Source organism: Corythoichthys intestinalis, chromosome 19 (assembly GCF_030265065.1).
Source record: "Corythoichthys intestinalis isolate RoL2023-P3 chromosome 19, ASM3026506v1, whole genome shotgun sequence".
NCBI classification, from domain to species: Eukaryota; Metazoa; Chordata; class Actinopteri; order Syngnathiformes; family Syngnathidae; genus Corythoichthys; species Corythoichthys intestinalis.
Window position 1 is genome coordinate 26437338 of NC_080413.1, and position 104509 is coordinate 26541846.

Sequence of the window (104509 nt, forward strand, 5' to 3'; positions counted from 1 at the left end):
TGAGTATCAAACAACATTAAACAGAGATAAAACAGTCTCATTTCTTCAGCAATGTAGTGGACTACACTTTCCGTGAGGGAACGCCATTTTGCGGGCTCTCGTTTGTATTTCACAAATCAAGCAATTACCTCTGTAATTGTCGATTGGCGTGACAAGGTAGGCTCCGCTTGTTGCGATGCAGTTTTCTTACTAAGCAGTGAAAACTAAAGAGGGTGATAGTGTTTCAAATGAGCATGTATATTTGTTGTGTTGGCCCTCTTTGTTGAAACAACCTCCAAACACATTTTGCAGACTGGTTTGTCCATTTTTGGTTGCCTCGCCATTTTCATTAGATTTAAAATCAAAATATTCCCACACCGAGGCTGTAGTGTTTGGCTTGGAAATCAGGATTTTCCGTCCATTTTCTGCTCGCTCATTGCTGTACGCTGACAGTGCACTCGGCCCCGCCTCCCTCCATTGACTGACGGTCACGCAAACTCAAATGTATAAAACGAACAAACCCAGAAGTCAATAAAACAGAGTGAATCCTCGTCACGCTCTCGTTGCGCTGTTGGTAACAAGGAAGCCGAACTTTTAACAGCACGTCTGCCGTACGTGCGCACGCACAAACGCACGTGAAGCGATAAATCGCTGCGGGAAAATTACAGCTTTCATTTTCATTTACCGTGCGATAAATGGAATTATTGCATATCACGACAGGCTTAATCATGATATATCACCATTTCGATATTTTGTCACACCCCTAGTTGGGAAACACTGATATTCAACAAATGTTAAGACAACTATTCTAAATTGGGCTTCCTTTAAAGAGCTTGACTAATATCAGTTGAGATAAGACCATTGAGAGATTGAGAACACACACCTGTGCTGGATCACTGTGCTTATCAACCTCGGGCAGGCTAGAAGGTTGCTCAGATGCAGCAAAGGCCTGAAAATGACTGAAGTCTGCGAAATTGGGCTGCTGAGGGATCTGCTGAGGGGACGTGGCGGTGAGCGCAGCCCCTGCTCCAGGCGTACCCTCGGCTTCGGCGCGCTGTCCTGTGTGCGGTACTGAGGACTTTGAGGAAGACATAAGTGAGTCTGTGTTCAGAGTAACAAGGTGAAGCACAGTTGTTTTTTTGTCACTCACCTGTGTGGGAAGCGGTCGAGGAGGCACAGCAGGTGGGAAAGCTATGGCGGCAGGCTGTGACTGTCCTTGGGCTGAGCTGGCAGCAAAGGTGCGGTTCATGTCCAGTGACGAGGAGCGGGAGTGTGATGCGTGAGGTCGGGGCGGAGGTGGAGGAGGAGCCACCACTTTTAGAGCTTCAGGTGATGCGCCTGACTGAGACCTGGGCATGGATAGAATCACGAGCAATGACAAAAGTCAGGTCTCGCCTGAAAAAAATCAATAAGTGGCCGAAAATACAGTGAGTACTTTGTTCTAGAATCATTTTTATTACCACGATGGTCATGTTACCTAAACTTAGTTCTAACATGCCATAGTCTATCACTAACCTACTGCAAGAGCAAAACACAATTTGAATAACTTATAATAAACTAATAATAAAAAAAGCACTACCATATTTTTGTTTCTTTTATTGTGTAATTCAGTAGTCCCTGGGTACCTGCAGCCGATTTACGAGATTGACTTTACGATGCCCAAGTCTTGTCCGCCATTTTGTCTCCAGTTATTTTTAGACCCCTAAACAGTTCCTTAGTGTACCTCACGGTATCTTATTTTTTATTTTATTTTATCAATATGACTGTTCTGCCCTTTGAAAAAATGTGTATTTGATTAAAATGCTGACTTTTGTTTTGAGATGCATGATTTTGGTGCAGGAAACAGAGCAGGTAGTACTATCACACGCGCAAAAGCGCATGTACACACAAAGAAGCACGTATCTGCGCACACGAAGAAGAGCGCACTCAAGAGGACGAGCGCATTTGCTTCCACGAAGAAGTTGTGCAGCCAAGTGAGTAAGAGGGGAACGATTACAGTTTAGCTCGCTGTCTAGCTAGGACTTAGCTCCAGCGTCTTGGCGAGGACAGCGCAATGACACATAATACATGTTTTTGGATAGATATTTTGAGAGTTTTTTTAGGGGTACTTAATGGGTTAATTCTGATTAACGCAGAAATTCGGGTTGTTGCCAGCGTAGGAACTTATCTGTAATCTGGGGACTGCCTGTATTCATGAAAAACAAGTATATATCATGAAAATATATTTACCTTCTACCCAAATTTTGACTTGCACACATTTATTCAGTGTCTTATGAATGGAAGTCTGTAATAAATCAAAAACCCGCCAAATTAATTGCCCCCCCATCCAAAAAATATTTATGTATCATATATATATATATATATATGTATATATATATATATATATGGTAATGTTATAAATTGTGAATAGCTCTGACATATCTGTCATCTCTATTATTGCCAAAGTTGAATGTACAGAATCAAAATCGAACAATTGCAAACTAAAACCAACAAAAGCACACCTTTTTGGAGGGGACTAAATAAGTTACCTTTGCCTTGCGACAGGCTCTTGATCAGAGGTGAAGGAATCTGAACTGCTATAACCATCACCTTTATAAAGAAGAGGGGAAAAAAACACTTAACCATGCTGAAATAAATACGATTCTTTTCATTTAAGTCATGTGAAAAACATTGTTTTGTATTATTTTCATTTTTTTTTTTTTAAATAGGAAAGAAACAAAAAGAAATTACAGTGTTGATTTGCATCTTGCAGATTGTCAGTTTGTTTTTTTACACTACAAAACAACATTTCCTTATACAACTTCAAACAACAAGCCAGCTATATACTAACCAACGGCATTTGCTGGTACAAACTTCATGGCGGCGGGTAGTTTGGCTTCTTCAGACACTTCTGGTGGTTTTACCATCAGCGGACTGGTTGGGTGGTTGTGATCTAAAGATTCAGAAATAAGAAGTAAAGGCCAACAAATTTAGTTTATAGTGTTCGGTAGGGCTGCAACTAACGATTATATTCATAATCTTAATCGGATGATTAATTAAATTATTAATCAATTAATCGGACGATTAATTAAATGATTAATATATTAATCGGATAAATGTCACTTCTTTCATTTACCTTCACAATTTACCTTGAAGTTATTTTCGGCATGTTGTAAGTAGCAATGAAGACAAAATGGATGACTATTTCCTTTAACTGTATCGATTAACAAATTCGTTGGCAACTAATTTATTAATCGATTTAATCAATAAGTTGTTGCAGCCTTATTAAGAAGCTAGTTTAGATAGTGAGATGTAGCAAGATTGGCAAAAATGTGAATTGTTGTTTTCCAAAGTGAAAGTAGAATTTTGTGTATGTCTTACCCTAGACTTATGGTATTGACAGGTCACTTCGGGCACATACTGCGCCTCTCGTTCAAGCAGGGGGCCGCCCACATAGAGAGCACGCAGCATATGTAACGCCGGATTTAGTTGAAAAAGTAAGAAAGCTGTACCGCATACCAACAGGAAGGATTGTCTCAGGAGTGATTTGCTCGAGGATTCAAGGTAATTATTATATTTTTCGTACCATGCATGCATTTTGACACGTTGTGAAAAAAAATCAATGGGAGAAATTAACTGCTACGGACTAGCATCGTCCTTCGAAATATTTACGTGAAATAAATGCTACCTGCACGGTTTTTTTTGCATTTAATCAATAATTGAGACTGTTTTACGTCCATATCTATAAAGAATTAAGGGATTTAAGAATTTATTCAAAAGAATTTAAATGTAAAAAGCTCTTTGTTGTGGTAAGGCGGCGCCACAGTGTGACTTGAAAACAAGCAGTACATTTGACATTCACTTAAAATTCTACCTGCACGTTTTTTTGTTTCTTTTTTTTGCTTTTAACCAAAAATCGAGACGGTTTTACGTTCATATCTATAAAGAATTCAAGGATTTAAGCATTTATTCACAAAAAAATTCAACGTAAAAAGGTCTTTTTTTCCCACTCTGTTAGCTTTGACGGAGATAGGCCCCCTATTAATCGGCCCCGTGCCCGTGTCCCATCAATACCATTATGAAGTCTATCGTCTTACTTTGATTTAACAAAAATATAATGAAGAAATCTGATATTTACAACTGATAAATTACATATACATGTTATAATTTCCAAAATTTAGAAAAGTTTGAGGTGAAGAAGATCCTAAACGATTAATCGGTTATCAAAATAGTTGTCGATTAATTTGCTAATCGAGTGTTCGGCAACCAGGACACATTGCTTTTATCTTATTGGATATCATTATGTTTTTTTTTTTTTTTTTAACATTGTCATTCATTAACTCATTCACTATCAAAAAACAATGTTGGATATATTCAATTGCTAATAACTAAAGAACAAAAAAAACGTAGAAACAAACCTTTTTTATGATGAAAGAGGGGAATCTAATCTAGAGGGGAATCTAATCTTTCTTTTTGTAAATTCTGAGTTCATGTAGTCATAGAACAACATATTCTGTGGCGCTTAAAAAAGGAGATTTTCTTGTGAGAAATGTCTGGGGCTGAATGAGTTTAACTGAGTTATTGGTGGCAAATATGGCTTAAATAAAAGCAAAAAGGCACCTTAAAAACAAGACCTTTTTGATCGTCTGGATGGAGGTATCAACTTCTCGCTGAAATTTGTTTTTCTCGAAACACTAACTAAAATTGTTACTACTCCTCATCTGTGGATGGATCAGAATGAAATTTGGTACGTGTATTCTAGAGATGTGTATACTTCTATCCTCAGCACTTAATTTTTGATTTTTTTGGTCTCTAAGCTGATTTAATAGATTAATTGCAGGAGCCTGTAGGTTCTGAGTTAGCCAGCAGTGGGGGCCGGGGTTTTTTAATTTATTTTAAACTTGTTTTCCCTGGCAATTAAGGTCCTCTCGCAATGAGGAAGCTCTCACCACTGCCAGTCCTCTTCAGTTCCATTTCCTGCATGTGGATCTTGCTGGGGGTCATTCGGATGGGAACGGGGTGGACGATGGCCGTGTCCTGTAGAGTAGAAGCGAAGGACATGCTTGTGATGGGAGTCAAAGTTTATCAATTAATTTTTATTGTCACATCAGCTGTTTTTTGTGTCTTTGCAGGTTTATGGAACAACTTGTTAGGAATTATTGGCGATTCCAAAATATTCCGACCACTTTAAATTTCTAGCATATTTTTTAAATCCTCACTAATACATAAATAAAAATCACAAAATTATTTATGACGGTTCCAAAATATATGTGCTTAGCTTTTGTCTTTTTTCTTAACTGTGTACATCCAATGCAAGGAGAATAGTGTTGAAGGTTTTTTTTTTTTTTGTGATCTTTTCTCATTTTTGTTGATCTCAAAGCACTCCTTAAACTCAATTTATAAAAATGTTGATTAGTAGTGTCACAGTAGCAAAAGTAAAGACCCAATAATAGCCATTATCAGATCACGCAGATTTTCAAGAACACCATGCCCACTCGCACCGAAAATAGTGAGAGACAGAAAGAGAGAGGAGACAATACAGATCATTTCAGGATGGGTTAATGTCTGTCCATTAATGGTGAAACCATGCATGCTAAGTGATCGACTTACAGGGTCAGCTGGTGCAATGTTAGAGTCAAATTGGGTCAGAGTTTGTGAGCTGGAGGAACGCTCGCTAAACGTCTCCCATTGCTGCAAGGAGACAGATGGACAGTGAGAAGATGTAAAACAAGTCAGCAAGACAGCCAGTGCAGTGACATCACACTTTCATATCATCAGTCTGAGGCACTGTGCGTCATCATCAGTCAACCAGAGATGAAGTGAAATCATCGGCAGGCAGAGGCAAAATCATCTAGTGGCACCAATGAGTTTGGGAACACAATAAATAATCCTCATGGAAAAGAAGTGCTTAATCAGGGATCGTATTTGCCAACAATGAACATTCAGTCCAAATTAGGATCATTAAAATCAAGCCTGCAAAGTTAGAGAATATAATAGAATGTACTTGTGAGAGTAATTGTGACTGTGGCGTGTGTGAGGACACCTCATTGCTCTGGTTTATCTCCGGCCAAGCCTGGTTGAGCGAAGGCATGGAAGGAGACTTGTTGGGCGTGACCTCCACAGGGGATGCCGAAAAGCCAACATCGGCTGTCGGCTCCGGGACTTCTGCGAATCATCAACATGACTGCTTTTAACTTTAGTATAGACAAAAAAAAAAATTCTTGCTAGATGGTAATAAAATCAGTGTTGTTTTAGTCAACAATGACTAGAACGAAAATATTTCGACAACGCACATTTTTTTCATGACAATGAGGCGATAATGAGCCAAAAACGTGTTTTGGGAGACTAAAACATAACGAGCCTAATGCCAGTTTTCCTCTGACAAGACGAGAACGAGACGAAAATGTGCAATAGTTTTCGTCACATGTTCGCAATGTGTGACATTTTATGTAGTTAGCCTGCATCGTAGCAGTGTCTGGTTGAGTCACTTGTAACGTGCTGCGCCCCTACCCCCTTTCCTGACTCACCAGTGTGTCGTCTCCATCTCCATGCAGGCTTGCACACATGGTAACATTTGTTTTCTTGGCCAGCGAAAATATGCAATGTTGCTTTAGCCTTTAAAGGGCTGTCCTGATTGATCATCACACACCAAATGTAACTCGTAGCATTATCATAGCATTCGCAACTTTGCATTAGGCACGGCAAGCATCCTCTTAAACTCTCAGACATTTTTTTTTTTTTTTTTTTTTTACATTCAGTTCTTGGCGTCCAGGTGGGTATAGGGTATAATAAATTAATATAATGTACTGTGTTCCTGCTCGGTGTGTATTATCACCAAGTCTGCATTGTCCTTGTAGCTCTACAATATGTGCTTGTCTGTCAATGTTCCATCAAAATAGTTGGAAACTTTTATTTACTTTTGGAGTATTTTTTTTATTATTACTTTACAGACAAAAACTTCTCAACAGTACTTCTCAAATAGTGGGGCGGGGCCCCCCTGGGGCGCGCAGAGCGATGCTGGGGGTGGCGCATGGGACCTTGGGGAACATAATTTTTGCCTTACTAAAGTGTAAATGTACATCAACTGAGTGGGTGGAAGTGGCGCTGTCATTTCCAGCATGTGCGCAGTATTTTTGAACCAAACAAGAGCACACAGCAAAGAGCACCGGAGATATGAAAAGCTAAGACGAAGCGTATGTAGCATTTGGCTTTGACTTTTAGTACAGTGGGAGACGAAGAAAGACCAGTCTGTTTACTTTGTCTAAAAATGTTTGCAGCGGACAGCAGGAATTCTTTTTTTTTTTTTCTGTGAATACTGCCAAAAATCGTCCCGCTTTGTCAGTGTTACATCAGTAAACCGGCGAGCACTGTCAGCATCACATAAAGTGGCATACCAAATTGCTCAATGCAAAATAACCCTGCACCACAGCAAAGGAGCTGACACTGCCTGCAGCAAAAATAAAATCTGTCTGTCTGCCCCATGACAATGTCGTTTTTGATCTATTCATTTTTGTTTTTTCAGTCTAATAGTTTGGCATATTGTCCTCTCTAGTTAATGTTGCTAATCAATTTGAATTTATGATTATTTATTGATTTTATTTTATTTTTTTCAGTGTCAAACGGTCAAAAAAAGTATCTTGAGTATTTTTACAGTATGGATGTGTTCTTTTTACACTTTTTTTTCTTTAATATTAAAAAGGACACCATTTTAATGCAGATGTGTGCTTATAATAATAAGAATCTTATAGACAAATGATACTACGGTATATTTAAAGTGGCAGCAGAGAGTTGGGGGGGGGCGCGGAACGTTTACGTCTTCCTAGGGGAGGCGTAACAGAAAATAATTGTGAAGCACTGAACTAGACAAAGACAAACACATTTTGAGATGACCGAAAATTAAAAAGGCTACCAAATACAACACTGAATAAAATGTAGAGAACACATTTTAAGATGACCAAAATATGACTAATAAGCATTATTGACCAAAAGACTAAAACAAAAATTAAAAGGGCTACCAAAAACAACACTGAATAAAATGTAGTCACTTTTTTTTTTTGCTTCTCAAAATGATACTTTGGTCTCTATTGCTAGTAAATAGCATGTTTAAATAAGAAACAAAAATAAGTTTTGATGTATCCATCCATTTTCTAAGCCACTTGGGAGGTTTAGTGTGATCCAAGGTCAATAGAAGAAAAACATAGAACAAATAAAATGTGAAGCTGCCAACCTGCTGAGTCATCTAGGTCAATCAGCTTTGGCATTAAGCTCTCAGGCAGCTTCTCGGGGAGGTCGTACCCATTCTTCCTGGCTACCACCAAGTGGAAAGCAGCACAAAATTCATCCAGAGTGAGTGCGCCGTCTTTGTCGAAGTCTGAAAGCTCCCTGAAGATGTGCACAAATACAGCAGGTTAATTGTTGATGGGAGCATAACTGTAAATTAACAGTTTTTAGCTTATGACAGTAGTTAGGTGCCTATCCCAAGGTTTCAAACATGTAAAGCAAATTTAGTAGAAACACAGAGAACAACATGCAAATCTATGTGCATTTGCTTTTGTTTGGCAATTGTCACTGAATTGTCCTGTTGGCTCTTTGGGGGAGATTGCCATCGCTCGGAAAGCAGGAGCACACACATACAAGAAGATACAGACGGCCACTTTGCAATACAGTATTTTTTATTTTTTTTTACAGGCACAGACTCACCAAATATGCGACAACTCTAAAATTGGTAATTTGGACTTGGTGAAGAACTCCTTCGCTGCTGAACCTGTAATATACAAAAAAAGGAAATGACTCGTTAAGTACATTACTGCTTACGGTTGTGTGTATTTTCTATTTTTATACCTGGTATAAAACCAGTAAGGTCCGGCTGAATGGTTTTGAACTGGTTGATATAATACTGTCTCTGTTCGTCTGTGATCTTCCAGGGATCATCATAGCCACTGGACTGTCGCTGGATGTCACTGTTCGCAGATCCTGTGGCGGCAGTGGCCATTGCGGTTCGTATCGTTGTGCTTTCCTAAGGAAAGCATCATACGAAATAGTTTAAAGGATAATACAACCAATTGAATTGATAGCGTAAAACATGAAGCCCCAGTGCAGGCCTGTAGTTGTAACTCATGTTACACTCAAATAAAATGTATGACACCACCCAGTACCATATTAGCCCGAATATAAGACGTTTTTTTTTTTGCATTGAAATAAGACTGAAAAAGTGGGAATCGTCTTATATTCTGGGTCTAGACATTATACCCATTCACGACGCTAGATGGCGCCAGATATCACTGAAGCGAATGCTGAACTTGAGGAGTAATGTTCTGTCATGAGAGATCTCAGCTACTCTCAAGTTTTACCAGTTTGCACTATATTATTTATGCACTATATATTTTATTGCAATGTTTTTCCTTATTCAGATGTTTCAAGACTACAGTTAGACCTCAGTTTGATGGTTAATGCAGTTATTGCAATTTACTTGTTTGATCACATAGATTGGTTTATTTACATTTAAAAAAACAGAAGCCATTCATTTACGAATGTGATTGCACTTCAGTTTACATATTTAAATGTTCAGATATTAAGATTTGAATGAGGCAAAATAACATGCTTTTTCTCTCAAATATACAGTGGGGAGAACAAGTATTTGATACACTGCCGATGGGTTTTCCCATTGGCAGTGTATCAAATACTTGTTCTCCCCACTGTATTGTTATAATCATTTGTTTCAGATGTACTGTAATTATTTTCTGTATAAAAATTAATTTGGTGTTCAAAGAGTCTTTTTTCAAACGAGTCTTGAAAAAGAGGAGGTCGTCTTATAATCAGGGCCATCTTATATGCGGGCCAATACGGTGTATTGATTAATGCATTATATAATTTTATGATGTCATGTTTGTTGTTAACGAGAGAATGCTAACACCAACATTGTTTTACTACCTGAAGGGAAGAGGGGTGAGCTCCAGGGACTGTGCTTGATGGCGGCGTGTCAGCTGTGAAACTGACCCAACTTTCCTGACCTGGAAGCGGGGGCGAGTGTGATGGCCACATCCCATCACCTGCCGCAGGAGCTGGCATAGAAAGACAGGAGTGATCAAAGTTGTTGTGAAAACTACAAGGAACAGTGTATTTTTAAAGTAATTTAACTTATTTACGTGTATTTCTTTTGGTATTCCACGTAATATTTCTACCTAGAGTGTTGAGTAACACATGCCGCCATCGTAACAAAAACGACTATATTAAATATTTGTTTAAAAACAGTGGTAAGTCATTAACATAAATAAATAACAGAAGGCAAGGCTTTTACTGAGCCTCCAATTTATACCACGTGAATCCCTGCAACCTTAAAATGCCAGATGTCGGGTCCATTATAAAGCGAATACACCCACAACTATAATATAATTGGAACAAACTTTATTATTGAATTACCAGGTTGTGGCTCCCGGAACTGTGTCCAAACAGCTCCAGACGGTGCCACTATTGGTTGTCTATCTGCGTTTCCGCTACTGTGCTGCCGTTTGTGCTTCCTCCAAGAAGGTGGGGAGGTAGGTGGGGACTGGTGAGGGGAGACTACGGGGGATGTTGGTTCTGCTTGCTGAAAAACATTAAAGCATATCATATGTTTGTCCCTAATTAGTCAAGACCTTACTTGCTATGGTAAAAAAAAAAAGGGAAATTATTTAATTTACCATTTAAAGAAACGCAAAGATGAATTATCATCTTATGAATGGTTAATTAACAAACCGTAACAGTGAAAGATAATGCATGAAGGCTTCACGCACACACCTGTGTTTCTATGCTAGGCGCAGTGGGCTGAACTGGCTCGTGGACAGGATGGACGCTTGCAGAGGGTGTGACTTTCTTGTTCTGGTGACCCCTGCCTGGCGGTCTTGGTACTAACGCAGTGGCGGAGGCAGGGTACAACCCCTGACCATCCGGGTCCTGGTATAACGCCACATGCCTTGTTTCTCCCTCATTCTTGCCCACCACAAACCTGGGCAGTGGCAGGTCCTTGACTGCAAACACAGTAATTAAATTAAAATAACATCCATTATAATGAGGAAGTATAGTGTGTTCCTCCGTATTATATTGTGAAATCATTCCAGGATGTTCAAGTTGCAGCATTTCCAGCCAAGTGCTTGCTTACTTTTTCCATACAACTCTTTACATCATACAAACGCAAGATTTCTTCAACCCAGTGCCTGTTTCATATACCTCTCTTTTGCACTACGGTAAACATAGTCGTACATTTACTTATGAGTGATGTGACCTACAAGTTTTCCTAGACAAAACGAACTTTGATTTGCAGAAGTAACTTATAAACCTTCAACGAACAGCTATCGGAACACAAATGATGGAGCCACAGATTTGGACAGACAATGCCATAATACTCACGGGCATATATATTCTACTAAGCAGAGGTGGGTAGAGTGGCCAAAATTTTTACTCAAGTAAGAGTAGTGTTACTTCAAAATAATATTAATCAAGTAATCAGTGCAAGTAAAAAAGTGTCCAGTGAAAAGAATACTCAAGTAATGAGTAACATTGTGAGTAACTGCTTATTTTTGTTTTGCTTTTTTAAAGTTTTTTTTTTTCTCAGCACAAACTTATCTACATGAACTGTTGTTACAATAATACTACACAATAACCCACAACATAACCACATTAAGCCAAAGAAATACAAAAAAACCCCAACAACAACAACAACGAGTGGGGGGAAAAAAAAGACAAATGAAGCATTCATCCAAAGAACATGAGTGCCCTCTAGTGGACAAAATAGTCCCTAGTTAATACTGAATAGTTACTTCATAGTTACTATTATGAAATTAAAATGATCATATCTCCGGTTTTCCGTGGTCAATTGGTGCCAAATAAAAACTGGGAGAGAGGCTCTTATGAGTCATGTTAAGGGTAGCGCTCCATGTCAAATACTTCATTTTTTACGGTGCTTTAAAGACACCACGTGATTGAACAGGCCGGCGTGATCATAGAACGGCAAACTTGCGTCTGATTAGTGTAATGGAGTCATCTGATTATTGTTGCAACGTCTCATTGGTGAAATTAGTAGCGTTACTCTTGGCATCGCTGGCAAAAAAAAAAAAAAAAGAAAAAAAATCTAATATGTAGAATAAAGTGGAAAAATAATGACTCTTGTCTAGCCCAAAGTAGAAGAGCAAGAGTAGCGTTTTTTCTTCACAAATCTTCTCAAGTAAAAAGTACAGCTTAGTAAAACCCTTCTTAGAAGTGCATCTTTCTCAAAAAGTTACTCAAGTAATTGTAACAGAGTACATGTAACTCATTACTACCCACCTCTGATACTGAGCCAATGCGAAAAGATTACCGCCGACAACTCTTTGCTACACCAAGCGATTTAGCTGTTGACACACTCAACGAAATACCACTTGATTATTTTTTTTAATAAAGTTTATTACAGTTATTTAGAATCTAATCACCTTGCTTATAATCCTATAAAGTAGTAATATGGGGGATGAGGACTTTGAATTCCACTGTATCTTGATTCAGTCTTGTTCAGAAAATCGATATGTCCGCTAAAGACTCACCTGAGTTGAGGCTTTCTACTCTGAGAGGCAGGCCCGACTGGGCAATGGCAATGAGCTTTAGGGCAATGTAAAACTGGCTGCGTCCAAAGTGACCAAGACGTGTGGCTCCACACAATTCCGTAATCTGAACAAAAAAACAAGAGAACACCAAACACCACTGAGACAATACCATTCCAGACCGATGGCAAACCATTTAAAACGGGTATTTGTTTTTGTTTTTCATCTTTTACTGATTTTAAAAATAGAATGTTTATGCAAAGAAGAGAATAAAATAATTCTCATAGACCATAAAATAAAATTATGATTCAACAACATTTGTAACAAAATAAAATGTAAATTTATACTAGGCATGTGTCGGTATGAGATTCTGACAGTATGATAACCTTAAACCAAAATATCACGGTATTACAATTACAGATCTAGAATGTGTTAATTTGAGATATCTGGGTTTTTAAAAAAAGAAAAATAACTTTTTTCCCATTGAACAGGATTTTTATTTTTTCAAATTTATAAGCAAATTGGAACATAAGTAAAAAGTTAAAATAAATCATTTAAAAAAATACTGAAATATTTTGAATATATATATTTTTTTAATGCAGTTCTTTAGGTGAGCCTAAACCCACAGCCACAGCTCAACATTATTACTATCAGAACAAAAAATAATTGAATTATTTTCCATAAAAAGCACATGTGTATGACTTCTATCATGTTTACATTATATACACACTCTCTCAACAGACAGTTGCCAGAAAGAAAAAAAACAATGTTTTACCACCGCTAGACACACTAAACACACTGGAGTGAACGGTCGTAGCTGGTGGGAAACATTCATGCAGTGTTTACTAACCTTTAATTTTGTATAAATGTGAAATCATATTGGAGATATTGCCTCCTCAGGAGCTACCCTCCGCAAACATGTTTTGCATATTGGTTGGCCCTCCTCCTCTAAGTCGCAGCAATCTGTAACTTTTCTATAGCCGAAGTATTCCCATACCAGCGATTTCGTTTTGTTCGACGGGTGAAAAAAGTTCAGGAGTTTCACCTCCTCCAGCCATCGTGGAGCACAACTGACTCACTGACACTGAGCAACAACAGGTGGGGGAGGGTTCTGCCTTGCAGCTGCAAGCGAGGGATTTCTCCCTGCATTTTTGGGACATAAAAATGAGCTAAAACCATAGGGCCGGTATGACAGAAAATTCTTGCGGTTTTGAAACTTGACGCTTTCATAGCATGGTATATCTTGAAACCGGTAACCGGCATATGCCTAGTTGATACATGCCCTAAATTTTATTAAATTTGTAGAGGTTACCAATGTAGAGCCCCCCACTGGGTGCATCTCCAGGCTAAAATAATCTGGCCATGAACTAAAAACTCCTAGTTAGATAACTCCTTAATAACTCAAGTGTACAGTCTGATTTTTTGCCGACAAGAATTTATTTTGGGAGGCCAAACTGTTGTCATTTTACTCCTTCAGTGTACAACATAGTTGCTAAATCACTCTGAAGGCCAGTATGGTGGTTAATGTACATTTTAAATAAAAATAGACAGAGTCCTTCATTTCTTGAACTGCTTGACCGTGATAAGGATGCTGAGTCACAAAGTGCAAACACTGCCACTGCTGAGAGGCAAGAAGCCATAAATAAAAATACGCACTTTAACACTCATGTCAAAATGTTTGATGTGGTCATAACTTCATATATCATCCTTTGACAGGAATTAAGTCCTAACAGGCATTTTTCTACGACATTATACATATTTGTAGTGATATCCTTGTGGGATATTTTTGCACCCGAGTCACCTGATTTTGAGGATCTGTTGAAGAAAACCGTTTTATTTGTGGAATTGTAAGGGAAAATGTGTTATGGTGAAAGGCAAGAAGGCAAAAGTAAACAGTAATTATTAATTCCTTCGATTGGCAAAACTATTGGTCTTCATGTAATTTGAACAGCAAACAGACGTGTCATATGTACAAACACAGCATGTTTGTAGCTGGGCTCAGGAGAAAAGCTAACGTTAGCCAGAAGAAGGTGTGTCTCGTACTGCGCAGCGCTGCTAACTAGGAAGGCTAGCAGTAGCTTTTACTGACAGCTCAGTTCTTGACAGTCGCACAAGTTCATTAAACACCCATAATACCGCTTTGCAGCCACATTAACTGGTGGACATTAAAGGGTTAAAGTGAAGCCTTTACCACCGTGATCTTACCTGTATGACGACTTCGCTAGGTAGCTGGGCCGCCCGGAAAAGGTCAAGAACTCTTCCATAAGAAGCCACTTTTTTGGTGTTGTCCGTGTCGCAGTAAACGAACAAATCTGAGTAATATTTCTGCTCGACATCACTCAACGTTAGACTTTCCATCGTACAACTGATGCCACTTTAAAAGCAGGGAAAGGGCTGTCGATTTGCCACCAAGCCAGGAGCTGGGGCAGTATCCGAAAATGGGCGACACTTCAGGATCCCAACTTAGCTAGCTTTGGAGCTAGCGTTAAGATTAGCACTAATTATGTTCACAAGTCGCAATGACAATCTGGTATCCTGCGTCGAGTCGCGCTCTACCGTTGCTAAATACAAGTTCTTGCTCCGCATAGGTGATGAGCATATAAGGACGAATAATTTAGCACAGTTAATCACTTAGTTAACTTGTTGGGCCATCCGAGAGAATGAGCCAACAGCTGGCTAGCAGCTACCTTCAATCTATCTCGGCGGCACTACAGTAGTAACGGCAAGCTAAGCATGCAAGTCGACCCAAAGTATCTCACGTCAAAAGACGCTGTCTTTCGTCCGATACAAGAAAGACACTCTCGTTTGTTTCGTCAGAGTTCAACTCCTCGGTGGGCCCGTTAGAAGTAAAGTTTCGGGCTCTTTAGGTTCCTTTCTCTAGTGACCATAGCCGCCATTCCTATTCGTGCTGTCAACCCACTCCGGTAAATCAGCACTTCTCGGAGGATCCTTCAAAATAAAATAAACGCCAACTTTGAAAACAAACTAGAGGCCTCGCCAGTGGCGTAGTTAGGCTTATTTTAGGGGGGCTTCAGCACCCCCTAAAATATTTTCAAGCCCCCCCCAAATAATTTGGTGTTGTTTATTTGTTTGGAAAAAAAAAAACATTGCAAAAAATGCTGACCTATTAACTATGACGTTGACAGAATATTCGTTTAAATCAATAATCATATAAATTCAATCATTATAGAGTAGACCCTACTCACCAACGTCACAGAATGACGTGTCGCTGTATCTGGCCGCCATAGTGTCCGTCTCTGTTTAGCCCTATTCTCAATGGTTTCAATTAGTCGTTCAGTTTATAGAGCAATTCATGGAAGCCTTGGTGCTTTCAGACGCTGTAAAGTCATTGGATGCGTTGCATAAAAGGCGTTATGTGGAAAAGCTTCAGTCTATCCATTCGCCAGATCCATATTTGATGCCTAAATCGATATTTTTAGACCCGCTGTCTTCGCCCGCTCTGCCTGACATCTGCTACCCTGATATCTACAACTATCTTGTCCACACAAAATCAGCCTATTCTCACGAAAGTTTGAACAACTTTAAGAGCAGCACTCTAAGCAACATTACCCTGTGTGATTTCTAAAATGGCGACAATCAAAAAAAAAAAAAAAGTTGACTGCAATGGCCGACGCTTCAAGGATAGGTGGATATTGGACTATTTCTTCAATAAAACACGCAACAACTGTGTCTGCCTCATTTGCAAAGAGACAGTCGCTGTTTTCAAAGAGTTCGATGTGACGCAATATTACTAAACAAGACACGCTGACATGTACGACAACATTACAGGGAAGATACGCAGCGAGAAATTTTAGCAACTTGAAGCTACTTTATTTTTTCACAGCAGCAGTATTTCGCAAGAGTCCGAGTGTCGAAAGAGAAAGCCACAAAGACGAGACTGTTGAAATTATGAATTAAAATTAATAATAAAGCAAATGTGACACACAGAAGGGCTTGCTAAAATTTGTTTAAATATATTGTTCTATGTAAATCAGCCAAGGTAGCCACCCGCATTTTTACCACACCAAATCTGGCCACCTTTGCAAAAGGTTTGGACACACCTGTTTAACTGATGATCCGTAGATGAGGCCAGCTTCTTTCACTTGGTACCAGCTAAATATTATTCAAAATGTAATAATGGTGGAAGAAATAAGCATCTTGAATTTGAAACTGTATGTTGTCGGCGATGAGCCTCGCAATGATCTTAATTTTGGTTGTCAGCCCAAAACCCTCCAAATATATATTAAATGCATCTTACCGGATATAAAATGACTACTACATAATCCGTGGTAATCATTTGGAGCCCAGTTTTCTCGTCGAACTGCAGCAGTCCATCTCGCTCTCCTCTCCGGGTCTCTCGGAATACGGTAGAACTTCAAGTCTCTCCGTCTAGCTTCTCTGTTATTGCAACCAACCGCCACATACGCCTTCATCATTTTGATTATTAATGTTAACGAGCTGAAAAACACGCCATAATAAGAGGAATTTACGTAGCGGTAATGCATCAACACGACGAGTAGATGGACAATATAGCGCGGAGGTGTGGTTGTGACGTCATGTGAGTAGGGTCTATTACCTTAAATCTGATCATAAATCTGTCCGCTTCCCCTCACTTCATAGACAGAGCCCCTTCAGTTCTACATTATCCAATCCATTCCACTTGTTCATGTAGAGAACGGCTACATCACCGAAAATCCACTCCGTGTTTTCCCTGTGACAAGTACAGTTTTTTTTTTTTTCTCCCCAATAGTGAGTAACCTAATTCATTTATTTTCCCATCTTTGCAATGCCATTACCGTTACTGAGGATGTAAAGGGGCACGTTTTTACAATTTGCGAATTGTCTGATTTTCTCCCCTCCCAGAGCGGGAAGGGGGAAGAGCAAAGAGGGTGGTGACGCCATTGCAAACGCAATGATGGTGATAGTTATTGTTTGTGTGTGTTTGTTTGTGTGTTGATTGTTCATTTCGGTTAAAAAAAAAAAAAAGTTGGCTCTGAGCTTTACCATACCATTATCATTCTCGTTAGCATTACCATTTAGTGGGGCGAGCATCACCCTAAATTCTCGGGCAACATTTTTTTATTACATACAGTTCGTGGCGTCCAGGTTAATTGAAAATAATTTGCTGTTTTCCTGTCGATTATGCATTATCATCACTAGGTTAGCGTTGCCTTGTAGACGCTACAATATAAATATTTATTTGTAAATATTTTTTCATTTTTATTACCAAAATTAGTCACTTGCCCTAAACTTCTTTTGAATTACGTTTTACTGTTGTTCTTCTGTATTAAAAATTAGACTGAAAAGACAACAATTATAATTATCATAATAATGGTTAATTATCAGTATTTGTTCGCTTTTTGTGAAGTTTTGTGCTTGTACACTACATTCACTTACATCCTGGTCATCCCCTGGGGGCCCAGCCCCCCTTGTTCTTAAAACCTAGTGACGCCCCTGGGCCTCGCAATATGGCCTCAAGCTTCTGGAGTGGATCTTGTGCATCCAGCTGACTTTATCTCTGCAATCTTCTACACAAATTTCGTTTTCAGCTTCAAGGGGTTCACCATCTCTCTGGGAAAGGCCTATTCAGGGGTTCAGGTGAAGAGTAAGGAGGGTCTGTTGGGAAGTTGAAGCTCAGATTCAGAAGAAGTGTGGTTTTCATCCTAGATGTGAAAGAGTGGACCAGCTCTTCTCCCTCAGCAGTTTTGTAGAAGGTGCCCAATCACTCCACATGTACTTGAGGACTTGGACAAAGGATATGTCTGTTCAGAAGTATGAGGTACAAGAGCCTCTAATACAGGCTTTTCAGTGCCTAAAGTGACAGTACTATGCGTATCAGTGTTGTTGCGACTTAGTCCCAGCATTGAGATGGATTAATTTGCATTGACAGTTGGGCCCTGCAAAGACTACCCTTTGTCACCCAACCTGGTAATAGATAGTTGCAGAGAAAATTTATAGGTTCAATCGAGGTGTTGTGTTTGTTGGAGAAATTATTAAAAAGAAAGTACTCTAAAATAATGTTCTGATGCCCTCAACTTCAACTCTTGCTGGATTGGTTTGCTGCAGAGAATTGAAGTCCCTTAGCATATTTTTAAGCGTTAGGGAAATAATTGGAGCAGCAATTTGGCATGTGGATTGGTGTGTGATCAACGTCAATCTATTACCTCCGTGAAATTGCCCCCTATCAAACGCAAATTTATATCAAAATTATGTCAATCGTTTGTGCAACCTTTGGTGCTGCAAAAAGTTTCGTTTGTGCCGCCATCGTTTTGCAGTTATTAAACATTGTTTCTTAGGTCATCCAGAGTTCACCCAGCCCACCATCTACGTCAAATGGAACCCCAGTGTGTGGTGGAAGTCCAAGATATTGATTTTGTTGAAATTCAATTTACTTTATTCTCAGATGTGCTATACATACATGGCGTACAACATAACTGAAATAGCATTCCCCTCTGACCCGCAGTGCAGCAATAAAATGACTAAACATTACAATGAAAAAAGAAATAAAATAAAGTGCTCTGTCTAATGATAACTGCTCTGGCAAAAGATATTGTACAAATATACTATAAACATTATTTTTAAAAAAACATGTTAACAAGAGGAACTGCAAGTGCCCAAACATATTCATACATGTGTGGTATTGACATTCTGAACTGCTATGTACACGGTTTAGTATTTTGGACAGTTTATTAAACTGAAAGACATTTATAAACAATATAGCAGAAAAATGCACTGGTTGGAGTCCTGCGAGGGTAAAGTGAATATAATGCTTAAAGAGCAGTTTGTGCATGAGCTCGCTAGATAATTTCTGTGTACTTGTGCAATGTGCCTCTGTCTTTCTGCTTTCTCTGTCTGGGATTCAGCGGAAGCCTGCTTCACCCATACATAGGCCATTGATGATGTCGCATAGTAGAGTGGGTAGCCAATATGTGATGAGTACGCGGGATTATCTGAGATTCTCAATATGATTAGCTAAAATTGTACTGGTATTTTAAAATTGCTAACAATGGCTATTTTTCCCACTTTTGTAAATTCTCTTTGAAATAAGACTGCCATGCCCTTGGCCTATATATTTAAACATATATATATTTTTTTGTTTTATTAATATCCATCATAAGTTATATTATATGTAGCATTAGGTACTCCAATGTCTGGGTTCAATGTCTGTTTAATTTATCATTGTTATTATTGAAGGAAATACAGTTGACTTATTATTCAAGAGTGCCATACTCAGCAGTTTACTGAATGCATCACGAGATGTGACGCCTTAGTCTGATGAGTTTGAAGACTTCGGGAAAGTTGAAAACTAATGGCATATTAACTGATATACTAAAAAAAAAAAAAAAAAAAAAAAAAAATCCAACCGTTTTAAACTTTGGATAAATAATGTTATTTTATTTATTTTAGTTTTGAATGACATTTATATTTTTATAGTGCGAATTTTAAAATCGGCCCAATTTGCTTCTGCTTGTTCAAAGTTTACAAAATTTACGATTACCTCAAACGTTACGCAGCGTAGTATTAATAAGAGGCAGCCGGTACCGCATCGTCGAAGAAGCAACCATCATTTTATAATTACGGGTAAGAAAATTCAAAGTTGTCTGAAAAATATCAGATCCATCTGTAATTTTTATGGCTTTACTTTAAAAATATTTCTAGGCAAGTCACTTTACATCAGTTGAAACAGGAGTCAGGACTCCACCCTCCGATCACCGGTTACCACAGTCAAGCCTTCTCAAAGCTTGTGTTTTCAGGTCGTTTTAAATATTGTTTTAGTATGGATCGCAAACGTTTATAGTTATTGAAAACGCGCTCAAGGTAATGTTTGTATCGAATTAATAAGAATCTTTCCTGTTGCTGGCTAGCCGGTAGCTCCGATTACCCACTTCCGCATCGACTCCAATCCGCCCTGTTCGTGTTGTAGCTTGTTGGCATGCAGTCAGTGCATTGCTTTTTCTGTCATATACCCAACAGTTTTCAAAAACCTTATTTCATTTTCTGTTATTATTATTATATATATTTTTTTAGTTTTACTTGGACTCATGAATTTATTTTCAACTATAAATTTTAAGGTTCAGAATTCTATTACCATGTTAAAATTATCATTTTTACCCCCCAATTTCTTTTTCTGCAGCAGCAATGAATATCGCTCATGAAGTAGATTTACTGGTGGAGGAGATTGAACGACTTGGCAGCAAAAGTGAGTCCATGCTCTTATTGTGCATTGTGGTATTATATGGGTCTTTTGTCTAGCTGGAAGCCAGTTCATTGCACATTCATCATTGTTATGTGATTTTTAAGACCCATTACTTCTAGTACAGGAAAATAGCCAAATTAGTATACACACAAAAAATATTGTATGCAGTGTGCATAATTATTTCTACATTTGAAAGTATGTTCTCATTTTAAGCACCAACCACCAACTCGTATGTGACCACAATGACCCATTTTTTAAAACGGAGCTGTTGGTATGATTTAAAAGAAAATAACCTCAGCTTTACAATAAAATATCAACATTTATGCTGTGATGTTTCATTTCTGGAAAATCGCAACTTGGAAGTTGTCAGTTTTCCAAAATTAGGAAAAAAATGGACTCGGAAAATGTGACTAATGCTTTTTAACAGCACTTCACTACAAAAAAAATGGCATGGTAGTGAGGCCATACAACCATAAAATACTTTGAACAATTATTGGTATATTTAAAAAATGAAATAATGGCTGTAATGTTTGATTTATCTACTGTATTAATAATTTTCTAATTATATTCCTGGATTGAAAAAAAAAAATAAAAAACACATTCTTCAAATTTATTCCAGATGCTGATGGTCAAACAACTGTAAAGTTTGGAGTGCTGTTCAAAGACGACCGCTGTGCCAACATCTTCGAGGCATTGGTGGGCACTTTGAGGGCCGCCAAGAAGAAGAAAATTGTCAAGTTCGAGGGAGAGTTGCTTCTGCAGGGTGTCCACGATAATGTTGACATTGTTCTACTTTAGGAATTAGGTCACTGTTTCCAACAGCAACTGCAGGTCGAAGTGTTTATGTTATCTAAATACTGAGCTTTTGCTTTATCAGTAAGCATATTTTTTAAGTTCTTTTCCACATACAAAGCCCAGTGTTTGAATTACCATTCTGAGACCAAATATGGTAGAACTCTTCTTGCATATTTTTAAAGTTCACTTTAATATTCACTTTAATTCAACCTTATTGAAATTTACATGTGCCAAACTAAGCAAACCCTCTTTTAGGAAGCAGTTTTTTTGAAGGGCTATTTAACAGCCACAAATGACAAAGCTATGATTATTGACATGTGGTTCTTCAAGCATAGCACACTGGCTTGGCGCAACGTTTACCTTCCCAGACAGTCTGATATACATCAGTTGCGTGTCTGTTTGGAAATGTAATGATTAAAGCAGCATAGCCTAACTAAAAGCATATCTATTGAGCTGGGAAATGTAAAATAGAAAATGTAAATACATCAGTGTGGGTGTGAGTTAAAGTCAGATTTTCAAAGGTGGAATGTGTCAAAAATGTGACTGGGATTAGTGTTTAAGCCAACATGCTAACAAATTTGATCGCAAGGAGGTTTCTGGTTATCTGCTGCCAAGGCTGCTCGCCTTTCTCTAAGGTTTTTCTTTTTTTATTTCTTGAAACCTAAATTCTCAGGGTGTATTTCATAGGTGTATAATTGTGGGGGTTGTGTGTGAGAGAGTTACTGTGACTTATTGAACACCTAAACAAGCTACGGATATATTTTCTGTAAAGTTGCAGACTAATTCATGGTTTATGCTACCCTTAGCAGGTATTCCATCAAGCAAATTTTAAGCAACTTTTATGGTTTGTCACTAAACCTTTTGTAATCAGAGCAAACTCTTCTCGACAAATCATTGTTAATGGTACAACAAGTGAGATCCAATGCTCCATGTGCATTTCAAAAATGAATATATGGATCAATCCCATAAATCTTAGCTGTGCTATGTCAGCTAATGATGGTACTTGTCATTGAGGCCATTATACATACTACCTCTCAATTTATTAATACAATAACTTCAAGAACACATTTTTGAAGACAGGTGAATTTCTGCAAGACGTTTATACCAGTTTGTATTCCTTGCCATTTAAATTACTGGTGTTGTGATTTTCATGATCTGTTTTGATTTCAAAACATTTTGAGAGTCATGGGCTTGACTCCCAGAAGTCTTGGTCATTTATCTAGATTTTCAGTCAAGATGACCACATAAACAAATTTGTGATTTGAAACAAAAACACTTAAGCAAAAACTTGAACTTGTTTTACTAACATTCCATCACTCCTATAAATGCTACCTTGAAGTTAAAAAAAAAAAAAAAATTATCGTCTCGATGTTGTCTTGGCTTATTTCAACTCAAAAATCTTGGTCTTGGGCAGGTCTAGGATTGTGTGGGTTTTTATTTTTAACTCCAAAATCTGTAAAGGACATGGTGTTTACATTGGACATGTGTTTGTAAGCATATAATTACCATATGGTGCCAACAAAAAAATATCTTTGTACTTTCTCTCAGGACCAGAGCAACCGAAAATGCTTAACAGATGAATGAACTAGTCATAGTTTTATAATTTGTCTATTCAACACTGTTTTTTGTACTGTAGAGTCAATGACATTTGCATATCAGGCATGAGTACATCAAATTTAAATTTCATACTTAAAATCTGAGAGTAGTGTGAATATCTTATATGAGACTGAAAATTAGAGGTTTTTACAGGTTCAATAATGTGCTGCATGATCGATGGTTATTTTTAATTTGGGTGCACAAAATTAAATGAATGGTGCAAAAGCAAAACATAAGTGACTTAACTAAAAATGGAATGAGCTGAGCTGGCATAAAACTGCATTTTTAATAATTATGGGAGATTGAGGCAGGGAGATGCCTGGTCTGCAAGTTCAGTGTGTCCCATTCATATCTGCTGTCATGTGAACTCTGGGTGATCAAATTATTCAGGGGTGTTTCTCTTTTTCTTGAAACAACATGTCTTGTAATTGGTATTTAAATACCATCAGCCTCAAATGGATTGGGTTTGTCATAGAAAATTGTGTATATGATAACTGGTATAAAGATTGTGAATGGACTATATTGTAAAACATTGATTTATTATTTTGACACTGGAAGAAAGGTCGTCCTGAAAATGATTTTATTAGATTTTTGCAAACTTTTTTTTTTTTTTTTTTTTTTGCTCTGGACGTGAACTTTTGTAAAAAGAGGGTAGACTCCTTGCCAGACCAGCGCCGATACCTCAAGCGTTTTACACCATAATCCATGTCTGTGAATCACACATAATTCCTGCATCATGTGTTATTGTTTATTACTATCTTTTGCATTGGCAATAACCCATGTCTACATTTCTAATGAATAAAATCTTGAGACTTCTTTACACTGCTTTGCCTGTATTCTGGTATCATGGCAATGAGATTTTTTTTGTATTCATTTTCCAAACAGCCCTTTGAATCTGGACAACATGGTGTGGTTAGCACCCTTACATTCCAGACTTTCAGATTAAAATTTTGGTCTCTAGCCTTTTGAAGAGAAATTTTTTGGGAAAAAAATCCTGTTCTATTGATTTAAAAAAAATTTTAACTCATACGGTACAACTCATAATAACACATTTTAGAGCTATAATTGCAATACCGTAAAACCGCGGTATTTTTGCTTAAGGTTATCATACCGTCAAATTTTCATACCATACGTGCTTAGTAATGACCATGAGAGGGTTAATAAATATAGGAGAATCAACACAATTATCACTCCAAATCTTGTAATCGGTCTTGCTTTATTGATCAACCATGATAAATTTTCGTACACACTGTAATTTTTAGGACATTTAAAAAGCATTGAGGATTCCCAGGTTACTTGAACACAGCACAGGTCGCCGTCGGCCAATGCCGGGGGGTCCAGTGACGTCGCGGGGTGGAAGAAGACGACAGAACAGGAATGAAAACAAGAGAGGGGCACGCCTTCTCTCTTTAAGGTTATGGCAGCTGAAAAAGTGCTGCTGGCAGAGCTGCACGGGGAGACTAAATAACAACACAAACAACTATTACGACAACAACAAAACGTCTATGGTTCACTAAACATCGTGAGTGCGTACCCCTGCAGAAATGGAGCTCACAGAAATGACAGACTGCGTTGACACAAGCCGTTGATGAATGCTATTGAATATAACGATTGACTCACCACTCGCTAGAAAAAAATGCCCAACCAGAAGAACAACAAGGGGAAGAAGAGCAAACGCACTAACAGCAGCGGGGATGAACAGGAAAATGGAGCCTGCGCGGCCGCAACAGGAGGCGCGGCCGCGGTTGCTGCTGCTGCTGCACCCGGGAGCGAGCGTTCGAGTGGTAAGAACGTAAACAGGACAGAGACGTACATGAACTACTTTGGTGACGCTACATTCTTGCTTTGCGCGCTTTTTTGACATACTTAGGTCAGTGACATGAATGCACAGCGATGTTGCAAAACCTATGTGCCCCCTCAACGCATCTAGTTGCACTGAACTGAACCGAGCTGTGCAAAACTTCCATGCTAAAAGATGGCATGTCTATGCTTTGCAGGGTCCAGTACCTGCAGATGTTGGCTCGATGTCTATTGAGGGGCCTAGAGTGAAAAGTGTGATTTTAAATTTCATAAACGTCAGATAAGGAGAATTTTGATTACTTATTTGACATTGACCGAAAAGGAGATATGTTGCTGCTTTGTCATTTTATTTATTGGTCGTGAAATACGAATACCTGGTTCCATTTTCAGCCATTGATAAATGAAGGCCCATGCAATTGGCAGATTTATGAACGCAGTTCATAAAAGATAATGTACACTCATTGTGCACAGTATGTACCTCAACTGTGATCAGTTTTGGATTCCATTTATCTAATTTAAAGGTGACCTTGCAACTGTTTTTCAACAATATTTATTACTTTCTATGGTGTCATTTTATCAGGTTTGCAAGACAATTTACATTGAAATTGCCAATAATGTCCTTTTCAAGCTATTTTATTTGGACCTTTTTGATTGCCTTTGAAAACAGAACTCACTAAAACTCATTATTATTATTATTAGTTGTAGTAGTAGTATACTACTACTACTACTACTACTACTACTACTACAGTATCATTGAACCTATTATGTTGTCATTTAAATGGGCCTGACTGGATCAAATTTGAATATAAACCCTTTGTGAGTGTTCGTGTTTGTATTCAGTGGCCATTGGCGAGTGGGCGGAAGCACAGTGTGGCCAGGTACTTGCATAATAAGGCTCCGTCACTGATTTAAAATCTGCTCATTTGCGGAGCTGTTTGACTTAAAATAGCGATTGCAATTAAATCACAAAAACAGATGAAAAACCTCAACCGGATCACACACACTCATTTTTATCTATTTCATACATGAGACTAGGAAAAAAAAAATCATGCAAGGTCACCTCTAACATACTCTTAAATTTAGAGCAGTAAAGAGCATTGTGGCACATTTTAGCAGTACATTTACCGCCTACTGCTCATCACAATTAAATATAGAGAATATACTGTATTTCACTTTACTATCCAGAGTATGAAAATAATAAATTCTGTCTTCAATCATTCAGAGGTCCAGTGTGCGACCCCTCTGGTCTGCAGCTTGAGCCGGCCCATTGACCTGGAGAAGGATGACTACCAGAGGATCCAGTGCAATAATGAACTGTGTCCTTACGGAAACTGGATGCATTTGCAGTGTTTCTATGAATGGGAGAGCTCTATTCTGGTACAATTCAACTGCATCGGCCGTGCACGTTCGTGGAATGAGAAACAGTGTCGACAGAACATGTGGACCAAGAAAGGATACGACCTAGCTTTTAGGTTCTGCTCTTGTCGTTGTGGCCAAGGTCATCTGAAAAAAGACACTGACTGGTATCAGGTGAAGCGCATGCAGGACGAACGAAAGAAGAAGCCATCTGAGAGGAGCACTGGGAGGACAGGGTCCTGTGGAGGGGCTTCTGGGCCTGGGGATGGTGTGTTTGATGACCCTAGGAAACGACAGCAAACAGGAGGACTAGGTAAAACAACGCATAGAGCGTCGAGTCAGGAGCAACCGCGAAGACAATCAGTGGACCGCCAGAACTCAGTTGAGAGAGGAGCAGGTGCAGCAGGAGGTTTCTTTCCTTTAGGGCCTCTAAAATCTCCATGCGACTCGCCAGGACAGTCTCCTCCAACTGGTTTCTCCTTCTCGCCAACCACCGTCCTTGGACAAGGTGGAGTTGGTTCAGGTTTTCGGGGTTCCCGGCAATTAGGAGAATTCCTCAAAACTGCAGTTCACATGGATGCTCAACGGAAGCAACTTATAGTTGGCGGATCCCTGAGCCGAGCCTCTGGTTGCGTTCCTCACCTTGAACCCGCAGCTGTTCTGCCCCTACCGATGGCTTTTACCCTCCCTCTTCATCACCGGCTTGCATCAGGCAGCATAAGTGATGGCACCCTTCCACAGCCTGTACAGTTCCTGAGGAGGCTGGACCTCTCGGAGCTACTCACTCACATCCCTCGCCATAAACTCAACACCTACCATGTTAGAATGGAGGACGATGCCCAGGTGGGCCAGGGAGAAGAATTGCGCAGGTAAAAATGTAAAATTTGTAGTAGATCCATAGACCTCATAACCTATTGACATGACACGGGAAACGGTGCCGATCCGTAGGAGGCCTATTTTCAAAAACTTCAAATTCAAATATTTTCAATGCAGTGATAGTCAGTTATATTTCAGGATTAGTAGCAATATTAAACATATCATATAAGTTTTTGCCCAAAATACCAACTTAATTTTCTTTTATTTACTGCATGTTTTCAACAGCTTATGAATCACTCAGTTTTCACATTAGAAACTTCATACTTGAGGAAAGCATGCAGAACCAATTATAATATATAAATAGATTACTAATAAATTCTATATAAAATCACAACTTTTTATAGTATAGAATTTATTGTCATTATTAGAGGTGTGCAAAATTTCCGATTCCTAGATTATTCGCGATTCGGCCGTGGAAGATTCGAGAACGATTCACAAACATCCAAATTCCGATTATTGAAATATGGAAGTAAAGCGGAAGTACACAACACTCAGCGCGCCGCGCGGTCTTCGGGACGGAACGGAGCGAGAGTAGCTAAACATCATGCTTCTCATTACCCGGCCCCTCGGGTAATGTCAATGCTCAACTCATCGAGATAAAAAAAAACACAACAACATACCTGACTGCTGCCGAAAAGCTGCTACAAAGTACATCCATATAATGTTATGGTAGATATCATTTATATAGGACTAGATGAAATATAGATTTGGTAGTGTTAGCAGCACATCTACAAAAAGCTAGATGCGGGCGGTAGTAAACGGCCGCCATCTTAAAGCAGTACACTTCCCTTCAAGGCTGTTGTAGCGAACCTTCCAAGCAAACCTAATTAACTTTTTATCTCAAATACTCCTAAATCGGTAAAATATTGACTTGAATCTATCTTTAAAATAGTTTTAAAACTTTCACATGTCGAAAGTAGACAAAAGGGAAATTATGGAAACGGGAGCAATTTTAACAAATTTAATGGTTGATTCACAACATTAAATTAATTGAATGTAGTTTAAAGCTGCTGATACAGAATGGGGACTGGAGTTTTTTATTTAATGTTATTTTTGTATATTTGTTTACTGCTATATGTTAACTTGATACTGAAATAGTAGTGTGGTTTAGCCTGAGAGTATTTTTGAACAATTTTGGAACTAATGTACAAAACAAAACAAAAAAAGAAGAAAAAAAAATAGAAAAAAAGAAAAAAAAGGAGGGAGGTGCATCAATAATCGTTTTATAATCGAATCGGAGCCTCTGAATCGTAATCGTAATCGAATCGTTAGGTGCCCAAAGATTCCCAGCTCTAGTCATTGTGAGAGCATTTCCCTGTGCTGTGCAGGATAAGTTAAGATCTCAAATGTTCATATATATATATATATCAGAGGTTGCGCTAGACTTTTTCGTTGTCTGTCATTTTGACTGACAGGGTCATAAAAATCCGGTCATAATCTATTTTTACCCGTCACTTAAATTTTTAAAATGATGATAATGACATTGTGGTGACCCTTTGTTTGGCATAATTCACCTTCCGTACTTGTGTGTCCATTTGGTCGAGCGCGTTACCGGTGTAGGTTCAAGCGCCTACACCGGCTACGACAGTCACGTGACAGAGACACTTAAGAGCCGCGCGCGGTCCCCTCACTATCCACTCGCTCTCGCTATATGATTGGCCGAAGAGTCGAAATGCTCTCCCGTGAAATGCCTGTTTAAAAATGTTCCCGTTGTTACTTCTTGCGTTCGCTTATAAGTGCCCATTTAAAAAGGAAAAGCGATGGATGATACTACACACAGAGCGTATTATTAACAAATGTTAAAGTTGTATCATCATATAGCGAGAATAAGAAACATCACTGAGGCCCCAGTAGGTAGGTAGCCTACCATATGTAGCATATGGAACAATTAAATTAACAGTTCACCTGCTGTGGCCTGAACGTAGTCTCACACTTTCCTCCTGGTGTGCAGTCCCTGTTTTTTCACCTCTTTTATCAACACCATCGTCGTTTTGGGGCTTTTTGAAGAAACTTCGGACACTCAGTTGCCTTGACATTTTTTCAGAGTAAGGCCAACGACGTCATGCATCAAGAGAGACAATAGCTAATTAATATGCTCACTCGCCACCCTGTGGTCTGGGGTGTGAATTGCAACCGGTCAAAATGTCGGATTGACTTCAGTTTTTTACGTCACCGTTTTAAAAAATCGGTCAACGACGGAAAATATTCGGTTAACGCGACCCCTGAGATATATATATATATAAATTCTTTATCGATACGGACGTAAAACAATCTCGATTCTTGGTTAAAAGCAAAACAAAGCGGTGCAGGTAATATTTATTTTACGTAAATATGGCGAACGTGCGGCTCGTCCTTAAGTTCATTGTGGCGCCACCTTACCACAAGTCCACAGCAAAGAGCTTTTTACATTGAAATTCTTGTGAATAAATGCTTAAATCCCTGAATTCTTTATAGATATGGACGTAAAACAGTCTCGATTCTTGGTTAAAAGCAAAAAAAACCCAAAAAAAACGGGATGTTTGAATTTACTTTTCTTAAATCTGTCGAAGAATGATGCTAGTCTGTTAGCTCTTTGTTAAGATAAGGGGGCTGCCACAATGGCTTTTTCCTTTCAAAATTCTTGTGAATAAATGCTTAAATCACTGAATTCTTGATAGATATGGACTTTAAACTGTCTCGATTCTTTGTTAAAAGAGCAAAAAAACGGGCAGTTACGCATCTATTTTACGTATATATGTCGAAGAATGATGCCAATGCCGTAGCGGTTCCCATTCTCCCATTGATTTTTTTTCACAACGTTTCAAAATGCATGCATGGTATGAAAAATATAATATTTACCTTGAATCCTCGAACAAATCACTCCTGAGATAATCCTTCCTGTTTGTATGTGGTACAGCTTTCGTAGTTCTTAAAAAATCCAAGCTTAAATCCGACATGAGCGTGTGCCGTCTTCGGCTGACTATAACTAAATGAAGTTCGGCCCCCTATGGTAAGGCGTGACGCAAAGAATGACGAAGTTTCAGGTCAACATATAATGAAGTCTATGGTAGATCATAATGGCGTATCACACGCAACACGTCACGTTTACTCATTAATATTCATGATGTTAGCAACTGTTGCTAGGTTGGTCAAGCTCGCGTTTGTCCCTAATGCTAAATTCATGTACAGTAAATAGTGTACAAACGAGATGTTTACTGAGCTAAACCTACCAATTCTCTTGGAAAATTATGTCACTGGTGCCAAATTCCCTGGTAAAGATGTGGAAGAACATGCAAATGTTCGGTTAAAGAGTCTGCTTGAGTGTCGAGGGCTGAAAAAGATGGGAAAAAGAGCCGACCTGATCCAAAGGTAGCTTTTTTATCGACACCTTTTTCTTGTGTGAATTGCCTTACGTCACTGACAATGACATTCTGCTGTTTCAACAATTGATCCTTTACCACCATATGCCCTGTCTTTTTTCATATATTATATCACCTGGTTGTCTTGTGTCGCTGACCGTTCTTGGGGGCAATTTATATTGCTATTTTTATGTAGCGATCGCAAATGCTACTCAGTGACAGCCAACGAACACTTTAAATTTTTTCATTAATAACAAATCTTTAATTCTATAATTTATTTACACTTCCTCCTTATTACAGTTCTTTTTTTTTTTTTTTTTTTTTTTTTACAAAAGAATTTTTTTTACGGTCATTCGTTGTCAGAGAGAAGCAGCACGGCAAAACGCCACGCTAAAGAAAAAGTAAAAATATCAAAATGGCCTATACCTCTTCGGGGCAGGCAATGGATCAGCATTGTCATCTGTAGGACCATAGCGTTTCTACAAGTTCCATAGCAGCATTGTTTACTCGGCATGTTCTTTTTTGACAGATTACTGGCAGAAAACAAGCAGTACTGACATGGGTTGTATGCGAGGGCGCTTCTATGTTGACCCACGTCCGGTTTAAGATGGTGACGTCACGGTCTAAAAATAGCATTCATGTGGTACCCTATTGAATGTTGAAATCCTTTGTGACACCCATCTACCCATTGTCTGTAACGTTTACCCTTTTTAATATTGCTGGTGAGCGGGAGCGTATCTATTGACTGATCATCAGTCAGTTGTAGGGCAGCCAAAATACACTACGTTCGGTTCACATTCACCCAGTATATGTGAATGAACAAGTTGAACAAATATGAACAAGTTCGTGAACTTTCTTCTTTGAACTCGTTTCATTTACAGCACTGACATACTGTATATATGTAGACAAAATTTAAATTCTTCAGTTTACCTATTTTGCAATTTCTCATTATGTGTGAAGAAGATTGAGTACCTGGAGAAAACTCCTACAAACATGGGAGGCATGCAAACACAACATATGGCCTAAACTGAGATTTAAATCAAAACCTCTTGACATGCTTTCCACTTGTCTGCCACAATATATGTGCTTTTCTTTAAACAGTAAAAATATTCAGTGGTTTCCCCACTGTTACAAATATTCAAATATATTTTCACACCCAATTCCTAATCGCTGATAAAACCCTTGTGCACTGTAAACACTCTGGCGTTAGCCACGGCTGCTACTTTGATAGTATGACTTATTTGTAATGGAGATGTGTATGAAATGTTTTAGGAGGGAAAGCCTACAATCAATTAGAAATCTTACAGGGTCACAACCTTCCTATATGGTAAATGTCTCTTATTCTGCGTCGTCTCTGAATGTGACCGCTTACATCTGGAAGAGCGCCTTCAATGTTTACTTGTTTTGTCTCGTGATTTGCAGTTAGTCACTTTTAAGTTTTATTCAAGGTTTGTTGCTGCTAACCGAATGTGGCTACTCCATCCATTGTTTCAATAAAGCTCTTTAAGCACAGTGTAACAAGTAGCAGCCAGTATCATTGACCCATCATCAGTCACGCCACAATGTCTGGCACAAAACAAGGTCTGTCAATGTCGCAATCATATAGCCCTTATTGTTCTGCCACTTCTGTGTTATAGGTTCATTCTGTCCACACTCAGTGCAAGCCAGAGGAACGTGGTGAACTGTGCGCTGTGCCACCGAGCGCTCCCAGTTTTTGAACAATTTCCACTAGTGGACGGGACAATGTTCCTTAGCCCATCACGCCATGATGAGATTGAGTACGATGTTCCTTGCCACCTGCAAGGTAAAAATGGATTATTTGCATTGTTAGGGATTTCTTTATTGCATCTACATTTTGTAAAATAAATGTTCTTCTTTCTACCGCAAACCCAACAACATCCCACATCATTTTATGTTCATATTCAAAGTTCAAAAGTCAATTCCCTTGAATTAAGAGCTCAAATCACAAGTATCGTCTGTGATGCCCATCATGAAATATTTGATTATGTAATTATTATTGCAACACTTTACTAAAAATAATGTAGTTAGTGAGGGTTATTTGAAAGGTAAATACTTTAATTAAAAACATTTTTAAATAAATAAATAAATAAATAATTCGCAGTAGCTACTCTTAATGTGAATTGGCACAATAATTGCACAAGATTCTTTGATGTACTGTACAACCCACACACTTTGATGGCACCTAATATGCATAACTATGGAAGTATCATTCATTATGCTTTGCATGTTTTTTGTCTGCATTTCTTGAAAGAAACAATTTAAGTGTGCCCTTCCTGTAATGAGTGGAGATGGCTTTTAATCTGGTTTGAAATACACTTTAGTCATTGACAATATTTATGTAACAGCATAGACGCCTTTCTGTTTACCATTAGCCTCTGTGCTAACTACTTTACTATAAGTTAAGTGTTAGATTATATCAGTGCTTCTCAATTGTTTTCTGTCACGCCCCCCCAAGGAAGACGTAAATGTTTCGCGCCCCCCCAAATTCTGCCGCCACTGTAAATAGTATCATTTGTCTACAATATTACTATTATAAGTACGTCTCTGCCTCACATTGTATCCTTTTTTTCCTATTAGAGAAAATAACAGAGATAAACTTATAAAGTATAACTTTATTAACATTGTTTTGTTTGTAACAGAAAAGACTTAACGCCCATCAATTTGCCTGAATTTTAAAAAAAAAAATTAACATCCAAACTAAAAAATACACTCAAGGTACATTTTTGACCATTTGATACAGAAAAATAAAATGTAATAAAATCAGTAAATAATAACAAATTAAAATTGATTAGAAACATTCACTCATGAGGACAATGTGCCAAAAAATTTGACCGAAAAAACAAATCTGAATAAAAGAAGAAGAAAAAAGTGTCCTTGGACAGGACAGTTTTTATTTTTGCTGCTCACAGTATTTACCTCCTTTGCAATGGTGTGGAGTTAATTTGCAATGAGCATGCTAACAATGCTCACTGGCTTACTGATATAACACTGACAAAGCAGGACGATTGTTGGCAATATTCGGCACGTTTTCACTGAAAAAATCAAGCGGCTTAACAATGAGATTGGGGTCTAATGTCTTTAAGTGGCGTCTTAATTGATTTGGCTTCTGGCTGTCTGCTATAATTATTTTTAGACACATTAAACAGTGGTCTTTCATCATCACCCACTGTATTAAAAGTCAAAGCTAAAAGGCAAACGGCACGAAAAAAGCGCATTCACGGCGGCCGAGGTAGAACCGTAGGTGAGGGCGGTCGTCGTGACGATCCCAAGCCGAAAATGGCACTTCTCGGGCGGCGACGTGAGAACCGGACAAGACAGTGGGTCGCTGCGTGAGTGAGTCCGGTCGGAAAACGGCTTTCGAAAATGGCGGTGGCACACTGCTCTTCATATCTGTTGTCTGTGTGTGCTGAGTGCTCTCCTTAGTTCAAAAATACTGCGCGCACTCTGAAAATGAGAGCGCCACTGCCACCTACAGTAATGAGTGGATGTGCAAGTACACTTTATTCCAGTACGGCAAAAAAAAAAAAAAAAAAAAAAAAAAACATGTTCCCCGAGGTCACATGCGCCCCCCCCTGGCATCGCTCTGCGCCCCCCCAGGGGGGCGCGCCCCACTATTTGAGAAGTACTGGATTATATATATATATACACACATAGAGTGAGGAGCAGAAGTATTTGCAGTCTTGTAATTTTGCAAGTTCACCCACTTAGAAAATCGGTAGAGGTCTTAAATTTCAATCATAGATGCATTTTCACGCATAGAGACATACAGTAATCTAAAAAGAAAATCCGGAACTCACATTGTATGATTTTTAAAAATAATTTATTTGTAATTTACTGGGGTTAATAAGTATTTGTACCCCTGAGAATTTACAATAATTTTGACACTCAAAGTGTTGTCAATCTACCTTTAAAAAATAAAAACCATGAGCCACCACCCGTTTGAGCTCATTACTGTAACCTGTGCACCCCACAGTCAGCCAGAACCCAGCTGCTGCCATGGGCAAGACCAGAGAACTTTCGAAAGACACCAGAGAAAAAATTGTTGAGCTCCACAAAGCTGGAAAAGGCTATGGGACAATTGGAAAGCAGCTTGGTGAGAATAGATCAACAGTGGCAGCAATTGTTAGAAAATGGAAAAGGCTAAACATGACTGATAAACTACCTCGGACTGGGGCTCCACGTAAAATCTTTCCTCGTGGGGCATCACTCATGATGCGAAAAGTGAGGGCTCAGCCTAGAACTACATGGAAGGAACTGGTCAATGACCTGAAGAGAGCTGGATGCACAGTTTCAAAGGCGACTGTCAGTAGAACACTGCGTTGCAATGGTTTAAAATCATGCATTGCTCAAAAGAGAGAAGCCAGTACATGTGAAGGCCCGTCTGAAGTTTGCCAGCGACCATCTCAATGATGCAGCGGGGTCATGGGAGAAAGTCATGTGGTCAGATGAGACCAAAATAGAACTTTTTGGTGCAAACATTACTCGTTGTGTGTGGAGGAAAAAGAAGGATGAGTACAATGGCCAAGCATGTCTCCAGATTTGAACCCAATAGAACAGGGGTGCCCAAGTCCGGTCCTCAAGAGCCCCTATCCAGCTTGTTTTCCATGTCTCCCTCCTTGAACACACCTGAATCAAATGATCAGCTCATCAGCAAGCTCTGCAGGAGAATGATAATGATCCTGATTATTTGAGTCAGGTGTGTTGGAGGAGAGAGATATGGAAAACAAGCTGGATAGGGGCTCTCGAGGACTGGACTTGAGCACCCCTGCAATAGAACATCTTTGGGGGATCCTCAAGCGGAAGGTGGAAGTGCGCAAAGTCTCAAATATCCGGCAGCTCCGCAACGTTGTCATGGAGGAGTGGAAGAGCATTCCACTGACAACCTGTGAAGCTCTGGTCAACACAATGCTCAGGAGAGTAAAGGCAGTTCTAGATAATAGTGGTGGCCACACAAAATATTGACAGTTGACAACTTTCACTAAGGGGTGTACTCACTTTTGTTGCCAGGGGTTTAGATATTAATGGCTATAAATTGAGTTATTTTGAGGGGAAAATAAATGAACTCTATTATAAAAGCTGCACACAGACTACTTTACATTGTGTCATAGTGTCATTTTGTCAGTGTTGTCCCATGAAAAGATATACGTACTTAAATAGCTGCAGAAATGCGAGGGGTGTACTCACTTTTGTGATACACTGTAGATGTTTAATATTCATTAGGCATTTCAAGCTAAGTCAATTAATAATGAATGAAACACTAATATAATATGCAACATAAAAGATTTTATCCTCAGTGGGAGCTGCAGTAAAGGTGCAGCACTGTATCTTTCTTACTTGGTTGTTTTGCCCTTTAGTAAATATCCAATGTTTAATTTCGCCCACAGCAAATCGGTAAAACTAAAATAATATTATGCATAGTTACTGCAGTAAATTTTAAATGAGACGTCAACTAGCAATACCATTTTTTAGACTGGTGACTTAATTTGGCAAATAATCATTATTTCTTTATCTCTAACAGGTAGGTTAATGCACCTCTATGCCATATGTGTGGATTGTCTCGAAGGTGTCCACAAGATCGTGTGCATCAAATGCAAGTCCCGGTGGGATGGGAGCTGGCACCAACTAGGCACGATGTACACCTACGACATCTTGGCTGCTTCTCCTTGTTGTCAGGTAGAACTCCTGCCAATGAGTTAACAGTGGAAAAAAAGATTGTGGTTCCCCTCCAATTTTTTTAAATCTTATTTTTTTGAATTCATACCTGTAGCACAATGTCTTGAAATACTAAAATTTAATACTTCCCCACAAAATAGATTATCATTACTCCATCAAGTGAATAAATGATTTTGACTTACTTGTTATAGGCAATACATAATCATATAATGCTGTTTCAAATTCGTTTTTGCTCAACTGAATAAGTTACATTGTCATCATTTGTATTTTTTTCTACTACCAAAATAACAAGGTAAAAGCTTGACTGAAAAAGACAACTTAAAAACTGCTGTTATGATGTTGCCACTTAGAGGTTGGCTTTCGTTTGTTTTTGCTAAACCACTGTAGCCATACTAGGGATGTCCCAATTGCATATTTTTGCACCCGAGTCAGAGTCATCTGATTTCTATCATCTGCTGATACAGAGTCCCAATCAGATACCAAAAAGACACTGAAGTTTTTTTTTTTGTTTTTTTTTTCTAAGAGTTTTAAACATGTCACTGTCCCACCGTGCCGCTGTCATGTGTTTTTTATTTTTTAAACAAGATTAACATAGCAAAATGCTTGTCTTTAATAAATGCTTCAAATCCGCTCACGCTGTTGAGAACAGTGTCTCACACAAGAGTTGCCACAGCACACTACTGCTAGTGTGTAACAAGCTAAACGATGATTGACACATCCGTGCCTTTGATCGTAAAGCTACCAAGCTTCTCCGGCAAGAGCAAAGCTACAAACATGTCAATCATCATTAACTTTTGCAAACTCCAGTGCACTGCTAACCAAGAAAAGCAGCAGGAGGGAGAGTGAGAGGCTGTACGAAGCAAAAAAACTATTTTTGAAACTAAAAACCCGATCCTTCTCAAACAGATTCCGATCCTTTGAAAAATGGCACGATCGGCCTGATTTCCAACATCCCTAAGCCATACATTTATTGTAATATACTGTACGGTACAGCACATTTTTATACTCATTGCTGAATTATGAACAATCAAAACTATTCATGAGGAAAATGTCAAATTTCATCCATTAACAACAAGTTTTCGACTTTTATCATTTCATCTTTAATCCATAGACCATTTGGGTTATACTGTATTTTATTTCAAATTAGCTGGGAGTCGATATATTGATGTAAACTGTTCTTGGGTTAAAGTGTTGTATTAAATACAAACATAATGTGTGTAGAGGATTATTCTGAAATCATCATATGTCCAATGTCTGTTTTCCACCAGGCCCGTCTCAACTGTAAACACTGCGGGAAGCCAGTGGTCGACGTTCGTGTCGGGATGCAGTATTTCTCCGAGTACAGCAATGTGCAGCAGTGCCCTCACTGCGGTAATCTGGACTATCACTTTGTCAAACCTTTCTCCTCCTACAAAGTACTCGAGGCTTATTGACAAATGTTGTCCATGCATGCTAGTTAATGCATTTATTTTTACGGTTTAGGAAACTTTATATTTTTAAATGTGGAGATCAGTTGGATGTCTTCAGTTCCCACATGTTAAGACTAACGGAGCATGATTCTCATGAAAGTACCGAGGCTCTTTAATGCTGGAAGATCAACAATTGTGTTGGATCAAGTGTGAAGCACATTTACAGTATCTGTGACAAGTGAATGTATCTGTAAGCCAAATTATATTATTATTTTTACCATAAAATTATATTATTCTTGAATAAATAGTGTGGATGTTATCCTATCATCAGGTGCTGACCAAAGTTCACAGTAGGAATGTGAACCTCTTGGCACCTCACGATAAGATACGATTTGCGATACAAAGCTCACGATAACGATGATCTGATGATATGGCGATGCAACGATTATCAGTAAATTGGTCAGGAGATCTTTCCAGGATTTTCTACAAACAACTAATAAACAGAAAAACAAGCTTCTGCCGTGAATTGGAATGAGTTTATCACTAGTAGACGTCCAATCCATTTGAAATGGGAGGGTGGCAGCGAATGAACGATGAACATTCGTTCATTCGCTGCCATCCCTCCAACTTCAAACGGATTGAACGTCTATGGCCGTCAGTGCCAGCCAATGCCAGGCAATGAGGTAATTTTGGGCCATTTAAGATCATTTACCTGTTCATTTTCAGTTACTTCCTGTTGATTTTGGGGTATTTTATGGGTCACTTCCTGTTTATTTTGAGTTACAGAACCTGACGTGACTTGGGAATAACCCAAATGTATAGGCAGTGACTCAAATCAACGGGAAATGACCTGGAAACGCCCTAAAATGAACAGCAAGTGACCTGTAAATGCCCCGAAAATTGGACCGAATGACTGTGAATGCTCGTTTTGAATGAACGAACGTTCGCAGTCTAATCGGATTGGGCGTCGAGCACCGTCAATGGCAGCCTTAGAGTTAACTGAGACACTATTATGGTGGAAGATTTTGGTAGCAACTTGATGCTTTGTTTTTTTTTGTTTTGTTTTTTTTAAAAACATTGACACCATTCTAAAACGATATCTCGATTCTTGACATGAGCATATCGATAACCTTTTGGGATACAAAGTATCACGATATATCACCATTTCGATATTTCGTCACACCTCTAGTTCACAGCATTTTTTTTTATTTTATTGATGCTAGTAAAGTTAACAGTGAGGTAGTTTCTATACAGAACCAAGACAAAATTGCCACGACCGATTACCTTCAACATGAACATCAACAATTTGTGATATATATTTTCTAACCTTGATTTTACACCTCATTTTTACGTTTTAAAACTCTCCATCAAACAAAATATGTCACACAAAGTATGAATGATGATTTTGTCTTAATTAACAGAAAATCGTACTCCTCGTTCAATCTTCATCTGTAGTTTATTAAGAATGGAAACAGGTGCCCAATGAACATGAGGGTTCAATGTACCTTCTGCCATCTAGTGGAAGAATTAGGTGTCAGAATTGTTTGCCTGTCACTTGGTGTCAAACGCATGTATTTAGCGACATCTCGAAAGATCTCTCAGTCATGGCACACTAATGTGCAACAGCACAGTTGGGTATACCGACTTATACAAAGTCTACTTGCAAATGTTTCATTTCTCGTTGATCATTGTTGAGAGGTCCTCTTTTGTGTCCGGAAGCGACGTTTCATCCTTGGCAGCCTGTCGGCCGGTGGACTGCGATTGTGAAGTCTGATCTTTGTCTCTTCTAGACAGTTCCTTTGCTGAAGGTGGCCGAAGAATGCACATGGCCGCTTTACCCTCACGTATGACTCTTGGCTTAGAGACATATCCCACCATCACCTCCATTTGTTGGACTATTTGCTCTAGGTTTTCATCCTGGAGGAAAATAAGATTTGTCACGGGGGAATTCAAGGCACCATTTGCAATAAGTTTGGAACTAGTGGTGAAATAGGAGTGAGTCTTCCTCACCAGATTATTTATAGACTCTCTGCTTGGTGAGCGCAATGTAATCCTGACATGATGCTTCTTCTCCAACCACCTCTCCACCTGCTTGAATTTGGTCTTTAGGTCATGAGGAGCAATGCCTGATGAAAAAGTAAGCTCTTTGACCTGCAAAGGAGCTGTACAGAAAATCCCACAAAAATTACTTTTATACTCCCCCCCCCCCCCCCCCCACCTGGTTGTGATATGACTTGAGGTAAGTGAAGACAGATTCTTCTAAAATAAGGGTCTTGCAAAATCACATTGGCTTTTTATACAGAACCTGGACATGCGTGCTCACATAAACTCAATTTACAACCTAAATACGCTTTTTACAGTTCTGTGCTTACCTAATGCAGACATGTTACTGTTAACAACACTTAACCAAATTTCCACACACCTGCTTTAGTTTTCTGTTTCTCCCCCATCTTCATCTGTTCTTCGTGGATTTGTTTTCCACTCATCAAACGATATACTGGAGGATCCTTTTGTTCACTGAGAAGCACCAGTTTGAGACCCTTCTCATCCATGATTCTAAGGACATCTGCACGGTGGAGGACACCCATGTCTTCTCCTGCCTCACTGATAACTTGGATCTGACGCGCCGAGATTTTCCGGCCAACGCTGGTGATTGTGTCACGAGCCCGGGGATCCTGCTTTTTTCTCTTTACTGCAGGAGATGGATTGGAGTCAACTGCCTCAGTGCAAAAGGGATACCATCTCCAAGGGTTGGCAAAGATGCTACTCTTTTCGGCCCTGTTGCATATCCTCAATCCAGGAATGCCAGGACCGCCACTCTTCAGCATTTTGATCCCATGACAAACAACCTGCCTGACACAGATTGCAGCCATGATCTGAAAACCACACATGCAGCTTTACAAATAGACACAAACCTGAACAATATTTCAAATCGTTGTTACAAGTTAAGGCAGGACATGACAAATTGTTACATCACATAAAATACCGAGCAAAATCAAATTGTTGGCGTACAAACCACCTCATTACCCCACTAAAATGAAGAAGTACTGTACATCTTATCGTTTTCCTTAAAGAACGAGGAATTATTTACTGTATATATTGAATTAAGTCCAAACATGTTTTTTTTTAATTTTTTTAAACGAACACAGAAAAAGGCTTTACTTCTAACGTTGACTAGTATTTTACAATATTTCTGTTTACTGTACTTACTCCCCTGTGCATGATTTCAAATGACTAGTCCTTCAGTCTCACCAGTGGGGTAGGGGAGTTGTTGATAGTAAGAAACAACATCATTTAAGAGCGTTTGTCACATAGCCATTCGCTAAACTAATTAGAAAAAGGAAAGAAAGAAAAAAAAAAACATGATTATTTTATTACGATTTGATCACTACCGTTCAATGTCGAAAGCTCATTCTGCAGCAGGAAACAGGGTGAAGGATTTTTCCGGAAGATGCTCTTCTTCGTTCTTACCTCAGGAAAACACATATGGTAAGTATTTTACTGCCATCTAGAGATCACAATATGAATTACTATAGTGGGAGGTGGCAATGTACAGTGGTTTCATTGGTTTTTCCTAGTTTGTTTTCTCTTAACTTTCTTGCCAGTGGCGCCTCCAGAAATTTTTCATAGGGGTGGCCAGATGGGGCCACTTAAAATCTTGAGGTGGCCAAAACTAAAAGCCATAATTTCAGGTTTTCATTTTATTATTGCAGTAAGAAGGTCAGGGGAAAACTATCAGAAAGACTTAAGGACACGGCTACTGATATACTTTGGTGTATTGTGTAATATTTGATGTTACTAATGATTTAATGTGCATAGTCCATAACTGTCCAGTCAACATTTTGGGTTCCACAACAATTCTGTTTTTATTGCGTTGTGTATATATTAGGCATATGGTGTACATTTAACTAGGGCTGTCAAACGATTACAATTTTTAATCGAGTTAATCACAGCTTAAAAATTAATTAATTGTAATTAATCGCAATTCAAACCATTTCTAAAATATGCCATATTTTTCTGTAAATTATTGTTGGAATGGAAAGATAAGACAAGACGGATATATACATTCAACATACTGTACATAAGTACTGTATTTATTTATCATAACAATAAATCCACAAGATGGCATTAACATCATTAACATTCTTTCTGTGAAAGTGATCCACGGATAGAAAGACTTGTGATTCTTAAATGATAAATGTGAGTTTGTTTTGTATATTGTGACAAAATATTGCCATCTAGTGTATTTGTTGAGCTTTCAGTAAATGATACTGTAGCGATTTAACTGTTCTGCCCAAATGCACGACGGGAAGTGGTGCAACCATGACTGTGTGTGGTGGCTGCAAATGCTATATCTTCTCTGCGTTGGGTACACTACAGGGTGTTAAGAAAATGATCAACTCCTGTCATTCGTCCCCACGTCGCTTCCCACAATATTTATAGTTACTGTGGGAGAGATGACAAAGCTTTTGCCAATTAAAATCACGGCCCCAATTAATGCTTGTATCTACTCCACTCACTTGACACTGCCTCTTATCTCTGTATTTAAGTAAAACAGCACCATTGTAGGCTGTTTGCGGCAATGCATGAGTGAGTCGTACGGCGAATTCGTTAATTGCGATAAATATTTTCACGTGATTAAAAAAATCAATTACCGCCCGTTAATGCAATAAATTTGACAGCCCTACATTTAACAAAAGAAAATAAATGCATTCATTTGGGATGAAATGCATAACTGATGCTACAACAGTCTAACGATACACTGGCAAGCGGGGTGGCCAGTGGGGTAGCCAACGAATTTATAGGGGTGGCCGTGGCCACCCCCTGGTGGTGCCACTGTTTCTTGCACCGCTATAACCAGTCCTTCCAGTATTTTCATTCTACTTTTGGAGGGGAAAAAAACTGCTGACCCCATTGACCAAAGAAGGTTATTTGTAATAGATGCGCTTGGCGGGTCTGGAATCTTAACCCTTGATTTTTGGCTGGAGGTCTGGGTCCTTGTAAAACTGCACCCACCCAGGATGCAAATTAGTGATCTATGCTGTAGTAAATAAAAACTCACGCTCTAAAATTTAATCATGGAAAGAAGAAAAAAAAAAAAAAAAAGTTTAAACTGACAAAGACAAATGGTAAAACGCAACTTTTGATATCTTGACAAATATACTGTGTATAGTGCTGGCTAAAAGTATTGGCAGCCCTGCAATTCTGTCAGATAATCCTCAATTTGTCCCAGAAAATAATTTAAATTACAAATGCTTTGGTAGTAATATCTTCATTTATTTTGCCTGCGATGAAAAAACACAAAAGAAAATAGGAAAAAAAATCATGATCATTTTACACGAAACTCAAAAAATAGTCCGGACAAAAGAATTGCCACCATTTGAAAAATCATGTGATGCTTCTCTAATTTGTGTAATTAACAGCACCTGTTACTTGCCTGTGGCACATAAGAGGTGGTGGCAATAACTGAATCACACTTGCAGCCAGTTAAAATGGATTAAAGTTGACTCAACCTCCTGTGTCATTGTGTGTACATCACTGAGAATGGAGAAAAGAAAGAAGACCAAAGAACTGTTTGAGGACTTAAGAAGCAAAATTGTGAGAAAAGAACGGGCAATCTCAAGGCTACAAGTGCATCTCCAAAGACCTGAATGTTCCTGTGTCTACCGTGCGCAGTGTCATCAATAAGTGTAAAGCCCACGGCACTGTGGCTAACCTCCCTAGATGTGGACCGAAAAGAAAAATTGACAAGAGATTTCAACGAAAGATTGTGCGGATGGTGGATAAACAACTTCCAAACAAGTTCAAGCTGTCCTGCAGTCCGAGGGTACAAGTGTCAACTCGTACTATCCGTCGGCGTCTGAATGAAAAGGGACTCTATGTTAGGATACCCAGGAAGACCCCACTTCTGACCCAGAGACATAAAAAACCAGGCTGGAGTTTGCCACGACTTACCTGAGAAAGCTAAAAACATTTTAGAAGAATGTTCTCTGGTCAGATGAGACAAAAGTAGAGCTTTTTTGGAAAAAAGGCATCAACATAGAGTTTACAGGGAAAAAATGAGGCCTTCAAAGAAAAGAACAGGGTCCCCACAGTCAAACATGGTGGAGGTTCCCTGATGTTTTGGGGTTGCTTTGCTTACTCTGGCACTGGACTGCTTGACCGTGTGCATGTCATTATGAAGTTTGAAGACTACAAACAAATTTTGCACATAATGTAGGGCCCAGTGTGAGAAAGCTGGGTCTCCCTCAGAGGTCATGGGTCTTCCAGCAGGACAATGACCCAAAACATACTAGAAAATGGTTTGAGAGAAAGCACTGGAGACTTCTAAAGTGGCCAGCAATGATTCCAGACCTGAATCCCATAGAACACCTGTGGAGAGATCTGAAAACGGCAGTTTGGAGAAGGCACCCTTCAAATCTCAGAACTGGAGCAGTTGGCCAAAAAAGAATGGTCTAAAATATTACCAGAGCATTGTAAGAAACTCATTGATTGATACCGGAAGCGGTTGTTCGCCGTTATTTTGTCTAAAGGTTGTGCTACCAAGCATTAGGCTGAGGGTGCCAATACTTTTGTCCAGCCCATTTTTGGAGTTTTGTGTAAAAAATTTTTTTTTCATTCTCTCTTTTTTTTTTTTAATTGCAAGCAAAATAAAAGAAGATATTACTACCAAAACATTTGTAATTGCAATCATTTTCAGAGAGAAATTGAGCATTATTTGACACAATTGCAGGGGTGCAAATACTTTGGGGCAGCACTGTATGTTTTGGAAGTACTTCACTGGAGCTTTACCACAATAATTTCTAAAAGGTTTATGAAGAAATAAATTACATTTACTTTTACATTATATACAGTATATATACTTACAGCTCAGCACAATTATTAGCCATCCTTGTAAATAAAATCATTTTTATAGATCGTGAAACAAATGAATACACATAAATGTGATAATCTTTATTAAGATTGAATTACAAAAACATTAAACAAGATATAATGAACTTACACATATGAACTGCAACAACAAACACATTTAGAACCATGTCATTCACTGACATACAAACTTCAAATAAGACTACTGGACTCATTTACAATAATAGTGCTTCTGCCTCCATTAGCGCTTTTTCTAGGTCATCAGCTTCAAGAATGAAGGTCTGCCTCTCTTGCATGATACGATCCCGTTCTCCATTCAAGTCTAACACCGTTTTCTGGATTTCCTAAAGATGTGAAAAATGTCAAAACATGCAGATATTTTTAACTCTTAATAGTCATGTAAAAGTACTTATAATAATACTAATCAAAATACAGAAATAACAATAATGGTTACCTGCAGGCGAGAACGTTGCTGAGTAGCAATGGCGTCAAAAGCTTTTAGTGAATTTAGTAGTTCTGTGGCGACATGCTAGAATAGGACAGAAGTGTTGTAATAATCGGTTTTGTGGACTGAGCCAAACTGCAGATGATGTTACAATACTAGTATTCACAACACTTGCTACTATCCATATTTTATTTTACACAAGTTAAGATAAGATGACAGGCATGAAAATGGGTCAGTGGTTAAAAAGGTGAGAAGGGTGTGGAAGAAATATGTTCCAGTACACTGTATTGTACACCCCAACAAAATATTGAGCTCTGTCGACCCACACTGTGTTTCAGCAGGGCCATGCAGAGACCGGTGGAGGGGTGGGTGCTCGTAGATCAAAAGGGGCACATGAACAAGTATTTAATACACCTTAAAACAACATAACTTAAATTTTAACCAGCTTTAGATAATAATTGGCTGCGACTGTGACATACTTTAATTGGGAGGGGGCAACAGTGAAAGGAAATCAAAACTGTCATCAACACTTTCTGGCTGTGACTCAGTCAGTCTGCCTCTTTTCTTCCTTCAACCTCTGCATCAAAACTTCCTTCCTCAACTTGTTCATCTGAGAACAAACCACATCAGATGGTCACTGAGCCACCAACAGCAGTTTTCTTAAAACTATTATTTCATTATTATCCATACTTAACAACTCTAGCACCTAATGATTAATAAAGCAATTACATAAAAATCTTATAGAAAAATAACAATGTAATTGTGTTTATAATTGGATTTAATACCCGACTATCCTTGCAAACTTGTTCTTACCAGGTCTGCTATTCACCCAGCTGATGAGGTATCCACTGCCTTTAGCAGCCTCATCTAACTCTTTTTTTTTTTTATCCCTCAATCTCCCTTCCCTACGACGCATGTCTATGTAATGAAATATAAATATTTAAAAAAACAAACAGACTCCCCGGTGGATTTTAGTTTTAAAGCTTTCTTAATTTCTTTCTCACTCAATAACGATAGAGTTAGATTTGTGTTTTTATTATTCAATCAAAAAACAAAGTTACTTCTATCAAAAACAAAGTTGCTTCAATCAAAATACAGTATATACTTTTAATCCCAAAAAGTAGCTTCAATTAAAAAAAATGTTTTTGATTGCAATAATAAATTTGAGACAAAAAAAGCATTTGAAAACTATTTTTCTTGATTGAAACAAATTTTTCCATTTAAGTAATGTTTTGCATTTGGGCCACATTTTGGCTAGGACATTTGTGTCTTTATTATTCAATCAAATAAGTTGCTTCAAACAAAAAAATATATATAAAAAGAAAAACTTTGCACATGTGCCAATCACCGTTTACCAAAGCCTGAGAGGGTTTGAGTAGACTCACTATGAAGCTTTTAATAAAGCCAAGCATTTTCTAACTACTTTATTCTTGTTTAAAAATAATTCGGTGGGGCAGTAACATGTTTAAAACTTATCATAATTCTTACATTTTGAAGTGCTTGAAAACCATTTATAAATGATACTTTGGTGAAAAAACATGTCATATATATATGTATCTTTTTTCCAATGTAAAATCTGAATAAATGCATTGAACACGCACAAAAAAATGGGGGGAGGGGGGGGGGGCGCTACTTCGCGGTTTTCACTTATTGCGGCGGGTTCTGGTCCCCATTAACCGCGAAAAACGAGGGATCCCTGTATTTCTGAAAAGCTTTAAGAAGCAGGATTCATTCCCACCACTCGTCGGGCCGCTGTTGTGCCGACACCGGCCGTCAGCTCAAATCCAAGCCGAAAATAACGCGTCTCCGGCGGACGATGGGAGCGATGTGAGGCGCCCCCTCCATCCGAGAGAATGCCGCTTAATTTGACTCAACAGTATGTTTCTTCGTTTATATTACCGCTAAATACACAAGCTTGACGCCAATTTAACGGGAGCTATTTTTTTTCATGGGAGATTTGGCTAGCTCTGGCAGTGTTCAACGCAAGCTGCAACGAATGGCAGTAACTTTTTTATATCGCAAAACGTGAAAACGATTGAAACCATTACTCACCAAATTCAATCTGCTGGCAAATACAGGCAAGTGTGTATGCTGCGCTCTGGTCTGCCCCGTTGTGGATAAGGCCTGCTTTTTGTTTTCGCAGCTTTGCAATGCAACCGAAGGCTCTCCGAGCACTCCATGTACACGCGTAAGGAGTGCGCGCGTTTGGAATAATGGAACGCAGCTTGGGCCGATGATTGGTTCTCGTCAACGAAGCATCTAGAAGGATTTGCTGACTGTGTTCTTAAGTGCTCAGTTTACGTACTAAGTTAATCACATGATGATAATAATAATAATTAAATAAACCCCCCCCCCCCCAAAAAAGAATTTCTCCTCGGATCTACGCAATTCACGTAGGTCGCCCTTTTTGACTTCAAAACGGCGAATTTCGCCGAAAGGTGAGAGATTTTCATGCCTGAAGATGAAGTCATGCACAAAGATATAGAAATACATTTGCATACCATGACTTCTTTTCTTTCTTCTTCATTCTCATGTACAGCTTTTACAATTACTTCACCTGAAACTGAAAGCAGCGATCAGACTGAATTTCAATTTCCACTATGTTCCACACAGAAAAAATTGAGCAAAATACTTTAAAGCATACTTACTAGGGTCCATTTTTTCAGCAACTAGAATTATCTGACAGTCATGAAGTTTTTTCTTCACCTCACAATTCTCCTTTTCAAGGACACTGAACTGTTGCTCCAAATGGGTAACTCTTAGCTGTGTTAAAAAAAAAAAAAAAAAAAAAAATATATATATATATATATATATTTGCAATACCACTTCTGCTGTAAATATATATGGCGGAAAACACAGACAAGGCTGAAAAAGCAGTTTTTGCTTTGGCACCCCTCTTTAAAATAAACTGCTGTATTTTAAGCCAAAAGAACGGTTGTGTTTGATAGAACAATACGTCTATATGCTGCCATAGCAGTTTCATGGCGCATTAAGCCCCCAAACTATTTTTAATTTGTCCCTTTTACCCTGGAGACCCCTGTTTACAGACACCGTGCAACGGCTTGTTTCAACCCAACCATAAAAAGAAGTAATATTATTATTCGAAATGTCTATCATTTTAAGCTTAGAATCATTAATTGATGTCTTGTATTTAGTTTAAAAAAAAAAAAAAAAACACTTAAAAAAATTATTCACTCACATATTTTAAACTTTTAAACAAATTACGTCACAATGAAAAAATTGTGTCTGTAAATAAGTCACGGATATCTACCTCATAACTATCGCTTAATGGTACTTTTTTGTTAGTGTCGCATTTTCCCCAATATGTTAGATGATATAGACCCTACCCACCGACGTCACAAAATCACGTGCTCGCTGTATGGTTCCGCCCCCTTGTCCGTCATTTTGTGTCTGTATTATCAATGGTCTCAATTGATCGAGCAATTTATAATGCATTTCATGGAAGACCCGGTGCTTTCGGATGCCGTAAACTCACTTGATGCGTTGCATAAAAGGCGTTATGTGGAAAAGCTTCAGTTTATCCATTCGCCAGATCCATATTTGATGCCTAAATCGATGTTTTTCGACCCGCTGTCTCCGCCGTATTTGTCTGACATCTGCTAGCTACCCTGATATGTACAACTATCTTGTCCACACAAAATCAGCCTATTCTCACGAAAGTTTGAAAAACTTTAAGAGCTTGGAGGCTTATAAATACTTCGTTGCTGGTTGGGTGAAACAGGTCCTCGTCCACGAAAATTCGGCAGGAATCTATCTTGTGCTTGGAAAGGTGAGTTACGAAATTTTCAATTCAGAATCTTTTGTTATTGCTAACATCCACTGTCAAGTCTAATGTATTTCATGTCGTTTGTCAATGGAGTTAGGGCTTTTAATGTTTATATGGTTTAGCGATAGCACTCTCACTACATACATACGTGTATGTTGTCGGCGATTAGCCTAGCAATGATCTTAATTGTGGTTGTCAGCCCAAAACCCTCTAAATATATATTAAAGGCATCTTACCAGATATAAAATGACTACTACATAATCTGTGGTAATCGTTTGGAGCCCAGTTTTCTCGTCGAATTGCAGCAGCCTATCTCGCTCTCTTCTCTCCGGGTCTCTCGGAATCCGGTAGAACTTCAAGTCTCTCCGTCTTCTCCGTCTATCTTCTCTGTTATTGCAACCGACCGCCACACACGCCTTCACCATTTTGATTATTAATGTTACCGAGCAGAAAAACACGTCGTAAATAGGAGGAATGTACGTAGCCGTAACAGGTAAACATGATGTGTTGACGGACAATTGGGCGGCACCAGTCAGGAGGAAGGAGTTGTGACGTCACGTGGGTAGGGTCTATAGATGATAAATAATCAAACCAAAAAAAGAAAAGAAAAAAAAAACATTGAAAAGAGTAAATAGATGAAAAATAAAATCTTGACCACTCCTTGATGTCTGCGATTTCTGCATCGCGACCCTTGTTATATTACCGTGTTTCACCCATAAAATCCCACCAAAATCCGGTTGTGGCCTTTCATAGCTGTGTCTTGACACTCGGTGAGACAAGCTACATGGAGTTTTTGGATCGAAAAGAGGTAAGTACGTGATACTATCTCATTAAAATCATGGCGTCTTTAATTATGCTCTCTCATGCCCTCACATTTAGTTAGGGTTTTGCTGTTTAATTAATTTATTGTTTTTTTTATGCCTTCCTGTTCAAAATTTTTCTTCCGCCAGAAAATTGAGATTTTAAGCTTTCCAATGATGTATCACACATGCATATAGGACAATTTTGAAATTTGGCAAAATTGGGGGTCTCAGAGCAGAACTTCAAGTCACCCGAGTGTTTTCCGCCCTATATAATGGCATCATAGTGTAAATCTGTGATGATATCTTTCTATACCTGCGTTTCTGTTAGTTCTTTCTGCAGTTCCTCTTTTGCAGCAGCCAGTTGCTGATTTTGCTCCTTCAGTTCTCCGTGCAGGCCATATCTTATTGAAACCCATGGCAAAATTAGACATTACGTATGTGTTTTAATGAATCAGGTCAATGAAATCACCACCTTTTCTGGATCGCAAAACATCTGTATGCATTTGCAAACATTTGCTTCACCATTAAATTTAGTCGCTAAACTGTTATCGATTTACAGGTGTGACCTCTCAAGTATTGTTCATGATTTCTCACCCCGCTACTTCTTTCTGTTTGCCGACACCACTTTTAGCCGAAGCGTCCTTCATCTCTTTTTTATAAGCAGATTTCGGAACGCCTGCAAAAGATCGATCCAGAATTCAATCCGTTATACTAACACATTAAAAAAACTAAAGAATGCGGCTGTAAGCGATTGTGCTTACCTCTTGGAAATTTTGACATCTTTTCGTAATCAGAACGTTACACAAAACGTGTCGTCAAAATATTTACCCGCACAATAATTTCAAAAAATATAAAACAAGCCTTCCTACCGAATATCCGCTTTAAACGTAATTTCCTGTATGCGTTTAGTCGACTCTGAAAATTAAATTGCCCTGGATTTTTTAAACTTGCATACAGTAGACGACTATTAATGAATCAAATAACAAAAATATATTAATTAATAATATATAATAATTCATTGTAACACTATTTATATAGTGCGCATGCGCGGTGGCGGCTAAATTCAAAACTTGACGTTAGCTTCCCGTCGAAGCAAACTGATGCCTAGATAAAAATGTTCGTTCAACAAATTTAGCTTTTGCTTTATGGATACAACTATTTGTTAACGAGAAACAATATTTATCTGTGCATTAAGAGATTTCACAAGTAGGAACTACGAGGTACGTCTGACTTAATTATTATAGTTATATATTTGGTTAATAGCAAGCTACGATAATGCTAATGGCTCGAGAAGCCTACAAGCGAAAATAATTTACCTTAATTTTTGTCTCTTTGAGGGTCACTGAGCCCGGTCAATATAGTTATTTGGAGATCTTTAATTATGAAAAACGTTAAAGCGGTTGAAACGGCTGGACGTTGATGGTTGTTGAAAAAGATAGCAATGTGGGCGGCATGAAGATGATGTTGACAATGGCCGTGTGGAGGATGCCAAAATAGTCCAGGATCGCATGTAGATGGAGAAAGCAGAGAAAGTTTTAGTGCATTCGATTCTAGGCGTGTTAGAGTAAACGTATATGGGGAGAGATTTGTCTCAAAAATGGGGAGAGATTTGTCTCAAAAATATTCTCACAAATACATCCGCGATTCACACATATTTTTTGTAGATGCACAAATATATCCAAGATTTTCACATGTATTTTCGAGATCCACAAATATATTCGTGAGTTTCACATGTGCTTTTATAATCCACAAATATATCCGTGAGTTTTACGTGTGTTTTTTTATGTTGTGCGTGCACTCATCATGAATTATTGTTTGCAAACATTCGAATTGTATTTGTGAATCGGCGGCCGCGTGCATTTCTTTTTGAGACAAACATAACAAGAAACGTTCAAATTTTCACACACAAGCGCATTCGCGATTCACACATGTGTTTTTCAAATTCACAAATACGTCCGCGATTCTCACAAATACATTAGTCATTTTCGCATGTGTTTTTCAGATCCACAAATACGTCCGCGTTTTCCACATGTAATTTTCAAATCCACAAATACTTCCGCAAATTTCACGTGTTTTTTTAATGACCAAGATTTTCTCACACACAACAAGCCGACAATTTTCACATGTCTCAAAACACCTCCGTTTCCATCCGATAGGTGGCACTATAAAGCGCATAGACCAGGAGTGTCCAAACGTTTTGCAAAGGGGGCCAGATTTGGTGTGGTAAAAATGTGGGGGGCCGACCTTGGCCGACGTCCTTCACGTAGAACAATATATTTAAGCACATTTTAGCAAGCCATTCTGTGTGTCACATTTGCTTTATTATTTTTTTAAATCAATAATTTCAACAATCTTGCAACTAGCCTTTGTGGTGTTCTCTTTCGACTCTCAGGCTCTTGCGAAATACCGCTCCTGTGAAATTAAACTTGCTGCAATTTCTTGCTGCGTTTCTTCCCTGTAATCTTGTCGTACATGTCAGCGTGTCTTGTTTGGTAATATCGCCTTACATTGAACTTTTTAAAAACAGCGACTGTCTCTTTGCAAATGAGGCAGACACAGTTGTTGCGTATTTTGGTAAAGAAATAGTCCAATATCCAGCTAACCTTGAGGCGTCGGCCGTCGCAGTCAACTTTTTTGTTGTTGATTGTCGCCATTTTAGAAAATTGGAAGTAAAGGGTCACACGGGTAATGTTGCTTAGTGTGTTGCTGCCTTTTAGTGGGTAAATGAGGAGCAGCATTTATTGTGTAAGCTACTTCATATGCTGCTAGCAGTACTGCTGACCAATTTATTAAGTCTGTGTGCGGGCCAGACCTTATTGATTTTATGACAGAGGCTGGGGGCCGGGGAAAATTTGACCACGGGCCGTATTTGGCCCCCGGGCCGGACTTTGGACATGTCTGGCATAGACTATAAAGGTATGATTCCCAAACTTCAAGAACTATCAAGACGGTCCGTGTACCTTTTGGCCGTTTGTTTTTCCTTCTATATCTATATCCTTCAATATTTGTTTTCCTACGAGTTCGCTTTTAAGATGAGCCTTGACCCGGAAAAAGTTCTTCTTCAACCAGGCATCGTCTTCCGGGTCATGGCTTATTGAATTCTTTACAAAAACAAATCTTTATTCTTGGACAATTTGATGCAGAAGAAAATCATTTTTGTGTCACAACTTTTTAATTGCAACGGGCACCTGAAGTCTTACGCGGAGTTTTTATTATTATTTTCAGTTACCAGTTAGACCTCAGCAATATGCTATTGTTTATGATGCGATTCCTTCAGGATTCATTATGCTGTGCAGAAATGTAATGTAACCATGCCATTTCAAACTTTATCTCCTCCAAATATACTAAATTCAAGTGTGGGTAAATTATGTTAACTACATTACAAAAATTCGAATAGATACACTTGATCTCTATTTCAGAATGAGATTAGATCCACACCATATCTTAAGTCTTTTTGGAATCAATATGTTGGACATATCATTTGGTCTAAGGTATGGACTATCCCCAATATGTTTCCGTTGACAAGTAAGGTCAAAGAAGTCGCTTTCAAAATTATCCATAGATACTATCAAGCGGGACATTGAGACAAACTTTTATTTTTCTGTGGAAATCATCCAGAGACAGTTCAGCACCTTTTTTGTTCCTGCTCTTTTTCCAATAAGTTTTGGAAAGAACTTTGCAAGTTCATCATCAGGAACCTACGTGTGGACTTCAAACTCCTCAAATGGGAAAATGTCATTTTTTGTTTCTGTAATAATCGCAAGAATGAGTGTTTTTATTAGTAATCTTCTCATTTTGCTATCGAAATTCTACCTCCACAAATTTATATTTGGCAAGATTTTTTAAAAATCTCACTTTCATAACGAGAGTGTGTGCTACATAAATCTGTTTTTTTTTTTTTTTTTTTTTTTTTTTTTAAATCAAATAATTCACTTTCATAATGAGAGTGTGTGCTACATAAATCATAAAAAAAAATCAAATAATTCACTTTCATAATGAGAGTGTGTGCTACATAAATCTGTTTTTTCTTTAAATCTAACCTAAAAGCGGAAAAAACAATATTTGTGAAAAACTTTGTGAATAATTGATTACAGCATTATTCATTGTTTGTTTTTTTTCTCTGATTTGTAATGTTTGAAATGTTTATGCCCTCTGCCATATTTGTTTGTTTTGTTTTGGTTTTGGTTTGTATTGTTGATTCTTCATCTTTCTGTTTTTTTTTTTTTTTTTTTTTTTTTTTTTGAAAGATGGATTAAGGCTCGTTTCCGTTATTGAATTTGCGGTTTTTAATTGGGAAACGGGAGATGATTCATTTCTTTTTTTTTTTTTTTTTTTTTTTTGTTAACACACATAAAAATTGGGCTTGTTTTCCAACATTAGAAGGAAAAACGAATGGCCAACTGTCCCAAAACACCTGTTTATCTGTTGCCCGGTGTTATGTCACCCGCTAGATGTCAGTATGTGATCTCTTTTGATGGGTACTTTTGACCTTTCTATGCGCTCAATACTTCCACCTATCGGGTGAAAACGGAGGTGTTTTGAGACACGTGAAAATTGTCGGCTTGTTGTGTGTGAGAAAATCTTGGTCAGACATCGAGTGACGTTTGTCTCAAAACTAAATGCGCGTGTTCGCTGTTAAAAAACAAAGCTCTAACAAGTCACAAGCAAAATTGAATACTTAAAAAATGTCAAGTCATGATAATTGCACGCACATCATTAAAAAAAACACGTGAAATTTGCGGAAGTATTTGTGGATTTGAAAATTACATGTGGAAGACGGGGACGTATTTGTGGATCTGAAAAACACATGCGAAAATGACTAATGTATTTGTGAGAATCGCGGACGTATTTGTGAATTTGAAAAACACGTGTGAATCGCGAATGCGCTTGTGTGTGAAAATTTGAACGTTTCTTGTTATGTTTGTTCATCTTAACCTCTGCAATGATATTCTTGTTAAATTATAAATTAAGCGATATTTATGACATAATAATTGATTTCATTTCAGAAAAAAAAACTTCCAACTATCTTTTAGTTGAAAATGGAGCCAATGGATTCTGGCAAGAATGAGTGAGTCAGACACTTGACAAAGATAATATGACGTTCTTTGTAAAACTACACTTTGTTATTTAAAATTTATGTTTTTTGTTACAGTGAGAACAATGTGTACTCCTCCAGTAGACGCATTTCCTCGGTGAGTAACGCAAATGACTAATAAACTGAACTGAAATGTATTTATATTAGGGCTGTCAAACGATTAAAATTTTTAATCGAGTTAATTACAGCTTAAAAATTAATTAATCGTAATTAATTGCAATTCAAACCATCTATAAAATATGCCATATTTTTCTGTAAATTATTGTTGGAAAGGAAAGACACAAGACGGATATATAGACCCTACTCACGTGACGTCACAGCCACACCCCCGTGCCATGTTGTCCGTATACTCGTCATGTTAATGCATTAGCGCTTCGTAAATTCCTCCTATTATGGCGTGTTCTTCTGCTCGTTAACATTAATAATCAAAATGGTGAAGTCGTGTGTGGCGGTCGGTTGCAAAAACAGAGAAGATAGACGGAGAGACTTGAAGTTTTACCGTATTCCGAGAGACCCGAAGAGGAGACCGAGATTGACTGCTGCAATTCGACGAGAAAACTGGGCTCCAAACGACTACCACAGATTATGTAGTAGTCATTTTATATCTGGTAAGATACATTTAATATATATTTAGAGGGTTTTGGGCTGACAACCACAATTAAGATCATTGCTAGGCTAATCGCCGACAACATAACACTCAGACGTTGTGAATGAACAACCTAAAAATATATAATTATAAGGGGATAATCAGACAGTTGTCATACAATTAATTTACAATTTCACTATTGAGGCCAAAAGCCAAAAAATAAATTCAACTAGGGACAATCTGGAGTAGTGCTATCGCACTTCATTTTTATTACATATTATATATGTATGTAGTGAGAGTGCTATCGCTAAACCATATAAACATTAAAAGCCCTTGCTCCATTGACAAATGACATGAAATACATTAGACTTGACAGTGGATGTTAGCAAGAACAAAAGATTTTGAATTGAAAATTTCGTAACTCACCTTCCGAGCACAAGATTCCTGCCAAATTTTCGTGTACGAGGACCTGTTTCACCCAACCAGCAACGTAGCATTTATAAGCCTCCAAGCTTTTTTCAACCTTTCGTGAGAATAGGCTGATTTTGTGTGGACAAGATAGTTGTAAGTATCAGGATAGCAGATGTCAGGTAAATACGGCGAAGTCAGCGGGTCGAAAAACATCGATTTAGGCATCAAATACGGATCTGGCGAATGGATAAACTGAAGCTTTTCCACGTAACGCCTTTTATGCAACGCATCCAATGAGTTTAACGCATCCAATGAGTTTACAGCGTCAGATAACACCGGGGCTTCCATGAATTGCTCTATAACTTGCTCGACTAATTGAAAACAATGAGAATAGGTCTAAAAAATAGGTACAATATGGTGGCCGGAAACAGCGACACGCCCATTTTGTGACATAGGTGAGTAGGGTCTATAGACCCTACCCACGTGACGTCATAACTCCGCTCTCCTGACTGGTGCCGCCCACTTGTCCGTCAACACATCGTGTAGACCTGTTACGGCTACGTACATTCCTCCTATTTACGGCGTGTTTTTCTGCTCGTTAACATTAATAATCAAAATGGTGAAGGCGTGTGTGGCGGTCGGTTGCAATAACAGAGAAGATAGACGGAGAGACTTGGAAGTTCTACGGGATTCCGAGAGACACGGAGAGGAGAGAGCGAGATGGGCTGCTGCAATTCGACAAGAAAACTGGGCTCCAAACGATTACCACAGATTATGTAGTAGTCATTTTATATCTGGTAAGATGCATTTAATATATATTTAGAGGGTTTTGGGCTGACAACCACAATTAAGATCATTGCTAGGCTAATCGCCGACAACATACACGTATGTATGTAGTGAGAGTGCTATCGCTAAACCATATAAACATTAAAAGCCCTAACTCCATTGACAAACGACATGAAATACATTAGACTTGACAGTGGATGTTAGCAATAACAAAAGATTTTGAATTGAAAATTTCGTAACTCACCTTTCCAAGCACAAGATAGATTCCTGCCGAATTTTCGTGGACGAGTACCTGTTTCACCCAACCAGCAACGAAGTATTTATAAGCGTCCAAGCTCTTGAAGTTTTTCGTGAGAATAGGCTGATTTTGTGTGGACAAGATAATTGTAAATATCAGCGTAGCAGATGTCAGGCAGACAGGGTGAAGACAGTGGGTCGAAAAACATCGATTTGGGCATCAAATATGGATCTGGCGACTGTATAGAACGAAGCTTTTCCACATAACGCCTTTTATGCAACACATCCAGTGAGTTTACGGCATCAGAAAGCACCGGGTCTTCCATGAAATGCATTTTAAATTCCTCGATCAATTGAAACCAATGCTAATACAGAGACAAAATGACGGACAAGTGGGCGGAACCATACAGCGAGCACGTGGTTTTGTGACGTCGGTGGGTAGGGTATATACAGTGGGGAGAACAAGTATTTGATACACTGCCAAAGGGTTTTCCCATTGGCAGTGTATCAAATACTTGTTCTCCCCACTGTACATTCAACATACGGGACATAAGTACTGTATTTGTTTATTATAACAATAAATCAACAAGATGGCATTAAAAGTCTATTAAAGCGATCCATGGATAGAAAGACTTGTAGTTCTTAAAAATGTTAGTACAAGTTATAGAAATTTTAATAATAAAACTAGGGCTGTCAAACGATTAAAATTTTTAATCGAGTTAATTACAGCTTAAAAATTAATTAATTGTAATTAATCGCAATTCAAACCATCTATAAAATATGCCATATTTTTCTGTAATTTATATATATATATTCTGTAAAATAAATTGTTGGAATGGAAAGATAAGACACAAGATGGATATATACATTCAACATACGGTACATAAGGACTGTAGTGGGCATTTCACTCTACTGTCATTTAAATCTGTCTATGCTGTCCTCACTCCGAAGCGTCTACCTTTTCCAAAGCTAGACAGCTAGTGAACGAAGCCTTAATAATTAGACTTCTTTCTTTTTCATCTGATTTATTGATAAAATGGCCTCAAACCATTGTCCTCTTTAGACCGTCGTAAAACTACAAAATAAAAGTACACAAGCATTGCATTAGCAACAACGTTAGCTTAGCACGCTATACGGGTTCACTAAACATAAACAAAAAGCGTCTCATACAAAAAATATAACATTTCGCTTACTAACATAATATGTACATTCTTTACAACAACCATACTTACGGACAAATCTTGTCCAAGGATCATATAAGCACAACATTATCAGCCCGAGACGTCGTGCAGCCATAATGAAGAAAGAAAAGAAGAAAATAATAAACCATGTCGCAAAGCGACCACAAGAGTTTACTGTTGGACAGCGCAAAAAGCCTTGCTGTAAAACTTACCAAAAGGCAGAATACTTTCTGAGCGGGACATGTGCGTTAATTGCATCAAATATTTTAACGTGATTAATTTAAAAAATTAATTACCGCGCGTTAACGCGATAATTTTGACAGCCCTAATTAAAACCCCTCTTAATGTTTTCGTTTTGATAAAAATTAGTAAAATTTTCAATCAAAAAATAAACTAGTAGCTCGCCATTTTTTATGTCAATAATTACGCAATGCTCATGGTGCTGAAACCCATAAAATCAGTCGCACCCAAGCGCCAGCAGAGGGCGACAAAACAAAAAACACAAGTAACAAGTGGATATGACACTGTGCTGTCATTTTAATCTGTTTGAGCGGCCATGTGCGTTAAATGTGTCAAATATTTTAACGTGATTAATTAAAAAAATTAATTACCACCCGTTAACGCGATAATTTTGACAGCCCTAATTTCTATGGTGCTCTTACAACAGCCACAGCTATACCAGAGTGCTTTACACATCAGAGAACACATGATGAAATAATATGCAAGAATAGCAATGATAAATTAACGCAAGAATACAATCAACTCGGCACTTCTCCATCCATTCATCCTCTTTTTTGCTGTTGATGGAGTTGAAAGAGGAGTTTTGAAGTCTCTTTAATAGCCTTAATCATTAATAATAACAATAGTGTGCATGACGTCACATCCATTAACAATGTTAGGGTTTATGCGGATTATTAAAAAGCGCGAAAAGTCATTAAATGGATTTTGTCAAAATTCAGGCCTTAAAAAGTATTAAACTAAATATTTGAGGCAATGAAAATTATGTATACTTGACGATTAAAAAAACCTTTTTTACATAATTTATTGAAATCTAATTTTGATTATGCAGAGGTGACGTCAGAGAGAGGGTGTGGTGGGGGGGGGGTAAGAAAAGCTGTTGTGTTTTAGTTGTATTTGTATTTCCAACTATTAAAAATATTCATTGTTTAACTCTTACAAAGTGTGTGTGTGTGAAACTATCTGCAGTTGGGCATCAGCATTTAATTAGTTTAAAGTGACATTAAAAAGCATTAAATGAGATTTGCTGATACCTGTAGAAACCTTGAATGTACTGTATATTGTACTCACCAGAGATGCTTATTAATCATAGAACAAAACCTTCCTCTTTTGCTCGACATTTTCCACGGGGGTTTGACAGATTGTCTGCAAACGTACCATTAATAAACATTGTTCATTTTTCCATTTAGTTTTTCTCTTCAATAGCTTTTATCATAGAATATTGTATATTGATTTCTTGACCCATGCAGTGTTTCGATAAATGTTGTATCACCATATCATGAGCTAATCGTTGTGTTGATCCTTGTATTGCAAATTGTATCGTGAGATATACAGAGGTTGCTACTCCTACTAGCTATTTGTTGTTGATACTCTCCTTTAATATGAATATCGGTCAAAATGTGGAAAACTCTACAAATTATCCACATGACGAAGGGCAACAAATACCAAACCCGAGGTTTCACTGACACATCAGTCCCGGCTCTCTACAAGCAGACGAAAAGTAGAAATCATGTTATCGCTGTCGAATGTAGACAGAGTCGCCGTTACATGTACATGAGATGCGTGGACAACCGTAGCCCCCGAATTGTTTGTTACAGTAACAGCCAATTTCATAACTGATGATTGGGAGCTGAAAGCATACGTGCTTAAAAAAGAGCGATGAACAAGGTTGCTAATGTGGTTGAGCTGCTAATTTCTAACATTTCTATTGTTACAGACAACGTAGCTATTATGGTTGTCGCTGATAAACACACTTGACCTGTTCTGCATATTGTTGAGGTTCTGATGCAAAAGGACTTGAGGTTTATTTTTTTTATTATTTGTGCCTCAGTGAGACCCGTTAATGTTTACATGTTCATGTTTACACAACTTAAATGAGAAAAGCACTTTTTGAGCCATTTGTATTAAAGTAGTAGCTCACATTGTCATTTATACCCGTGTTCACCTTTAGATGGATAAAAATATATTTCTGCAAAATGCTACGATTTATTCTGTTGAAGATTGAATGTAGTTTAAAGCTGCTGATACAGAAAAGGGACTTGTGGGGGGGTTGTGCATCAATAATCAATTTATAATTGAATCGTAGCCTCTGAATCGTAATCGAATCGTGAGGTGCTCCAAGATTCCCACCTCTACTATACACTGACAATTATTCTTTTTACATAATTTTTTAAATGATAATTTTCAGATTCTTAAAGTGCCACGGAAATCCATTATATTCCAAGATCCAGAGCAACGGGAAAATGAGGTAACGAGATGCATAGGTTTAAGATTCATTCTGAAATTGAGGAATGTTGTTATCTTTGAGGATAATTCAATATTTGTATAATTATTTTTGTATTATTTTAACTCAGGTTCAATGTGCCAAACCGAGTGAAAAAAGAAATTCCAGAAGAGTTAGCTTTGCACCAGCTAATGATGTTCTTCTTTTTTCCAAGTAAAAAAACTGAACCCACACATATTTTTGTTAAAACAACAACACACGTTAATATTTTATTCCTGTTCAAAGGGATGAGAAAAATGCCTCGTCTCTCCAAAGTCCATTCCAAGCATTAATGTCTACAGGTGTGTAAAGTATTGACTTTCTGGTTCACTGTATTACTGAATATTCATCAGTTATGTCATTGTTGTGTTTAATTTTTTTCCTTAACAGAAAACCCAATGCAAAAAAGGTAATTAAAAAAGAAAAACATTTCAAATTATTTATATGCAAATGTGTATATATACATACACACACGTGTGTGATGTAACATTTAATTTTGTCCTCTTTTAGTGTCCAGGTACTAATAGGTGAAGATAGGATTCAACAAATAAAAGGTATGTTTTTTTTTAAAAAACTTTTGTTCAGAACGCTTTCTGTTTTTGAGTACATTTTCCATTTATGTTTAAAATCAATCTAGGAATCTCACATATATTTACACCTCTTCATGCCACTGAACTAATTGGAAAGGTGAGTGATCATTATGGTACGATGGAAAGCTATGAATCCTTTCATTTATATTTTACTAATCTTCAGGACAACTTTGAAACCGGGCAAGGCATTGGAGAGAAATCAGTGGTTTATTTTGAGAATGATGTCTTCATGGAGATGACCCAAAGTCACAGTATCAACATTTCTCATCATGATAATTTAGACACCCCAGAGAGTAATGCAATCATCTTGGATTCTTGTGGAAATATGAGCTCTGCTGATAGAGAATCCATGGGGATGAGCTTAAATCATAGCACACACCTTGCTAGAGGGTTGCAAATGCCATGCACTGGCAGAATTGCAGATTTCAGAGCTACGTCATCAGCGTCAGGTTTGAATCCCTCCTCCAACAACTTCCAACAATCCCTTTCAAAATCTTGTGGATCAAATGTGACACTTTTGGAAACATCACATACACGAATGCCCCAGATTAAAAGCCAGAGGGTAGACCTAAATAAGGAAAATCAAGCTCCAGTTTATTTTGAAAATGGGAAATCGCCTCATAATTCCAGGAATATTGGTCTCTCTCAAGATGATGATGATGACATGGATATAACAGCTACTCATGCAGGATTGGCAGATGATGCTGATGATCCTTTTCAGTGTCTTTTTCCCACACCAAAAATGTACTCCCGGTACGATACTGTGTCACAAGAAAGAAACAACCCAAAGACTCCACAGAAGCAGACCAGCATGACGCAAGAATCATCTAACCAAAAAGGTGCTTATTTATTTTAAACACATTTGATTTCCTTCAAAGCCCAACAATTACTTTTTTGAACGCAAATGTGCAGCCAATTGAGTATGTTCCCCAAACCTCAAATATTTAAAATGCCTCCTTTGCCCAATTTATCAAGCCCACTCCAAAATGTCTCGTTGTCTGAAGTTAGGTCATGTAGAAATGATTGACATGCCGGCAAATCAATCCTGCGATTAGTTAGCGTCTAATTGATGAGGGAATGATTGACAACCCTGTGAACCAATACTGTGATTAGTTTTTGTGTTGCCAGAGCAACTTGCCAAATGCCAATGTATCCCTTTTTAACCTTTTTTAGCTCCTATCACAGCCACAGAAATATTTACTACGGATATTTTTTGTAACAAATATATCTTAGGAAGTAAAATATTTCACCTATACTTTTTGTTGAATGGTAGTTGCAACTCCAGCCACAAGTATAAGTTTGTTAGCAAAGCCTGCAATCCCCAACTGACTTCGGAACATTGCTGTCGTAAATTAAATTAATCCATGTTGATTGTTGAGGCTTTGCCACAACAGTTTGTGTAAAATTGAATGTTCATCTCTGCATCCAATGATGGAAAAAAGCATCTTTGAACTTGCTATCTTCTTGCTAGCATGCTGTAGAATTTACATTCTAATTTAAACGTGTTGGAATCTTGCAACATTGTTGTTGATGATAGAAGTGGCGGGGGTGTACGTCGAGGGAGGGAAGGTGGGACCTTGAAGTGATTGATGGAGTTGGAGATGGGAGATCAGTGTTTTGACGTAGAAGCAAGCAACAAACTTACTGGACCATTTTTCTTTGTCTTTTTTGTTTTTTTGCATCAGAGTTTCCACTTCGTTCACAATGCCCTTTGTGTAATAGTTGGGCTTTCAACATTTTTTCAGGGTTTCCTCCTACACCATCACACCAAAATAAATGCCGCCACACCTTGCAAATGAAATATATATACAGTGCCCTCCATAATTATTGGCACCCCTGAAAAAGATGTGTTTTTTAGCTTCTAATTTATAGATATATATATATTTTTTTAATTCAAATAATATGGGACCTTAATGGAAAAAAAGAGAAAAATCCAACCTTCAATACAAGTGCGTTGATTCAGGGGGAAAAAAATCCCACATAAAGAAAAAATTATTTGACATCAAATAATGTGTGTCACAATTATTAGCACCCCTGGTGTTAATACTTTGTACAATCCCCTTTTGCCAACAAAACAAGGTCTGGGGACTGAGATGGCCATGGGAGGAGCTTGATTTTGTGTCTGGTGAACCATTTCTGTGTAGATTTGGTCATATGTTTAGGGTCATTGTCTTGCTGAAAAACCCAGTGACGACCCATCTTCAGCTTTCGGGCAGAGGGCAACAGATTTTGATTTAAAATGTCCTAGTATTTCAAAGCATTCATGATGCACCCTAACAAGGTTCCCAGGGCCTTTGGAAGCGAAACAGCCCCACACTGTGATCTCACACAAAAATACACACGGTCCCAGGCTTCAACTGGGACCGTGTGCTTTGGTCAGATGAGACCAAGATTGAGCTTTTTGGCAACAAACACTCTAAGTGGGTCTGGCGTGCCACGAAAGATGGGCATGCTGAAAAGCACCTCATACCCACTGTGAAGTATGGGGGTGGGTCAGTGATGCTGTGGGGGAACGCCGGAGGTCCCGAGGCCGGGGAACCGGGCTCGGCCCGCCCCGCCGGCCTGCCGTACCAGCCAGAGCGGCGGGCTCTGTCGGAAGATGGTTACTTGCCGACTATCGGTCTCCAGTCGTGCCGGTGTTAAGCCTGAGATGCGAATTTACCACCCGCCTTGGGCTGCATTCCCAAACAGCCCGACTCTGTATCGTCACAAGCCCTGTAGTTTAACTTAGTGTTTACAATAGCTTTAGCATTCCCGCTAGCAGCAGCCTCGTATTCGTTCCAAAAATCTTTGTGATGCAGTTTTAAATGGCTGCTGGGTTAGTGGTTTTGAATGAGGACACTTTCTTTCTGCCTCGTGGAACTTCTACGGTACATGTTTCGCAGATGGCGAGAGCGTCGTTTTTTTTAGTAACAGCCGCCATAATATTCAGCTACTTCCTGTCGTGTAACTCCGCCTTCTCAACCCCTCCTCCCTCAAGGGCTTCAGAGAGGGGAGGGGTTGAGGAGGCAGCGTGCTGAATTCTTCGGTTGCGCACATTTGGAGGCTAAATCAAGTATATAATTATCGGATTGCATTATCAGTTGAATTTTTTTATTATCTGGATTATCTGTGTGACGTCATAATTGCCATTATCGGCCGATAATTATCGGTGACAGATATTATCGTGTATCTTTAGCCTAAATGCTTAAGTTATTAAGTGCATTTTTTTTTCTTGTAAACACATTTTATTTATTCTGTGTTTCTGTGCGGTGTTAACATTGTTGTCTTTTACTTAAGAAGCATGGTCTATTGTTTTTAGTTGCGATTTCTTAAAAAGTATTTTTGAATTTAAGAGTAAATATCGCGTTTAAATCGGTGTACTTGATCTGTTAATATATATTGTATTCTCAGTGTGTTATCGTAAATTGGGTTTTAAAAAATTGGGGGGGGGGGGCGCAATAATATCGCATACCGCAATAATTTATGAGATAAATTATCGCACACTAAAATTTGTTATCGCGACAGGCCTAGTTTAAGCCTCTAAAAACAACCTTAATATTGACATTGACATAACGTTTACGTTCTTTATGGCGCGGATTGTCGCGTCCTAGCGTATCATTTGTTCGATGTAACTGGTTGTAATTTAAGATGAGTAGTTTGAAGTATTCAGAAAAGATTCAAGTTGTCAACGGACGAGGGTCCGTTAACAGAAGGGCTATTATTGTTGTGGTAATGTAGTACGTATTAGGGCCAAATAAAAGAGTTTATGTACATGTACCGTAGTTGAGAGCTACGACGAAGCATTAGTATAAATCTTTCTATTGATTATAACTTGACATAGATGAGGCAACATTTCATTATTTGTTAAACCGATTCTAAAACAACATGCTTTCAATATTGTTGATTTTAACAGAGGCGGCAATGCGCTACGTAAAGTACGTAGCTGCTTATTCAGCCACATTAGCCCTCCGTAAAACGATTTTTATTCTCGTACTATTAATTCGACATTCATTCTCGTAGTAAGAGTTTGACTTTTTTTTCTCTTGCCTCATCTACTTCAAATATTATCCATAGAATGATTTATACGAATGCTTTGTCGTAGCTCCCAGCTAAGGTACATGAAATGCGTAGTGGCTTATACAGCTGTGTTACCCCATACGTAATAATAGTTTTTTCCCCTCGTAGCAACAGTACGACTTTAATATTGTAGTCCTTTAATTAATTGATTTATTTTAATTTTACTTTGCCCCAATACTCCATCGTAAATGTTGACCGTCACGTTCCGAAATATTTCATTTGCTTAGCTAATTAAATATTTCAAATAGATCGTTGTTATGGTTCTTCTTGGAAAAAAATAAATGTTTAAAAATTATTTTTCTGCGGAATGACATGTGGGGCTATCCAACTCCAATGGAGCCTACCGTAATGACAGTTTAAAAAAAAAAAATCCTAGGGGAAAAGCCTGTTTTTACTGGGTAGTTGGTTGTAATTTCATTTTCCAGAGTGAAACATCTTTGGTAAACACCATCTTTTTCTTTTCTTTATAACAGCAGCATTTGGAAACAGGTATGTTTGATTTTACTCTATTTCCTGCCAACTTTACGGTATATGAAATCGATATAACAAGCACATGTTGTTTCATTCCCAAAAAGGTATGACAAGGGAAACACTGAAGATACTCTTCAGATAACTGGTATGTTGATCATTGTTCAGCCACATCAGCTGCATTTCTCTAATGCGTTATTGTATTATTGTTATTGTATCAACATGTGCTTTACATTTTTAGATACAATCTCATTCAAGAATCAGTCTTCTCATGCTAGTGAACAGCAAATGGTAAGTTTTAAAATGCTGTAAGATGAATTACTTGTAGTATGCTGAGTTATTACGATTACATTACAGTATTTGAAAATAAAGTACCACTAAACTGTACAGCCCTGCCTTGGTTTTAATATAGCCCGACAGAAAAAGGTTACTGCTGTGAGGCCAGGGGAGCGTGGAGATCTCAAAACCATCTAGGGCGTGTTTTTTTTTTATACAGTAAAATGTTTTGATTTTTGCAGAAATGTGGTTTATTCTCAAAGAAACGTAAGCCATGATAAAACTAGAGATTAAAAAGCTTCTTTGTAATGTGCACACAATTTGTTTACATTTAAAATTACTAAACATACCGGTACTTAGATTTCCAACTGTCTCGGGTTAATTGAAAATATAGTGCTCAACTGCTGATTGTATAATAAGATTTTATTTCTTTTTCTTTTAGTACAATTTAAAACAACAATGCACAGAGAATACAAAATCCACAGCCGACGACACCTGTATGGACATTACACAAAGCTATACTGTGAAAATAATGGATGAGCTGTCATCTTCCTCAACCCCAAATTTGGGAATTTCTTTCAATGGAGGAAAAACAGACATTTCACAATCCTCTACGGAAAGGAAACATGAAGAAACAGCTGCCCAACCGGTTTCATCAGACATCAGTTTGGACCCCAAATTCAAACAATTTCTTGCAAGCGTCTTTAAACCCGAATGCCAAAGGGTTATTTCTGGAGATGCACGCATGTCTCAAATTAAGGAAGCAATTGAGCAACCCAAAGAGGACCTGAGCAAGGTTATAACAAGATTTCAAAAAGGTGGTCTTCTAGGAAATACAGGAACTTATGAGACACTCCAATATCCCCTGCTTGAACAAAAAATGCAACCTCAAGTTGGACAAACAAAATTTCAACAGCTGTGCTCTGATCGACAGAGGTCATCCTATGTTACAGGTACATTAACACACAAACTGCAAATTGTTTTGTGCCTTATTTGCCTCCGGAATTTAAGGGGAACTAAAGGAATAATTTCTATCTGCGCAGGGAATGGAACCCCATCGAAGGTGAAACATCAGGTAAGTTTTTTTTTTTTTTTTTTTTTAAATGTGCTATAAAATATTTGATGGGAATTTTATTAGATATTATGATTCAAATTTGGTGCTGTTTTAGCTCTTTTCTTTAACCCCAAAAATACTTTATTAATGTTGAGATTCACTGGAGTGTCACTTTAAACAACATTCAATAAATGTTTGGGACCTGAGGACTCAAAGACTAAATTCAGACTACAGTTCCTGATGGGATTTGTCGTCATATGTTTTTGGGCATGCCCGTTCAGACTTTCTTTTTTCTCTGAGCCTTTTCAAGTAGTACGCATGCGCACTAACTCACATCCAGCATGCGCTGAACAAACTGACCAGCATATGCAGAAGAATCAAAACAAATGACCACACATGCTGGCTCTACGTCATTCTAGGATCATATTTTGAGTTCCAAAAGGAGGACACAAATAACAGACATAAATAATCCCCGTTTAGTATTATATTCAAAGTTTATATGGATTGATTGAACGCGTGGACGCACACACGTATGGTCAGTTTGCCCCACCCGACTCTTGGCCATGTAAGCAATATTGAAATATTGCTCCATTGCCACACAGATAGAAAACCGAGCGTTCACAGGCTTATCTTTTCCATTTTATTTATTTATTTATTTTATTTTTTGTATAACTAGTCAAGCCCCTCTCCCGCCTAAGAGCTGAGTTCAAGCTAGATGCTAACAGTAATGTACAGTTCTGTCCCCACCATTCTCTCGAATGAATTCCAGTTTGGGAGACTTGAGAGTTCAGACCGTAGCCACATTCTGGGCAAATGTGGCCCAGATCGGATTTTAACCACATACGAAAGTGACCTAGATCGGATTTGAAATGGTCCACATCTATGCGACTTGTCCCGTTCAGATAGTCAAATTTCAAATGGCTCACTCGAGTCGAAAAAATACGAAAAATGGGATTTCTGCATTAAGACTTGGAGTATGAACCTAGCCTAATTCTTCAAGTTTTTTGGTGGAATTCTTTACCATTCCTCCTTCATTTTCAGCTTCATATGTTAAACGGTCCAGGTCTCTATTGTCTTATTTTATGCTGCTTAATGCGCCACACGTTTTCAATGTGAGACATGTTTGGAATGCAGGCAGGCCAGTCTAGTACCCACACACTTTTACTACGAAGCCATTATTGTTTTAACACATGCAGAATTTGGTTTGGCATAAATAATAATAATACATTTTATTTCTACGCGCCTTTCAGGACACTCATGGTACACACACAGTAGATACACACTTAAAAATAAAACCCATGTGAACATGAAATTTTCAAGTAAGAATATCGGAATTATGAGTAAGAATAAGAATGTGTAAATGAATATGTTTTCAGCTCTGACTTGAAGGTTGTGTGTTCAATGTGGGTGGGAAAAAGTAGCAGTGTATCGTTCGAAAATTACCGTAATTACAGAGAATTGAACATGAAAGATTTAAAAAATCTCCTGCCCTGCAATAAGAACTCTACCTTAACAGAATTAGAAGTTCGGTTGAGTTAAATATTTAAATGGCGATATGATTTAACTCAAAATATTGTCTTTCCCAGATTAATTCTTCTACTCAAGAGGACTGCAGAGAGCAATCAGTGAGATTTGCTGTTGACAAGGCCCACTTGGATAACACTCAAAGTCACTCTGTTAACATGGCTCCTGTGTTCACAATGCACTCACGCAGTGATGAAAGAACAGTGAAGTTCTCAGCAAATAATGCCACTATTGATGTGACGCAAAACCTTAACGTTAATATTGATGCTCCTTTTGATGCATCCTCTAAACAACGAGCACACAAAAGGGTTTCTGCGAAAGATGCAGCAATGGATATGACGCAAAGCCTCAATGCAGCAATTGTATCAGGAACACACGCAAATGTAAACTCTTTAACTGCTGGAGGAGAGAAAACTATCAGGTTTTTAGAAAATGACACAGTGATGGATATGACACAAGGCCTCACTGTAATGATCTATGCTCCCGTTGAACCAGAAGCACAAAATATTGTCAACTCTGCTGAAAGAGATAACAGTATAGGGTGTTCAGTAAATGACGTGCCAATGGTTATGGACCAGAAACTCACCTCAATAATTGACACTCACTATGAACCAGAAGCAGACAGGCATTTACACTCTGTATCTGGTAAAGGAGAGAAAACAACATATGACGCAGCGATGGACATTACTCAAAGTCTAATCGCTGTAAATGATACTCCATTTGAAGGAGGAGATCACAAAAATGTCCACTCTGAACCTGCAAGAGAAGAGAAAACGCACAGGTTTTCAGCAAATTACACTGCAATGGATTTTACACAAAACCTGACCGCAAACATCGCAACTCATTTGGAACCAGGACCACATCATAATGGTAACTTTTTGCCAGTTGGTGGAGAGAACACCGCAGCATTGGATGTAACAAGGAGTCTGACTACAACTATTGATACTCATTTTGAACCAAAACAGCACCAAGTTGTGAACTTTGCCCTTGCTGGAAGAGAGAAAACTGTCATAAATTCAGCAAATGGTACAGCAAAAGACATAACTGCAAACATGGTTGCAAATTTGGAACCAGGCACAAACCAGAATTGTAACTTTTTACCTGCTGAAAAAGAGAACACTATAAGATTCTCACCAAATGATGCAGCAGTGGATGTGAGACGGAGCCTTGCCACAAAAAATGATACTCCTTTTGAACCAAAAGAACACCAAAATGAAGTAAACTTCATAACGACTGGAAAAGAGACTATAACCAGGAACTTGGTGAAGGACAGAGGGATGGATGTGACAAGAAATCTTACTGAAAACATTGATAAACATTTAAGACCAAGAGCATACCAAAATGGCAGCGTTGTTGCTAATGGGGTAAAAAAGACTATCAAGTTTTCAGCAAATGACGATTTGACAGATTTGACACAAAACGTTGATGCACCTTTTGAACGTGAAGCCCATCAGAATGTTCACTTTGCCCCTGTTGGAGGAGAGAAAACGATGTGTTTTTCAGGAAATGATGCAGCATTGGATGTAACAAGGAGTCTCACTACAATTATTGATACTAATTTTGAACCAAAACACAACCAAAGTGTTAACTTTACAACAGCTGGAAGAGAGGAAACTGTCAGAAATTCGGATAATGACACAGCGAAAGATGTGTCACGAAACCTGACCGCAAATATTGCTACACATTTGGAACCAGGACCACATCATAATGGTAACTTTTTACCAGCTGGTGGAGAAAACACCGCAGCATTGGATGTAACAAGGAGTCTGACTACAACTATTGAGACTCATTTTGAACCAAAACAGCTCCAAATTGTTAACTTTGCCCCTGCTGGAAGAGAGAAAACTGTCATAAATTCAGCAAATGGCACAGTGGAAGACGTGAAACGAGACATGGCTGCAAATTTGGAACCAGGTACATACCAGAATTGTAACGTTTTACCTACTAGAAAAGAGAACACAATAAGATTCTCAACAAATGATACAGTAATGGATGTAAGCGGGAGCCTCACCACAAAAAATGGTACTTCTTTTGAACCAAAAGAACACCAGAATATAGTAAACTTCATACCGACTGGAAAAGAGACTAGTATCAGGAATTTAGTAGAGGATGGAGAGATTGATTTGACAAGAAACCTTACTGAAAACATTGCTGACCATTTAAGACCAGGAGCATACCAAAATGGCAACTTTGTACCTCCTGTTGTAGAAAAAACGATCAGGTTTTCAACAAATGACATTTCGATGGATTTGACACAAAGCATTGATGCTGCTTTTGAACACTTTACCCCTGCTGGAGAAGAGAAAATGCTGTGTTTTTCAACAAATGATGCAGTTATGGCTACAAGGCAAAGAATCCCTCCACACATTATTTCACGTTTGGAACCAGGAGTAAATGACAACGAGCCTAACAGAGCAGAGAAAACTATGAGGTTTTCACCAAATGATGTGACGCAAAACCACATTACAAACATTGATGAATATTTGGAACCAGCTTCACACCAGGATGTCGACCTTAAACCTAATGTTATAGAGCAGTCTATGAAATATACAGAAAATGATGCTATGGAAGTAACACAAAGTGACACCATAAATGCAGCACATCCCCAACAAAACACAGAATGCTTAACCTCTGAAGGAGAGAAGACTACAAGACAACTACAATGTAGTACCAATGATGTGTCTATGGATATGACACGAAGTCACACTGTAAACATTACTGATGATTTATTATCCAGTGGTGTTCCTCTTGCCAAGAAACAAGGCGAGCTGCGTGGTCTCCAAAGAAAAACATCTTTATCAATACTCAATTTCAATCCAGGACAAATTCACCGTATGTTCACCAAAACAGACCCTACAGCAGAGCCTTCTTTTGAAGAAACTGTTGAAACAAAAAACTTGATCTCAGCTCAGTCTAAAACAATAAATGAGGATAGTAAATATAACATTCCAGGGGTTGAAACACCTTGTAGTAGTCCTTTAAGTAAAATGAAAAAAATGGATGACTCTTTAAAGGTAGCAGAAAGTGATGTAAGCCTCAAACCAGAAGAAATTGAAACAGGTTGCATTTTTGGAGTCGGATGCTCAAACGAGCCGCCACAGTTTGATACATCAACACAACATAATTATACTGATGTTCAAGAGAACAGGGAAGTCACTTCACAAAAGACCAGTCAAGAGCTTGCACTATCCTATCAAGATGTAGTAGAAAAACCAGATGCCTTAGGCTCTAAAGAAGAAGAGAATAGGAAAGAAGCTGCATACGGAAATGAAACCAGTCCTTTGCCACAGAAATTAGATTCACCTAATTCTGGTCAAAATGGTAGGGATTCAAAGATATCCAGACGAGTCAGTTTGGTTGAGCTTCAGTCAAAACTGAGGCGTTTGAAATGTAGAACTTCTGAGACTTTTGCTTCAGACATTTGCACTGCACCTTTGCCTGATTTGGACTCTGACGCAAACAGAAACACAAAAGACTGCAATGTTATCGTACCTGAAGAGGTGCCAGATGTTAAAACAGGCTTAGAAAACACTCAGGATGAGCATACACAATATGAGGTGAAAGAAAAAACAACTGTACCAACTCCTTTCAAAACTAAGACTACAGAACTGAGGTCAAGACTGTCAGTAGGAGCCTTCACGCCAAAACTGCCACAAAGAAGCCGAACTAACGAACTACAAAATGCAGAATCCAGCTATAACCACTCCCAGGAAAAATCTGGGTATATTGCAGCAATCGACAATATTACCAATAAATTGAACAAATGGAATGATATTGATGCGAGTGATATTAATGATGAAGAACTCGGTAGCTGTGAAGATTTATCAGAAACTCTGGATATAAAAAGTCCCCTTGGGATCTCAGATGTCAGGATCCCTTATCAAAAATTCAACATTGATGAAAACTTGCAGGAGAATGTTTTTCAAGAAAACAGCCCAGTTGGTGCCAAGGGAATCAAGAGACGCTTGCCATCAGATGAAAACAATACAGAGGATGAAAAGAAAATGAAGGCGTCCGATCAGGTGTCCCATGAGGCTGTAGAAACGGTAGGTCCATTTACATTAATCTGTCTTCTTCAGCTGAACGATTTTTTTTTTTTTTCTCCTTTTCAAGTTTTACCACGATGGATCGTGTTTGAACTATTTGGATGACAAACCTATTCGCCACTTAGTGTCGAGTCTAGTTTCCTGGCTTTTGCAGCCAATCAGCGATGGCAGTGGAGATGACACAACAGATGCACAAAGGCTAGAGTCGGCAGATTGGTTGGTGATAAAAAAATCTTAGACTTGTGATCAGTCACAATAGAAAATAAATTGGATTAAATATTTGTCTAAAAAACCAATAAAAAGCCTTTATAAGACTTATTACTCACCAGTGGCGTGCTGTCAGTGTTGTGCATTTTCAGTGTCGTTTTAGCATTATTCTTTTTCATTTGTCTGTGTAATTCAGACTCAAACTGTTACAATAAAAATGAGCGTGTCCCTGTCACATTGGATCCGTGACCCTCCACGTATTCTCATGTGTATCAAAATGATTTATGCAAGTCTGTTGTAAAGCTAATACAGTAGTACCTCTACTTGCAAACGTCTTTGCAAGCGGAATTTTCAGGTTATGACACATGTCAACAGGAAAATATTGCCTTTTGTTAAGAAATTTCAGTTTAAGAGAGGCTAAATAATATACAGTACTGTAAAAGATATGTACTGAATGTACTTCCTGCTTTCAGCTCTTAAATGTCGCACCATAAGATCCCGCTGCCCTGTTGGTCATAATCTTTCCTTCTTCATTAATGGGATTCTGCTCTTCCATTGGCCTATTGTTGATGACGCGTCAATTTCAGTGACGCAGTATGATGTAGTGTATAGACCAGGGGTGGGCAAACTATTCCACAAAGGGCCACAGTGGGTGCGGGATTTTGTTCCAACCCATCACGAGGACAGCCTTTCACCAGTCTGGTGTCTTACAAGGTCAATCAGTTGATTGCAGTTAGGTGCTTCTTGTTTGCACTGAAACCTTATTGGTTAAACTGTCTGTGCTGAAACAGTTGGAACAAAGACTAGGGCCCACTGCAGCCCTCGAGGACTGGTTTGCCCATCCCTGGCATAGACGCTACAGTATTGTTGTTATAGCGAGTCGACATCTTTGCCAAAAGAGCACAAGTCTCCTCGCGTTTTTGTCTCACGAAGAGTTTTTTTAAGGTCAAACACGATTCACTACATTAGTAGCACATTAGAGCACAGGTCTCGTCTTATTTTTGTGTCACGAAGAGGGAGATGGGGATAGGGACAATCTTGAAAGAGAAGTAATACCTTTGAAGAGCATTACTATCCTTTCATGTGAGAGAAGTCAGCTTCATTATGAGATGGAGAGACTTCTACTTGGAAGTAGTCTGCCACAAAAGCCAATGCCATTTTGGATCTCGTGAAAGAAGAAGCCACTGACTCACTTGAATGGGAAGATAATAATTATTATTTTCCCTTGCGTTATGTTTTATTACGTACTACGTTACAGATATTAACAGTCAGGCTAGTTACAGTACAGGCCAAAAGTTTGGACAGGCCTTCTCATTCGTGCGTCTTTTTTCTTTCATGACTGCTTACATGGTAAATTTTCATTTACAGTGTATCACAAAAATGAGTACAGTCCTCACATTTCTGCAGATATTCAAGTATGTCTTTTCATGGGACAACACTGACAAAATGACACTTTGACACAATGAAAAGTAGTCTGTGTGCAGCTTAAATAATAGAGTTAGTTTACTTTCCCCTCAAAATGAATCAAAATATAGCCATTAATATCTAAACCCCTGGCAGCAAAAGTGAGTGCACCCCTTTGAAAAAACATACATCCCTAAATGTCCAAATTGAGTACTGCTTGTCATTTTCCCTCCAAAATGTCATGTGACTTGTTTCAGGAGTGCTGTCAGCATTGCTGCAGAGATTGAAGAGGTGGGGGGGTCAGCCTGTTAGTGCTCAGACCATATGCCGCACTCTACATCAAATTGGTGTGCATGGCTATCACCCCAGGGGGAAGCCTCTTCTGAAGACTGTACACAAGAAAGCCCGCCCAGCTCATCAGACCATAGGACATGGTTCCAATAATCCATGTGCTTTGTTGACATGTCTTCAGCAAACTGTTTGCAGGCTTTCTTGTGTTTCTTCTGTTTCTTGGGCTTTCTCTCCATACCAAAGTTGTGCACTGTCATCAGTGTTACTAGTCTGTTCACTGACAGGATAGTCCTTTGGGAAGGTCTCCTTGTCAATCCCATAGTTCTTCCCCTGCCTGGCAATAACAGTCTGCAAATGCTGCTGCATGATTGTTGTCAGCTTCTTCACTTCATCCAAGTGTTTGGCAGGCACACCTGACACCAAGTTCAGGACCTTCTCTATGTTGGTCTTCTTTACACAACTGAAAAGCTTTTCAGACACTACAGGATACTCAAGTGTTGTGAACGTCATGTAGTTACCGCTGATTGGCTGGCCTAACCTTGTATGCAGTCCGTTGAAGAACTCCCTGAGCTGAGTATGAGTAGCATCTTTCTCTATGGTTATAGCATTGAAGGGCTCCACCAAGTGCACACCCAGGCAGGCAAACACCACGAGGACCACCTTGAGGTAGGGAAGTTCCATCACTTCTCTGACAAGGCAGGCCAGGCGGTTGAGGGTCTGGTTCTGGCTCAGGAACTCTGTCAGATGGCCAAAGTGGTATGTTAGGACTGATGCTGCCCTGCATAGACACCCAAACCTGCTGTCTTCGTAGGAAAACAGCACACTGTATACCTTCATTTGCCTTTGTAGCAGTTCCAAGGTTTGTTGGCATACTTAAGGTCACCAACTTTGAGGCAAATGTCCAGTGCCTGTTCAGCCACACTGGCATTCTTGCTGTCTACATCCAGATCCGCCATGAAACTCTGTAGCAATAGCTCCATCTTCATATCAGCCTCCACCACTGTTTAATTGCTTGTCTGATGGTGTATTGAATATGATTCTCTCCCTGCGGATGTCAATGCTTTGCTTGCAGTCAACCAGGCGCCACAATGCATTATGTAGAACTTTGCAACATCTGACAAGTGAACTGAAGTGCTCTCTTAAGATGTAATTCTATTTTTAATGATAAAAGGGGGAAAAGTGGGAACAAAACATGTCCGATTTAGCTTTTTAGGTGGGGTGGGGGGTTTATTTCATAATAGGTACCAACTCCCAATACAAAATATTCCTCAAATGACCCAATGCACCATCCCTGAGGCAGGTGTAATAATTTTCCAATTTTTTGGTCATTTATCCCCTCCCCCTAACTTAAGGTAATAAAACTATGAATGAACACATGTGGATTTTACTTTGGAAAAAAAGATGAAATAACTAAAAACATATAATATTCTAGTATCTTTCAAGTAGCCACCCTTTGCTCTGATTACTTTTCTGCACACTCTTGCAATTCTCTGAAAGAGCTCCAAGAGGGAGTCACCTAAAATGGTTTTTGACCTCACATGTATACCTATTCAGGGTTGATTAGTGGAATTTATTGCATTATCAATGGAGTTGGGACCTTCATTTGTGTTGCATTGAATGAGGTGTGTCCAAACTTTTAGCCTACTGTATATTGAATGATTCGAATGTGTTTGTCTTTTGTTTTATTCCGGTTTTACCCTGATTATAAAATTTAATGTGGCGTATCAGTAGTGCTTGTAACAGATTAGAGCATTTACATGGAAAACGCTTCTCTACTCACGGAATTTTCAGATTGCGAGGCTACTTCCAGAAGCAATTAATTTCGTAAGTAGAGGTACCACTGTATATTCTGTCATTCAGAATCCTGGTTTATGCAAAGTATGAAATGTAAAAAATGTGTAGCCTTACTCTCATCATTAATTCATCACTTGAGTAAAATAATGTCTATTGTTCATGTTGTTCATGGGAATGCAGACTAATATTCAGGAATATGATGGTGTGAACGTCACTTCTTTGCCAACCATGTCAAACCAGGTGATGGATTCTTCCAGCACTACTCATACAAACAGTACCCATAGTGACTGCTCTAGTAAGTTAGCCCACTGGAATGTTTTTTTTTTCGGGGGGGGGGGGGGGGGGGGGGGGGGTTTGATTTATTCATTTAATGTTTCTTTTGTTGTTTACAGCTTTTAAACATAGCGTGTTTGAGTCCCAGTTTGAAGACAGTGATGTGAAGGTTAGTTTTTTTTTTTTTTTTTTTTTTTAATTCATTATTGCATTATTTTGTTCTCTTTAAATGTGATGGCGTGCCTTTCATTTTCCTGACAGAAATTGGAAGATGGCACTCTGACGGTGATGGAGTTCTTTAAACTCTTCGGCATAGACTTTGTGATCCATAAACCCCGGCAAAGCATAAATCCCGGCAACGTAGGTTTATTCTACTGAAAAAAAAATACAATTAGAGCTGACATACAATAATATTTTTTTATTTCTTTTATCTTTTATGGGCTCAGCTTTCACATGACACTGGTTGCTCACCAATGGCTGTATTGAAAAACAGACATATAAATCATCCCAAACAAATGGTATATGAAGCTGATTTGGAGAATCTCTCTGAAAAGGTCGAAGGGTAAGAATATTTTCTAATACAGAACTAAACACGCATATAATAAATCTCAGTAGTTTAAAAGACATGATGTACTTTTGCATTTTCAGGTTATATTCCAAAATGATGCACTTAAACAAACCTCTCAAGGACATCAATAAACATTTGTGGGAAGAGTTAAAAAAATCTTCAGAAAAGGAGGTGCTGTATAGTTGCACTTTTCTTTGTTGTCAATAAATGCTTACTTACTTTAACCAACCATGTGAGCCTTTTAACACACCCATACATCATAGTTTACACCTGTCTTAAAAATAGAAGACTAATTCTTGGTTCAAACTGTTAACATCATGAAATCTTTAAGGCAATTTTTCAGGAATATTTTAACATTACATTCTTAATTGCCGTACATATAAGTACACACTAAACACTATACAGGGTGAATCAAAAACAATGTGCCAAAACCAACCAAACAATAACTAGCTAGATACAAGTATTGTATATAAATTTTTAAACTTTTTATTTCATGCTTTACAAGTGCTAAATGTGACCACCACCAGCGGCCCGGGCAACATGAAGCCGATATGAAATGACCACAGTATGCAGAGTATACCAATCATTATACTGTATAAATACACATAAATTTATATAAATTGTACGTTAGTCATAAGATGTAAGTTATTATTATTATAATTTATTTTTTATGTGTTCGGAGTATCAAATGACCACTAATTGAGTCTATTTCAATGATTTTAAAATGAATAAATGCGAGATGATTTTGGCACATTGTTTTTGAATCACCATGTTTAATGAAACAAACAAAAGTAGAACTACTTATGCCTCACTGATATGTTAAATGGAGCAGGAAGGCTTTTTCAGAGCCTAGGTTCTGTTTGTCAGTATTGCCGATACAGTGGAGCCACTTTTTAACAGATTAACAGAAAATTAGCAAAATTACCACCAAACAACACCCAATAATCTACAATAGCACTGTTTCAGAATATTTTGAAAGTTTTTTTTAAGGGTCGGCCTTTAACGAGTTAAGATCAAGTAAATACAAAAAGTGTTTTCGAAGCAACGCGGAACTTTTGTACCATTATTTTATTTATGCGTGCTGCATGACATAGGGCATAAGAAATGCTTTAAAGTATTTTCAAATGTTGTATATAATAGATGAGTTACTAACATTATATAACTAGCAAAATATATTGTAGATCCAACATGGCATTTTGGTCGTGTGGTCCCTTTAATAATTTCACATACAAGTTGCTCCAGAGTATAAGCAACTTGTGTTCTGAAAAATATATTGTATCTTGTAGATTTTTCAACCTCGGATGTGCCCTTTTACAGTAATAGGCGCCTTCCTATGAGAAAACTCACCATATTGAGCTTTCATTATTTGTGCATTCACTGAACTCAGTTCTGGTATGACTGCATTTGTTTGAATCCACAGATCAGCTCTTTCGGTGTAAAATTAAAAGAGAGAAACAATTTCTTCAGAAGGATCAGCAAAGTCCGCTCACATGAAATGAAGGAAGTCCTGTACTCGAATCTTCTACAGACTACGACGGTGATTTAAAAAATATAAAAGAAAATACTTAAGTGTAATATCCGGACAGGTAAAAGATCTTCATCTGGTGTTGTGTGCTTTTTAGGATGAACAGGAGAAGTTAAGCAGTACAATTGCGGAATCTGAAGAGATGATCAAAATTCTGGATGGCTGTATTGGTGATTTGGAAGCAGGTATTATCTTCTGTTCTGAATGTATTCGCTTTGTGTTATTTGGTGTTATAGTGTGTTTATAGTGTTAGTTCATGGCCGGGGTTCACCAACCAGCCTGAATAACGGAAATAACAAGTTTGCTCAAATTTGTTCGTGTTAATTAATTATCATCACCATTGCACCTGCTAGTTTGACTTCAAGAATGGCATGGTTTGGGAATGCATTACAATGTTCACTATACGAATGGTTTAATTAAAATAAGTATCCAAATTTACACCCATTTAAAACAAAAAAACAAATCATAGATGGAATTTAACTAACTGGTAATAGCATACCTCAGGTAACACGCCACCTTTGCTCATTAATATTCATGACGTTAGCAACTGTTGCTAGGGGGGGTCAACTCGCGTTTGTCCCTCATGTTAGATGCATGTAAATAGTGTACGAACGAGATTTTTACTGAGCTAAACCTACCAATTCTGTCCGAAAATGATGTACCTGGTGCCAAATTCAGTTGAAAAGATGTGGAAGAACATACAAATGTTCAGTTAAAGAGTGTCAAGGGCTGAAAAAGATGGGAAAAAGAGCCAACCTGATCCAGAGGTAGCTTTTTTATCGACACCTTTTTCTTGTGTACATTGCCTTACGCCAGTGACAATGACATTCTCCTGTTTCAACAAGCTATCCTTTACCAACATATGCCCTGTCTGTCTTATATATTATACCCTCTGGTTGTCTTATGTCTCTGACAGTTCTTGGGGGTAGTTTATATTGCTATTTTTGTGTAGCGATCGCAAATGCCAGCCACCGAATAGTTTTAATTTTTTTCATTAATAACAAATCTTAATTCTATTAATGTATTTACACTCCCTCACTAAGGTTGTTTCTTTTCAACAGAAAAGGTACATCTGTTAGCTCTAGAGCCTACCTATATCAAAATCCCTTAACTCTTCGTGGCAGGCTGCTGACAGGCAATGAATCAGGATTGTCATATGATGTCATATCGTATGAAGGTGAATGGCCTCACCTTGCTGGCGTTAAACTGGTATTTCAGAAGTCCGGACAAGTTGATCCATTGTTCACATTTTTTCCTCTTGAGTTTTTGGCTTCGGGAAACGTACGAAGAAAACATCCTTCATATGTGGACACTCATAATGTCTCGAGTCATTTCTACAAGTTCCATAGCAGCAGCGTTTACTAGGCATGCTGTTTTTTGAAAGATTACTGGCAGAAAACAAGCAGTACTATCATGGGTTGTATGCGAGTGTGTTTCTATGTTGACCCCCTTCCGGTTTACGATGGTGACGTCACGCAGCCTTGCGGTCTAAAAATAGCATTCGTGCAGTACGCTATTGGCACTCTTTATTTATTAATTGATGTAGCATAGCTACACAAGTGGGGGCGGTAGCATCCTGGTTAGCATGACGCCTCACTGTTCTGAGATCAAGGGTTCAATCCTGGGCTCTGGCCTTTCTCTGTTGAATTTGGATGTTCCCCCTGTGTCTGTATGGGTTTTCTACAGGTCTTCTGGTTTACTCCTGCATCCCCAAAAACATGCATGCTAGACTGTATGTATTTACTTACACTGTATTTTTTCTCCACACAGAACTTGAAGCAGTTGAAGAAAAAGGAACTGAAAAAAAGCCTAGCATTAAGTCACTCCAGGAAGGTAAGCTTTTACACCGTTTATGGTTACTTGAATTCACAGTACAGATTTGAAGTCCAGTTGTGAAATTAAATGAATCTGGTCTTCAACAGATATAAAAAATCTGAATGGGACTTTGGATGACAAAAAACGGTAAACAAATACTTAAGCTTCAGTGTTTCCAACAGTTTTTGTTGGTCTATATTTGAATTTGTTTTGTGTATGTGCTGTCCCTTCCAACAGACAGATATATGAACTGGAGGTGCAGACAAAACAGGCTTCAAAAAAATTGGACATTTTGAAAGCTGAGACAAAACACCTTCAGGGCTTCGTGGGCATGCTCAATATGTCAGTTTCTCTTTTTATGGCCTATTATACGATAATGCAAACTATTAATGAGAACTTTTTTCTCTGTCAGATGTTTGTTTACACACGAGGATGAATTTACTTTTTAATTAAATGTCTTTTCTCAGTGTCAATGAATGGCGATTCAAAGAGAAGACTGACAACTGCACAGTATACACTTTCCTCAATGACACATTGCAACTACAGTTGGTGCACGAAGGTACACTTTTTTCTTTGCCGCAATGGGAATAATTTATTTTAATCTGTAATATTTGATCTCCACTCTGTACTACTTACTGTATGTGAAACCATCAATAGCAACAAAGGTGCTGTCTTTGTTTTGTAGGAAATTGTGCTGATAATGAACCTGAGAGGAAAATGTCACACATCAATTTCAAATTTCTTCTTGATGGTAAAATAAAAATCATTTTTAACTGTGGTAATGCTTGAAAACTGTTCAACTGCAGTTTAATCATTTTTGTAACTGTTTTTCAAAACAGACACGCTGCCATTTTACATTTTTTGTAGGACATTGTGTTTTTGGAATACTTTTAACCTATTTTTAAATTTATATTTCATTTTTATATCTAGATGAAAAATCACAGGACCATGCCCGGTTGGTTCACAAACTGCTTTCTCAGTACATTGAGGCTGAAACGGCATGGGTGGAGAAGTACCCAACATTTAGATATGTTCCAAAGGTCTGTGTGGATGATATTGATTTTGTAATTTCATTGGATGCTGACGCTTTAGCGATTTACTATTCTTTCTGATCTTTTCTTCCTATTGGGTGCAGCTCCTCCATGACGTGTCCCTGGTAGTGAGTCACTGTCGTCTCTTGGGGGAGGAGTTACGACTGATGAAAATGTGGGGAGGTTTACGACTAAACATTGAGGACATTAGCTGTGTGGACAGTCGGTAAGTTAGTTATATAGTGTACTGGCTGATAGTTTCTAGTTGTTGTCTGTACATTGGCTTTAATTTACCGTAATTTTCGCACAATAAGGCGCACCTGACTATGAGCCGCCACCCACCAAATGTGACACAAAAACGGCATTTGTTCATAGATAAACCACACCGGACTATAAGCCGCAGCTGTCCTCACTGTATTAAGGGATGTTTAACCGGTAACACTTTATTTGACAGCGGCATCATACGACTGTCATAAGACCAAATGAACCACCATGAAGCTTTGAACCAAAGGCAAAGCTTCATTGCTTCAAGAAGCTTCATTTGGCCATCACTGGTCCCTTAGGAGAGGGAGTCAACCGCTTCTGCCACCTGCTGTCAAAACTGTGGTCGCCAAACATGCCTCCTAGCATGGTTTGCTGCGCTACAGATGTAAATAGCAATCAAAATTCATGTTCTGTGCTAATGATTTCTTCAGTTACTGTTCCAGTTGTTTCAGTAATTGCTAGTTATGGTATTTGGTAGAGGTGTGCAAAATTTCCGATTCTTAGATTATTCGCGATTCGGCCGTGGAAGATTCGAGAACGATTCACAAACATCCAAATTCCGATTATTGAAATATGCGAAGTAAAGCGGAAGTACACAACACTCAGCACGTCGCGCGGTCTTTGGGACGGAACGGAGCGAGAGTAGCTAAACATCATGCTTCCCATGACCCGGCCCCTCGGGTAATGCCAATGCTCAACTCACGGCTCTAGCTCAACTCATGCAACGAGATAAAAAAAACACAACAACATACCTGACTGCTGCCGAAAAGCTGCTACAAGTACATCCATATAATGTTACGGTGGATATCATTTATATAGGACTAGATGCAAAATAGATTTGGTAGTGTTAGCAGCACATCTACAAAAAGCTAGATGCGGGCGTTATAAACGGCCGCCATCTTAAAGCAGTACACTTCCCTGCAAGGCTGTTGTTGCGAACCTTCCAAGCAAACCTAATTAACTTTTTATCTAAAATACTCCTAAATCGGTAAAATATTGACTTGAATCTAGCTTTAAAATAGTTTTAAAACTTTCACATGTCGAAAGCAGACAAAAGGGAAATTATGGAATAACGGGAGCAATTTTAACAAATTTAACGGTTGATTCACAACATTAAATTATTTGAATGTAGTTTAAAGCTGCTGATACAGAATGGGGACTGGAGTTTTTTATTTAATGTTATTTTTGTATACTTGTTTACTGCTATATGTTAACTTGATACTGAAATAGTACTGTGGTTTAGCCTGAGAGTTTTTGAACAATTTTGGAACTAATGTACAAAACATTGAAAAAAAAAAAAAAGAGAGAGGGAAAAAAAAAAGGAGGGGGGTGCATCAATAATCGTTTTATAATCGAATCGGAGCCTCTGAATCGTAATCAAATCGTTTGGTGCCCAGAGATTCCCAGCTCTAGTATTTGGTAACACTTTATTTGACAGCGGTGCTTTAAGACTGTCATTAGACAACCATAATTATGACATGACACTGTCATGAGCATTAGTGAATGCTTATAACAGATATAATTTAGTGTGATCTGGCAAATTACCTCACTTTTGACTGAATGTAAAAGATTCAAGCTGCACATATATGGAGTTAATTACAAAATTTGCCGCATGACACTTAATGACATCTGTCATAAGCATTCAGTAATGCCCATGATGGTGTCATGTCATAATTATGACAGTCTTATAACGCCGCTGTCAAATAGCGTTACCAAATACCATAACAATTAATGAAACAACTGGAACAGTAACTGAACAAATAATTAACAGAGAACATGAATTTTGATTGTTATTTACATCCGTAGTGCTGCAATGCATGCTAAGAGGGATGTGCTGCCTATTAACCCAAATAAATCAACAAATAAACCGCACTGGAATATAAGCTGTAGGATTCAAAATGAAGGAAAAAAGTAGTGGTTTATAGTCCTAAAATTACAGTATATGGCATGTATTTTGCCTGTCACATTTTTCAAACAAATATGTTTTTGTTTTATTCTAGAATTAATATTATCTTCAGCAGTCTGAAGAGAGTTTCCAAGTTTGAGGTCACTTTTTCGGTCAGCTTGGTCAACCACTTGTATGGTCTTCATCTGCAAGTCTTCAAAAACTTCTTTGGAGATACAACGTATGTATGAACAAAGAGTGCTATAATATAAAGAATGAAATTAAGGCAGGGGTGTCCGAACGTTTTTGTGGCCATTTATTTTTTTTAAAAGCCTACATCTACAAGTTTAAAAGTAACTACGACCTCCCGGCTCTGTCTCTAAACGTCTCATAAACCCAGAGACATTAAAGGCACAACCCAAAGAGCCTGCATGCCCTCTACTGGCAAACTACAGGTGACAACAAGTCATCAGTTACTAATTTTTGGACTATAAGGTGATGTGCTGACATAAGCCATACTCACCAAATTTGAAAGGAAACAATATTCATATACTGTATAAACTGCACTGGACTATAGGTCGCAAGGATAGTCACAGCAAAAGACACGCAGCTCTAAAATCCACATATAAACCACATTGGACTATAGAGTTCAAAGTGTTGGGGGAAAAGTAGCGGCTTATATTTTGAATTCCTGTAATTAGTTATATTAGTCATTCCTGAGACAAATGCGTATACATCCCTACAATATAGCTACCAAATTTTATTCTGATCCCATTTCTAATTCCTCAGTTTAGTCTAATTAATCAGATCTGGGGAAAAAATTACGAATCAGACTCCGAGGACCCATGCATATACATCACTGGAAGATACAGTAATGTACCGACCAAATTTCATTCTGATCTGTCTTCAAAGAATAGAGTAGACATTGTAGTGAATGTCCCCCACTTTTTGTAAAATATTCAAATAAATATTTATTTGAACCTATCCTGTTCAGCTGCTTAGTCATAGAGAGTGGTAATCTGAATGTCTTTATTTGCTGAAGATTTTTAATGTGCCACATGGGAGTTTGGCGCATTCTCATTGTGGTTGTTTATATCAAATAAAAATATGTTAGTGTCCTCCACAAGAAGAATAACAACGAGAACAAAGCAAGCAGATTTTTTTAGCCCTCCTTCACAACCCGTGTAGTTTTCCTGTATTGTACTATAGTCCTCATTCTACACTGGGTAGGACAACAAGTATTTTGTTCTCATCCTCTCACTTCCTTTGTTTTCACCTCTCGCACAGCCTGCAAAACACGCTTCTGTGTCCTGCTTTGACAGTTCAGTGCCCTATTTCTGTGTGGTACATTTTGTCCTTTCCACAAGTGTGAAATTATTTAAGAAGAAGGGCAAGAAATGATTTATTAGGTGCATTGCCACTGACTAGACTACTGTTATTACAATTAATCCGCTGGTCAATAGTGTAATTGACCAATGCAATTTTTTCCCCATTCACTCTGGTTAGGGGTTTGACTGGCTGTAGCTTCTCCAAAATGCAATAAGTAGAGCTAAAATGGGTCATCACAATCCAAATCCCTCAGCTGGTTTACATTATATTAGACTCGCTGCATGGTAATTAGTAATCTAAATAGGGCTGCAACTCACGATTATTTTTATAATCGATTAATCTGATGACTAAACGATTAATCGTACAAATGTCACTTTTTTCCCCCCAATTCACAATTTCCTTGAAGTTGTTTTAGACATGTTATAAGTAAGAATGAAGACAAAATGGAAGACAATTTCCTTCAAAAATAAGATTTTATTACAGCTTCCTGACTTAGCTGTAGTCTACAACTGTACTGCCTTAAATACATAAAATTTGTTAAAGATTTTAAAAAAGGTTCTAAGGTTAAAACATCAAAAGAATTTCTCACTACATAAATCAGACAAATGTCCTGTTCATTCAAATTAAAAAAAATAATAAAAGCGCTGCTCATTGACATTTTTTTTTTCTTGTGGACAAAGCACAGATAGAAATTGTGTTTATGCCTCATTTATTTTCTTTAAACAAACCAGGCATGAAAATCTTTCACTTTTCGGCGAAATTCGCCGTTTTGAAGTCAAAAAGGGTGACCTACGTGAATCGCGTAGATCCGAGGAGAAATTCTTTTATGGGGAGGGGGGGGGTCGGGAGATTTTATTTAATTAAATATTATTATTATTATCATCATGTGATTAACTTAGTACGTGAACTGAGCAATTCAGAAATCGGACCTTTAAAAAAAGTGACACTTGGACAGTCAAAAAATCCTTCTAGATGCTCCGCTGACGAGAACCAATTATCGGCCCAAACTGCGTTCCATTATTCCAATCACGCTCACTCTTTACGTGTACATGGAGTGCATGGAGAGCCTTTGGTTGCATTGAAAAGCTGTGAAAACAAAAAGCAGGCCTTATCCACACCGGGGCAGACCAGAGCGGAGCATAACACTTGCCTGTATTTGCCAGCAGATTGAATTTGGTGAGTAATGGTTTCAACCGTTTTCATATTTTGCCATATAATAAAGTTACTGCCATTCGTTGCAGCTTGCTTTGAACATTGCCAGAGCTAGCCAAATCTCCCGTGAAAAAATAGCTCCCGTTAAATTGGCGTCAAGCTTGTGTATTTAGCGGTAAAATAAACGAAGAAACGCACTGTTGAGTCAAATTAAGCGGCGTGCTCTCGGATGGAGGGGGGCGCCTCGCATCGCTCTCGTCGTCCGCCTGAGACGCGTTATTTCCGGCTGCGACTTGAGCTGACGAGTGCTGGGAAGCTTTTCAGAAATAGCGATCCCTCGTTTTTCGCGGTTAATGGGGACCAGAACCCGCCGCAATAAGTGGAAACCACGAAGTAGCGCCCCCCCCCCCTCACTTTTTTTTTGTGCGTGTTCAATTATTTATTTAGATTTTACATTGGGGAAAAAGATACATATATATGACATGTTTTTTTCACTTTTTCCCCCCAAAGTATCATTTATAAATGGTTTTTAAGCACTTCAAAATGTAATAATTATGATAAGTTTTAAACATGTTACTGCCCCACCGAATTTTTTAAACAAGAACAAAGTAGTAAGAAAATGCGTGGCTTTATTAAATGCTTCATAGTGAGTCTACTCAAACCCTCTGAGGCTGCTCACTTTGTTAAATGATGATTGACACATGTGCAAACTTTTTCTATGATTGATTTTTTTTTTTTTCAAGTGAGGTTTTTTTTTTGAAGCAACTTATTTTCTGATTGAATAATAATAAAGACACAAATGGTTTAGTCAAAATGTGGCCCAAACGCAAAACAACATTACTTCAATGGAAAAAGTTGTTTCAGTCAAGAAAAATTGTTTTCAAATGCTTTTTTGTCTCAAATTTATTTCTGCAATCAAAAACACATTTTTTTATTTGAAGTGACTTTTTGGGGATTAAAAATATATATTTTGATTGAAGCAACTTTGTTTTTGATAGTAGCAACTTTTTTTTTTTTTGATTGAATAATAAAGACACAAACCCACCTCCATAGTTATTGAGAGAGAAAGAAATTAAGAAAGCTTTAAAAATAAAAGCCACCGGGGAGTCTGATTTTTTAAATTTTTTTTTTAAAGATTTATATTTCATTATATAGAAATGCCTTGTAAGGAAAGGAGATTGAGGGATAAAACAAGAGCTGGATGAATAGCACACTTGATAAAAATAAGTTTGCAAGGATAGTCGGGTATAAAATACAATTATAAACACAATTACAATGATATTTTTCTATAAGATTTAATGCCATTGCTTTATTAATTATTAAGTCTTAGAGTTGTTAAGTATGGATAATAATGAAATAAAAGTTTTGAGAAAACTTTGCTGTTCGTGGCTCAGTGACCATCTGATGTGGTTTGTTCTCAGATGAACAAGTTGAGGATGGAAGTTTTGATGCAAAGGTTGAAGGAAGAAAAGAGGCAGACTGACTGAGTCACAGCCAGAAAGTGTTGATGACAGTGTTGATTTCTATTCACTGTTGCCCCCTCCCAATTAAAGTATATCACAGTTGCAGCCAATTATTATTTAAAGATGGTTAAAATTGAAGTTATGTTGTTTTAAGGTGTATTAAGTACTTGTTCATGTGCCCCTTTTGATCTACGAGCACCCGCCCCTTCACCGGCCTCTGCACGGCCCTGCTGAAACACAGTGTGGGTCGACAGAGCTCAATATTTTGTTCGGTTGTACAGTGTACCGGAACATATTTCCTCCACACTAGGGCTGTCCCAAACGACTAATTTTCTCCCGATTAGTCAGCCGACTATTTTTACGATTAGTCGACTAATCTAATAATTTTTTTTTTTTTTTTTTTAAACTAATTTAGCAATGAAATTTTTGTTGACGCTTATCAATTAAAAAAAAAACATATTGGAACACTCAAATCATTTATTAAAGTACAAATAAACACGTAAATAACAATAATAAATCACAAATAAACAATGAGTTCAAATGCTGATAGAATTAACTAGTGTAGCATCCCGATTGAAAAGATGGTCTCTTAAACTGATGGTTTACAACTTTTATTCCATCCTTGATGTAAACACACCGTAAGAGCTACGGTGCACACAAATAAAGCAACACAATTAGAAATTAACAAAAAATTTTCACCTTTTTCCTTTTAAACCTTATTTATATATCAATGAATTGCCTATATCATGGGTCTGCAAGTCCGGTCCTCGAGAGCCGCTATCCAGCTTGTTTTACATGTCACCCTCCTTTAACACACCTGAATCAAATAATCGGGATCGTTATCAGGCTCCTGCAGAGCTAGCTGATTAGCGGATCACTTGATTCAGGGGTGTAAAAGGAGGGAGACATGGAAAACAAGCTGGATAGCGGCTCTCGAGGACTGGACTTGCAGACCCCTGGCCTATATGAATTGCCTTTACCTTATTACCTTATCATTGACAATCTCTCCCTTGAGTGCAATCACTGTATATACTGTATATATTTATGACCTTTTAACCTTATATAATTTTCTATACCATAAAATAAACCATAACATGAAATAAACCTTTCAATTAGCATTGAGAACAATACTAATAGCACTTATAGGCCCATTGTCAATGAAACATTATTATTTAGTAAGGCGACAGCACCCTCTGGTGTACAAAAATTGAAAAGAAAAAAAAAAAAAAAAAAAAAAAAACCTTACAAACTGCGTGAAGGCGCTTGAGGTGTTTATTCACGGCCGACGTGCAGCCAAGCTTGGCACTGAAGAGACAGGACAGAAGAGTGTACTCTCCTTTGTTTCTTTGAAATAAGTCAATGTTTTGGACACTCTGGTGCGCTTTTTTTTGGCTTTGTGCCGCTTTCCCCGCTTGCAAACAGAGCATCCGACATTCTAACTTTCCACGCAAATATTTTTTTAACCCTTCATTAACCGTCGACGGCATGTTGTGCTCGTCGACGGATTTACGTCATCGATGACGTCGACTACGTCGACTAGTCGGGACAGCTCTACTCCACACCCTTCTCACCTTTTTAACCCCTGACCCATTTTCATGCCTGACAAACTCAACAACAAAATCTAATAAGGAGGAGGCAGACTGTAATGAATCAGTTTTCTTTATCAAACAGCTATTCATAAATGCAATTTTCAAAGTACCCTCTCTTGTATGACAATTTACAAGTTTGAATGGGAGATTGTGTTGAAAGCGGTTGTATGAATGGGTTTATGTTTGTTTGTTTTTTATTAAAAGAAATTAGATAACTTGACTAACAATAACTCAAGTGCTAATATGCTTCCCTAAAACACAATACAAACTGACAGTTAAGATGCTGATTAGCATCTTCGCTAACTAACTTCACGCGCCGTGCTAAGTAATAACGTTTCATCGCCCAAAAATAAAATTGGCTTCATTTACTCGTCTATGAAGGAGGCACACTGGATCAAACAACACACAATACAATCTAACTCTTGATACTTCGTAATATTATTAATTCAGCAGCCCAACCTGAGTGTAGCAGGGAACTCTCTCTCTTCATCTAATCACTGGTGCGCATGCGCACCCCCACAATTCACACAAACAAGGACCCAAACGGGACTGCTCATAGCTGCCGGAAAAAATCAATTATCAAATTAGTTGGCAACTAATTTATTAAGAAGCTAGTTTTGACTGTAAGATGTCCGAAAATTGGCAAAAAGTTGAAGTGTTGTTTTCCAAAGTAAAATATTTTTGTTCATGTCCTACCTTAACTTGACAAAAACATAATGAAGAAATGTGATTTTTACAACTGAAAAATGTATTTATTTTATGATTATAAGAATTTAAGGTGAACAAGGTCCTAAACGATTAATTGGTTATCAAAATAGTTGTCGATTAAATCGCTAATCGATTAGTTGTCGATTAATCGATAAATTGTTCCACCTCTAAATAGAAAAAATTGTAAAATATGACTTCTGTATTAGAGTGATGGGTTGATTTTTTTCGTTTACATTTTTCTGTTTCTTTTTTTATGGCCCTTGGAAGAAAACATTTTGGACACTCCTGCCTTGAACTAACGCCTTAAAATTTTCATGACTATAACTTCAGCTTTTTCATACTATGTTGCTTGTTTGTACAGAGCCCGGCAGATCGAACAGATAGTGGAATCATTCAGTCCGGCCAAGAAGCTCCTGACAAAGATTGTCAAAAAAATTAATTGTGACTTACTTTGTTGAGATCTTTACAGTATGCTCTTTTTTTCAAGTGACAGATGTTCCTCTGTTTTTTTCTGCTCGCAATTCAGTCTGTTAGTGTGTAGTCTTTGCAGTCCCCTGTAGATGGCGACCGTGTTCTACTTGGTTGAAATGACTTTTCATTTTAGGAAAAAAGTGAAAATTGATGTAAATACAATACAGTATGTCCTATTTTGCCTTAACATATTTTGAGTGTGGTTAGTTAATTCTTTGTCCCATCCATTCAATTTCACTTTAATGGTGATGCATTTGTATTTTAAATATACTGAAGTTGTTTATTAAAATGGATATGTTGCCGCCATTGCTTGTGTTCTGCAGTTTTTGTGGGGTTTAATGCATTTTCATGTTGTTTACAATAGACAAATGCAAACAATACTAAAGCTAATGTCTGTAGTAAAGTATGTGAATGAGTTTAACTTATTTATTTCTACGAACAGACTGGCTTAAGTGAATACAACACCTCATTCAAATAGCCGGTTTTTGTGAGATACAGTTGTAGTCTATATTACATTTTTTGTTTATTTGTTTTTTAAAATACAAAAAAGCACCAGTATTTTGGGGGCTAAAACCGAATAATGGCATTTGAATTAATGACGGTGATTTTTTTATTTTATTTTTTTAAAAACTGATTCATGATTGAAAATATGAAAAAAATGGTACCTTTTCGTTCTGGGAAATAAGACTGCTTAAGTACCGCCTAGTGGCTATATATGGATGTGCCAGTTGTAGTTAAACCCATCTGTGTACAGTATTTTCAAAATCAAAAGTGGGCCTAAAGGTGGCCATGAACCTGTAGTAGTTCGATTTACTGTAAATAAAATCAAATTGAATAACAGGTCAGTTACAAAGGAAGTATGTCTTTGTGTTTCTTCCTGACATAAGTAGTGCAACTTTACACACAATACACTGTCATCCTTATAGAATTCTTTACACACAGAAAAACACCCGAATGTGATTTCTGATAAACTGCATCATAAATTTTAATGACAGTTTTTGTTCCTGGGCAACAGTTTAGGATTTAGAGATATTTAAAATGTCTTACCGGGTCATTAGTGGGTATTAATTCTATTAGGTGGAACATTTGGCTTCAGGCTCCCTCTAAAAAATCTTTTTAGCCTCACACCTAGAAGCACTATTTCACTGTAGTAACCTGATCAACTCTACTTAACGTTATTTATATTTCCTCCAGTCACATCAACAAATGTCGGTTTATGGTGCAGTAATTGATTTGAGGAGATCGAAAGCCACTGGAGGCTTTAATTTGATGTGGGACTCTGGCAACCAGGTGGAGTTACAATCATTACCTGACATAAATATAATTCTTGGAAGAATTTATAATTTCACTAACCTTTTCAGCAAACTGATTTCACAGTGAGCCATGATACTTCTTGTTCGGTTTAAAAAACAGTTGATCATCTTGCATGGTTTTTGTTGTTAAATGTTGTTTCATTGCTTTCAGAGCAATGCATAATCTAAATATGCAAACTTTTCACGGTTTACTCACGAATCGAATTCCAATGTGCATATGCGGTATTTCCTGATTTAAACTGGCTTAACTGAGGAGATAAGGCACTGCACTGTCATGCAAGATCTGTTTCAATCATTTTGGGTTTCATTACTTTGTGTAACGCAAGAATGCATTTGCTGTTCATCTACAAATTATAATTTTCATCAAATGGAGAATTATTAAGTTTGCACAAGTAGTTTTTGATATCACTCTTGTTATATGGGAGAGGTGCTTGGATATTTAGAAAACTGGACAGAGATCTAAATTTACCATAACAAAGAAATGATTTTGTTTTACCATGGTTTAAAGATGCCCTGACCTATGCTTTATGTGATATTTTGTTTCATGCGAGGGCCAGAATTTCCTTCACGAGCAAACTTCATCAATTTATGTGTTGTATTTCAGTTAATTTGCTTTATGGTTATGTTCGAACACTCAAATCAAGGTATCCATACACGTATAGAATATGAGTAAAACTCCATGAGAAAGAGTGTAGTTTGCTCTGAAATGAAGCATTACAAAGACACAGGGTGTTATGTCTTTACAAAGCTGACGCCAAATATCATTGTTGTGTTCTCATGTCCTGCAGTAATCGCTATCAGAGACCCTACCCCCACCAGTCTGCTCCTGTACGCCTCCCGGACAGCTGAAGTTATCTTGTTATGTGGCATTAGGGGGCCAACGTAATTGGTCCTTGCAGGCAGGTAATTAGTTCTGGTGGCATGTGCTCCCAGAAGGATGTGAATGAAGCGAGTACCGCCTGATCCCCCTCACCCTTCACTTCCCCTCCCACTCAAGCCATTCACAGGCACACACACACCCGCGCACACACACAAGGAAGTGACCACATTCTCTGGTCATTCTTTGAAAAAGACAATAGGTCTGCCTTGTTAAAATAGGCTCCTGCTCAGCAGGGGAATCGCAGAGCCACAGCAGCTGCCTTATAGCATCAAGCCCCTGAGGGCTCACTGACCATTAGTTCTGTAACGATGCAAAATGCACTATTCAATTCGTATCATGATTCGTGACCCACGATTCAATACACAAAATGATTTTTTTGCAATCTCTACTTATTCCCATGCAAGGCCTTGAAAATCTGTAATGATGGCCAATATGCTTCAACCTATATTAACAGTTGGAACTTTTCTTTATTCAGTCAGATTTCAAGTTTGTTCTCACTAGGCCATGTTTTTATTGGGCCCCTGATTACATCAGTATTTTTCTGTCCTTTGGTTGATTGGTAGCAAAGTTCATTTAACTGACTAACGAATCATGTCTTCGGTGAAACGCGAATGTTCCTACATTCATTACAGTACTTAGCGTACCCATGGTATTTGTATTTGCATAGAATTATGACAGATGAATATAGAACATTTGGGCATCTGGAAACCACACTTGTGTAAGTACACACTTTTCCTTATGTGGCTTATTTCTATCGAATTTTTCATGATGTTACACAAACAATTAATTACGCGTCTGGTCAGTTTGGTTAATGTAATTTACACATTTGTTTTTCCCAGGCTGTTTACGAAATATTAATTTTGAACTTAGGCAGGTGTGTTCTACTTTACTATGTGTTCTTGTGTTTCAATTATTGCAGTGCTATTGTAGTTATAACCATAGGCGGAGTTTGGGGAGGGGGAGGCAAAAATGGTGATGACACTGAAATGCAGTGTCAGCAATAAAATTAACTTACAAGATACACTCACTTTATTAGGTACACCTGTCCAACTGCTCGTTAACACTTAATTTCTAATGAGCCAATCACATGGCGGCAACTCAGTGCATTTAGGCATGTAGACATGGTTTAAGACAATCTTCTGCAGTTCAAACCGAGCATCAGTATGGGGAGGAAAGGTGATTTGAGTGACTTTGAACGTGGCATGGTTGTTGGTGCCAGAAGGGCTGGTCTGAGTATTTCAGAAACTGCTGATCAACTGGGATTTTCACGCACAACTATCTCTAGGGTTTACAGAGAATGGTTCGAAAAAGAAAAAATATCCAGTGAGCGGCAGTTCTGTGGGCGGAAATGCCTTGTTGATGCCAGAGGTCAGAGGAGAATAGACAGACTGGTTCGAGCTGATAGAAAGGCAACAGTGACTCAAATAACCACCCGTTACAACCAAGGTAGGCAGAGGAGCATCTCTGAACGCACAGTACGTCGAACTTTGAGGCAGATGGGCTACAGCAGCAGAAGACCACGCCGGATGCCACTCCTTTCAGCTAAGAACAGGAAAGTGAGGCCAAGGCCGGCCCAGCCTATACGCAGACTATGCAGCTGCTTAGGGCCCCCGACCACTAGGGGGCCCCCAATCTGGCAACCTCATTTTATACGTTGTTAATTGAGCATCGTGAATAATGTGGCGCGCATTGCCGTTTATGCAAACATCCGCTTACTACAGTTTGCTTTATTTGACTTTTGTGAGTTTTGATACTTGATTACAAGCTTAAAAAATAAAAGTTCTTCATTAACTTCTTTTTTTTCCTCTTTTGGAAAACGGTTTGGCGCCATCTACTGTAAGTACTGACAATCATTTGGAGTGAGAAGTTTGAAGTATGCAGTGCAACAAAATCTGATTAATATGCAAAATATGGACGTATGGGTTGGATTGCATGTATAGGTTTCACAGTACACTGTGACGAAATGGTGGGCCAAAAATATGGGCCCCTTTGCATTATTTTGCTTAGGGCCCCCAAATGGCCTGGGCCCTGATTGAGGCTACAATTTGCACAAGCTCATCGAAATTGGACAATAGAAGATTGGAAAAACGTTTCCTGGTCTGATGAGTCTCGATTTTTGCTGCGACATTCTGATGGTAGGGTCAGAATTTGGCGTCAACAACATGAAACCATGGATCCATCCTGCCTTGTATCAATGGTTCAGGCTGTATTGGTGGTGTAATGGTGTGGGGAATATTTTCTTGGCACTCTTTGGGCCCCTTGGTACCAATTGAGCATCGTTGGAACGCCACAGCCTACCTGAGTATTGTTGCTGACCATGTCCATCCCTTTATGACCACAATGTACCCAACTTCTGATGGCTACTTTCACCACGATAATGCGCCATGTCATAAAGCTGGAATCATCTCAGACTGCTTTCTTGAACATGACAATGAGTTAACTGTACTCAAATGGCCTCCACAGTCACCAGATCTCAATCCAATAGAGCATCTTTGGGATGTGGCGGAACGGGAGATTCGCATCATGGATGTGCAGCCGACAAATCTGCACCAACTGTGTGATGCCATCATGTCAATATGGACCAAACTCTCGGAGGAATGCTTCCAGCACCTTGTTGAATCTATGCCACGAAGAATTGAGGCAGTTCTGAAGGCAAAAGGGCGTCCAACCAAGCAGGGTGAGGCAGCATTTAGTTATTATGCTCCTCACCTCTGGAACAAGTTACCTGAAGGTCTGAAGTATGCTCAAACTGTTAGGTCCTTTAAATCAGGGCTAAGAGCACTTTTGTTTAACACTGCATATCCATAACTGTCTATATATGTCAGTCTATTTGCTTTCTATTCCTCTTGTGCTTATCTCAATTGCGGATTTCACTTATTAGCAGTAGTTGTAGTATTTGTTTTATTAATTATTTTTTTATTTTTTTATTCTATTCGTGATTAAATGGGATTTTTATGTATAATTTTATTTCCTATTTCGATTGTCTTTCTGTTTACGTTCTATTGATTTTAATGTGATTTTATCTTCATGTGATGTAAAGCAATTTGAATTGCCTTGTGTTGAATTGTGCTATATAAATAAATTTGCCTTGCCTTGCCTTGCCTTGCCTATATGATCGCATTGTAGCTTAGCCCTTGCTCGTACATACAGGCATCCCAGATGTGTGTTTGTGTCCGTGCGTGTGTTAGCGTGCGCGTTTTCCTGTCTTACCAAGTGGAGAAGTAGACTTCGCATCTGTTTTGACTGAATATTCCAACCAGCAACATTTATAATGATACGCTAAAAATATGTTTCCTATCATTTTTTAGGGTTAACGTCTTGAGTGGAGCAAACTGAAACCGTGCTCACTATTTTGGCGGTGCTCCTCGGCGTACATCTTCAATCCTTGGTTCTAGATCAGTAGTTGTTGTCGCTTTTGTGAGCTTAGGTTTGAAAAAATTACGTATGTTCATTAGTGCTGCAACGATTAATCGATTAACTCGAGTATTCGATTAGAAAAAAATATTCGAGTTAAATTTTGCTGCTTCGAGTGTTCGTTTAATTAAAGTGGCGTTGTAATGGTTTGTTTTTCAAAGTGTTTGCATTTAGTTTCATTAATTTGGGTGGATACACTGCCCTCTAGTCTGCCCCATTTTACATGGCCAAATCCAGCTGCTCTCTGTTAAGACCAACATAAGCTAGGTTTTTGTTTGTGCTCATGTATTTTAATGCATTTGTAATTTAGTTTGAAGGTATATTTAGCCAATTTTTGTGGAAATATGTGTCTGAACTATTTGTTGAGAGCATTGTTAAAAAAAAAAAAAGTTAGTATTTTATTGCATTTAAGCTAGCCAGTTGTCCATTATATATATATATATGTATATAAGATCTAGAAGTTTTTGAGTGAAAACAGTAAAAAAGTTTTTGTTTTTTTTCCTCTAGTCACTTCTGAGATACAATTGTTGGCCGTTTTCAACAATGTACATCGAAAATAAAGACACTGATTGACTCAAAATGGTTAGAAATTAGATGAAATGTCTTGATTTCTCGTGTATATTTATAATTGCTCCTTACCAAAAAAAAAAAAAAATGTTTTATCCGATTACTCGATTAATCGATAGAATTCTCAGTCGAATACTCGATTAAGAAAATATTTGATAGCTGCAGCCCTAGTGTTCATCTTGACTCTTCTGTCCTCAGGTGTCTTTTTGGGGGTGCTAAGCAAAGCAAGTGACCATGTCTAAGGTGCTAGTCACATGATCTGTTTGAAAAATAATTTTGATCCATTATAAAAATATATTTTTTGTTCATTTCATTCATTTTTGTTGTTTAATTTACAACTTTTATGGACAACACTTTACCGGCAGAGTCTTAATTTTAAATTTACACACTGTATTGGAAAGTCAATTATACGCAATGACATTTTAGGGGGGCTTTGCCCCCCCCAACCCCTCCTTAATCTTCGCGTATGGTTATAACTGCAAGTAATAACTAACATTGACCTTGATAAACATAATGTGAGTTGAGTTCAGTGGTTTATCATTAGACTTGATGACAATCATAATTGTATTGCTAATGTTTCTCCTTCTTTGGTTTGACTGAGAACCATTCAAAATGGCATTACTTGGCATCAGCAGAATATCATTTTATACTATTTGTATCCACGGAAGACAAACAAGTACAATAACTGCAATTGGGTTTGGGAGAGGCATGTTTTGTTGATGCATGAAAAAATGGCACTACACAGGGTGCTTCGTGCAAGGGTTGGAGTGATACAATTTTTTTTTCTTTTTTGGTCTTATTTGAAACAGTCCCTCATGACCGACACTGTCACTGCAGCAAAAGAAAAACAAATAACTCTGCATGATCACTCTTTGATGAATTTCTGTCAGTCTTTACTCATCATCCATCATCAAGTACGCTTTTGACACAATACCATACTTGCCACAGGAGTGTCTGCCATGCAAGATGAGAGGCAGCAAAACATCCAGACTTGTGGTTATTGTGTGACCCACACCCGAAACCCGCTAACAGGCAAGGTGGCTGTTGTCCCCTTAAGTGCATTCCCTATGGCTCCAACCCAAATCCCTGCTTGACCCTTACTGATAAACTATGCTATGGATAGCTCATTGGAAAGATTTCCTTTAAAATAAGGACCAGTCCAAAAGTTTCCACAGTAAGAAATGCCTGTCTGTTTGTCTCATGTTATATATGACAAAGCTTTTCTGTTTGTGTTCGCATGCACGCGACCTTTGAAGTTGCATGGAGGATATCCTGGATGAGACCTTATTTGTAGTACTGTATGAGAATGTTGGTTGCGCTACCTTTAATACACCAGCATGTACAGTGCCTTGCAAAAGTATTCGGCCCCCTTGAATCTTGCAACCTTTCGCCACATTTCAGGCTTCAAACAAAGATATGAAATTTAATTTTTTTGTCAAGAATCAACAACAAGTGGGACACAGTCGTGAAGTGGAACAACATTTATTGGATAATTTAAACTTTTTTAACAAATAAAAAACTGAAAAGTGGGGCGTGCAATATTATTCGGCCCCTTTACTTTCAGTGCAGCAAACTCACTCCAGAAGTTCAGTGAGGATCTCTGAATGATCCAATGTTGTCCTAAATGACCGATGATGATAAATAGAATCCAAATGTGTGTAATCAAGTCTCCGTATAAATGCACCTGCTCTGTGATAGTCTCAGGGTTCTGTTTAAAGTGCAGAGAGCATTATGAAAACCAAGGAACACACCAGGCAGGTCCGAGATACTGTTGTGGAGAAGTTTAAAGCCGGATTTGGATACAAAAAGATTTCCCAAGCTTTAAACATCTCAAGGAGCACTGTGCAAGCCATCATATTGAAATGGAAGGAGCATCAGACCACTGCAAATCTACCAAGACCCGGCCGTCCTTCCAAACTTTCTTCTCAAACAAGGAGAAAACTGATCAGAGATGCAGCCAAGAGGCCCATGATCACTCTGGATGAACTGCAGAGATCTACAGCTGAGGTGGGAGAGTCTGTCCATAGGACAACAATCAGTCGTACACTGCACAAATCTGGCCTTTATGGAAGAGTGGCAAGAAGAAAGCCATTTCTCAAAGATATCCATAAAAAGTCTCGTTTAAAGTTTCCCACAAGCCACCTGGGAGACACACCAAACATGTGGAAGAAGGTGCTCTGGTCAGATGAAACCAAAATTGAACTTTTTGGCCACAATGCAAAACGATATGTTTGGCGTAAAAGCAACACAGCTCATCACCCTGAACACACCATCCCCACTGTCAAACATGGTGGTGGCAGCATCATGGTTTGGGCCTGCTTTTCTTCAGCAGGGACAGGGAAGATGGTTAAAATTGACGGGAAGATGGATGCAGCCAAATACAGGAACATTCTGGAAGAAAACCTGTTGGTATCTGCACAAGACCTGAGACTGGGACGGAGATTTATCTTCCAACAGGACAATGATCCAAAACATAAAGCCAAATCTACAATGGAATGGTTCAAAAATAAACGTACCCAGGTGTTAGAATGGCCAAGTCAAAGTCCAGACCTGAATCCAATGGAGAATCTGTGGAAAGAGCTGAAGACTGCTGTTCACAAACACTCTCCATCCAACTTCACTGAGCTCGAGCTGTTTTGCAAGGAAGAATGGGCAAGAATGTCAGTCTCTCGATGTGCAAAACTGATAGAAACATACCCCAAGCGACTTGCAGCTGTAATTGGAGCAAAAGGTGGCGCTACAAAGTATTAACGCAAGGGGGCCGAATAATATTGCACGCCCCACTTTTCAGTTTTTTATTTGTTAAAAAAGTTTAAATTATCCAATAAATTTTGTTCCACTTCACGATTGTGTCCCACTTGTTGTTGATTCTTGAAAAAAAATTAAAATTTTGTATCTTTATGTTTGAAGCCCGAAATGTGGCGAAAGGTTGCAAGGTTCAAGGGGGCCGAATACTTTTGCAATGCACTGTAAATAACTTATCCAGGCATCTTTTGAGGGTCAGGCAAGTCAACACATTCAGACTAGACAAATATAGAGAAATAATTCACATTGACGCCAAAGATAATTGTAAATCATTAATGAACATAACATGACTGATTCCGGAGCATGTGGAACTGCACACGGAGACAAACCATGCACCGGAAGAACATGCTTATAATTCATTTATATTTACATTTAAATAGATGCAATAAAGCAGAAAAAGTTTTAAAACATTGCAAGAGGAGGTAGACAGGAAGAGGGCATTTGGTGACTTGAGAGGGCTCCAGTCTTTCATTGTCTTAAGCCTGATGCAGCCTGGCTTCTGTCAGGTGCCTGCAAATAGTAATTGTTCATGACTTCCATGGCCTGGCACCCATATGTTCATGGAAGGATAGGATTAACACGTTATGGGTGCCCCAGGAGTAGCTGATAAGAGTTTTGGAATCTTTTCTTTATGTGGGCGACGTTCCAGTGAGGCCCAGGAGAGGAAAGATGCTGAGGCACAAATGGTTAGCTTTTACTGTAAAAGCATGTCAGTCTTTAGGATTTGATTAATTTAAGTGTTTGGGTCTAATTTTGTCATTCCCCTTTTTCGTCACATAAATATCCACTTATCCTCAATGATAGTTTGATCTCAGTGGCGTCGCCAGGGGGTGGCCAGGGGTGGCCACGCCCCCCCCCCCCCCCCCCCCTATAAATTTGTTCGCCACCCCACTGGCCACCCCGCTTGCCAGTATATCGTATCCCTGTTGGGAAGTACTTTTTATGTTTTGTTCATTCAGTAATAATTATTTTTGTGTCACATTAACATTGTATTGGGAAATATCCAGTTAAGATATGATTGCCTCTGTACTTGCTTTTATTTGTATCTGCCAGCACCTGCTTTTCCCCAGTAATCATTTTGTTTTGTTAAATGTACACCTTATGCCTAATATATACATAACACAATAAAACAGAATTGTTGTGGAACTCAAAATGTTGACTGGACAGTTATGGACTATGCACATTAAATCATTAGTAACATCAAATATTACACAATACAGTATCTACGTATAATATATCAGTAGCCGTGTCTTTAGATCTTTCTGATAGTTTTTCTCTGACCTTTTTACTGCAATATTATAATGAAAACCTGAAATTATGGCTTTTAGTTTTGGTGTGCCACCCCAAGATTTTAAGTGGCCCCATTTGGCCACCCCTATGAAAAATTTCTAGAGGCGCCACTGTTTGACCTTATGCCTTCAGTGTCTGAAATGACGGGGAAACTACCTTTTCACACAGGGCACAGCAAAACCCAGTGCTCAGTAGATGAACCAATTCATTTTGTGTGGACTGCCACAGCAAACTGACTGAACAGCAGCACAGAGGGCAATTTTGGTACCACAGGACTACCTCCCAGATTGAAAAAGCATCACATCAGACGGCGCTACAAGGCACCGGGCTTCTTCCTTTTCAGTCGCTTAGAAATTAGCGCTGCCATGCTTATATGCTGCATAAAACAAGTCTAGTATAAAAACCTCTGATTAAACCTGACATAGAAAGAGCCAAGGTACAACTGACCCAGGCTGCCCTGGACAAGAATGTATAGATGGTGATGTACAAAGTATGACACAATCGGGATTGCAATACATATTTTAAAATATAATCAGCATAATTTGAGTGACATGCTCTTTCAAACTCAATTTTTTCTTAATCTCTTAATTGTCATCCAAATTTTTTGTAAAAACAGATTACCAACTTGTTTCATAGTGCATACAAATACAAAATGAACTCGTTACTATGTCAAAAACCTAAAATAATGAGCACAGGGCAATCGAAACATAACCTCATATACAGTAGCCATATCCTTTATATTTGTCTACCTATTGTTCTCAATTTTAAATACTGTGTAAAAAAAAAACAAGCTGAAAAAATACCTAGATTCTTGTCTTTGTAAAACTCAGTGGAATGAGGAGTGGAATGACAGAACGCCTATAGATTCAGGGTCATGTCATTTGTCAATGTTTCCTTTTCTTTATTTGTTCTTTCTTTCCACGTTGCACTTCATAGCATTCAATCACATCACTGTTATATGGTTTATTTATGTCACTTTTCCGAGGGTGCCACTGCTGGGTGACTTTAGTACAATACCTTCACTCAACAGGCCCTCCCTTCTTATCGTGCCCAGCAGCTTGGCCGGATCAGGCAGTATAAATTGGACTTGCCCAGAGGAGAGACATCGTGTTCCTCTTAGGTCCACTCATTGTTTTGCCTTGGCCTATATTTATTTTGATGTAAATCAGCTCACAAATGTGTTACGTCCTGCCCTTGTGTTGTGGGAGGTTCATAGATGAGGGAAGTTCATTCAGTTGAGATTGGATGTCTACAGATGGTTTTCCATTATGCATCTTTTCTTGACACGAGGGGGTGACATCATCCTAACACACTCAGGGATGCAGGGTCAGGAAACGGCTTTCACAGCCTCTTGTTTAAATGCCTTGGGTTAAGCAAGTGAAGGGAAAAAAGTTGATTTTTTTCTTTTTACAAGTTCTTTTATTCTCTTAACGAACAGAAAATGACGATACACAATTCAAGAACAAAAAGAAAGTAATCACCTAGGATATAGACAAGTTTCCATGGTACTTCAGCTTTACTTCTGCATTTCTGCTCGCGACTTCCATTTTACGCGACTTCCACTTACACTTACACAACAGCAGAACTGGAGTGGCATAACTCATCAAAATCCTTCAAAAAAGACCATTTGGAAATACCACATCCGTCTGCCATCATCTCGACATGGGAGGACAACAGGTTCATGAAGGCATATGTGGAACCAAGCCCATGCCACCACAAAGACCGTGTGTTTATGTAGCCATGTTGCCGCTGGTTTTACAGTATGTAAGGTATGTTCTTCCTAACCCTGCATTTTCATGTGTCCAGTGGTCAAAAAAATACTAAAGCTATAATCTTGCGCATGAAACCACTTTTTGTCTTTGATATTATTACGATGACTGTAATTATGATGATGTTTAATATTATTTACTACAACTGCTGTACTGATGTGGCTGCAACACATGCTATCTGCTGCTAGCCTGTTGTTAATCAGTACTAGTAGGATGGCACAATTAGGTAAACGCATGAATGCCATTGTTTGTTCGTTTGTTTACATGTGGAAAATGCTGTTAAGCAAGCAAAGACAACTTGATTTGCCTCACAACAACACTTATTGTACGTCGATGGACATATATCGAGACTACGTGCGTTCTAGGCACGACTTATGCTCCACCTTCGTTAATATTTTTCACATTTCATAAATTGTGATTTTTTTTTTTTTTTACCTGTTTTGCACATCGTTTTAAATAAAACAAGAAATGAAATCATATTGTCCAAATGTTTTATTGTGATCAATATCTGCAATAAAAAAAGATACTTGTTTATATGTGCACACATTGTAGTATTTCCTTGTGACAACAAAATCCATGTCAGCCCTTCTGCATTCCGCAACTGTAATATTATTTGTAATTTCACCTCATTTGGGTTACTCAAGTGGCCGGCGTACCAATCTCCACCTCACGTTAACGCAGGCTGCACAGGATGTTAGAATTTTGTCCACAAATGATCAACATAGTGATAAGGACAAACTTACAATCTTTTAGGTAGATCCACAGGTTTAAAGTACATCCTTAACTTATTGTCTGTAGCTGGTTTCGATTTAAGGCTCATGGCGAGGTAGATCCACACTGGCGCATTGTAGCTACTAACTGGTCGCTGATGAAAACATTCCACTTCCAACCATATACAGTGTGTATTCTAATTTCCTGAGACAGTCCTGTATATATACACAGGACTGTCTCAAAAAATTAGAATATTGTGTATTCTAATTTTCTGAGACAGTCCAGTAGGCACTTCCAGGAGTTCACGCACAGCACAGAAAGTCTCGAAGTCTTATCTATGTCGTGCTGGATCCATCTGGGAGATTCTGTGGGTTCCTCTGGTTTGATTTCTGTCTAAACCAGAAGTTCGGAGCAGAAATTGTCAAAGATGGCGCCGCCCATGTTTCGCTCAGGAAACTTGTCTATATACATTGAGTAGGGAAAGAGTAATTAAAAGCTGGTCGACCGTGACACATCTCCCCTTGTACCACGAGGTGCTCCCCAGAAAAAAAGTGCCTCGACCTCAAAATTCATACAGTTTATATGTGCCGTCTACACAAAAAGTGAAAAAAAACAGGCCGCAGCCTAGTGCCGGCTCCTACCTTGACAAAACAATGGAAGAAGTCCCTGTACGCAAGCAGTACTGTAGATTAACCCAGTTATGAGAACAAAGAATGATTATGTGTAACGCTGTGAAAGAAACAGATACAGTATATGTTCAAGTGAATAAATGGAAATGGCGGAAAAAACTCAGGTGACTTGGAGTTTTGCTCTGAGACCTCCAATTTGTACAAATTTCGAAATTTTCCGATATGCACGTGTGATACATCATTGGGAAGCTTAAAATTTTCTGGGGGAAGAAAAATTTTGAACAGGAGGGCATTTAAAAAAAATAAATAAAAATTTTTTTAAACAGCAAAACGCTATCTGGAGGTGAGAGCACGCGAGAGCAGATTTACAGACGCCCTGACTTTAACGAGATATTATCGCGTACTTTATCTTGTTTTGATCAAAAAACTCCATGTAGCATGTATCACTGAGTGTCAAGACACAGCTATGAATGGCCACCACCGGATTTTGGGGGGATTTTATGGGTGAAACACAGTAATATAACAAGGGTTGCGATGCAGAAGTCGCAGACATCAAGGAATGGTCGAGATTTTCTTTTTCATATATTTACTCTTTTAAACGTTTTTTCCCCCAATTTTTCTATGTTTGGATCGATTATTTTTCATCTAACATATGGGAGAAAATGCGACAGTAACAACAACAACAAAAAAATACAATTAAGTGATAGTTATGAGGGAGATATCTGTGACATTTTTTTACAGACGCCATTTTTTTTCGTTGTGACATAATTTGTTTAAAAGTTTAAAATATGTGAGTGAATAATTTTTTAAGTCATTTTTTAAAGAAAAACAAAAAAAAAAAAGATTCTAAGCTGAAAACGACAGACATTTTGAATCATAAATATATATTTAATTACCTTTGTTTTATGGCTGGGTTGAAACAAAAGCGGTTGCACCACGTCTGTAAATGGGGGTTTCCAGGGTAAAACGGACAAATTAAAAATAGTTTGGGGGCTTCATGCGCCATGAATCTGCTATGGCAGCATATAAACATAATGTTCAATCAAACACAACAGTTCTTTTGACTTAAAATAAGCA

General features: G+C 38.3%; 6 protein-coding genes across 13 annotated transcripts in view; 3 read left to right on the top strand and 3 right to left on the bottom strand.

The window, feature by feature from the left end:
- reps1 (RALBP1 associated Eps domain containing 1) overlaps positions 1-15453 on the bottom strand; it is a 22730-nt gene extending 7277 nt beyond the window's left edge. The window contains exons 1-15 of one of the 2 annotated variants that reach the window (XM_057822786.1): positions 14712-15452; positions 12510-12633; positions 10735-10964; positions 10378-10543; positions 9889-10019; positions 8800-8974; positions 8659-8722; positions 8186-8340; positions 6002-6123; positions 5569-5649; positions 4908-4995; positions 2810-2911; positions 2508-2568; positions 1130-1328; positions 863-1057 (exon numbers count right to left, since the gene is read on the bottom strand). In XM_057822786.1, the coding sequence (XP_057678769.1) occupies positions 863-1057; positions 1130-1328; positions 2508-2568; positions 2810-2911; positions 4908-4995; positions 5569-5649; positions 6002-6123; positions 8186-8340; positions 8659-8722; positions 8800-8974; positions 9889-10019; positions 10378-10543; positions 10735-10964; positions 12510-12633; positions 14712-14864 (2046 nt within the window). In that variant the 5' untranslated portion in view covers positions 14865-15452. Of the gene's footprint in view, positions 1-862; positions 1058-1129; positions 1329-2507; positions 2569-2809; positions 2912-4907; positions 4996-5568; positions 5650-6001; positions 6124-8185; positions 8341-8658; positions 8723-8799; positions 8975-9888; positions 10020-10377; positions 10544-10734; positions 10965-12509; positions 12634-14711 lie in introns of both variants that reach the window. The other variant, XM_057822787.1, reaches the window with a different exon arrangement.
- Positions 15454-20005: 4552 nt separating this feature from the next.
- Positions 20006-23918, top strand: abracl (ABRA C-terminal like). 3 transcript variants are annotated; one of them, XM_057822952.1, is made up of 3 exons: positions 20006-20087; positions 20641-20706; positions 21323-23918. In XM_057822952.1, exons 2-3 carry the CDS (start codon positions 20646-20648, stop codon positions 21499-21501), a joined length of 240 nt encoding a protein of 79 aa, XP_057678935.1. In that variant the 5' UTR covers positions 20006-20087; positions 20641-20645; the 3' UTR covers positions 21502-23918. The 3 variants fall into 3 exon arrangements, with proteins under 3 accessions (XP_057678935.1, XP_057678936.1, XP_057678937.1); XM_057822953.1 differs by having other exon boundaries at positions 20011-20087; positions 20644-20706; XM_057822954.1 differs by lacking the exon at positions 20006-20087 and adding an exon at positions 20190-20260 and having other exon boundaries at positions 20644-20706.
- Positions 23919-24416: 498 nt separating this feature from the next.
- heca (hdc homolog, cell cycle regulator) lies at positions 24417-42431 on the top strand. The gene is made up of 5 exons (XM_057823447.1): positions 24417-24878; positions 26117-27119; positions 32102-32268; positions 36004-36158; positions 37427-42431. Exons 1-5 carry the CDS (start codon positions 24731-24733, stop codon positions 37589-37591), a joined length of 1638 nt encoding a protein of 545 aa, XP_057679430.1. The 5' UTR covers positions 24417-24730; the 3' UTR covers positions 37592-42431.
- On the bottom strand, positions 38424-41052 carry mtif3 (mitochondrial translational initiation factor 3). Of its 4 annotated transcripts, none has more exons than XM_057823451.1 (4): positions 40820-40935; positions 39990-40443; positions 39578-39693; positions 38424-39484 (listed from the first exon to the last, which is right to left on the bottom strand). In XM_057823451.1, exons 1-4 carry the CDS (start codon positions 40859-40861, stop codon positions 39239-39241), a joined length of 858 nt encoding a protein of 285 aa, XP_057679434.1. In that variant the 5' UTR covers positions 40862-40935; the 3' UTR covers positions 38424-39238. The 4 variants fall into 4 exon arrangements, with proteins under 4 accessions (XP_057679434.1, XP_057679432.1, XP_057679435.1 ...); XM_057823449.1 differs by having other exon boundaries at positions 38444-39484; positions 39578-39729; positions 40820-40923; XM_057823452.1 differs by lacking the exon at positions 40820-40935 and adding an exon at positions 40960-41052 and having other exon boundaries at positions 38447-39484; positions 39578-39729.
- A 2114-nt stretch (positions 42432-44545) lies between the features above and the next one.
- Positions 44546-50346, bottom strand: knstrn (kinetochore localized astrin (SPAG5) binding protein). The gene is made up of 7 exons (XM_057823289.1): positions 50234-50346; positions 50067-50148; positions 49786-49873; positions 47531-47645; positions 47384-47445; positions 44892-44966; positions 44546-44781 (listed from the first exon to the last, which is right to left on the bottom strand). Exons 1-7 carry the CDS (start codon positions 50250-50252, stop codon positions 44653-44655), a joined length of 570 nt encoding a protein of 189 aa, XP_057679272.1. The 5' UTR covers positions 50253-50346; the 3' UTR covers positions 44546-44652.
- A 201-nt stretch (positions 50347-50547) lies between these two features.
- On the top strand, positions 50548-90798 carry knl1 (kinetochore scaffold 1). Of its 2 annotated transcripts, XM_057823657.1 has the most exons (32): positions 50548-50692; positions 54479-54540; positions 54625-54664; positions 60194-60253; positions 60360-60442; positions 60515-60570; positions 60659-60677; positions 60779-60822; positions 60906-60955; positions 61022-61697; positions 65391-65406; positions 65493-65533; positions 65627-65676; positions 66104-66614; positions 66705-66736; positions 68302-72285; positions 76162-76276; positions 76374-76423; positions 76516-76614; positions 76701-76816; positions 76903-76993; positions 78243-78359; positions 78445-78532; positions 80118-80180; positions 80270-80309; positions 80400-80504; positions 80630-80721; positions 80848-80913; positions 81093-81202; positions 81298-81419; positions 83458-83583; positions 89945-90798. In XM_057823657.1, exons 2-32 carry the CDS (start codon positions 54512-54514, stop codon positions 90039-90041), a joined length of 7188 nt encoding a protein of 2395 aa, XP_057679640.1. In that variant the 5' UTR covers positions 50548-50692; positions 54479-54511; the 3' UTR covers positions 90042-90798. The 2 variants fall into 2 exon arrangements, with proteins under 2 accessions (XP_057679640.1, XP_057679642.1); XM_057823659.1 differs by lacking the exons at positions 60906-60955; positions 61022-61697.
- The last annotated feature ends 13711 nt before the right edge of the window (positions 90799-104509 follow it).

Excerpts from the sequence above, each read along its gene's own strand:
- abracl (XM_057822952.1), top strand. The coding sequence starts at position 20,646 with ATGAATATCGCTCATGAAGTAGATTTACTGGTGGAGGAGATTGAACGA. Across the intron at positions 20,707-21,322 it reads TGAACGACTTGGCAGCAAAA|ATGCTGATGGTCAAACAACT; the intron begins GTGAGTCCATGC and ends AATTTATTCCAG.
- heca (XM_057823447.1), top strand. The coding sequence starts at position 24,731 with ATGCCCAACCAGAAGAACAACAAGGGGAAGAAGAGCAAACGCACTAAC. Across the intron at positions 27,120-32,101 it reads CAGGGAGAAGAATTGCGCAG|GTTCATTCTGTCCACACTCA; the intron begins GTAAAAATGTAA and ends TCTGTGTTATAG. Across the intron at positions 36,159-37,426 it reads CTGCTTCTCCTTGTTGTCAG|GCCCGTCTCAACTGTAAACA; the intron begins GTAGAACTCCTG and ends GTTTTCCACCAG.
- mtif3 (XM_057823449.1), bottom strand. The coding sequence starts at position 40,861 with ATGATGTTGTTTCTTACTATCAACAACTCCCCTACCCCACTG. Across the intron at positions 40,444-40,819 it reads ACAACTCCCCTACCCCACTG|ATCATGGCTGCAATCTGTGT; the intron begins GTGAGACTGAAG and ends TGTGGTTTTCAG. Across the intron at positions 39,485-39,577 it reads GAGAGTCTATAAATAATCTG|GATGAAAACCTAGAGCAAAT; the intron begins GTGAGGAAGACT and ends ATTTTCCTCCAG.
- knstrn (XM_057823289.1), bottom strand. Across the intron at positions 44,967-47,383 it reads AAGAAAGAAAAGAAGTCATG|CATGTCGCCACAGAACTACT; the intron begins GTATGCAAATGT and ends GTCCTATTCTAG. Across the intron at positions 44,782-44,891 it reads AGCAACGTTCTCGCCTGCAG|GAAATCCAGAAAACGGTGTT; the intron begins GTAACCATTATT and ends TCACATCTTTAG.
- knl1 (XM_057823657.1), top strand. The coding sequence starts at position 54,512 with ATGGAGCCAATGGATTCTGGCAAGAATGA. Across the intron at positions 60,823-60,905 it reads TAGGATTCAACAAATAAAAG|GAATCTCACATATATTTACA; the intron begins GTATGTTTTTTT and ends AAATCAATCTAG. Across the intron at positions 83,584-89,944 it reads AACTTCTTTGGAGATACAAC|AGCCCGGCAGATCGAACAGA; the intron begins GTATGTATGAAC and ends TTGTTTGTACAG.